Source organism: Heptranchias perlo, chromosome 8, assembly GCF_035084215.1.
Source record: "Heptranchias perlo isolate sHepPer1 chromosome 8, sHepPer1.hap1, whole genome shotgun sequence".
Classification (NCBI taxonomy): Eukaryota; Metazoa; Chordata; class Chondrichthyes; order Hexanchiformes; family Hexanchidae; genus Heptranchias; species Heptranchias perlo.
The window spans coordinates 73,657,148-73,801,326 of record NC_090332.1 but is presented as its reverse complement, the minus strand read 5'-3'; the positions used below and the strand labels follow the sequence as shown (position 1 = coordinate 73,801,326).

Here is a 144,179-nt window from a genome sequence, read left to right as displayed (position 1 = left end):
AGCGTTTATGCTCCACACGAGCCTCCTCCACCCTACTTCATTTCCCCCTATTGACCCTATTCCTTTCTCCAGATGTTCTGAGAAAGTGGGTGGTCCTTCCTTGCAATTCTGATACACTGCAAAATTTAACAGCCAGGAGTGCATTGCCTACAAACTTGGTGGGGGTGGAAATATGGAAGCACGCACGTTTAGAACTTTTCCCTACATAGATCGACGAGCAGGTCGCGATGTAAAGTGGATTCTGTCGCCCGCCAGTCTTGTAGCTACAGATCTGAAATCCGCTGCCTGGGTCATCAAAGAATTGTAGATAAGTTTGAGGGGGGCGAGGAAAGGTTGATTAGATCATAGAATTTTACAGGTGAGGAAGAAGTCATTCAGCTTGTGCCTGCTCTCCGAGCTATCCATCTCGTCCCAGTCCCCTGCCCTTATTCCATACCCTTTTAAATGTTTCTCCCCCTCACAAATTTCCTTTTTAAAAACCTATTATGGATTTTGCTTCCACCATTGTTTCTGGTAGGGCATTCCGTGTCCTAACAACACTCCATGTAAAAAAAAAAATCTCCTAACCTCTCCCTTTTTTCTTTTGATGATGTTCTTAAATTTATGCCCCCTGGTTACCAACTCAAGCATCAATGGAAAAAGTTTTTCCCTGATGTACCTGATCAGAACCTCTCAATTTTGAACACCTCTAAGACCTCCCCTTAATCTTCAATGCTGTAATGAAAAGAGCCCCACTTTCTCTAGTCTTTCCTTACAATTGAAGCTCTTCATCCTTAGTATCATCTTGGTGAATCTGTTATGCATCCTTTAAAATGCTTAGATATCCTTGGTATGAGAGCGGAATTGATTAAAGTGGACTGGGAAAATAGATTAAAGGGTAAGACGGTACATGAGCAGTGGTGTTCATTTAGGGAGTTATTTTACAACTTTCAAAATAAATATATTCCACTGAGGAAAAAAGGGTGTAAAAGAAATGACAGCCATCCGTGGCTAAGTAAAGAAATCAAGGATAGTATCCAACTAAAAACAAGGACATATAAGGTAGCCAAACTTAGTGGGAGGATAGAAGATTGGGAATTCTTCAAAAGACAGCAAAAAGTAACTAAAGGATTGATTAAGAAAGGGAAGTTAGATTATGAAAAGAAATTAGCAAAAAATATAAAAACAGATAGCAAGAGTTTCTATAGTTATATAAAAAGAAAAAGGGTGGCTAAGGCAAACATAGGTCCCTTAGAGGATGAGACCGGGAAATTAATGGTGGGAAACATGGAGATGGCAAAAATGCTGAACAAATATTTTGTTTCAGTCTTTACAGTAGAGGACACTAAGAATATCCCAACACTGGACAAACAGGGGACTCTCGGGGGGGAGGAGCTAAATACGATTAAAATCACTCAGGAGATGGTACTCAGTAAAATAATGGGACTCAAGGCGGATAAATCCCCTGGACCTGATGGCTTCCATCCTAGGGTCTTGAGGGAAGTGGCAGTAGGGATTGTGGATGCTTTGGTGATAGTTTTCCAAAATTCCCTGGACTCAGGAGAGGTCCCGGCAGATTGGAAAACTGCTAATGTAACACCGTTATTTAAAAAGGGTAGTAGGCAGAAGGCTGGAAATTATAGGCCAGTTAGCTTAACATCTGTGGTGGGTAAAATTTTGGAGTCTATTATTAAGGAGACAGTAACGGAACATTTAGATAAGCATAATTTAATAGGACAAAGTCAGCATGGCTTTATGAAGGGGAAGTCATGTCTGACAAATTTGCTTGAGTTCTTCGAGGATATAACGTATAGGGTGGATAAAGGGGAACCAGTGGACATAGTGTATTTAGACTTCCAGAAGGCATTCGACAAGGTGCAACATAAAAGATTATTACTTAAGATAAAAAATCACGGGATTGGGGGTAATATTCTGGCATGGGTGGAGGATTGGTTATCGAACAGGAAGCAGAGAGTTGGGATAAATGGTTCATTTTCGGACTGGCAACCAGTAACCAGTGGTGTTCCACAGGGGTCGGTGCTGGGTCCCCAACTCTTTACAATCTATATTAACGATTTGGAGGAGGGGACCGAGTGCAACATATCAAAATTTGCAGATGATACAAAGATGGGAGGGAAAGTAGAGAGTGAGGAGGACATAAAAAACCTGCAAGGGGATATAGACAGGCTGGGTGAGTGGGCGGAGATTTGGCAGATGCAATATATTGGAAAATGTGAGGTTATGCACTTTGGCAGGAAAAATCAGAGAGCAAGTTATTTTCTTAATGGCGAGAGACTGGAAAGTACTGCAGTACAAAGGGATCTGGGGGTCCTAGTGCAAGAAAATCAAAAAGTTGGTATGCAGGTGCAGCAGGTGATCAAGAAAGCCAACGGAATGTTGGCTTTTATTGCTAGGGGGATAGAATATAAAAACAAGGAGGTATTGCTGCAGTTATATAAGGTATTGGTGAGACCGCACCTGGAATACTGCATACAGTTTTGGTCTCCATACTTAAGAAAAGACATACTTGCTCTCGAGGCAGTACAAAGAAGGTTCACTCGGTTAATCCCGGGGATGAGGGGGCGGACATATGAGGAGAGGTTGAGTAGATTGGGACTCTACTCATTGGAGTTCAGAAGAATGAGAGGCGATCTTATTGAAACATATAAGATTGTGAAGGGTCTTGATCGGGTGGATGCAGTAAGGATGTTCCCAAAGATGGGTGAAACTAGAACTAGGGGGCATAATCTTAGAATAAGGGGCTGCTCTTTCAAAACTGAGATGAGGAGAAACTTCTTCACTCAGAGGGTGGTAGGTCTGTGGAATTTGCTGCCCCAGGAAGCTGTGGAAGCTACATCATTAGATAAATTTAAAACAGAAATGGACAGTTTCCTAGAAGTAAAGGGAATTAGGGGTTATGGGGAGCGGGCAGGAAATTGGATATGAAGCTGAGTTCGGATCGGTCAATGCCCTGTGGGTGGCGGAGAGGGCCCAGGGGCTATGTGGCCAGGTCCTGCTCCGACTTCTTGTGTTCTTTAGATTTGTGGTTGGGATCAGATCAGCCATGATCTTATTGAATGGCGGAGCAGGCTCGAGGGGCCGATTGGCCTACTCCTGCTCCAATTTCTTATGTTCTTATGTTCTTAAAGCAAGGTGCCCAAAGCTGGACACAATATGCTAATTATGGGCTAACTGATTATTTGTATGGGTTTAGAATTGCCTCTTTGGTCTTGTTCTCTATCCTCCTCCTGTTCATAGAACCAAGGATTCAGTATGTTTTTTTTTAGAAACAAACTCATCAACTTGTCCTCCTTTTAAAGATTTGTGTATCAGAGTCGCGATGTCTCTCTGCCCCTCTACTTTTAAAGTTTTACCATTTACCTTATTCTCCCTCCCAAAATTTTGATAAGGGTAGATAAGGAGAAACTTTTCATAGATGGGTGGATCAGTAACAAGAGGACACAGATTCAAGATAATTGGTAAAAAAGCTAGGGAGAGATAAGGAGAATTTTTTTTACTCAGCGATTTATGATCTGCCTGAAAGGGTGGTGGAAAGCAATTCAATAGTAACTTTCAAAAGGGAATTGAACATATATATATATATATATATATATATATATAGATATAACATACCAATAATAGTAGAAAATCAAGGGGCAAAGGAGAGGGAGGAACTAAAAACAATCACTATCTCTAGAGAAAAAGTACGAGGTAAACTAATGGGTCCAAAGGCTGACAAGTCCCCTGGACCTGATGGCTTGCATCGGAGGGTCTTAAAGGAAGTGGCTACAGAGACAGTGGATGCATTGGTTGTAATTGTCCAGAATTCACTAGATCTGGAAAGGTCCCAGCGGATTGGAAAACCGCAAACATAACACCCCGATTCAAGAAGGGAGTGAGACAGAAAGCAGGTAACTATAGACCAGTTAGCCTAACATCTGTCACTGGGAAAATGCTAGAATCCACTATTGAGGAAGTAATAGCAGGACATTTGGAGACTCATAATACAATCAAGGAGAGTCAACATGGTTTTATAAAGGGGAAATCATGTCTGACAAATTTATTAGAGTTCTTTGAGGAAGTAACGGGCATGGTGGATTTTTTTTTATTCGTTCATGGGATGTGGGCGTCGCTGGCGAGGCCGGCATTTATTGCCCATCCCTAATTGCCCTTCAGAAGGTGGTGGTGAGCCGCCTTCTTGAACCGCTGCAGTCCGTGTGGTGAAGGTTCTCCCACAGTGCTGTTAGGAAGGGAGTTCCAGGATTTTGACCCAGCGACAATGAAGGAACGGCGATATATTTCCAAGTCGGGATGGTGTGTAACTTGGAGGGGAACATGCAGGTGGTGGTGTTCCCATGTACCTGCTGCTCTTGTCCTTCTAGGTGGTAGAGGTTGCGGGTTTGGGAGGTGCTGTCGAAGAAGCCTTGACGAGTTGCTGCAGTGCATCCTGTGGATGGTACACACTGCAGCCACAGTGCGCCGGTGGTGAAGGGAGTGAATGTTTAGGGTGATGGATGGGGTGCCAATCAAGCGAGCTGCTTTGTCCTGGATGGTGTCAAGCTTCTTGAGTGTTGTTGGAGCTGCGCTCATCCAGGCAAGTGGAGAGTATTCCATCACACTCCTGACTTGTGCCTTGTAGATGGTGGAAAGGCTTTGGGGAGTCAGGAGGTGAGTCACTTGCCGCAGAATACCCAGCCTCTGACCTGCTCTTGTAGCCACAGTATTTATATGGCTGGTCCAGTTAAGTTTCTGGTCAATGGTGACCCCCAGGATGTTGATGGTAGGGGATTTGGCGATGGTAATGCTGTTGAATGTCAAGGGGAGGTGGATAGACTCTCTCTTGTTGGAGATGGTCATTGCCTGGCACTTATCTGGCGCGAATGTTACTTGCCACTTATGAGCCCAAGCCTGGATATTATCCAGGTCTTGCTGCATCCGGGCTCAGACTGCTTCATTATCTGAGGGGTTGCGAATGGAACTGAACACTGTGCAATCATCAGCAAACATCCCCATTTCTGACCTTATGATGGAGGGAAGGTCATTGATGAAGCAGCTGAAGATGGTTGGGCCTAGGACACTGTCTTGAGGAACTCCTGCAGCAATGTCCTGGGGCTGAGATGGTTGGCCACCAACAACCACTACCATTTTCCTTTGTGCTAGGTATGACTCCAGCCACTGGAGAGTTTTCCCCCTGATTCCCATTGACTTCAATTTTACTAGGGCTCCTTGGTGCCACACTTGGTCAAATGCTGCCTTGATTTCAAGGGCAGTCACTCTAACCACACCTCTGGAATTCAGCTCTTTTGTCCATGTTTGGACCAAGGCTGTAATGAGGTCTGGAGCAGAGTGGTCCTGGCGGAACCCAAACTGAGCATCGGTGAGCAGGTTATTGGTGAGTAAGTGCCGCTTGATAGCACTGTCCATGACACCTTCCATCACTTTGCTGATGATTGAGAGTAGACTGAGGGGGCCGTAATTGGCCGGATTAGATTTGTCCTGCTTTTTGTGGACAGGGCAATTTTCCACATTGTCGGGTAGATGCCAGTGTTGTAGCTGTACTGGAACAGCTTGGCTAGAGGCGCAGCTAGCTCTGGAGCACAAGTCTTCAGCAATACAGCTGGGATGTTGTCCAGGGGAGTTTACCTGTCTGTCCTATTGATGGGGAGTTTACCTGTCCGTCCTATTTTAGGAGTTTAACTGTGAGTTTACCTGTTACTGTTCTATTGATGGGGAGTTTGCCTGTCTGCCCAATAGATGGGCAGTTTAACTGTGATTTTACTTGTTACTGTTCTTTTGGTGGGGAGTTTACCTGTTTGTCCTGTTGTTGGGGAGTTTTCCTGTCTGTCCTATTGATAGGGAGTTTAACTCTCAGTTTACCTGTTACTGTTGTATTGATGGGGAGTTTAACTGTGAGTTTGCCTGTTACTGTTCTATTGATGGGGAGTTTACCTGTCTGTCCTATTGATGGGGAGTTTACCCGTCTGTCCTATTGATGGGGAATTTATCCGTCTGTCCTATTGATGGGGAGTTTACCCGTCTGTCCTATTGATGGGGAGTTTACCCGTCTGTCCTATTGATGGGGAGTTTACCCATCTGTACTATTGATGGGGAGTTTACCCGTCTGTCCTATTGATGGGGAATTTATCCATCTGTCCTGTTGATGGCGAATTTACCCATCTGTACTATTGATGGAGAATTTACCTGTCTGTCCTATTAATGGGGAATTTACCCGTCTGTCCTGGTGATGGCGAATTTACCCATCTGTTCTACTGATGGGGAATTTACCTGTCTGTCCTATTTGATGCGTTATGACTAGCACCAGGGATTAACTGCTTCCGCTATCGATGACATGCATGCGCGCACGAGCCCGGAGCGTGCTGAGCCGCGCATGCGAATTGGGAAACTGCCCTAGCTGCCGTTCACTGAAAGTGCGTACCGAAGGCCAAACGCAAAGTGTGCAGCTGATGCAGGTAGTTAGAAGGAGGGAGGAGAGCAGAGCCTGGAGGAAGGGGAGGGGGAAGGAGAAGCCTGGAGGGAGCAGAGCGCAAGGCGGGTAAAAGAAGGAGAATGTGGTCCGGGAGGCAAGAAATGGATCACATTCTCGTCCTCCCCCCGTTAGATCTGGATCACGGTGTCCTCCCCCCCCCCTCCCCCCCCCCCCCCCGTAGACCTGGATCACGTTCTCCTCCTCCCCGCCCCCCCCCCCCCCGTTAGACCTGGATCGCGTTCTCTTCCCCCCCCCCATTAGACCTGGATCACGTTCTCCTCCTCCCCACCCACCCCCGTTAGACCTGGATCGCGTTCTCTTCCCCCCCCCCCCCCCCCATTAGACCTGGATCACGTTCTCCTCCTCCCCACCCACCCCCGTTAGACCAGGATCATGTTCTCCTCCTCCCCCTCCCCCCCCTCTGTTAGACCTGGGTCATGTTCTCCTCCTCCCCCTCCCCCCCCTCTGTTAGACCAGGATCACGTTCTTCTCCTCCCCCTCCCCCCCCCCCCTCTGTTAGACCAGGATCACGTTCTTCTCCTCCCCCTCCCCCCCCCTCTGTTAGACCAGGATCATGTTCTCCTCCTCCCCCTCCCCCCCCCCTCTGTTAGACCAGGATCACGTTCTTCTCCTCCTCCTCCCCCCCCTCTGTTAGACCAGGATCACGTTCTTCTCCCCGCCCCGTTAGACCTGGATCGCGTTCTCTTCCCCGCCCCGTTGGACCTGGATCGCGTTCTCCTCCGCCCATTAGACCTGGGTCATGTTCTCTTCCTCCCCCACCCCCCGCCCTCCGCCCCCCGCCCCCATTAGACCTGGGTCACGATATTGAGCATGAAAGGCAACGGAAAGCTCAGCGGATGTGCGGCAAGTGACGTCATCAGATACAGTGTCATGAATCACTTTTTAACGTAAAATGTGACCCCCCCCTCCTCCCCACCCCACTTTCTACCCAATAAACATGAAAACAATCCATGACACACACACAATGCCCCATCAGTCACCGCAACTCTCTCCCAGAGTGTTCGGTTTGATAGAGTGATTCGTGACAGTGTGCGTGTTTCAGGTTCTCCATCGACACGTGACATCCACCTGTGCATGTGCCGGGCCACCCAATGACATAATTCAGCGCATGCTAAAAAGCTATGGCTCCGCTAGTGACGTCACTTCTAATTACATCACCCTCACCCGTTCTTGTTGAATGAAATGCACCCTCACTAAACCAACCTGCAGTTCAAATTATGTCAGTTAATGCTGTAGATTTGTCAAGTTCAGCCTCAGAGAAATGGTAACAGCACCCAGCATATTCTTGCATTGCCCGTTCATGGGGCTACATATTTGAAATGGCCCAAAAGTCAGTTGCTGGGTTGGCCTCGTGCGGAGTGTTTTCAGAGTCAAAGGGAGGTCGGAGGCTGCTCATTGTGGAGGCCTCACTCCTCCAGCAGACCGGGGAGTTTTGTTTGAGTTTTTACAGATCATGCTGATAGCACTGGATGAGAGACTGTTAACAAAAATGAGAGCACTTGGAATTTGGAGGCAACCTATTGGCTCGGATAGGGAATTGGTTAGTAGGTAGTTAGTAATATGTACTCAAATTGGCAGGATGTGACTTGTGGTGGCCCACAGTGATCTGAACTGGGGCCATGGCTTTTCACTGTATTTATAAATGACTTGAATGAAGGAATAGCTGTATATCTAAGTTTGCTGATGACACTAAGTTAAGTGGCACACTGAATAGTGTAGATGGGAGCAGAAAGTTGCAAAGGGACATTGATAGATTATGTGAGTGCAAAACTTTGGCAGATGGGAGTTCAGTGTGGGAAAATGTTAAGTCATCCACTTTGGACCTAAGAAAGATACATCAGAGTATTTTCTAAATGGTGAGGTGGTAGAGGTCGCGGGTTTGGGAGGTGCTGTCGAAGAAGCCTTAGCGAGTTGCTGCAGTGCATCCTGTGGATGGTACACACTGCAGCCACTGTGCGCCGGTGGTGAAGGGAGTGAATGTTTAGGGTGGTGGATGGGGTGCCAATCAAGCGGGCTGCTTTGTCCTGGATGGTGTCGAGCTTCTTGAGTGTTGTTGGAGCTGCACTCATCCAAGCAAGTGGAGAGTATTCCATCACACTCCTGACTTGTGCCTTGTAGATGGTGGAAAGGCTTTGGGGAGTCAGGAAATGAGTCACTCACTGCAGAATACCCAGCCTGTGACCTGCTCTTGTAGCCACAGTATTTATATGGCTGGTCCAGTTAAGTTTCTGGTCAATGGTGACCCCCAGGATGTTGATGGTGGGGGATTCGGCGATGGTAATGTCGTTGAATGTCAAGGAGAGGTGGTTAGACGCTCTCTTGTTGGAGATGGTCATTGCCTGGCACTTGTCTGGCGCGAATGTTACTTGCCACTTATGAGCCCAAGCCTGGATGTTGTCCAGGTCTTGCTGCATGCGGGCTCAGACTGCTTCATTATTTGAGGGGTTGCGAATGGAACTGAACACTGGGCAATCATGAACGAACATCTCCATTTCTGACCTTATGATGGAGGGAAGGTCATTGATAAAGCAGCTGAAGATGGTTGGGCCTAGGACACTGCCCTGAGGAACTCCTGCAGCAAGATAAGAGCTCATGGTGTTGGGTGTAATATACTGGCATGGATAGAGGATGGGCTAACTAACAGAAAACAAAGAGTCGGGATAAAAGGGTAATTTTCAAAATGGCAATCTGTAACTAGTGGGGTGCCGCAGGGATCAGTGCTGGGACCTCAACTATTTACACTATATATCAATGACTTGGATGAAGGAACAGAGTGTCTTGTGGCCAAATTTGCTGATGCTACAAAGATAGGTGGAAAAGAAAGTTGCGACGAGAACACGAAGTGTCTGCAAAGGGATATTGACAGGTGGGCAAATGGGCAAAAATTTGGCAGATGGAATATAATGTGGGAAAATGTGAAGTCATCCAATTTGGGAGGAAAAATAAAAAAACAAAATATTATTTGAATGTAGAAATACTACAAAATGCTGCGGTACAGAGGGATCTGGGTGTCCTCGTACATGAAACACAAAAAGTCAACATACAGTGCAGCAGGTAATCCGGAAAGCAAACGGAATATTGGCCTTTATTTCTAGGGGGATGGAGTATAAAAGCAGGGATGTCATGCCACACCTGGAGTACTACGTACAGTTCTGGTGCCCTTATTTAAGGAAGGACATACTTGCATTGGAGGCAGTTCAGAGAAGGCTCACTAAGTTGATTCCGGGTATGGAAGGGTTGTCTTATGAGGAAAGATTGAAAAGGTTGGGCCCATACTCATTGGAGTTTAGATGAGAGGAGATCTTATTGAAACATATAAGATTCTGAGGGGACTCGATAGGGTAGATGCTGAGAGGATGTTATCTCTCATGGGGGAATCTAAAACTAGGGGACATAGTCTCAGAATAAAGGGTCACCCGTTTAAGACGGAAATGAGGAGGAATTTCTTCTCCCAGAGGGTCGTGAATCTTTGGAATTCTTTACCCCAAAAAGCTGTGGAGGCTGAGTCATTGAATACATTCAAGGCTGAGTTAGACAAATTTTTGATCAGCAAGGGAGTCAAAGGATATGGGGAAAGGGCGGGAAAGTGGAGTTGAGGTAAAAATTAGATGAGCCATGATCTCACTAAATGGTGGAGCAGGCTCGAGGGGCCGAATGGCCTACTCCTGCTCCTATAACATGGTTACATTCCATATCCAATTAGAGGGTGAGAAGGTTGGTTCTCAAACAAGCGTACTGAGCTTGAATAAAGGAGACTATGATGGTATGAGAGCGGAATTGATTAAAGTGGACTGGGAAAATAGATTAAAGGGTAAGACGGTACATGAACAGTGGTGTTCATTTAAGGAGTTATTCTACAACTTTCAAAAAATATATATTCCACTGAGGAAAAAAGGGTGCAAAAGAAATGACAGCCATCCGTGGCTAAGTAAAGAAATTAAGGATAGTATCCGACTAAAAACAAGGACATATAAGGTAGCCAAACTTAGTGGGAGGATAGAAGATTGGGAATTCTTCAAAAGACAGCAAAAAGTAACGAAAGGATTGATTAAGAAAGGGAAGATAGATTATGAAAATAAATTAGCAAAAAATATAAAAACAGATAGCAAGAGTTTCTACAGTTATATAAAAAGAAAAAGGGTGGCTAAGGCAAACGTCGGTCCCTTAGAGGATGAGACCGGGAAATTAATGGTGGGAAACATGGAGATGGCAAAAATGCTGAACAAATATTTTGTTTCAGTCTTTACAGTAGAGAACACTAAGAATATCCCAACAGTGGACAAACGGGGGGCTCCAGGGGGCGAGGAGCTAAATACGATTAAAATCACTAAGGAATTGGTACTCAGTAAATTAATGGGACTCAAGGCGGATAAATCCCCTGGACCTGATGGCTTACATCCCAGGGTCTTGAGGGAAGTGGCAGAAGGGATTGTGGATGCTTTGGTAATAATTTTCCAAAATTCTCTGGACTCGGCAAAGGTCCCGGCAGATTGGAAAACTGCTAATGTAACACCGTTATTTAAAAAGGGTATTAGGCAGAAGGCTGGAAATTATAGACCAGTTAGCCTAACATCTGTGGTGGGTAAAATTTTGGAGTCTATTATTAAGGAGACAGTAGCGGAACATTTGGATAAACATAATTTAATAGGACAAAGTCAGCATGGCTTTACGAAGGGGAAGTCATGTCTGACAAATTTGCTTGAGTTCTTTGAGGATATAACGTACAAAGTGGATAAAGGGGAACCAGTGGAAGTAGTGTATTTAGACTTCCAGAAGGCATTCGACAAGGTGCCACATAAAAGATTATTGCTCAAGATAAAGAATCACTGGATTGGGGGTAATATTCTGGCATGGGTGGAGGATTGGTTATCTAACAGGAAGCAGAGAGTTGGGATAAATGGTACATTCTTGGACTGGCAACCAGTAGTCAGTGGTGTTCCGCAGGGGTCGGTGCTGGGTCCCCAACTCTTTACAATCTATATTAACGATTTGGAGGAGGGGACTGAGTGTAACATATCAAAGTTTGCAGATGATACAAAGATGGGAGGGAAAGTAGAGAGTGAGGAGGACATAAAAAACCTACAAGGGGATATAGACAGGCTGGGTGAGTGGGCGGGGATTTGGCAGATGCAATACAATATTGGAAAATGTGAGGTTATGCACTTTGGCAGGAAAAATCGGAGAGCAAGTTATTATCTCAATGGCGAGAAACTGGAAAGTACTGCAGTACAAAGGGATCTGGGGGTCCTAGTGCAAGAAAATCAAAAGGTTAGTATGCAGGTGCAGCAGGTGATCAAGAAGGCCAACGGAATGTTGGCTTTTATTGCTCGGGGGATAGAATATAAAAACAGGGAAGTATTGCTGCAGTTATATAAGGTATTAGTGAGACCGCACCTGGAATACTGCATACAGTTTTGGTGTCCATACTTAAGAAAAGACATACTTGCTCTCGAGGCAGTAGAAAGAAGGTTCACTCGGTTAATCCCGGGGATGAGGGGGCGGACATATGAGGAGAGGTTGAGTAGATTGGGACTCTACTCATTGGAGTTCAGAAGAATGAGAGGCTATCTTATTGAAACATATAAGATTGTGAAGGGGCTTGATCGGGTGGATGCGGTAAGGATGTTCCCAAGGATGGGTGAAACTAGAACTAGGGGGCATAATCTTAGAATAAGGGGCTGCTCTTTCAAAACTGAGATGAGGAGAAACTTCTTCACTCAGAGGGTGGTAGGTCTGTGGAATTTGCTGCCCCAGGAAGTTGTGGAAGCTACATCATTAAATAAATTTAAAACAGAAATAGACAGTTTCCTAGAAGTAAAGGGAATTAGGGGTTATGGGGAGCAGGCAGGAAATTGGACATGATTTTAGATTTGAGGTTAGGACCAGATCAGCCATGATCTTATTGAATGGCGGAGCAGGCTCGAGGGGCCGATTGGCCTACTCCTGCTCCTATTTCTTATGTTCTTATCTCTTATGATCTACTTGAAAAGGAAAAATTTGCAGAGCTATGGGGAGAGCAGGAGAGTGGGACTACTTGAATTGGTCTTTTGAAGAGCCTGCAGAGGCACTATAGGCCAAATGGCCTATTTCCATGCTGTACGATTCTATGAATAGCAAGTTTCTGTAAAATGGATGTTTTATAATTTCATTCCAAGACAGCTTGTTGCCGTTTCTCTTTCCCCCTCCCTCCCACTAACCTTTTACTTCTCTCTTTTCAGACATTGGCTTGTTTTTTTGAAGTCTGGGTTACTTCTTGGAAACAGATTTCGAAAGTGATTGCTGTAAACTGCCATTAAAACTTTTGGGTCCTTTTTTCTCTCCCCTGGCCCACTACTTCTCAGGCTTTCCAGAGCGGCAGAAACGCTCTCCTGTGTCGCACTTTCCGTTTGCTGTCAGAAGTGTGCATTGTTGGAGAGAAGATCCAGTAGAATTCAGGAAGAACTCCTCCTCATCTAGAAGTGACTACGTTTTATACTCTGGAGATTACTGCTGTATCGGCAGATGTGTACTCAGTGTTTGCAATGGCATTCCTCTCTTCAATGACATCAACCATCTTATTTCAAATGGGTTAATAGCAGTATTAAAATAAAAAAGACTGCATTTAGAAAGCACCTTTTATGACCTCAGGATGTCCCAAAGCACTTTTCAGCCAATTAAGTACTTTTTTTTAAGTGTAGCCGCTGTTGTACTGTAGGTAATGCGGCAGCCAATTTGCGCACTGCAATATCCCACAAACAGCGATGCGATAATGACCAGATAATCTGTTTGTGATGTTGGTTGAGGGATAGATGTTGGTTGAGGGATAAATATTGGCTAGGACATCGTGGAGAACTCCCCTGCACTTCTTCAAAATAGTACCATGGGATCTTTCACGTCCATCTGAGGGCAGACGGGGCTTCGGTTTAATGTCAATCCAAAGACAGCACCTCCGAAAGTGCAGCACTCCCTCAGTAAGTAGCACATTGGGCATATCAGCCTGGATTATGTGCTCAAGTCCCTGGAGTGGGATATGAACCCACAACTTTCTGACAGAAGCGTGTTACCTGTTGAGCCACAGCTGACAGTCGACAAAGGACTATCACATGCACATTCAGCTGCTAATGTCATCCAGCAGTAACCACCAGTCTCGTAAGTACTGTTCCCAAGGTCAATCTATGGATATATTGGCTCCAGTTCTGTGTGTTGGTCAGCTCACACTTTTCCACCCATTCAAGCAAACGGAAGGAGATTGGCAAGCTAGAAAACCCCAGCCAGACTCAAAAAAAAAAGGGGTAGATACTCATCTTGGGCCGTAGTACAAAGCAGGCAGAATCAAATCGGCCACCCGTTATACGCCCCCACCCCATCTCAAGTTCTGTTGACTTCGAATATTGGGTGGGGGCATGTAACAGGCGGCCGATTAGATACTGCCTGCTTTGTACTACCACCCATGACGAGTTTCTACCCCAGAAAATGCTGAAAATGCACAAGTCAACCAGCATCTTTAAAGGGATAGGTACACACCTCAGCATTGGTCAGCCTTTTCTCTTACCCAGTGCTGACTGGTCTGGGTATGCTCAATAATTTTGGGTATAGTCTCTTGTACTGCCGTTTGTATAGTGTTCAAACGTGGTTAAAATTACAAAAGGCCATTAAGTTATTCATAGGGTATCAGCCTTGGCTCAGTGGTAGCACTCTCACCTGTGTCAGAAGGTTGTGAGTTCAAGTCACACTCCAGAGACTTGAGCACAAAATCCAGACCAACACTCCAGTTCAGAACAGAGGAAGTACTGCATTGGCGGAGGTGCCGTCTTTCAGATGAGTCATTAAATCGAGGCCCGGTCTGGCTTCTCAGGTGGACGTAAAAGATTCCATGGCACCATTTTGAAGAAGTGCAAGGGAGCTCTACCCTATGTCCTGGCCAATAGTTACTGCTCAATCAACATCATTAAAACACATTATCTGGTCATTATCACGTTGCAGTTTGTGAGAGCTTGCTGTGTGCAAATTGGCTGTCGCGTCCGTACATTACATCAGTGAATACACTTCAAAAGTACTTAATTTGTTGTAAAGTGCTTTGGGACGTCCTGAGGTCGTGAAATCAGCTGTATAAATGCAAGTTCTTTCTTTATAATTAAAGCTGGAATTAGTGATTATAGTTGAGTGTTTCTCTCCTGAAAAGCTGTTGGCTTGGGTCTGCAAAGAGCTGTTCTCAATTTCTTTCAAGACCTGAACTATGGATATTCTTGCACTTATTCAGAAGAAACTAGTGAGTCAAATGTGTATTTTTTTCAGCTGTGTTTTATACTGCCACCACAATTGTAGAATAGGTTTAATTATAAATCCATTAAAGGCTGACTCACTGTAGTGTCGTTTGAATACAATCACTGAACAGTAAATCGAGCTTTATGTTACTGAAGCACAGAAATGCACCCCTTTCCAGTGATGAATCTTTAAGTAGTGATTCTGGGATACTGCACTCGCAGGGAGTACATCTTGGGGAATCACAGCCACCCAGCCCATGATTTTCCGTCCTCTTAAAATTGATCAACAGAAAATGAAGGGTTGTGTTAATGATATAATGTGGAGATGCTGGTGATGGACTGGGGTGGATAAATGTACGGAGTCGTACAACACCAGGTTATAGTCCACCAGCTTTATTTGAAATCACAAGCTTTCGGAGCTTTGCTCCTTCGTCGTGAGTGAAGAGTTCCATAAAGGCACCGCATATATAGTCAGAGAACAACGCCTGGTGATTACAGATAATCTTTCCAACTGCCCGTTATCACACCTCGGCAGAGAGATAATCACAGCAATCAAAGGAGTGGATGGTGTTCAGACAGGTTAGTCAGGGACACATTACACATACTAAATACACAAGGGGTCAGATAACAAAGGCAGAGAGAGAGAGAGAATGACCAGTTGTATTAAAAACAGATAACTTTTTTCCGCTGGTGGGGTTACATGTAGCGTGACATGAACCCAAGATCCCGGTTGAGGCGTCCTCATGGGTGCGGAACATGGCTATCAATTTCTGCTTGAAGATTTTGCGTTGTCGTGTGTCTCGAAGGCCGCCTTGGAGAACGCTTACCCGAAGATCGGGGGCTGAATGTCCTTGACTGCTGAAGTGTTCCCCGACTGGGAGGGAACCCTCCTGTCTGGCGATTGTTGTGCGGTGTCCGTTCATCCATTGTCGCAGCGTCTGCATGGTCTCGCCGATGTACCATGCTCCGGGGCATCCTTTCCTGCAACGTATGAGGTAGACAACGTTGGCCGAGTCACAGGAGTATGAACCATGTACCTGGTGGGTGGTGTCCTCTCGTGTGATGGTGGTAGCTGTGTCGATGATCTGGCATGTCTTGCAGAGGTTGCCGTGGCAGGGTTGTGTGGTGTCATGGACGCTGTTCTCCTGAAAGCTGGGTAATTTGCTGCGAACGATTGTCTGTTTGAGGTTAGGTGGCTGTTTGAAGGCGAGTAGTGGAGATAGCCTTAGCAAGGTGTTTGCCGTCATCGATGACATGTCGAAGGCTGCAAAGAACATGGCGTAGTTTCTCCGCTCCGGGGAAGTACTGGACGACGAAGGGTACTCTGTTGGATGCATCCCGTGTTTGTCTTCTGAGGAGGTCTATGCGATTTTTCACTGTGGCCCGTTGGAACTGTCGATCGACGAGTCGAGTGTCATATCCCATTCTTACGAGGGTGTCTTTCAGCGTCTGTAGGTGTCCATCGCGTTCCTCCTCGTCAGAGCAGATCCTATGCACTCGTAGGGCCTGTCCATAGGTGATGGCCTCTTTGACGTGGTTAGGGTGGAAGCTGGAAAAGTGGAGCATCATGAGGTTGTCCGTTGGCTTGCGGTAGAGTGAGGTGCTGAGGTGCCCGTCTTTAATGGAGATTCATGTGTCCAAGAATGAAACCGATTCTGAGGAGTAGTCCATGGTGAGTTTGATGGCGGGATGGAACTTGTTGATGTTATCGTGTAGTCTCTTCAGTGATTCTTCGCCGTGGGTCCATAGGAAGAAAATGTCGTTGATGTATCTGGTGTATAGCGTTGGTTGGAGGTCCTGTGCAGTGAAGAGGTCGTGCTCGAACTTGTGCATGAAAATGTTGGCGTATTGGGGTGCGAATTTGGTCCCCATGGCTGTTCCGTGTGTTTGGGTAAAGAACTGGTTGTCGAAGGTGAAGGCATTGTGATCCAGGATGAAGCGGATGAGTTGTAGGATGGCGTATGGAGATTAGCTGTTGTTGGTGTTGAGTACTGAGGCTGTCGCAGCGATGCCGTCATCGTGGGGGATACTGGTGTAGAGTGCCGAGACGTCCATCGTGGTTTATTTGCTTCATGCCAGTTGGATTTCATTTACTCCTACAGTTAGAGCTCACTTTGGCAATTTAAAACCACATTTTGGGAGGGGAAAAAATAAGATCATCTAGTTTCACATTTTAACCTGAAACAAAGCATATTTTTGTTCTTGTCCTGTTGCTACTACCTTATATTGGGCATTGCAAGTTATGAACTATGTACTACCCAACTGTCCCCGATTTTCTTTGCCCCACCATTGGTGGCTGTGCCTTCAGTTGTCTAAGCCCTAAGCTCTGGAATGCCCTCCTTAAACCTCTCTACCTCGCTCGCTCTCCTCCTTTAAGATGCTCCTTAAAATTTACCTCTCTGACCAAGCTTTTGGTCACCTGTCCTAATCTCTCTTTATATGTCTCGGTGTAAATTTTTGTCTGATAATGCTCCGGTGAAGCTCCTTGGGACGATTTAGTACATTAAAGGCGCTATATAGATGCAAGTTGTTGTTGTTCCAGTGAGCCTCATACACACTTAACAAAAAGTGTCTCAATACTGTTTACCACTTTTCCAAGTATAGATGGAACAACAGTCAAATAAACTGGCGAGGCTGCTCCTGTCATGGGAATGATGTATGGTACTGAATAGTAAGGACCGTGTTTATTTGCAAAATCTCCACCTCTACTGCTTACATAAGAATATAAGAAATAGGAGCAGGAGTAGGCCATAGGGCCCCTCGAGCCTGCTCTGCCAGTCAATAAGATTATGGCTGATCTTCGACCTCAACTCCCTATATCCCTTGATTCCTTTAGAGTCTGAAAATCTATCAATCTCAGCCTTGAATATACTCAACGACTGAGCATCTATAGCCCTCTGAGGTAGAGAATCCCAAACCTCCGAGTAAAGAAATTTCTCCTCATCTCAGTTCTAAATGGCCGACACCTTATCCTGAGACTATGGCCCCGAGTTCTCGACTCTCCAACCAGGGGAAACAGCCTCTCAGCATCTACCCAGTCAAGCCCTCTCAGAATCTTATGTTTCAATGAGATCACCTCTCATTCTTCTAAACTCGAGAGTTTGGCCCATTCTACTCAATCTTTGTACTGCTGTTACAAAGTATGCTTTTAGGGTTACATTTTTTGAGGGCCTCACAGGACCTATTTGCAGTAAGTCCAATTTTACATTAGGCATTTTGGGGATTGAAAGGAGACTACACTGCTGCCATACAAGGGCCTCATTAATGTATGTCACCCGTGGCTCAATGGTAGCACTCACCTGTGAGTCAGAATGTCATGGGTTCAAGTCCCACTCCAGAGACTTGAGCACATAATCTAGGCTGACAATCCAATGCAGTAATGAGGGAGTGCTGCACTGTCGGAGGTGCTGTCTTTTGGATGAGGTGTTAAACAGAGACCCCAGCTGCCCTCTCCGGTAGACGTAAAAGTTCCCACTGCACTATTTCAAAGAGCATGGGAATTCTCCCCGATGTCCTAGGCCAATATGTATCCCTCAACCAACATCACCAAGACAGATTTTCTGGTCATTATTTCATTGCTGTTTGTGGGACCTTGCTTTATGTGCAAATTGACTGCCATGTTTCCTACATTGCAAGAGTGACTAAACTTCAAAAGTAAGTTGGTTGTAAAGCGCTTTGGGACGTCCTGGGTTGTATATGAATACAAGTCCTTTCTTTTATGGGTAATCTTGTCTGCCTAGGGTGAGAAAACTGTATCAGGCACTTCTGTGATTTCCCCCATCTTCTGTTGGCCTCGTCCCTATGTAACTACTCTTCCTCTGCTGTCAACACCCCAAGATGAAGGGAAGAGGTTAAAAAAAAGTCCCATGGTCAGTTCAGAACTCCTGTCAAAAATTTCTCTCCGACCACCCAATGGTGAACAGGCGAGGCCCCGAATCCATGTTGCTTTCTGGAATAATTTGTCTTGCCTTCCTTATGTCAGGATCTTGTAATTTTTTTTTCAAAAATGCAGCTAACTTCTTAAAGAACTGCCAAGGGACAGTCCTCACTGCCACCTTCAGAATGCTGTTCCACAGGTCGATCACTTGCTGAGAAAAGTAAAACTTGTGAACATCCAACCTCATTCCTTGCTTTCTCAATTTATCTATGTGGCACCACTTCTCCCCAGCGTCAAATAAAGCTGGTATCAGTAAAAGTGACCATGAAGCGGTCAGATTGTCGTAAAAACCCAAGTTATTCATTTTTGTCCTTTAGGGAAGGAAACCTGGATTCGTGATTCCAGTCCCACATCAACGTGGCTGACTCTTCGCTGCCTTCACTCAGTTGTATCACCGCCTTCTCAGGGCAAGAAGGGATGGGTAATGAATGCCCACATCAAGAATGAATTTTTAAAATCTATCTACTTGCAGGTTACCAGTGTCCTTAATAATTTAAAATACTTGAATCAGATCCCCTTTAAGTCTATGCCTCTCCAATGAATCCAAGCCCAAAAGCATGAAGTCTAACTTCATATCTCAATGCACTTAAATTACAGCCAGAATGTGCTTCATAGGTGCAGGGGTGTAAAATTGTGTACAATATTCCAAATGAGGTCACACCACAGCTTTATATATCCCTATTAGCATTCATGCAACAAAAAAACAATATCAGGCCACATCTCATGAGTTTGGGAAAGGCTCCATCCATAGCATCAATCTCACCCACAAATAAGGCCACTCTCCTTTGGTGCTCTTCCTGCTGCAGTCCCTCTAACTCTTCAGTATCGAAGTGAACAATTAGTCCACTTTTCTGCCACCACTACAACTTGTCCTTTAAAAGCTGCTACCTCTTTTTTTTCCCACACTGTAGCAACTTTCTTTCTTCATTCTCAGGATGTGGGCATCACTGGCAAAGCTGGCATTTATTGCGCATCCCTAGTTGCCCTAAGATGGTGATACAACTGAATGTCTTGCTACACCACTTCAGAGGGCAGTTAAGAGTCAGCCACATTGACATGGGACAGGAGTCACAAATCAGCCAGACCAGGCAGGTTTCCTTCCCTAGAGGACATTAGTGAACAAGTTGGGTTTTTGCAACAATCCGACAGCTTCATGGTCACTTTTACTGATACCAGATTTCATGTACCAGTAACCTGGCCAAACCTGGCCCTCGTCCTAGATCAACAATCCCATTTTTGCCAGACTTGCAAATATCAGGGCTTTATTGCCAATGATAAGAGTTCTTCTGTGCATTAAGTGTGGGGAAATCACAAACATATTCTTCATAAACAGGTTTATGAATTTGGTATGTTAGCATACAGTGGCACACTTCCTGTACCATTGGTCAGTCTCCAGAAAGACCAGGTCCATACACCTTGACATTTACCCGAGGAAGGAGGAAGCCTCCGAAAGCTTGTGAATTTTAAAATAAAATTGTTGGACTATAACTTGGTTGTAAAATTGTTTACAATTGTCAACCCCAGTCCATCACCGGCATCTCCACATCATGCATACCAAGAGGGGAGAAGAAAACTAATAAATTGGAGCCTCAACCAATATCACCAAGACAGATTATCTGGTCATTTATCTCTCTGCTGTTTACGGGACCTTGCTGTGCACAAATTGGCTGCCGTGTTTCCTACATTACAACAGTGACTGCAAGTCAAAAGTACTTCATTGGCTGTGAAGCGCTTTGGGACGTCCTGAGGTCTTGAAAGGTGCACGGTCGCACAACAGCAATTAGATAATGACCACAGATGATCTGGGTTTTTTTTAAAAGTGATATTAGCGAGGACACCCTCTGCTCTTCTACCAATAGCACATTGGGATCTTTCACGTGCACCCGAGGGGGCAGATAGGGTCTCGGTTTAACATCTCATCCGAAAGATGGCACCTATGACAGTGCAGCGCTCCTTCGGTACTGCAATCGGAGTGTCAGCCGAGATTATGTATTCAAGTGTCTGGAGTGGGACTTGAACCCACAACCTTCTGAATCAGAGGCAAAAGTGCTACCAACTGAGCCATGGCTGACACCTGCTTCATACAAGGAATACTTATCGCTGGCTGTAATGGCGTACGAGGGAGGCTAGCCTCCCACCTGGAACATTGATGTCATGCCCTGGGGTGGGAGGGGGAAGAAATGTCCTGACTCTTCCTCCCCGGTCAGAATTTGAGTGATGCCAGAAGGGGAGGGGAGACCTAGCAAAAATGGGTTCTGCCCCAAATGCCTGCCCCGTTGCAGAAATTCGGCCCCCAGGTCCTCGGAATTATGGGGCTGTAATCATCTTAACTAGACCAGCCACATAAATACTGTGGCTGCAAGAGGTCAGAGGCTGGGTATTCTGCGGCAAGTGACTCATCTCCTGACTCCCCAAGGCCTTTCCACCATCTACAAGGCACAAGTCAGGAGTGAGATGGAATACTCTCCACTTGCCTGGATGAGTGCAGCTCCAACAACACTCAAGAAGCTCGTCACCATCCAGGACAAAGCAGCCCGCTTGATTGGCACCCCAACCACCACCCTAAACATTCACTCCCTTCACCACCGGCACACCGTGGCTGCAGTGTGTACCATCACAGGATGCAGTGAAGCAACTCGCCAAGGCTTCTTCGACAGCACCTCCCAAACCCACGACCTCTACCACCTAGAAGGATAAGGGCAGCAGGCACATGGGAACACCACCACCTGCACGTTCCCCTGCAAGTCACACACCATCCCGACTTGAAAATATATCACCACCATCATCGCTGGGTCAATATCCTGGAACTCCCTACCTAACAGCACTGTAGGAGAACCTTCACCACACAGACTGCAGTGGTTCAAGACGACAGCTCACCACCACCTTCTCAAGGGCAATTAGGGATGGGCAATAAATGCTGGCCTTGCCAGCGACGCCCACATCCCATGAACAAATAAAGTGTCCACATCCTGGCGTTCCACCAACAGACAGCAACTGGCGCTGCACCACTAAACAAAAACCAGAACACTGAAGAAATAATTCTTATTTCAGCATGGTCATCCTTTTTAATGAGCAGTGTAAAACAAACATGCTGCAGTCTTACAAATCGAGGGGTCTGGAACATCTTAATGACAGAAATACAATCCTGCAATGTCCCACCACCAAACAGGCTAGAGAATTCAATTCAAATCATTTGGGGAATGAGTTTAGTGATCTTTCTTCTCACAGTTTCAGGCTGTAATTTAGACAGTTACAATAACTAAACTTTAAACAAAACCAATTCCATCCATCTCCAGTACAGATATTCTGTTAAGCAAATAAAAGCCACTATTCCGATCCAATTTATTATGCAGCAACACATCATACTGCGACCTGCTTCCACCTCATTATACAAGTTTAAAAGTGTTATCAGCAAGTTCACTTTTCATTCATTCTTCTGCGCACGTGACCAGCAGTACAGCCCAAGAGACAAGAGGTATATGCAACAGTTTCAGGGAATTTTCAACATTATTTTTAAAACAGTAAGCAGCTAGAAGACAAGCCATGGTCTCCGAATGGAAAATGGCCACTGGACTGACCCGCCGCTGCCTACGCCAACGATAGTTGTGACCGCTTGCAAAGTTATAACATTCAGCAGCCTAACTCGTAGGGACCTGAATGTGACAGCTTCAGTTTTGTATCTGTACAAGTTTATCAATCCTGAGGTATTGTGGAATGCTACAATTAAAACAGCAGTTTGGAGAGAGAAAAGGCCATTCAGCCCATAAAGCCTGTATTTGTATGATGCAATTCCATCTCCATCACCTGCTGATACCCATTTTAAAGAACACCATCTAGCCTCCCTGGAAAAAATAATTAAGTAATGTGATTACCATCTCAAAAGACGTTTAAAGACACCAATTGACAAACAACTACCTTCTCAGAGTCTGTTCCACATGTTCACAAATCTGTGGGAGGGGAAAGTCTTTTTCTAATCTCTAACCCTTGAGACTACAGTGCAATGCGGAGAAAAGTACTGAAAGATTAACTAACAGGATGAGTTGTCTCCCCACCCCTGCCCATAACGCTGCAGCCACCATCTGGAGCGCAAATCAATTCATCTATTCCCTGCCCCCACACCCCTTCTTCCCCCTCCTTTCCCCACCCCACCCCCCCCCCCCCCCCCCCCCCCGTCAACAAGTTCCCATCGGTGTCTTTTCTAAATTTTAAAAATGTGAAGCGTGACCCACAAGTGTATCAACCCGAACTAAACTCAATCCAATGCTCAATTAAACTGAGGGTCTAAAACCAATCACATTATTAAGCAGAAGGATTATTAAAACCACAAAAACTACAGTTGGCATCAACGCTTAAACCCTCAGTAAATTCCAAAGTCCACAATGTTCATTATGCCACGTTATGTAAATTCATCAAATTGGTTAATGATTGCTGCGCTTTTCAAAAGTAGATACAATCATAGGCTTAGTGCAATGTATTAGTTCTATCAAGTCAATTTTTTTAAACCTATCTACCTTCAGAGGGATGACTGGTTGATAACTAATAGAATCATGAACCCTTCCTCATTGTCTGCTTTAACAATCCGCGAAGGAAGCTTGTTGATCTTCGAAGGACAAACACGAAAATTTAAATCTTGAACATTCACGCTTTTTATGGTCTCCAAAGCACGGCCACCTTTCCAAATGAGTATTGTTTAAATATCAGCCGGCAGGATGTTCTAAATTGGTCTTTACAGAACGACTTTCAGCAGAAATCTCTTCATTCTGCACCAGAATGTTAAACCTCGTTGAGATTTAGCCGGCAGAGGAAAGGGGAGTAATAGGAACCCAGGTACAGGTAACCGTCATGCTCGTCTGCTTCGCTAACCGCAGGCACCACTACTCCATGAGGATCGTGGAAGCTCCTCCTGATGGATCCGTCCTCATTCAACTCCAGCACGAGGCCATACTTGGGCACAAACTTCATGCTCGTTTCCTGACTGAGCAGCTAAAAAGGGTACAAACAACATAATGTAAAGATTTTGTAACCACTCGAGCAATTTGCAAGAAGAAAAAAATAGAAGATATTGGCCTATCTTCTCTCACAAATGGACTTGATGTAAATAAAAGTGTGTTGTAGGTGGGAATAGTAAACAAAGTGGAAGCATTAATATTGGAGAACACAAAAATAGAAATTTAGAACCAAGAGCCCTTTGGGTCTTCCCAACTTAGATGGAATTCAAGCATTTGCCTACCAATCCATCTATTCTTGGTTGAATATCAACAGATCAGACCCTAAGGTCAGCCCCAGGATCAAGGACTTTTCCACCCAATTAAAAAAAGAGGTTGGCTTCAATTTTCCCCCCTTAAAGTTCCCTTGCCAATATAGTCCCCCCCACCACCATACACACTTACTCCTAAGGGTAGTGACTTATTCTTGGTTACAGTTCCAGGCCCTCTGATGTATCATTTGATAGCCAATCAGAAAGTGGAACCCTGACCAATTCTCAAATTCCCCTTTACAAAAATGCATGGGCGATTCGGAGGTTAAATCTAGCACTCCCACTCAGCCCTAGCAGTGCTTACTCAGCACACGATATGGATCAAAGCTGCGACCAGCCCCAGCTGTAGAGCTATGTCAACTGTGGTTCAGTGGTAGTACTCTCACCTGAGTCAGAAGGATTTGGGTGCAAGTCCCACTCTAGAGACTTGAGCACATAATCTAGGCTAATATTCCCAGCACAGTACTGAGTGCAGCACTATCGGAGGTGCCGTCTTTTGGATTAGATGTAAAACCATAAAAGTTGGACACAATTCGAAGAGGGGCAGGGAAATCCTGGCGACATCTAAGATCACTAAAACAAATTATCTGGACATTATCACATTGCTGTTTGTGGGACCTTGCTGTGGGCAAATTAGCTGCCATGTTTTCTACATTACAACAATGACTACACTTCAAAAAAAAAAAAAGTACTTCATTGGCTGTAAATCACTTTGGGACGTCCTGAGGTCATGACAGACACTATATAAATGCAAGTTCTTTCTTTCATATAGCTCAGTGCCATTACAGTGTTATGCATGTGGGCAGGGTGAATGCTGAACATACATATACCCTTCAGGGAAAAGCATTAAAGCAGATGGAGAGAGAAAGAGATCTGGACGTTCTAGCGCACAGATCTATAAAGGCTCATGAGCAATGCTGTGAAGTGATAGCTAGAGCGAATAGGGTAATGAGGTGCACTTATAGGACAATTTGACTATAAGACAAAGCAAACTACTTTGTCCTTGTACAAGATCATGCTCAGGCCTCAGTTAGAATACTTTGTCCAGTTTCGGTCTCCTCACATGGTGGGTGGTATTAAGGCTTTGGAAAGGATACAGAGGAGGGCCACTAGACTAATTCCCAGTTTAAAGCATCTTGGTTATCAAGACAAGCTAAAGGTGCTGGGACTCTACACTTTTTTTTTTGAAGTGTAGACTTAGGGATGATCTACTGCTGTATCAAACCTCCATGTGGGGGGAAACACCTGGCCAGCTCTGATCATAATATAATTAGGTTTAATCTTATTGGCCAATCCAAAGCTGGTCCCAGATTTTAAGAGGGCTAATTCTACAAAAATGGCTGAAGATCTGGTAAAAGTTGATTGATTGGGCAACCCTACTAGACAGACAAATGGAGGACAAATGGGCTCTATTTAAAACATTCTAAAATAGTTAAAAGAGCACATAGTAAAACAAAACCATTGTGGTTGACCAAGAATGTACAGAGGCAAATTCAATTGAAACAGAAGGCATTCTACACACAAGGCATTTGACTCACAGGAGAACAGGGAAAAGTATCGAATACCATAAGATTAGCCAAAAGATCTCTGGAAAAGAAGATGGTGTGTAATTGAGTGTAATAGCAAAAGCTTTTTCAGCTATATCAGAAGACTATTAAGGGCCGTTTAGGACCTCCAAGGGATATTGTAGGGCAGATTCATACTGATGCTCAGATTATGGCAGAGCTGCCAAATGACTATTTTGTATCAGTCTATATTCCTGTAGATGGATGCTGATGTTCCTGATGAGGTGCTCATTATTAAATAGCATTACTAATATTAAAATAGACAGTAATGTCATCTTGAATAGATTAGGAAAGCTCAAAATTGATAGGACTCCATCCAAGGGTGATTAAAGAGATGGGACAGCTATTTCATGGGCTCACAGATGATCAATAGTTGAACAGAGTCAGGGTTAGTTCCCTTAGACTGGAAGCTAGCTCGTGGAGTTCCTATTTTCAAAAAAAGGGAATAAATCAAAGCCAGGGAACTACAGGTCTATAAGCCTGACATCCATTATTGGGAAGATGCTAGAAGGGATAAGAGATGCCCTTTATGATCACTGGGAAAGGCAAGTGGTTATTAGAAATTCACAACGCTGCTTCCAAAAAACTAGGCCATGCCTAATAAATTTGATGAGTTTTTTTTTTGAGGAAGTCACTACGGTAGTGGATGAGGGAAATCCGGTAGACGCTGTCTACCTGGATTTTCAGAAAGCCTTTGATAAGGTACTGCACATTAGGTTATTTCACAAGCTAGAATCTTGTGCATTAGTAGAAATTTGAAACGCAGGATTAGGAATTGGCCCCATTCCCACAGCCAAAAAGTTGTAGTTAACGGATGTGATTCAGCTTGGAGCCATGTTACTAGTGGTGTCCCCCCGTGATCGGTCCTGGGCCCACTACTCTTCACGGTCTATTAACGAGCTGGCCAGTGGTGTTGGGAGTATGGTAAGTAAGTTTGCAGACGACAACAAGATCTGTGCAAGGGGTAAGATGTTAGAGGCATGCAATCATATCCAAAAGGATTTAGATGTGCTAGGGGAGTGGGCCACACAATGGCAAATGCCGTTTAATTTATATAAATAGTGTCATGCATGTTCGTAGGGCCAACACAGACCATGTCATTTGCAGGGAACAATACTGAAAAAGGTTGAGAGAAAAAGATCTTGGTGTTATTGTGCACAGATCACTAAAGGTTCATGACCAATGTAGTGAAACTGTAGCTATAGTTAACAGGGTAGTTGGGTTGCATTAGGAGAATCATTCGATATAAAACAAAGGACACTGTTTTGACATCATACAGGTTGCTGGTCAGACCGCATCTAGAGTACAGTGCGCAGTTTTGGTCCCTCCATATGACGGGCGATATAGTGGCCTTGGAAAAGGTCCAGAGGAGAGCTACAAGAATGATTCCTAGCTTAAAGAACATCAGCTACTCAGATAGGCTCAAGGACCTTGGTCTATTTACTTTAGAGCAGCATAGACTTAGAGGTGACCTGACAGGGGTGTATAAAATAATTAAAGGGCCAGATAGCATCACTTTTTGTCCCCCCCGAGAATTGAGAGCCTCTGGACTACATTCCTGGCTGTCGTGGTGGCTTCTGACTCTGCATGCCTTCAAGAGGGAGCTGGACCAGTTCCTGACTGGGGCAGAGAACGCATCATATAGAAGGCAAGTGTCTTTATAGATGACACTTGGTCCATGTGATCTCCTGGACTGGTTTCGATCGCCTGAGGGAGTCGGAGGGGAATTTTCCAGAGTATTGTTTCCTCTTACTGGCCCTGGGTTTTTTTTTTTCTGTTTCTTTGCCCCTCCCAGGAGATTACATGGCTACAGGGGTGGGTGGGATGAAGTGTTTAGCCATGATGGTCCACCCATCATGGTGTGGGGCAGGCTTGATGGACCAGCTGGTCTTTTCCTGACCATCAATTTCATATGTTCATAAGTGAGTGGGAAAAACTGTGGCAGATGAAGTTCAATGTGGGGGAAGTATGAGGTCATCCAATTTGGACCTAAGATAGATCAGAGTATTTTCTAAATGGCAAAAAGCTCAGAACTGTGGAGCAGCAGAGAGATTTAGGGGTCCATATACACAAATCACTAAAAGCTAGTGTACAGGTACAAAAAATAATTTAAAAAGCTAATGGAATGTTGGCTTTTATCTCAAGGGGACTGGTATACAAATAGTGTGGATGTTATGTTAGTTATACAAAGCTCTGGTTAGACCCCATTTTAGAGTACTGCATTCAGTTTTGGGCACCGCACCTCAGGAAGGATATATTGACCTTGGAGGGTGTGCAGTGCAGGGCAGATTCACCAGAATGATATCAGGGCTAAAAGGGTTAAATCATGAGGACAGATTGCATAGACTAGGCTTGTATTCCATTGAGTATAGAAGATTAAGGAGTGATCTAATTGAGGTGTTTAAGATAATAAAGGAGTTGATAGGGTATACAGAGAGAAACTACTTCCTCTGGTGGGGGAGTCCAGAACAAAAAGGGACATAACCTTAAAATTAGAGCTAGGCTGTTCAGGGGTGATGTCAGGAAGCACTTCTTCACACAAAAGGTAGTGGGAATCTGGAACTCTCTCCCCAAAATGATGTTGAGGCTAGGTCAATTGAAAATTTCAAAACTGAGATTGATAGATTTTTGTTGTGCAAGGGTATTAGGGGATACAGAACCAAGGTGGGGAGATGGAGTTGAGATACAGATCAGCCATGATCTAATTGAACGGCGGAACAGGCTCAAGGGGCTGAATGGCCTACTCCCATTCCTATGTGGTCATCGAGCAAGGACAAGATCGGAATCAGCCATGTTGAATAGCCTGCCAATGCTGAGTCTGGGCTCCCATACGGATGGTACAGAAGAGCAGCTGGCCCCAACTGGACCGGACCGTAGCAGTGAATCAGCACCTACGGGAGAGCAGAGAACTTGGGGAGAAAATGTAATGTTTAGAAAGTATTTGGCAAAAGTATAGAATATTTTCAGAACATGACCATAGCACAGTGAAATATTGATTACAAGGAACCAGTTTACCAAAGGAAAATAATTTACATAAAAATAAAAGGCTTCCAAAATAAAAAGCTTATAGAAAGATGTTAATAAAGTGTCATGATATCAAAGGAACTAATATTTTATTTTTCAGAATCAACCAACATTTACTCAAAGTTATATGGAGATATTTGGTAGTCAGAGATAGGATTGACAAATAAACATTCTGTGCTCAAATGGAACCGAACATTTTGATTGAAGCTGGAGATGTGCCGGAGTCTCCCAATATTTGGTGTCCAATCAGGCTTAAAAACGGCGATATGGTGTTGGAACTGGGATAGAAGTGGAAAGTTTATGCGGGATCATTTCAGGCCGGCAGGAAACATCACAGAAGCGTGGAGCAAATGGGGGAAAAACCCACTGATTGTGTTGTCTCCTAGGCCCATTGCTCTTACATACAAAGAGCAGACCAGTGCTTTATTGTATGGGCAAGGTACCTACCTGTTTAAGAAAAGGAGATAAGTGTAACCTGAAGGTATTAATGCACACGCTTGAGGAATATACACACCTCAGAAGATCATCCACCGCTACAGGTGAGGTGCCTGAAGATTGGAGGGTAGCAAATGTTGTGCCTTTGTTTAAGAAGGGCGGCAGGGAAAAGCCTGGGAACTACAGACCGGTGAGCCTGACATCTGTAGTGGGTAAGTTGTTAGAGGGTATTCTGAGGGACAGGATCTACAGGCATTTGGAGAGGCAGGGACTAATTAGGAACAGTCAGCATGGTTTTGTGAGAGGAAAATCATGTCTCACGAATTTGATTGAGTTTTTTGAAGGGGTAACCAAGATGATAGATGAGGGCTGTGCAGTAGACGTGGTCTACATGGACTTCAGCAAAGCATTTGACAAGGTACCGCATGGTAGGTTGTTACATAAGGTTAAATCTCATGGGATCCAAGGTGAGGTAGCCAATTGGATACAAAATTGGCTTGACGACAGAAGACAGAGGGTGGTTGTAGAGGGTTGTTTTTCAAACTGGATGCCTGTGTCCAGCGGTGTGCCTCAGGGATCGGTGCTGGGTCCGCTGTTATTTGTTATTTATATTAATGATTTGGATGAGAATTTAGGAGGCATGGTTAGTAAGTTTGCAGATGACACCAAGATTGGTGGCATTGTGGACAGTGAAGAAGGTTATCTAAGATTGCAACGGGATCTTGATCAATTGGGCCAGTGGGCCGATGAATGGCAGATGGAGTTTAATTTAGATAAATGTGAGGTGATGCATTTTGGTAGATCGAATCGGGCCAGGACCTACTCCGTTAATGGTAGGGCGTTGGGGAGAGTTATAGAACAAAGAGATCTCGGAGTACAGATTCATAGCTCCTTGAAAGTGGAGTCACAGGTGGATAGGGTGGTGAAGAAGGCATTCGGCATGCTTGGTTTCATTGGTCAGAACATTGAATGCAGGAGTTGGGATGTCTTGTTGAAGTTGTACAGGGCATTGGTGAGGCCACACTTGGAGTACTGTGTACAGTTCTGGTCACCCTATTATAGAAAGGATATTATTAAACTAGAAAGAGTGCAGAAAAGATTTACTAGGATGCTACCGGGACTTGATGGTTTGACTTATAGGGAGAGGTTGGATAGACTGAGACTTTTTTCCCTGGAGAGTAGGAGGTTAAGGGGTGATCTTATAGAAGTCTATAAAATAATGAGGGGCATAGATAAGGTCGATAGTCAAAATCTTTTCCCAAAGGTAGGGGAGTCTATAACGAGGGGGCATAGATTTAAGGTGAGAGGGGAGAGATACAAAAGGGTCCAGAGGGGCAATTTTTTCACTCAAAGGGTGGTGAGTGTCTGGAACGAGCTGCCAGAGGCAGTAGTAGAGGCGGGTACAATTTTGTCTTTTAAAAAGCATTTGGACAGTTACATGGGTAAGATGGGTATAGAGGGATATGGGCCAAGTGCAGGCAATTGGGACTAGCTTAGTGGTATAAACTGGGCAACATGGACATGTTGGGCCGAAGGGCCTGTTTCCATGTTGTAACTTCTATGATTCTAAGATCACATATGAAAGGCATAGTTAACAGCAGATTTCGAGGCCAAAGAGAAAGTAGTAATCACTATGTAATAAATTTGCAAAAAATGGCCAACTCTTGTGAATACAAACCCCTTTTTGGACAGCCTCATTAAAGACAGAATCGTATAATTGATTTAATAATATGGCTTGATCATCCATTATAAGAGTCGAGATTAGCAGAATATTTCAAACTCAAAGTTTTAAAATTAAAGTGAATTTTTCCCAAGATACCCTTTATGTCTGGATAATATGAAGACTCAAGGTATTAACACCAATTGGTAATGTGTGAACTGCAGCAGCTCAGGTCTTTGCAACAGCCTAGCAACTGAGCCCTGAAAATTAAACACTTGGATCTGGGGAATCAACTGTTAACCTGCACAGAGGCAGATTTCAATTCAAGTGCCAAGAGACAAAAATCAATGATGAAGCACAGGTACTGCAATTCCTCAAAATGGATTTTAAAACATTTAAAATAAAAACAAAATCTTATTACAATTTGAGGGACTCTGAACAGTAAGTGTTCTTTAATAAGGTTAACCACCGACAGTCCTTTCAACTAGCTGCTGCCTACAATTTACCTCATCCTATCAACAACTTGCATTTATTTATATATGGCCTTTAACATAGTAAAACGTCCCAAGACTTGTCACAGAAGCATTATCAAACAAAATGTCACACCAAGCCACATAAGGAGATAATAGGATAGGTGACCAAAAGTTTGATCAAAGAGGTAGGTTTTGAGTGTCTTAAAGGAGGAGAAAGAGGTAGAGAGGCAGAGGGGTTTAGAGAGGGAATTCCAGAGCTTCGGACCTAAGCAGCTCAATGGTGAAGCATTAAAAATTGGGGATGCACAAGAGGGCAGAATTGGAGAGCAGATATCGGAGGGTTGTAGGGCTGGAGGTGGTTACAGAGATAGGGGGGGATTTTAAAACAAGGATGACAATTTTAAAATCATGGCATTGCCAGACCAGGAGTCAATGTAGGTCAGCAAGTACATGGGCGATGGGTGAACGGGACTTGATGCGAGTTTGGATACCGGCAGCAGAGTTTTGGATGAGCTCAAGTTCATGGAGGGTGTACAGTTAATATCTGCTGAAAACAGAATCAAGAATTAATTCTCACCGGCAACACTCAATCACTACAGAGTCAGCCTTCACTGCTTTAAGTTCCAGAGCAGTTTACAGCTCTCAAGAGGTGAAAGGATGGTACCTTTAAGGTTATTTGAATGTTAATGAAAATTGAGCATCACATGCTGATCTACTGCTAGTTTAAATTCAAGTCTATGGTTAAGACCTACTTACAACCTGTATTCCCCATTGCTAAACTGAACAGTAAGATGCCCCTAATCACGCTATCATAAAAAAACTCCTCCTTGAATTGGTAACATTGTCTGTCAGTGACAGACTTACCATACTCTTCCAGAAGCTGATGGAAATGCACAGGTCAAGGAGTTTTCAGTTTTTAAGTAGGAATACATTTGTATCTGTACTCTTCAAGGAATATTCTAGGAAGAGCTTGCACAAATCATCCCCAAGTATCAGTATTTTTTTTAAAATCAAAAAATTAATTCAAACTTATCCTGAAGTTTTCATTGAATTTTTTTAAATTAAATTCTCCAACAGATAAATAACACCCCCACCCCCCCACCTCCATCCGTGCTTCCAGGACTGATTTACAGAGTGCAGCAATGAGCCATGATCTTAATGAATGGCGGAGCAGGCTCGAGGGGCCGTCTGGCCTACTCCTGTGCCTATTCCTTAAGTTTCTCATGATAGGGAGGGAAGGAGAAAAAAAATTGAGCTAACATTGGAGGGGATATAAATACAGAGGTAGATCCATTGCCACACCATCCAAGCAAGGCTCCTTCTTTAGTGCTGGGTCAAGCAGGTTTTGGCATTGTCAGCATCTGTACACTTGAACACAGATGTCTAGGCTGCAGGGAAGGAGGTTCGAACGGGATCAAGGGATTCATGGGAAAGGATGAGAGAGGAGATTAAGTTTTTAAAAAAGGCACCTGTGAAAAGGCTTGAAATAATAGAGATCAGAGAAACAAAAGCAACTGCAAACACAATTTCACAGCAGCCAAAATCCAAGAACCACCAACGGCTAACCTGTAAAGGGGAGGCGGCGATTTGTTCAACAGCCTTTACCAGAGGGGTTTGGAAGTTGTAGAACATCACAGTCAAAAGCAGAATGTCACAGTAAAGTTATTCTGTAGTGTGTAGTGATCCAAATAGTACACTTAAATGGTGACTAGTCTCAAGCCAAGTCAATTTAGTTTGGATCAACTACAGTTCACACAAGAGACCATCTGCAAGTATCGAAAGTACTCAGGGTGGAGCAGCGAAGGTGAAGTGTAGGATAATGTCGATTTGATGTTCTACAAATGATTGGGCAAAAACAAATGCTCTGGTATTTTAAAAAATGAGGATAATTATGGATGGCTCTTTACAGGATTGTCAACTTAGGAACCAAAATTGGAAACGAGGTCAGCTAAAATGTCCCACAGCATTGCACAGATTTCACGAACACATCTGAACGATGAAGTAACACCTGGACGTGCTGCACCCTTGTCTTATTATGGATCTTTTGGTCCATTGTTGATTTGCAATATAAACCAGTTCAGCCAGAGCATTTCCTACCTTGAAAATCAGATTCTTAAGCCAAGGCCTCGGAGCTAGGAAATCAATCAAAGAAAAGCCAGGATTCGGCCGCAGTGCTGCCATGCCTATCCAATAGCCTCCAGAACTACTTGCTCGGATGTTGTCAGGGAAACCAGGAAGATTGTCAAAGAATATGTCATGCCCACCTTTCCTTAGTCCAGAGATGTGATACCTGGAAAGGGTACATAATTTAAATGACAAAGCAGTACACAGTGGCATCCAGATAACATGACTTCCCACCTTGTGTCAGCTGTGGCTCAGTTGGTAGCACTCACCTGAGTCAGAAGGTCATGGGTTCAAGTCCCACTCCAGAAACTGGAGTACCTAATCCAGGCCGACACTCCAGTACAGTACTGTGGGAGTGCTGCACTGTCAGAGGTACCATCTTTTGGATAAGCCGAGGCCCAGTCTGCCCTCAGGCGGACATAAAAGATCCCATGGCACTATTTCAAAGAAGAGCAAGGGAGTTCGCCCTGATGGCCTGGTCAATATTTATTCCTCAACCAACATCACTAAAACAGATGATTTGGTCATTATCTCATTGCTGTTTGTGGGATCTTGTGTGCAAATTGGCTGCTGCATTACCTACATTACAGTAGTGACTACTCCTCAAAAGTATTATACTTTGATTGACTGTAAAGCTCTTTGGGATGTCCTGAGGTCATGAAAGATCCTATATAAATGCAAGTCTGTCTTTCTTTACTGGATGCCAGTCCTTAACAGGTCTTTTCATTTCTGATTAAATGAACTTCTTGATTTCTGCCAAGTCACTATTATTCTTCATTTGCAATTTAATATTAACTACCCATTAAATCAAAATAACCCCCCCCCCACCAAAAAAAAAGCCAATTCCTATTCAGGGATTAATGGCATTCACTGACTGTTTAGTACTTTCAATAATGGCTAGCAATTTAGAAATCATATTTAGAGTTCCAATGCTGCATGTCACTCTAACCTCCCTACGAGTCAAGAAGAGTTTCATCTGTTCTAGGCTTGGGTGAGGTGGAACAGCTCAGAATGCAGAAGTAGTCCATATCAGGGGAAGGAGATGCCATCCTGTTACAAGAGTCTTTACTCGAGGGGTCAGAGATTGAAACTAGTAAAAAGGCAAATTTAGGACCGATAACAGGAGGCGCTTCTTCATACAAAGTGATCAATACATTAAATAGACTCCCTGATAGTCTATTGGATGCAAAAACCCTGGATTCATTTAAGTAGTAACAGGATGCTTTGGGGGATGTGAACATCAATCTGGATGGATGAACTAAGATGGGCCAAATGGCTTTACTCGTCTGTAATCAATTTGTGACCAATGCCACAGGCAATCCATCATATACAGGTGTAAAAACCATGCATCAAGCATGCATTTTGTCCATCACACATCAGATGTCCTACTTTGAATGTAAACCAATTTTTTTTTTATAAAAAGAGAGAAAGCCAGTCACTTAAGACAGGGCTCTTCTGGTCTGGAGCCCACACCACTGTCCTTTCACCTCAAACGCTGGGATCAAAACCAGACCAGGCCAGACTGAAGAACTGAAAGTCTCCTCCCCTTTTCTCTTGGCTGTAAGAATCCCATAGAAAGCAAAAAAACCTTGCATTTTGATAGCACCTTTCAAGACCTCAGGACGTCCCACAGTGCTTTACAGCCAATTAAGTACTTTTTGAAGTGTAGTCACTATTGTAATGTAGGAAAACATAGCAGCCAATTTGCACACAGCAAGGTCCACAAACAGCAATGTGATAATGACCAAACAATCTGTTTTAGTGATGCTGGTTTAGCATAAATGTTGGCCAGGACACCGGGGAGAACTCCCCAGCTCTTATTCGAATAGTGCCATGGATCTTTCAGGTCTGAGGGGGCAGATGAGGCCTCAGCTTAACGCCTCATCCAAAATTCGGCACCTCCGACAGTGCAGCACTCCCTCAGTACTGTACTGAAGTATGTGCTTAAGTCTCTGGAGTGGGGCTTGAGCTCACAACCACATGACTCCGAGGCAAGAGTTGCTACCACTGAGTCATGGCTGACACCTTTGGGAAAAGAGTTTTGAGCAGTCTCAAACCAGAAGGTTGTGCATCACCTAGGACTAAACTAGCTCAGATAAAAGGACAGCTGGTGTCAAATATCAAAAAACGCAGCATAAAATTCTCAAGTTTGAGGTTAAGGCATATTGTTATGGCAGAGTCAAGGTTGTTCTCCATCTGGCTGTATGCTATACTTGACCTGGGAATACTTTGAAGCAGATACACAAAAGTGTTCAGAAATTAAGTTAATGTTATGAGTGTACATGAACAAAAAGGTTAAAAAATGTTCAGAATTTAAAAATTACAATGCTATACAAATTGAGCCATAATGAAACCTGAGCTCCCATTAGTATCATTCCCGCATCACAAATGCCGATGGCTAACTATGCCATATAATGTAGGTCAGTCTGGATAAGGCTGCCTTTAATACTATAATTTCTTTTTTTTTTTAAATACTTAAAACTATGCTTTTTCTAAACAAAGTTATCCAGGCCACAAAGGTACTGGCTTCTGTACTAGAAATGTAATATTTCTCTTGTTTTACAAATACAAAGAAGGATGATGAGCCAAAAAAAATGGGAATCATCTGATCCAGCGATAGCAGCATGATTTACAATGCTGGAATTGTCAAAACTACTGATACCCAGAAGGCCAGGATTACATGAAGGGATAGGTTGGGTAAATCAGCTTCAGAGAACAAGCAGAGACTATGTTTCCAATTGTGGGAGAGTCCACAACTAGGGGCCATAAGTATAAGATAGTCACTAATAAATCCAATTAGGAATTCAGGAGAAACTTCTTTACTCAGAATGTGGAATTTGCTACCACATGGAGTGGTTGAGGCGAATAGCATAAACACATTGAAGGGTAAGCTAGATAAGCACGAGGAAGAAAGGAATAGAAGGATATGGGGATAGGGGGAGATGAAGTAAGATGGCTCGTGTGGAGCATAAACACCAGCAGGCCTTTTGGGCCAAATGGCCTGTTCCTGTGCTGTAAATTCTATGTATGTGTTGCAATGTGCATGTGTTCTAAAGTCTTGACACATTTTGGGTATCCACATCATAAGACATGATGGAATCAATACCAGCACAATTAATGAAATGTTCTCATAAATTATAAAAACAGCATGGAAAAGCATCGAGCCCGTGTACATCTTGTGCGCTGTGTGTTCTGTAAACATAATTTACTTAAAATTATTCCTGCAATTCCAGAACCAGTTTGCCAATTAATATCTAATTATTCTTTTAGTTAAGCAGACTGGCACTCCTGCCAGGGCTATTCAAGAGGGCGCAACGAAATGCAGCTCCACACGCTTGCCCCAGTTTACGGCCCCATTTTATATATTCGGTACATGGTAGTAATGGGCAAATAAAGGCTTTTCATCCTCTCAGTCACCTCAAATGATCGGCAGGGAACTGCTTGCTTTGGATGCATTACGGAAACACATTTTTTTTTAAAAAGTGAGTAGCTTTATGAATTGTCCTTTGATGGGGCAAGGATAGGATATTACACTGCAATCTACTCCTTTACAAGGAACAACAGATAATAGACAAAACCTCAACAATTGCCAGCAGAGGTGCCACACTGCTCTCTACTGGAAAAAAGACAGTCCTCTCCCAGATGTGTAACTGCTGCTTAAAACAACTTCTACTTAATAAAAATATAAACAGTCAATGTATCTTTGGCGCAGGGTTACAGGGACAGAGATTTTATATAGAAAACATGCCAACTTCTGGCACGGTGATTCATCAAGCTTCATGAGTTACCAAATCCAGCTACTTACTCGAGCACTTTTCAAAGAAAACCTCTGATTTTGTCTCTCTCTCTCTATTATCCTGTTAATTGGGAACATTATATTTTTGGTAACAGGATTAGATTTGTATTTTTCCCTAATCTACAATTAGGTCTACTTGATATAGATAGCACATGCTCCATCTGATCTCCTGAACTGGTTGCAATCGCCTGAGGGGGTCGGAGAGGAATTTTCCCAATTAATTCGTCCCATATTGGCCCTGGGTTTTTGCTTCTTCCTGGAGATTACATTGCTGCAGAGGGTAAGAAAGTGTTTAGCCATGATGCTCCAGCCATCATGGTGTGGGGCAGGGTTGATGGACCAGCTGGTCTTTTCCTGCTCATTAAATTTCATATGTAACATGTATGAACAGAGGAAGTTTTGGGAACAGGAAAAAGTCATTTGGCCACACAAGCCTGCCCCTTTCATGGGTGATTTCATCCCTCATGCTCTAGCTTGTTGCCATATCCATCTGATAATGAACCTTCCTAAAGAGAGATTTGGGGATAATCTCAACATCTGTACCCTGCAAACAGATTATCACCCTGTAGTCACCCAGGGTTTCTGCAATCGCTACAGAAATTATTTTACTAGGTCAACAAGCCAATCTTGGGCCATTAGCAAAAGCAAAGTAGTTTAGCTCCTGTAAATATTTCCAGTAATCAGCTCTTCCACAAGACAGAGTATTTTATTTGGACTAATATATCTGGTGGGGATCGCAGCGAATGTTATACCCAAGTGCAGGGGAAATGATAGCTCTGCCTTTAACGGCACTAAGTTGCAATTGTAGCCTCAATTCATCAATGGGCTTGTTCACGTACACATTATTTGTACCCAGCATTTTGTTCCCACCTTCTAATTCTGGCCATGGTGGTCTCAGAAACTAGTACGTAGTCCTCAGCTGGAGAGAGCTGGACTCCATTCGCAAACCTTAGGTCATCCATTAGAACCTCCACTTGTTTAGTTACTGTGTCATATTCCATTAATCTGCAATAAGAACAGGTGTCCATTAGGCACAGGACTAACAACAGTCTAAGAATATTTCAATAAATAAATTTAAACAGTGAGAAAAACCTAAAATGATCTAATTATCAATTTCAGAGTGTTGGATTGTTTGTTCCTCCCACATCGTAGACAAAAGGTTAGGAAGGAGGCGAGAAGGGCAGAAAGACTTGCAAACTACTACAGTTCCCACCACTTAAAACGCCCACATCTAAATCGGGCAGTCGCTTGTATTGGCCAAAAAGCTAAAACCATTATCCATTTGCATTAACGTTAATTTCAAAGTTGCCGATTATAGCGTCTTTAGTGCTCCAATAATTTTGGACAGAAGCAGCTGTGCTTACTCACCAGTTCGTACCTCGTTAAGGTGCACTGAACGCAAGTAAATAAAACCTGGTTAATGTTCAATTACCTTTTGTTTCCTTAGGCCCTTCTAATTCCCTCCAAATGGTGTGGGGTTACTGTTTGTACTGAGCACTGACTGCAGTTTAAATAAAGCTGCAAGTCACGATGGAGCTGGAAACAACTGGGCAAAAGGTCACTACACAGAAGGAACATTCTTATTATATAGTAGAATATGGTAATAGTGCTACCCCATTATACTGGCCATCACATATAGCGGGTGCGTTCGCATGAACACACCCGCTATAAGTGGTGGGGACTGTACCACCAATTCTGCTGTGACGGGCAAAATGTAGGCAAATACATTGCAGATCAAGATGGTCACCAATCCCCTCTCCAGGCAACCCTGGGACCCAGTGTGATGTTAGTGCTTTTCCTGCAGTACTATTGGCCAAGTTACATTTCTTCCCCTTTTTATTCTTTAAAAAATGACATTGGTATGGGATTTCTAAGTCCATAATAATTTAAAACAAAATCAAAACCTTGACAAAGTGAAAGCACATTTTGAAGATTTAGATTCTGGATAGATTAATAAGACAAATTGATGTAAAAGAAGAAAAATAAGTCTGGGAAGCCTGTAGGGAGAAAATTGAGGGAAAACACTGGGAAGAATATAGGAACCATCAAGAAATTGGTAAAAGGCAGTTAGGAGGGCAAAGAGGGGACTATAAATGTGCATAGCCACAGAAACAGAGGGTGAGAGTTAGGGAAGCGAGGTCAGACGGGGGAAATGTACTGAGTGGAGTGCTCCAGAAATCAATTAGTACCCCTGTTTCTCATCTACATAAACAGCATGGATTCAGAAACACAATGTAAATTGGTCAAATTCACAGATAACGCCCAAATGGGGGGAAGGGAGCTATACACAGTAGAGTTTGATGAAGCAGCCAGCCAAGGTGTAGCAGAAGGAGTTTGGCAGTATTTGCAAGTGGGCAGAACTACAGCAGTTGAAATTCAATACAGGAAAGTGAAAGTCTTACACACTAGAAGAAAAGGGAACACTGAACTAGAGTAAAAGAGATCTGAGAACGATAGTGTCGGTTGATAAATGCAGTGCCAGAGACATTGCAACTATGTCTTATTGTTTCTGAACTAGGCTATTCAGTGATCCCTGCTAGAAAGAGCACCTCTGTTAGAAGGTCAGACTTGGCTACGATGCCCTCCACAATGAATTAGCTTACTGACATCCACTAAGTTCACACAAAGAGCGTCCACTTGGGCTAGATAGCAAAGGGTGGCCACCCTGCTGATCTTTAACCAGCACAAGTCAGTGTATCCAGGAGAGATGAGAGAACTAAAAAGAAAACTTGCCACCAATAACAGGACAATTCCAAACTAGCAATAAAAGTAATGATACGAATCCAGAATCCTCACCGCCCATCAGCAGTGCCCTCCACCACCAGATATCTGCTGTCTCTTCTCTGCCACTTGCTGCTGGAGTCTGTGAAGTAGATCTTTCTGCCATCTTGGGTGACACTGAGGTCATTCACAAAGGCCATCTTCTTGCCCTGGATGAGCTTCTGGGCAGAGACCAGCATCTCCACTTCACCTGAAGTTATTTACCAAATAAAAAGTTAAGTGCTACCCGTAACTGGAACTACAAAATGAAAGCAGGCCTGTTAAATCAAAGCTTTCGGAGAACAGACTGTACTCGCACCCCCCCCCCCCCCCTCCCGCCACTGTTTATGTGGATGTTTCAATTATAACATCCAATTTTTCAGTGGAGACTTTTCATCGAACTGCTTCAGTGCTATGAACCCACATTCATTTTGTAAATACAGGTTTTATAATATGAGCTTTTATTTTTCCAAAGAGTTAAAAGGTAGTTAGGCCCAGTCTATCCCTTTTTGATGGTTGACAATCCTACCCACGTGCCTTCCCCACCATCTTCACCCTTTTATGTCCACCCGAGAGGACAGATGGGGCCTTGGTTTAACGTCTAATCCAAAAGACGGCACCTCCCTCAGTACTGCACTGGAATGTCAGCCTGGATTGTGCACTGAAATCTCTGCAGTGGGACTTGAATGCACAACCCTCTGACTCAGAGGAGAGAGTGCTACCATTGAGCCAAGGCTGAAACCTTGGTTCTCCCAGTATCCCGCCCAAAGTGTCCCTCAACAAACACCATTCGTTCAACTCATTTTGTGGAATCTTGCTGTGTGCAACTTGGCAGCTGTATTTGCCTACATAACAATGACTGCACATTGGAGTGAAGCAAATGACATGCACTGCATTCAAGGTGTCTCACTTCATCAGCACAGCTTCCATCTACTTCACAGCATCGTGCTATCAGGCCACAGTCTGACTATATCCATTGCAAGAAGTATACCCACTACTGACAAATAGCTAAGTTTAAAAAATAAAAGATGCAAAAGTACATGAAGTAGAAAGAAATAGAAGGATATGTCGATAGAGTGAGATGAAGCTCGTGTGGAGCATAAACGCCAGAGTAGACCTGTTGGGCTGAATAGCCTGTATCTGAAGCCTGAAGAGTATTTGCTCTCATTAGAAAGCGACATACCTCAGATAAAGTATACAGTAAGTCTTGCACATCCTTAGTGGTCAATTACATTGCAGGGAATTAAAATACTCTACCTGTGACTGGATTAACTTCAAATAACCCATAGTAAGCATCAGCCACAAACAGAGTGCCATTAGGTCCAACCCGGATGCCCAATGGTCTTCCGCAGGTTGGTTCATCTTCTCTTGTACCTGGGTATAAGAAAAAGTTGGCAGTAACATCGGGGGGAGGGGGGAGGATGAGAAATTAAACACTCAAATCAGAATTTGAATTTGCATTAGAGCTATACTTTTAGACATCTACATTTACAATCAACCCAACTTGCATGCAGTAGCAAGTGTGTACCTCAGTTTAACAGTAGAAGTTGAGGCAAAAGAGGATAGAAAATAAAGCCTATTTGATTAAGTGGCAATTTTTGTTTAACATTGGAATGTAACTGCAGGACCACTTGACTAAGCACTGCTTGATGTAAAAACTACTCCTAAACTGTCTCAAGATGCACACCCGTTTTTGCGTGTTACTTACCACATGGCAGCTTGCCTATCCTTGCCAGGGTGTGTATTTTCCCATCTCTTATTTTCAGAATCTGTCCATCAGCCGTACCAGTGAATATCACATCTGCAAAGATCCCACACATAGAATTCAGTTACACATACCTTCACTCAACAACTTCCCAGAGAAAGCAAAACTAGAAATTCAATAAATCAAATCCTCAGCTTTCATTTCATTCAGAAATAAAAGACTTGCATTTATATAGTGCCTTTCATGACCTCAGGATGCCCCAAAGTGCTTTGCAAGAATGAGCCAGTCCTTTAATACCTTGTTAACCAAGCTGGAAAAACAAAATCCATATCCAAAAGGAAATTGGAAATATATTTGAAAAAGGAAAAATTTGCAGGGCTATAGGACTAATTGGTACCTCTTTCAGTGAGCCGGCACAGGCACGATGGGCCGAATGGCCTCTTCCTGTGCTGTAAGATTCTATGAAATATTTTTTTAAATCATTGACTTAGTTTCCAATGGTTGAGATTTGAAATGATGGATATTGTCTTTATTACCTGTTTTGATTAAGAGTATCAAATATACAATAATTAGATAAAGAGTAAGTAAATTATCACTATCTATATTTTACTATTTGTTCACCTAGGGCACATGGAATAGCAATTTTCATATTTGTTCGTTTATAGGTTAATCATTTTGGCATGTAATTGCATTAATGTCCATATTTGCCGTTTTTTAAAAAAGCGTAATGGGGAATGATCTATAAAATCCAGGTTATGGTAAGTCACAAGATTATAATTTGAAAGGCAGCACTTTAAAATTTACAAACTAACTCATGAAATCTTGAAGACAAAAATAAGTGGGGGGCTCTAAACCAAAGAATCTGCTCTAATCATGGCAGCTGATGGTCACGACATAGTATCAGCTTCAGTTCAACTGTTCTAGTCTCCCAGCTAGAAGACAAAAGGGATTCTGATAAAAGCAGAGAAAAATGGGCAAACTGAAAAGGGAACATTTCTCCAATGCCATGACCTAACCCGTGACTGAACCTTTTTGTTTCTGATACAGATCCTGCCCCAGTATTGGTCCACTTATCCATCCCATCAGAACACATCTGGTTTTAATTTACATTTCATTACCTACTTTCACGACTTCAGGACGTCTCAAAGTGCTTTACAGCCAATTAAGTACTTCTGAAGTGTAGTCAGTGTTGTAATGTAGGAAACGCTGCAACCAATTTGCCCATGGCAAGGTGCCACAAACAGCAACGTGATAATGACCAGATAATCTGTTTCAGTGATATTGGTTGAGGGATAACTCCTCTGCTCGTCTTCGAAATAGTGCCATGGGATCTTTTACATCCACCTGAAAGGGCAGGGCTTGGTTTAACGTCTCATCCAAAAGACGGCACATCTCCGGCAGTGTAGCACTCTCTCAGTACTGTACTGGAGTGTTGGCCTGGATTTTGTGCTCAAGTCTCTGGGCTGGGACTTGAATCCACAGCCTTCTGACTCAGGTGGAACATAAACATAGGAATATAAAAAATAGGAGCAGGAGTAGGCCATTCGGTCCTTCGAGCTCCGCCATTCAACATGATCATGGCTGATCCTCTATCTCAATACCATATGCCCGCTCGTTCCCCATACCCCTTGATGCCTTTTGGGTCTAGAAATCTATCTCCTTCTTAAATATATTCAGTGACTTGGTCTCCACAGCCTCCTGTGGTAGGGAATTCCACAGGTTCACACCCTCCGAGTGAAGAAATTTCTCCTAATCTCAGTCCTAAGTGTCCTAGCCCGTATCCTGAGACTGTGACCCCCTTGTTCTGGACCCCCCCCAGCCAGGGAAAACATCCTCCTTGCATCCAGTCTGTCTAGCCCTGTCAGAATTTTATATGTTTCAATGAGATTCCCTCTCATTCTTCTAAACTTGTGTGAATACAGGCCAAGTCGACCCAATCTCTCATCATATGACAGTCCTGCCATCCCAGGAATCAGTCTGGTGAACCTTCGCTGCACTCATAGGAACAGGAGTAGGCCATTCAGCCCCTCAAGCCCACTCCGCCTTTGATAAGATCATGGCTGATCTGTGATCTAACTCCATATACCTGCCTTTGGCCCATATCCCTTAATACCTTTGGTTGGCAAAAAGCTATCTATCTCAGATTTAAAATTAGCAATTGAGCTAGCATCAATTGCCGTTTGCGGAAGAGAGTTCCAGACTTCTACCACCCTTTGTGCGTAAAGTGTTTTCTAATCTCACTCCGGAAAGGTCTGGCTCTAATTTTTAGACTGTGCCCCCTAGTCCTAGAATCCCCAACCAGCAGAAATGGCTTCTCTCTATCCACCCTGTTTCCCTTAATATCTTATAAACTTCAATCAGATCACACCTTAACCTTCTAAACTCTACAGAATAAACTCCAATTTGTGTAATCTCTCCTCGTAACTTAACCCCTGAAGTCCGGGTATCATTCTAGTAAACGTATGCTGCACTCCCTCCCAGGCCAATATGTCCTTCCAAAGGTGCGGTGTCCAGAACTGCTCACAGTACTCCAGGTGCAGTTTAACCAGGGTTTTGTATAGCTGCAGCATAACTTCTGCCCCCTTGTCCTCTGGTTATAAAGGCCAGCATCCCATTAGCCTTATGGCAAGTATATCCTTTCTTAGGTAAGGAGATCAAAACTGCACACAATACTCCAGGTGTGGTCTCACCAAGGCCATGGATAACTGCAGTAATACATCCTTGCTCCTGTGCTCAAATCCTCTTGCAATGAAGGCCAACATACCATTTGCAGTCTGCTAACACTGAGCAATGACTAATATGCCTGCATCCAGACTGTAATAAACCATGTTCAAGAATCATATGCAAAGTACTTCAACAGAATTAATCAAATGTGAAATTTTACTTGCTATACTAGTTTATACCTCAAAGGCCTATTCTGCTGCCATTACTCTTTCAACAGCAATCACTGCTAAATCTGTTATTGGGCAGCAATGCCAGAATAAACTTTCCTGCTAGGTCTTGTGCAACAAGAACTTGGAGAGGGTGTAGAGTAGAATTACCAGAATGACACCAGGATGAAGGACCTCAGTTATGTGGAGAGGCTGGGATTGTTCTCCTTTGAGCAGAGAAGGTTAAGGCGAGATTTAATAGAGATGTTCAACATTATGAAGGGTTTTAATCGAGTTAATAAGAAACTGTTTCCACAGGCAGAAGAGTCGGTAATCAGACAACACAGACCTAAGATAATTGGCAAAAGAACCAGAGGGGAGATGATGAGAATTTTTTTTTAACGCAGCGAGTTATGATCTGGAATGCACTGCCTGAAAGGGTGGTGGAAGCAGATTCAATAGTAACTTTCAAAAGGGAACTGGATATAAACTTGAAACAGAACAATTTGCAGGGCTACGAGAAAAGAGATGGGGAGTGGGACTAATTGGAAAGCTCTTTCAAAGAGCCGGCACAGGCACGATAGGCCGAATGTCCTCCTCCTGTGCTGTAAAATTCTATACTAACTAGGGCCGCAACAACCTGAAGAGTAATAATGGAGAGATTTTATGTTCTTGAACTTTACAACTCAACCATTTTCCTCCCAAAAGCCTCCTTTAATGTATGAATAGTCAAGGTGTGTCCATACCTCCAAGGTGTGCAATAGATTCTGGTCCAAACAGTTGGTCCTCAAACAAGCGCTCAGCCTGTCTCAGCTTAAGGTTAGGCTCCAAAGGACCAGTCAGCAGGGGAGGCTCCTTGTAACTTGGGGGGGTGGGGGGGGGGGCGGGGGAAGAAAAAGCACAAACACTAAGGTTAATGGTTTGAAGTCAAGGGATTACTTGAAGGACAAACAAACTTGAAGCAATTGACTGTTACTAAAATCAACTGGAAACCTTTGTAGAAAGAATTGTAAAAAGATCAGGGGTACAAGTCAGGAACAGCAAGATACAAACAACAGGCAGTCTTGAATATGAATTGCCATGGAACAGTTGCCATATTTGACAACGAAGGGGACCCAGGCTATAGACATGACAGAAATTGCTGGAAACAGCTCCTAGATTCAGGTTTCTACTGAAACTTATGCAATTGTGCAACTGACGTCACATTTATGCAGACATCTAGATTTCAGGAAGCACATCAAATTTACAGAAATTGTTTGGTTATCACCAAGGTACAGCCAATTCCTGAGAAAGGTCCACATGACCAGCACACACAAATAAGGCACAGTCCACGTGCACAAAGTTCTCAATCTCAGGAGTGCCATCATGGGGAGGGTGCCAAACAGATGCCAGGCACTTTGCCCCAGAGTAAAGGAAAATTAGGTGGAGCTGTTCCTGCACATCTCTTAGCACTGGTCACCCAGCAGCACTTGAATTGGCCTGCGCAGTCACCTACCAGCTTCTCTGCTGCTGTCAACATAGGACCACGTGCTACCCATTTCCCCTGAACCAATATTGACCTCCATCTCCGCTGTAACGGGATTGATCCAATTCCCTTCTGAATGGTAAAATACTGACTCAGTTGAAGCAACGAACAGGAGAAGGCCATTCAGCCCCTCGAGCCTGTTCCGCCATTCAATTAGATCATGGCTGATCTGTATCTCAACTGCATCTACCCGCCTTGGTTTTGTACCCCTTAACACCCTTGCTTAACAAAAATCTGAGTTTTGAAATTTTCAATTGACCTAGCATCCACTGCTTTTAGGGGTTAGTGTTCCAGATTTCCACTATCTATCCTATCAAACCCTTTAATCATCTTAAACACCTCAATTATATCACCTTTTCATTATACTAGGCAGTAGCCTATTCTATTGGTTGACAAAGATGAGTGAAGATATTTTCTAAATTCATAATATGATTTCTTTAACTTCTAATCAGCTCCTCTCATTCTCCTATACCAGACTAGTATAAGATGCTACTCAAAATTGATTCTCTTCAACATTTAAAAACTTGGATCATATATCACCACCCCCATATCTTCCTTGTTCTCCCATCAAGGAGAGATTTAACTTCCTTATTTTCGCTTCAAAAATCTGGAATCATCTTTGTTGCCCTTCTCTGAATTCTGTCCCTACCTCAATTTCTTTTTGTAAGTACAGTTTTCACAAGTAGTGTCCTTTACATGTGACCTTTCTAATACTTTATAAATCTCCTGCACTGTGTAGATCTACTTCCACACTGAACTGTGTTTGCTTTTGCAACCACTGCCATATGCTAGTTTACAATGGGTTAACTGCCAATGACCTTTGCCCTGACTCACCTCATTTTACGATACACCATTCTAACTGTGGCTACATTTGCTATATATTAACTTGCGTTTTTTTTTAGCCCAGCTAACTTCCTGTAAATTTATAACATTTAGCATTTTCCTTCAAACACCCTGCATTCTCACTCACTTGTGGGTGAAACATGTTATTTTATTTATTTCTTCTTCTTAGCCCTACTCTCCTGAAGGTGCTGCCCCATTCTGTGGTGTGGTTCCACTGGCCAGGAGCTCTCCAGTAACTTGGATAGGCAGCCATTTCTCCATACACGAGTCCAAATAACAAGTGGTGGCAGGCTATTCCACCACAGAGGAATCACAGATCAACCATATGCTTACCTGCCATCGAGACGCACACACTTTCCAGCAAGGGTCTATTGACAGTGATGAGGCGTAGGATCCAAGGGTGATTTTATCGCATCCTAGTCCTAGGACACCGACACCAATTGCACCCTAACTACTGCCCCTCTGGGTCATTCCTGGTCAGTAAGGCTCAGTATCCACATACCACGGGAACCCCAGCATAGCACTTTTGATATATTAATCAAAATGAGACAGAAGTAATATCATTGCCCATTCCAGCTGGCCTGTATACAATTTCAGCTCACTTGCTATAATATCAGCATCTGAGCAAATGCATTCTTACCTGAACGGTTGAGGGTTTATTGGAGACTGCAGCAGCAACGCTGCCGCCAGTAACGGAGCCAAAAGTGTCACAACAAGAGTCGTCAAGGTTATCCGGAAAACCTTCCCACTATACGAACTGGAAGAGAAACATATTCAGCGACTTGCAATGGTAATTGTAGATCACGTAGGAAGGAAGCCTTACTTTGCATTATCTTTGTCGGTAACTTTCCAGTGACACACATCAGGTTTAGGAGGAACGCAGGCTGTACAAGACACAAGCTAACTGTCATGAAATCAGTCAGAAAAATGTGTTAAGTGCAGTCAATGCCTACAGAGGGAGGCAAAAAATGCTGTATGGGCAACAATTATTGCCCTAATGGGATTTTAAAACGCAGGGTAAAGATTGAAGTATATCTTGCTGAAGTGCTCACTGACCCACATTGGCTCCCGGTCCCACAACTCCTCAAATTTAAAATTCTCATCCTTGTTTTCAAATCCCACCATGTCCTCGCCCATCCTATTTCTAACCTCCTCCAGCCCTGCAACCCTCAGAACTCTGAGCGCCTCCAATTCTAGCCTCTTGCACATCCCCAATGTCCTCTGCCCCACCATTGGTGGCCGAGCCTTCACCTGTGTAGACCCTAAGTTTTGGAATTCCCTCCCTAAACTTCTCCATCTCTCTGTCTCTCTGTCTCTCTCTCTCACTTCCTTTAAAATGCTGATTAAAACCTACCTTTCTGACCACGCTTACGATCACTAGTCTTAATATCTCACATGGCTCAGTGTCAAATTTTGTCTAATAACACTCCTGTGAAGTGCCTTGGGACATTTTACTACGTTAAAGGCACAATATAAATGCAAGTAGTTGTTGTTCTTGTTGAGGTAAAATGGAGACAAAGGATATGCCCTTTGGTTAAGACGACTGACCATGACAAAGGACACGAAGAACGTATACTGGGTCTTAAACAGGGAATCCCACTTCCAGAAAGTTCCATTTTCAAACCATGCAGCCAATGCCACATCTGTTTCCTTCAACCTTAACCGTACCTATGTATCAAAGTACAGTAGCATAGTAGTTATGTTGCTGGACTAGTAATCCAGAGTTCAGATCCCACCATGGCCATTTGAGAATTTAAATTCAGTTTTAAAAATCTGGAAATAAAAAGCAGGCATCAGTAAAAAGTGACCATGAAGCTGTCATATTGTCATTGAAACCCAACCAGTTCACTGACGTCCTTTAAGGCAGGAAATCCGCTGTCCTATACATAACTCCTGGCCTACACCAACGAGGTTGATTTAATTGGCCTAGCAACTCAATTGTATTACCACCTTCTCAGGGCAACTAGGAATGGGCAATAAATGCCTTGCCAACCAGCGACACCCACATCCCAAGAATGAATGAGTGAAAGCGAACTAAAGTCCACAAATGTCGTAGAAGGAGGAAACTTCAGAGAAAATGATTTGGTGCGATTAGGACTCACTGGTTATCATACACAGTGCGTGTGGCGGGGGGTAAAGAAAGGCAGGCAAACCATCAGTAAGAGACAAGTACTTGATGTTATAAGGGTGAAGAAACAAAACACAAAGTAGGAAAGGGAGACAGAAGACTTGGACGTATTTAATTTAAGGCAACAGTCAAGAATTTTTATAGTGAAGTAAAAGCACATTGCCTGGGCTCTATTTCCTGTGTCGTGGGCCAGTAGTTGCCCATTGAACAGGAAATTTCAAGCTAGCCTTATAAGAATGGCAACTCAACAATATCAATGAGGTTGGCAGTCAAGATGAAACAGAAGCCAGTGAACAGGGTGACATAACAGGAGAAGGGGCACCAAAAGACAAATAACAGGACGCTCACAAGGAGGTCCTATGTTAAAAGGAGAAATTCTCCAGTTTTCACTTTTCATTAGGCCCAGCTCTTGCTTGTGAGAAAGGAATTACTGGAATTTTTAAAAAGGGCTCCTGAGAATAAGGCAAATGCTTTAGTCCACTCTGCCACACAACAACCCTGACTTCTTTGACCCCCTCTAGTCCAAGAACAGTGAAACAAAAGAATGAAGAAATGTTGAGGGATATATTCTGATCTGACCAGGATTCATTGCATACAGCCAAAAATATACCATCTACCAATGTAATCACCAATATCCATTTCATTTACATAACAAATGGCTATTATAATATACCACTGTCCGCCCACCATCACGCCACCATCAGCTCAAATTGAGCCTGGAGCTTGAAATACAAGGTTGCAAATATCTTGCAGCATTTGGTGTTGAATCTAAATATATTTTGCAAGTAACTGAATGGCTAATCAAAAGCATGACAAATAGGTCATTAATCACAAGCAAAAATGGTTTATTACTGTAATGTACTACTTCTGAATATTACTATTGGACCCAATTTCCGTAAGTCTGTATATGATGAAAATGAAGATTAACCCAAAAGGTGCATCATTTAACTCCTTTACTATTTCCATAGTGTTTCAAAGCCAAGCTTTTCCGCATTTTACAAAAATCCCAAATTGGGGTCGTAGCTTACCCAGTTTTGAAAATTGAGTATGTCTTTTGAGCATGCAGTCAGGAAACTTTAAAATGATGTACAAGCCCAACATGAGAAGTCCAGGTTTTCGAACAGAACTTGCCACTATTTACCTTCAATACGGAAAGATTAATTAAGGGTTTCAGTAATATTTTTCATTAGCAACCTTGGTTGGATTACACTTGCAGTACTGTGAACAGTTCTAGTCTTCATATTATAGAAAGAATATAGAGGCTTTGGAGAAGGTGCAAAAGAGATTCACAAGGATGATACCAGAACTGAGAGGACATACGTATCAGGAAAGGTTGAACAAGCTGGAGCTATTTTCTCTAGAAAAGAGAAGGCTGAGAGGTGACCTGATAGAGGGCTTTAAGATAATAAAAGGGTTTGATAGGATAGACATGAAGAAAATGTATCCACTTGTTGGGGAGTCCAAAACTAGAAGTCATAAATATGATAGCCACTAATAAATCCAATAGGGAATTCAGGAGGAACGTCTTTACCCAACGAGTGGTAAAAATGTGGAACACACTACCACAAGGAGTAGTGGAGCAAATAGCATAGATGCAGTTAAAGGGAAACTAGATAAGCACGAGGGTGAAAGGAATAGGAGGATATGCAGATAGGGTGAGATGAATTAGGGAGGGAGGAGGCTCGTGTGGAGCATAAACACCAGCACAGACCAGTTGGGCCAAATGGCTTGTTTCTGTGCTGCAAACTCGATGTAACAGCACGTACCAGTGCATACAACACATTAACAACCAACCACCCCCAAAAAAAATAGCATGTACCCAGGGCACAAGCCAACTGACTACAAGGGCATGTTAAGGAGCCCTTTTCGTGGTCACTGCCAGAGGTCCGTTACATGGCAGTCACACCCAGACCAACGCCACAACAGTCCTAGCGCCCTGCTCAGCCCTTACCTGACGTGCTTGGTTTCGGCGTCCCGCGACTCGTCCGAGACGACCTGCGGCTGCTGGAGCCGGCGGTGCCGCAGCCCCTCGGCCTCCTTCATCGTCCTTCCGCGCGCATGCACCAGCTACCCGGAGTGCGCGAGCAGGAACACTGCTGCCGGAGGCCAACGGCCGAAAGTCGAACCAATCTCGCGCGCGCGGCCTGCCGGCTTACTGGCGCGATCAAGTGACGTCAACGCGGAGAGAATTACAATGATACGTCGGGAGCGCGCACGCGATCGTCGAACTAAGATGGGCGGAGTTCCGTGTGAGTTTACTTGTTTCTGTCCTATTGATGGGGAGTTTAACTATGAGTTTACCTGTTTGTCCTATTAATGGGGAGTTTAACTATGAGTTTACCTGTTTGTCCTATTGATGGGGAGTTTAACAATGAGTTTACCTGTTTGTCCTATTAATGGGGAGTTTAACTATGAGTTTACCTGTTTGTCCTATTGATGGGGAGTTTAACAATGAGTTTACCTGTTTGTCCTATTGATGGGGAGTTTAACTATGAGTTTACCTGTTTGTCCTATTGATGGGGAGTTTAACTATGAGTTTACCTGTTATTGTTCTATTGATTGGGAGTTTACCTGTTACTGTTCTATTCCATGATGTGGAGATGCCGGTGATGGACTGGGGTTGACAATTGTAAACAATCTTACAACACCAAGTTATAGTCCAGCAATTTTATTTTAAATTCACAAGCTTTCGGAGGCTACCTCCTTCCTCAGGTGAACGATTTCATTTCCACATCGTTCACCTGAGGAAGGAGGTAGCCTCCGAAAGCTTGTGAATTTAAAATAAAATTGCTGGACTATAACTTGGTGTTGTAAAATTGTTTACAATTGTTCTATTCCACACCGCCTGAGGAAGGGGAAAGCCCCCGAAAGCTTGTGGGATTAAAAATAAAATCGTTGGACTATAACTTGGTGTTGTAAAATTGTTCACAATTGTTAACCCCAGTCCATCACCGGCATCTCCACATCATGTTCTATTGATGGAGAGTTTAACTGTGAGTTTACCTGTTTCTCCTATTGATGGGGAGTTTACCTGTTTCTGTTCAATTGATGGGGAGTTTACCTGTTTCTGTCCTATTAATGGGGTGTTTACCTGTCTGTCCTATTGATGGGGAGTTTATCTGTCTGTCCTATTGATGGGGAGTTTAACTGTCTGTCCTATTGATATGGAGTGTAACTGTGAGTTTACCTGTTTCTCCTTTTGAAGGGGACTTTACCTGTTTCTGTCCTTTTGATGGGGCGTTTACCTGTCTGTCCTATTGATGGAGAGTTTAACTGTGAGTTTACCTGTTACTGTTCTTTTGATGGAGAGTTTACCTATTTGTCCTATTGATGGGGAGTTTAACTCTCAGTTTACCTGTTACTGTTCTATTGATGGGGAGTTTAACTGTGAGTTCACCTGTTACTGTTCTATTGATGGGAAGTTTACCTGTCTGTCCAATTTTTTTAAATTCGTTCATGGGATGTGGGCGTTGCTGGCGAGGCCGGCATTTATTGCCCATCCCTAATTGCCCTTCAGAAGGTGGTGGTGAGCCGCCTTCTTGAACCGCTGCAGTCCGTGTGGTGACGGTTCTCCCACAGTGCTGTTAGGAAGGGAGTTCCAGGATTTTGATCCAGCCACGATGAAGGAACGGCGATATATTTCCAAGTCGGGATGGTGTGTGACTTGGAGGGGAACGTGCAGGTGGTGTTGTTCCCATGTGCCTGCTGTTCTTGTCCTTCCAGGTGGTAGAGGTCGCGGGTTTGGGAGGTGCTGTCGAAGAAGCCTTAGCGAGTTGCTGCAGTGCATCCTGCGGATGGTACACACTGCAGCCACTGTGCGCCGGTGGTGAAGGGAGTGAATGTTTAGGGTAGTGGATGGGGTGCCAATCAAGCGGGCTGCTTTGTCCTGGATGGTGTCGAGCTTCTTGAGTGTTGTTGGAGCTGCACTCATCCAAGCAAGTGGAGAGTATTCCATCACACTCCTGACTTGTGTCTTGTAGATGGTGGAAAGGCTTTGGGGAGTCAGGAAATGAGTCACTCACTGCAGAATACCCAGCCTGTGACCTGCTCTTGTAGCCACAGTATTTATATGGCTGGTCCAGTTAAGTTTCTGGTCAATGGTGACCCCCAGGATGTTGATGGTGGGGGATTCGGCGATGGTAATGTCGCTGAATGTCAAGGAGAGGTGGTTAGACGCTCTCTTGTTAGAACATAAGAACATAAGAACATAAGAAATTGGAGCAGGAGTAGGCCAATCGGCCCCTCGAGCCTGCTCCGCCATTCAATAAGATCATGGCTGATCTGATCCCAACCAAAAATCTAAAGAACACAAGAAGTCGGAGCAGGACCCGGCCACATAGCCCCTGGGCCCTCTCCGCCACCCACAGGGCATTGACCGATCCGAACTCAGCTTCATGTCCAATTTCCTGCCCGCTCCCCATAACCCCTAATTCCCTTTACTTCTAGGAAACATTGTTGGAGATGGTCATTGCCTGGCACTTATCTGGCGCGAATGTTACTTGCCACTTATGAGCCCAAGCCTGGATGTTGTCCAGGTCTTGCTGCATGCGGGCTCAGACTGCTTCATTATTTGAGGGGTTGCGAATGGAACTGAACACTGGGCAATCATCAACGAACATCTCCATTTCTGACCTTATGATGGAGGGAAGGTCATTGATAAAGCAGCTGAAGATGGTTGGGCCTAGGACACTGCCCTGAGGAACTCCTGCAGCAATGCCCTGGGGCTGAGATGATTGGCCTCTAACAACCACTACCATCTTCCTTTGTGCTAGGTATGACTCCAGCCACTGGAGAGTTTTCCCCCTGATTCCCATTGACTTCAATTTTACTAGGGCTCCTTGGTGCCACACTCGGTCAAATGCTGCCTTGATTTCAAGGGCAGTCACTCTAACCACACCTCTGGAATTCAGCTCTTTTGTCCATGTTTGGACCAAGGCTGTAATGAGGTCTGGAGCAGAGTGGTCCTGGCGGAACCCAAACTGAGCATCGGTGAGCAGGTTATTGGTGAGTAAGTGCCGCTTGATAGCACTGTCAATGACACCTTCCATCACTTTGCTGATGATTGAGAGTAGACTGAGGGGGCCGTAATTGGCCGGATTGGATTTGTCCTGCTTTTTGTGGACAGGGCAATTTTCCACATTGTCGGGTAGATGCCAGTGTTGTAGCTGTACTGGAACAGCTTGGCTAGAGGCGCAGCTAGCTCTGGAGCACAAGTCCTCAGCAATACAGCTGGGATGTTGTCCAGGGGAGTTTATCTGTCTGTCCTATTGATGGGGAGTTTACCTGTCCGTCCTATTTTAGGAGTTTAACTGTGAGTTTACCTGTTACTGTTCTATTGATGGGGAGTTTAACTGTGAGTTTACCTGTTACTGTTCTATTGATGGGGAGTTTGCCTGTCTGCCCAATAGATGGGCAGTTTAACTGTGATTTTACTTGTTACTGTTCTTTTGGTGGGGAGTTTACCTGTTTGTCCTGTTGTTGGGGAGTTTTCCTGTCTGTCCGATTGATAGGGAGTTTAACTCTCAGTTTACCTGTTACTGTTGTATTGATGGGGAATTTAACTGTGAGTTTGCCTGTTACTGTTCTATTGATGGGGAGTTTACCTGTCTGTCCTATTGATGGGGAGTTTAACTGAGTTTACCTGTTACTGTTCTATTGATGGGGAGTTTACCCGTCTGTCCTATTGATGGGGAGTTTACCCGTCTGTCCTATTGATGGGGAGTTTACCCGTCTGTCCTATTGATGGGGAATTTATCCGTCTGTCCTATTGATGGGGAGTTTACCCGTCTGTCCTATTGATGGGGAGTTTACATGTCTGTCCTATTGATGGGGAGTTTACATGTCTGTCCTATTGATGGGGAGTTTACCCGTCTGTCCTATTGATGGGGAGTTTACATGTCTGTCCTATTGATGATGTGGAGATGCCGGTGATGGACTGGGGTTGACAATTGTAAACAATTTTACAACACCAAGTTATAGTGCAGCAATTTTATTTTAAATTCACAAGCTTTCGGAGGCTTCCCCCTTCGTCAGGTGAACGAGGTGTCTGTCCTATTAATGGGGAATTTATCCGTCTGTCCTGGTGATGGCGAATTTACCCATCTGTTCTACTGATGGGGAATTTACCTGTCTGTCCTATTTGATGCGTTATGACTAGCACCAGGGATTAACTGCTTCCGCTATCGATGACATGCATGCGCGCACGAGCCCGGAGCGTGCTGAGCCGCGCATGCGAATTGGGAAACTGCCCTAGCTGCCGTTCACTGAAAGTGCGTACCGAAGGCCAAACGCAAAGTGTGCAGCTGATGCAGGTAGTTAGAAGGAGGGAGGAGAGCAGAGCCTGGAGGAAGGGGAGGGGGAAGGACAAGCCTGGAGGGAGCAGAGCGCAAGGCGGGTAAAAGAAGGAGAATGTGGTCCGGGAGGCAAGAAATGGATCACATTCTCGTCCTCCCCCCGTTAGATCTGGATCACGGTGTCCTCCCCCCCCGCCCCCCCCCCCTGTAGACCTGGATCACGTTCTCCTCCTCCCCGCCCCCCCCGTTAGACCTGGATCGCGTTCTCTTCCCCCCCCCCCATTAGACCTGGATCACGTTCTCCTCCTCCCCACCCACCCCCGTTAGACCAGGATCATGTTCTCCTCCTCCCCCTCCCCCCCCCTCTGTTAGACCAGGATCATGTTCTCCTCCTCCCCCTCCCCCCCCTCTGTTAGACCAGGATCATGTTCTCCTCCTCCCCCTCCCCCCCCCTCTGTTAGACCAGGATCACGTTCTCCTCCTCCCCCTCCCCACCCACCCCCGTTAGACCAGGATCATGTTCTCCTCCTCCCCCTCCCCCCCCCTCTGTTAGACCAGGATCATGTTCTCCTCCTCCCCCTCCCCCCCCCCTCTGTTAGACCAGGATCACGTTCTCCTCCTCCCCCTCCCCCCCCCTCTGTTAGACCAGGATCATGTTCTCCTCCTCCCCCTCCACCCCCCCTCTGTTAGACCAGGATCATGTTCTCCTCCTCCCCCTCCCCCCCCTCTGTTAGACCAGGATCACGTTCTCCTCCTCCCCCTCCCCCCCCCTCTGTTAGACCAGGATCATGTTCTCCTCCTCCCCTCCCCCCCCCTCTGTTAGACCAGGATCACGTTCTTCTCCTCCCCCTCCCCCCCCCTCTGTTAGACCAGGATCATGTTCTCCTCCTCCCCCTCCCCCCCCTCTGTTAGACCAGGATCACGTTCTCCTCCTCCCCCTCCCCCCCCCCTCTGTTAGACCAGGATCATGTTCTCCTCCTCCCCCTCCCCCCCCCTCTGTTAGACCAGGATCATGTTCTCCTCCTCCCCCTCCCCCCCCCTCTGTTAGACCAGGATCACGTTCTCCTCCTCCCCCTCCCCCCCCCTCTGTTAGACCAGGATCATGTTCTCCTCCTCCCCCTCCCCCCCCTCTGTTAGACCAGGATCACGTTCTCCTCCTCCCCCTCCCCCCCCCTCTGTTAGACCAGGATCATGTTCTCCTCCTCCCCCTCCCCCCCCCTCTGTTAGACCAGGATCATGTTCTCCTCCTCCCCCTCCCCCCCCCTCTGTTAGACCAGGATCATGTTCTCCTCCTCCCCCTCCCCCCCCCTCTGTTAGACCAGGATCATGTTCTCCTCCTCCCCCTCCCCCCCCCTCTGTTAGACCAGGATCACGTTCTCCTCCTCCCCCTCCCCCCCCCTCTGTTAGACCAGGATCATGTTCTCCTCCTCCCCCTCCCCCCCCTCTGTTAGACCAGGATCACGTTCTCCTCCTCCCCCTCCCCCCCCCCCCTCTGTTAGACCAGGATCACGTTCTTCTCCCCGCCCCGTTGGACCTGGATCGCGTTCTCTTTCCCCCCCCCCGGTTCGACCTGGATCACGTTCTCCTCCGCCCATTAGACCTGGGTCATGTTCTCTTCCTCCCCCACCCCCCGCCCTCCGCCCCCCGCCCCCATTAGACCTGGGTCACGATATTGAGCATGAAAGGCAACGGAAAGCTCAGCGGATGTGCGGCAAGTGACGTCATCAGATACAGTGTCATGAATCACTTTTTAACGTAAAATGTGACCCCCCCCCCCCCCACCCCACTTTCTACCCAATAAACATGAAAACAATCCATGACACACACACAATGCCCCATCAGTCACCGCAACTCTCTCCCAGAGTGTTCGGTTTGATAGAGTGATTCGTGACAGTGTGCGTGTTTCAGGTTCTCCATCGACACGTGACATTCACCTGTGCATGTGCCGGGCCACCCAATGACATAATTCAGCGCATGCTAAAAAGCTATGGCTCCGCTAGTGACGTCACTTCTAATTACATCACCCTCACCCGTTCTTGTTGAATGAAATGCACCCTCACTAAACCAACCTGCAGTTCAAATTATGTCAGTTAATGCTGTAGATTTGTCAAGTTCAGCCTCAGAGAAATGGTAACAGCACCCAGCATATTCTTGCATTGCCCGTTCATGGGGCTACATATTTGAAATGGCCCAAAAGTCAGTTGCTGGGTTGGCCTCGTGCGGAGTGTTTTCAGAGTCAAAGGGAGGTCGGAGGCTGCTCATTGTGGAGGCCTCACTCCTCCAGCAGACCGGGGAGTTTTGTTTGAGTTTTTACAGATCATGCTGATAGCACTGGATGAGAGACTGTTAACAAAAATGAGAGCACTTGGAATTTGGAGGCAACCTATTGGCTCGGATAGGGAATTGGTTAGTAGGTAGTTAGTAATATGTACTCAAATTGGCAGGATGTGACTTGTGGTGGCCCACAGTGATCTGAACTGGGGCCATGGCTTTTCACTGTATTTATAAATGACTTGAATGAAGGAATAGCTGTATATCTAAGTTTGCTGATGACACTAAGTTAAGTGGCACACTGAATAGTTGCAAAGGGACATTGATAGATTATGTGAGTGCAAAACTTTGGCAGATGGGAGTTCAGTGTGGGAAAATGTTAAGTCATCCACTTTGGACCTAAGAAAGATACATCAGAGTATTTTCTAAATGGTGAGAAGTTAGGAACTGTGGATGAGCAGAGAGAATTAGGGGTCCAAGTACAAAAATCACTAAAAGCTAGTGGACAGGTACAAAAAATAATTTAAAAGGCTAATGGAATGTTGGCCTTTATCTCAAGGGGGCTGGAATACAAAGGGGTGGAAGTTATGTTACAGCTGTACAGAGTTCTGGTTACATCCCATCTGGAATACTGCATTCAGTTCTGGGCACTGAACCTCAGGAAGGATATATTCACCTTGGAAGGGGTGCAGCGCAGATTCACCAGAATGGTACTGGGGCTAAAAGGGTTCAATTATAAGGACAGATTGCATAGAGTAGAGGGGTCAAGGTAGGTTTTTTAAGGAGGGGGGTGATGACGGCAGATTGAAAGGGGAGGAGGACAGTATCTGAGGAGAGGGAACTGTTAACAATATGAGCTAACATGGGGACCAGGAAGGGAAGTTAGGTGGTTAATAGTTTGGTGGGAATAGAGCCGAGGGAGCAGGAGGTAGGTTTCATGTTCAAGATGAGCTCGGAGAGGGCATGAGGGGAGATAGGAGAGAAACTAGAGAAAGATGCAAGTTCAGGGCAAGGGCAGGTGGGAATCGTAGGGGAAGTTTGGCTTTTCGGGTTGGGGGAAGAGAGGGAAGTGGCATAGGCAGCTGAACGGATGGTCTCAATCTTAGTGACAAAGAAGTCCATGAGCTCCTCGCACTTGTTGTTGGAGGTGAGGGTGGAGGGGGCAGGGGAGGGGGGTTTAAGAAGACAGTTTGTAGTGGAAATTAGAATCTTGGGGTTAACTTTGCATTCCAGGATGAGAGAGAGTAATGGTTTTAATGGGGACAAGGGCATCAAAGGTGGAGATGAGGGTGTGATTGAGCAGATTGGTAGCTGCAGAAATGTCATGGTGAATGGCGGAATTTCTTGACGATCAATATGAATGGCAGAACAGGCTCGAGGGGCTCAATGGCCTACTCCTAATCCTATGTTTCTGTGGCAGTCCAAATGATCAATGTAGCCACCAGCCAAACATTAGGAGGAGGGTATAAGAGCTGTTGTCACTTCTGCAGTGGCAAAAGTTACTGCCCGCCGTGTGTTTGAATTTAGCAATTCCCCACTCCTGTTCATTTCATTCCAGTGGGTGCGCTGCCAGCAGGACAATCAGGGCCACAGAGGGGTCATGGGAGGCAAATCATGGCAGAAACCGATGTGGGCAGTTCTGGTGTGGAGTTTTGGCAGAGGTGCCCTGCCCCACTCCGCTTGCCAGACCACCACCCGGAAGTGGGTGGTTTTCATAAGGAAAGTCCAGGCATTTATGTCAGAGGAAGTTGTGAACAGTCTGCTGCTCAGGCCACACCATGACTTCCTTGTGCAGTGCTGGGCACCGAGGCACAAGGGAGGTACTGATGTGCTGTCGCCGGTGCAGAGAAAAGCCACAAGCACGATCGCTAGTATAGGAGAAATCAACATAGATTCAAATATAAGAATGATATCAAGAAATCATTCTTCACACAAAGAGGGATCAACACTTGATTCAAGGTGAGTCAAAGGGCCTTGCTCATCCATAGTTATCTTGTGATCTCTTTTTCTTCATTGAAGAAGAGGAGCAATAGAAGGAGAATGAGCAGCATTCATAGTTACACATAACCCAACTGGCAGGGCAGCTGTAGGAATGAAGAGGAGGCACTGTGCAGTTTGTGTTGCCTGCAATTCCCAACAGCTATCGCCTGTGTTCCAAAAGACACTGTGCCTTATCTGCAGCTGTGGAGTAGAAGGCAGTGCTGCTCTCCGTTGGCCCCATGCCTGTTTGCCACCTTTCCCGCAACTCCATGTTTGAACCTCTCCGGTCAGGTTTTGGCCCTAATCAAAGTCAATAGTAACATCCTCCATTGTCTTTGGTCCCCGCTGCAAACTCCATTCCCTAACCACCGACTCCATCCCTCTCCCTGGCCGCTATCTGAGGCTGAACCAGACCGTTCGCAACCTTGGCATCCTATTTGACCCGGAGATGAGCTTCCGACCACATATCCGCTCCATCACCAAGACCGCCTACTTCCACCTCTGTAACATCGCCCATCTCCACCCCTGCCTCAGCTCATCTGCTGCTGAAACACTCAGCCAGGCCTTTGTTATCTCTAGACTGAACTATTCCTAGATGGCCTCCCATCTTCCACCCTCCATAAACCTGAGCTCATTCAAAACTCTGCTGCCCGTATCCTAACTCGCACCAAGCCCCGCTCTCCCATCACCCCTGTGCACGCTGACCTACATTGACTCCCGGTCCGGGAACACCTTGATTTTAAAATTCAAATCCTTGTTTTCAAATCCTCCATGGCCTCACCCGTCCCTATCTCTGTAACCTCCTCCAGCCCTACAACCCTCCGAGATCTCTGCGCTCCTCCAATTCATGCCTCTTGTGCATTCCCGATTTTAATCGCTCCACCATTGGCAGTCATGCCTTCAGCTGCCCGGGCCCTAAGCTCTGGAATTCCCTCCCTAAACCTCTCCGCCTCTCTACCTCTCTCCTTTAAGACGCTCCTTAAAACCTACGTCTTTGACCAAGCTTTTGGTCATCTGCCTTAATGCCTCCTTATGTGGCTCGGTGTCAAATTTAGTTTGATAACAATCCTGTGAAGGGCCTCGGGACGTTTTACTATGCTAAAGGCGCTATATAAATGAAAGTTGTTGATTTTGTGGCCATGGTGCACTATCCCTTCTCATCTTTACTTCAGTAGTTTTTAAACACGGTTAACCACACCATCCTTGTCCAACATCCAGTCTTGGATGAACTGCAAAATTCCTTCAATTAAACAGTGGGAAGACCAAAGACATTGGGGCCAATTTTCGGATGGCGGAGCGGGTGCGTTGGGGGGGGCCTCATAAAATGGCGGAAATCCGGAGCAGGTTCGGAGCCCGGCTCCGACCCGCTGACTTCCAGGTTCCCCAGTGATGCGTTCAGGTGCACGCGCACCTCCCGAATGTGGGACTCCCACCGATAATTAAAGCCGGCGGGATGATAATTTACATAGTTAGGCAGATGGTTGAGGTACTTGATAGACCTCATTGAATGGACATTTTGGCAGGGGTGCAGTTTTGAAGGATCCTCAGCGTGTTTCCCATGCTGTGGAAAACACTCCCTGTTGTAGCAGACGTGTTTCAGTCAGCAGCCAGTGGGAGGCGCAAATGATTATTTGACAAGTGGGGGGAAAACCTCATTTATTGCAGCAGGGCACTCTGTCACTTCAGACAAAGTTCTGGCTGTGTTTCCATTCAAAATTCTTAATTTATACCCAAAACTCCGCTGTGCAAACACATTTACCTACTTTGCAAACCCCCTCAAACTCACACCGTCAGGATGGGGGGGGCGCCATGGCTGCATTCATCATGTCATCCAAGGACGAGCAACATCACCAGCCTCGCCAGGCACGCCGTCCACCTCCGCCATGTGGAGCTCCACAACATAGTGTTGCGCCACAGGCACCTGTGCAACAGCACGTTGGGCAACAAAAGAGAGAGCGACGTCGCAGGAGGCACTCCCCTCGCAACAGGATCCACAGACCGAGGCTCAGCTTTCTGGACCACTCTGAGGATCAGTGCATACAGAGGCTCAGAGCCAGTTGCCAGGTAGTCGCAGACATCTGCAGCCTCCTTCATGCCGAGCTGCTCCCGGCTGGCCCGACCATTATCTCCTTACCTGTCGCTGTCAAAATCACCACTGCCCTCAACTTCTTCGCCTCCGGATCGTTCCAGGGTGCCACCAGGGACATCGCCGGGGTCTCTCAGTCGTCTGCACACAAGTGCATAAAGCAAGTCACCGACGACTTGTTTCGCAGGGCCTCGCACTACCGTCAACTTCCCCATGGATGACCTCAGCCAGACGGAGAGAGCAGTGGGATTCCACCCTGTGGCTGGCTTCCCATGGGCGCAGGGTGTAATCGATTGCACCCATATAGCAATACGAGCACCTCCACACGAGCCAGGACTGTTCATCAACAGGAAGGGCTATCACTCCATCAACACTCAGCTCATCTGTGACCACCGCAAGAGATTCCTTCACGTGTGCGCCAGATACCCTGGGAGCTGCCACGAATCCTTCATCCTCCGGGAGTCCAACATCCCGCCCCTCTTCCACGCACCAAACACCCACAAAGGCTGGCTCCTCGGGGACAAGAGATACTCCCTGCACACGTGGCTCATGACACCTCTGAGGAACCCCACCACTGAGCAACGGTGTCAACATAATGACAGCTACATCGCTACTAGGTCTACAATTGAGCATGCTTTGGGCTGCTCAAGATGCATTTCAGGTGCCTTGATCGTTCTGGGGGAGCGCTTCAATACGCACCAGACAGAGTGGGACGTATTATAGTCATCTGTTGAGCCCTGCACAACATGGCACAACAGAGAGGGGTGCCGCTGGAGGAGGCTCCATCCACATCTGCCACCCACGTCGATGGGGAGGAGGTGGATGAGGACGAGGTGGAGGAGGAGGAGGCAGAGGAGGAGAAGTAACCCATGGGCAGAACAGCGGCTCACCTGACTGCTCGTGAGGCCAGGGAGTCACTAATATGTGAATGGTTCTCCTAACATCAGACAGTGTGAAGAGTCCAGTCCTCACCACCTGGACAGAGCAGCAGCCACACCAGCAGCCACCACCCACCCCGCCTCCTGCACAAAACAGTCCTGCAGCTACACATACACCCACTGTAGAGTGACCCAATGGGTGGCATCAGGTGTGGGCGTTCATGGTGAACCTCATGAAAGGGCGTTATTACACAAGCTAGTCAAGAATGGCCAAGACGTGGCAGTAGTGGTGACAATAATAATATTTAATGTGCGATTAACAAAAAGCAAATATAAATAAAAAACATGACAAACCATCAAACACCCTTGTGCATCCCCTTTGTGCTCACAAAACCTTTGCCTTTCGCTTACGACTACTCCTACGTGGTGCATCCCCTGTGGCTGCAGCAGAGGTAGTGGCAGGTTGCTCTTGTTCATGCCCTGACCGATTAGATGCTTTGGGCCTACGCCCTCTGGGTTTCGGTGCCCGTGAAGGCCCCTCCAAAGACTACTCCACCTGCACCCATACAGGGGCAGACTCGGCCACCTGGAGAGGAGGCAGCATTGCAGGTACTGATTGAGAGGGGGGCAACGGGTGAGACGTGGGGGCGCTTTGAATGGCGTCCCCATTTCCATGTCCATGTCCCCTTTTGCTATCTTCCCTCCCCTGGGACAGGCCCACACCACTCCTACCACTCTGCTGGGCGACAGTTTGGAGGACATGTGTGAAGCCTTGTAAGGCCAGTGCTAGAGTATCTGCCTGCCTGTTTAAGGCGGCAGAATGTTGTTCACCCTGAGCCCGAAGGGCCGTTGTCAGGGCCTCAATGGACTCGTTGGTGAGCCGTGCTTGAAGCTCCATGGAGGCTAGACTTCCCTCCATTGCAGACATTCCTGCACTTACCCACGACACTATCTCAGAGATGCCCTTACCTCCCTGTGACAGTATCTCAAAGATGCCCTCCCTTACCTGTGTCACCATTCCACTCATGCAGGAGTTGGACTCCTCCATTGTCTGTGTGATTGTGGAGAGTGCGCGTGACACCTGTTCCAGCATCTCGCAAATGTGCTGCTGCCCCTCGATCATTCTCCTTTTCATGGATGGCCCCCACGGTTCAGCATCTGTCCAGCTGAGCAAAGCCTGGAGAAGAGTGCTCCCACCGACGCGGACTCTCCACAGCTGCCCCTGCCACCAGTGTCTGCTCGTGCTCACGTGTGTGATGACTCACCATGTGCTACCCCAACTAACTGAGGACGGGGACTCACCGAGGTGTGTGTATCTGCGCTGGTGGATGACTCGCTCAGATGTGACGGTGCCCCCTCAGAGGCCAGCAGGTCCTCTGAGGAATTGCCCTCCGCCATCACGGCGGTCGCTGAAGGCCCTGTAAGAGAACCGAAGGCAATATTAAGCATGATGACAGATGTTGAGGTGCTGAAGATGGCAAGGCATGTTAACATCAATTGCTATTGTGTGTGCTGAATGTTGAAGTTCTGTCACCAGACGTTTGTTGGGTGCCAGTCTCGGCTTCTCCGACGGACAGGCACTCGAGGGTGCGGCTCAGTTCCAGCGCCTCCTGCTCCGCGTCTGTAAGGACGAAAAGATGTTGCAGCCCCACCCGCCCCCCACCCCCCGGTCCTCACGCTCTCCCGTGCATTCTGGGCTCCCTTCCCCTATAAGGGGAGAAAGTAGAGAGGTGTGAGTGAGTGATGGTGATGTGGCCAACTGCTGAATGCATTGGTTTGGGTAAGGCTGACCCGTGAAAGAGATGCATCAGAGGGTGAGTATGAGACAGAGCCATGACATTGCATGAGGATTGGGTTGAGTAGTAGTGGTGGGATGAGTACTGGGGAGGTGAGGAAGTGGTGAGTAAGTGCAGGTAAGTTGAGGATGAGCTTTGAGTGGGTGTGAGGAGTGATGTGATAGATTATTGTTGGCAGTGTAGAATGAGTTGTGGGGTGGGGGCGGTGATGTGGAAGACGGAGTGTAGGAGAATGAGTAAGTGTACTTACTTTGGCTGACCTGGTTAGGTCATTGAAGCGCTTCCTGCACAGTATCCAGGTGCAGGAGACGTTGCTGCTGCTGGTGACCTCCTCTGCCACCTCGAGCCAGGCCTTCTTGGTGGCAGAGGCAGGCCACTTCCTCCCGTCCGCCGGGTAAAATACATCCCTCCTCCTCCTCATCCCATCCAGTAGCACCTGGAGTGAGGCATCACTGAATCTAGGAGCAGCCTTTCCCCTGGGCTGCTCCATTGTGTGATTTTGGGTGTTTGCTCCAGGAGCAGCATTGGAGGACTGCCTCTTTAAATAGGTCTCCTCCAGCTGACAGTCTGTGATGCGGGTGCACAGTCCACCCGCTGCGCAAGTTTACGAAACCCAGAAGCCACGTTAAGCGGCTCCAATTTACCCGCGATCACATGGGGAACAGATGGATTTTACTGGGCGGGTTACCCACGCGCCCAACCTCCCCCCACCGCTGCCATCCCGCCTCCCTGGTAATATCGGGGCCCATTGTCTTTGATGTCCTTCGATGTCCACCACAAACTCCGTTCCCTCACTACTGATTCCACCCCCCTCTCTGACGACCGTCTCAGGCTTCTGAAACACACTGTTCGCAACCTCGGCATCCTAATTGCTCAGCGTCCAGCCCCATATCTTCTCCATCACAAAGAGTACCTACATCCACCTCCACAACATCGCCCGTCTCAGCCCCTGCCTCAGCCCATCTGCTGCTGAAAGCCTCATCCATGCCTTTATTACCTCAAGACTCAATTATTCCAATGCTCTCCTGGCCGGCCTCCCATCTTCCACCCTCAATATACTTGAGCTCATCCTAAACTCTGCTACACACATCCAACCTCGTAGCAAATCTTGTTCACCCATCACCCCTGTGCTCGCTGACCTACGTTGGCTCCCGGTCGGCCAACACCTTGATTTTAAAATTTTTATTGTCATATTGAAATCCCTCCATGGCCTCACACCTTCCCGTCTGAACTTGGTCGTGTTAGCGCTGTGTGATCTCTGAACTCGGTAGTGTCAGCGCTGTGCGTTCTCTGAACTCTGTAGTGTCAGCACTGTGCATTTTCTGAACTCGGTAGTGTCAGCGCTGTGCATGCTTTGAGCTCGGTAGTGTCAGCACTATGCATTTTCTGAACTCGGTAGTATCAGCGCTGAGCGTTCTCTGAACTTGATAGTGTTAGCACTGTGTGTTCTCTGAATTCAGTACTGTCAGCACTGTCTGTTCTCTGAAATCAGTAGTGTTAGCACTGTGCCATGTCTGAACTCTATAGCCTGCCCAACAATGACTGGATCAAATTACACATCCCAGACAAAGGGTTGGGTGAGTATTGTCCTCCCACTTCCTGTTCGTGGCAATACCAGAATGTGTTACTGCCATCATAGTGGTGGCAGTAGACGCGACCGTACAAATATGAATTGCAATTTGCAAGTCCTGAGTGGTAAAATATTATTCATTTCGAGTTACAGAGGCTGTATTACAAATTTAGAGGTTGAAAACATTGTCATTTTTAGCATATTAAATATGTTTTTTTATTGAGCAATAAAGGAAAGAAAGAACTTGCATTTATATAGCGCCTTTCACAACCTCTGGACTCCCCAAATCACTTTACAACCAATTAAGTACTTTTGAAGTGCAGTTAGTCTCTGTTATAATGTAGGGAAAACACCAGCCAATTTGTGCAAAGCAAGATCCCACTACAGCAAAGCGATAAATGACCAGATAATCTGTTTCAAGTTCTGATGAAAGGTCAGCGACCTTAAATGGTAACTCTGTCTCTCTGCTGATGCTGCCTGACCTACTGAGTGTTTCCAGCATTTTCTGTGTTTTTTTCAGATTTCCAATATTTTGCTGTTGTCATCTGTTTCAAGTATTGGTTGAGGGACAAATGTTGGCCAGGACACATTAAGTGTTGCAGATCCACTTTCATCCACTAGGGGGAAAAATTGTACCAAAATGAATTACCAGCAAGCAAAGCAATTTTCTCTGAATGCACTTTTGCTTTTCTGTAGTTGGGAGATTGCGGGAGATTAAGGAAAGACTTGCGCCTTTCACGACCTCCCAAAATGCTTTACAACCAATAAAGCGAAGTCATTGTTAGAATGTAGGAAACACAGCAGCCAATTTGCACACAGCAGGGAGAATTCCCCTGTTCTTCTTCGAAATAGTGGCCATGGGGCAACTTTTATATTCACCCAAGAGGGCAGATGGGGCCTCGGTTTAACGTCACATCTGAAAGACGGCACCTCCAACAGTGCAGCACTCCCTCAGTATTGCACTGGATTGTCAGCCTAGATTTTGTACTTAAGTTTCTAGAGTGGGACTTGAACCCACAACCGTCTGACTCAGAGGCAAGAGTGCTACCACTGCACCACAGCTGACACCTCCAACTCTCCTGGATGGTCCAGAAATGAAAGATTAATCTTCAGGACGGTGCTGCGAGCAACACCCGGGAGAAAAATCACAGGGGCATTAAACAAAAATGTGTTTCTTTCATTTTCTTTGAACATTTTCGTTTATCAGTTATATTGGAGATGGGGTGAGGGGGAGGCTATTTGACTGGCAATTACCCAATAGCCAAGAACCATCCATTCGGCTAGGTGAAGAGTTTGTGCGCAGCAAGGATGGACATGTCTGCCGTCCAATGGCGGGAGCGTGTGGGGGTGTGGGGGTGGGGGGGGGGGGGGCGGTTGGAGGCGGCAGGTCATGTGATGAAACCTCCTGGAAATCGTCCAAGCAAAGTTGACAACCCTATGGGAGATGGATATCCGTGCACTGACTCCCCCACGTTTACATTGCCTAATCGGCTCCGTCATCCTGACTGCAGATCACGTTTCTGTAGGACTACGATTCTGCTGCTAGGATGGTTTCGCAATGTAAATGGGGTATGGGGGGAGCTGATCTGAACCCTGTGATATGAACTACAGAAGCAGCAAATGTAAACGTGCACTTAAATTAATGATCATTACACAGCAGAGACTATCTGGGCAGTTCCTGCTTCCAGAGCCTACAATTCCCACTCTGCATTGCTCTGTCAGCAACAACAAAAACTTGCATTTACATAGTACCTTCAACGTAGTAACGCGACCCATGGCGCTTCGTAGGAGCGTTATCAAACAAAATTTGACTCCGAGCCACATTAGGAGATATTAGGACAGGTGACCAAAAGCTTGATTAAAGAGGTAGGTTTTAATGGAGGGATTTGAACACAAGGATGAAAATTTTAAAATCGCCAGACCAGGAGCCAATATAGGTCAGCAAGTGCAGGGATGATGGGTGAACGGGATTTGGTGCGAGTTAGGATACGGGCAACAGAGTTTTGGATGAGCTCAAGTTTATGGAGGGTGGTAAGTGGGAGGCCAGCCAGGAGAACAAGCTGAAGTCCACAGTCCTTGAATTCATCTGAATTCAGCAGGTGAATGTCAATTAATTCCCAGCTTTGGAACGGTCATTCCAAATTTGTCAAATGTCCTCCAAGCCTAAAGCAGTTGATCCTAAGATTTATTTCTGGGATGAAACAAGTCTAAAATGCTTAATTTGTTTTGTCACATTTCTCATTCTTCTAATTAAGACCATAAAGTTTTTTTTTAATGATACAGTTTAAAATACAGACTATCACAATACACTGGCTCACCACCACCTTCTCAAGGGCAATTAGGGATGGGCAATAAATGCTGGCCTCGCCAGCAATGCCCACATCCCATGAACGAATTTAAAAAAACTAAAGTGTTTATCCTTCTGATTAAGAGTGTGAAAAAAACATATTAAGTACACACCAGACCAAAACTCCCTTAATATGTATTTGGATTTACATAACATTGTACTCAACTTAATACATGGCTGGAATCTAACCTGCTCTATCTCAATATCCAGCCTACCTCTCACAGCAGACTTCCCAACTGACCTTTGACATGTTGATCTTTATTCCTTTGAGGCATCTCTGGACAGGATGTTTGGCACTTTGATCCTGACTCCTCCCCTGTGTGGGGATTGGCCTGTAGAGCCGTCAGTTAACCAGCTACTACCCTCCCGAGAGCTGATTTCTACAATACAATCCCACACTGTGTACCCAAGAACAGTTTCTCCCACCATCTCATTTGTGAATGTCTACTGGTAGCATCGAAAGTGAAATAACGCAGCCTTAATTGTCTCAGATCTTTATTGGTAAGAGTTTCAATGGCTGGCTCATCAACTCTTGGGTGAGCTCATTAAGATACCAATTCCTTCTTTGGAGGTAATTTTCAAATTTGACGGGGCTGAAAAACTGGCAGTAGCAGATCGGCTGCCCATTATACACTCCGCTTGATTTTCCTTTCATTCTCGGGATGTGGGCATTGTTGGCAAGGCCGGCATTTATTGCTCGTCCCTAATTGCTCTTGAGAAGATTGTGGTGAGCCGCCTTCCTGAACCGCTGCAGTCCGTGTGGTGAAGGTGCTCCCACAGTACTGTTAGGCAGGGAATTCCAGGATTTTGACCCAGCGACGATGAAGGAACGACGATATATGTGCAAGTCGGGATGGTATATGATTCGGAGGGGATCTTGGAGGTGATGGCGTTCCCATGCACCTGCTGCCCTTGTCCTTCTAGCTAGCAGAGGTCACGGGTTTGGGAGGCGCTTTCAAAGAAGTCTTGATGAGTCAATAGAAAACAAAATCTGAGTTCCTATCAGAAACCTCATGAGGGTTATATTGGATAACCCCCGAAATTGGGCACGGGGGCCGCGGTGCACAATTAACTTGCGCCTGGCCGTTGAGATGCAGGCAGCACGTAACATTCCTGCTGCCTAGTGATTTACCTGATTGCTGCATCCAGTCAGTGCTACATGCACTGTTGAATGGCTGCTCACCAGCAGGGGGTCCAGATATCGCATGTGGCCAGCACCATTAAATATAAGGTACGGGTCCACACTAAGTCTGAATGGAGATCAGACATCCCACACATAAAACACAGATGCAGGTCCCATCCCTATGTTTACAAACTGTTGAGTTATTTTAAAACATTGAATAAAGGTTGCACACTACTAAATCCTACATCCTCCAATCTGCACACCAGACCCCAGCAATCTGCCGATCTGAGTTTGTACCGGGCCTGTGAGAAAGCGTGCACCAAGGTTCTCTGATGATCCACTAGGTGCCTTGGTGTAAGAGGTGGACAGAAGGGGTGGCATCCTATATATCCTGGGTGGGGGCGGGGGCAAGAGACCCTCCAGACATATGCTTCCAAGGCAGTAGGGAACAAAGTCAATGCCAGGTGCAAAATATCACGGGCATGAAGGAAGAAGTTCAATGCTTTGACATGAGTGGTCAAGGTGAGAGAGGTCAACTGTCAAGTGGCATCTCCTACCAACTGCACCACTCGCCGCATCCACTGCTCCACCCACTACAACCCCCCATCACCCACATACCAACAAACTCTTTCAATCAGTACCCAACTCTTCCAATCAGATGCTTCCCCTTACCCTCACACATTACCACTGTTGCAGTCTGCACACCTGCAACTCACAGGTCACGTACACTGGCAGTTATTTACCCATGACAGCCACATCATCAAAACATCTTGCAGGACACTCACTGATACATGTCCCACTTTCTTGCCGGAGAAGTGACACATAACAGGAGGCAGCAAGTGACAGTAGCTCCATGGAACATGAACCTGCTGTCTTCTTTCAGGATGACAGCATTCCTGTCCCACCCCTGCCACTCTGCCAGTGCCTTTGCTGTTGTCTGTCAGATAGCCAGACCACTCCCTATAGAGTATTGAAACTATTATAGGAAGATAGGAGTAGGCCATTTAGCTCCTCCAGCCTGTTCTGTCATTCAATAAGATCATGGTTGATCTGTGACCGAACTCCATATACCCGTCTTAGCCCCATATCCCTTAGTACCTTTGGTTAACAAAAATCTATCAATCTCAGATTTAAAATTAACAATTGAGTTAGCATCAACTGTCATTTGGAGAACAGCTTTCCAAACTTCTACCACCCTTTGCGTATGGAAGCGTTTCCTAATTTCACTCCTGCAAGTCCTGGCTCTAATTTTTAGGCTATGTCCCCTAGTCCTAGTATTCAAGTATAGGAGACCTTCAAAAACAGGTACAAATGCATCAGCAGCCAGAACACAACTAACCTGCAACTCCTGCATGATCCCTTTAAATAGCACTGGTGGGGGTCCTCCATGCTGTTTAAGATCTGTTCATCTATGCGAGGTTAAGACAATGCGTTGGCTGGAGCGTTGAGTTCCAAAATCGCATCTGTCCCTTTAAATCTGCGTTGCACACTGATCTACCGCATATTCTACCTACTTTACCTGCTGCCGGCATTCGTTAACTGCACGTGCGTGAAAGCCTTTACCAATATGGCATCTGGCGCACGTCACACTAGAAGTGTGCACGCGCATTCCGGATGCCATTTTGGGTCCTTAGGAGTCCACGTAGCGCCTACACAACGGGTGCTATGCGGCCCAATTTAGAGCCCATTATAGCTTAAACCGAAAATCCCTGATAGGTCAGTAATCTCTGGCCGTAACCGCACCACATGCAGTATATGCATAGTGGGAGCAACTCAAGATCATCTACCCTACAGATTGAACCTCGCACACAAGCTCCACAAGTTTCACTCTGTCATACCAGACAATTGCCTGGAAGGGTTGCGCACCTGTCTACATGCATATTTATAAATATGTATAAATATATATATAAATAAAGGCATTAGAGTACAAAAGCAAGGAAGTTATGGTAAACCTTTATAAATCACAGGTTAGGCCTCAGCTAGAGTATTTCATCCAATTCTGGGCATCACACTTTAGAAAGGACGTTATGGCCTTGGAGAGGGCGCAGAGGAGATTTACTAGAATGGTACCAGGGATGAGGGGTTTCAGTTCTCTGGAGAGACTAGAGAAGCTGGAATTGTTCTCTTAGGCCAGAGAAGGTTAAGGGGAGATTTAATAGGTGTTTAAAATTATGAGGGGTTTTGATAAAGTATATTGGAAGAAACTGTTTCCACTGGCAGGAGGGTCGGTAACCAGAGGACACAGATTTAAGATAATTGGCAAAAAAGCCAGGGGTGAGATGAGGAGAAATTGTTTCACTCAGTGAGGTGTTATGATTCGTTACCTGAAAGCGTGGTGGAAGCAGATTCAGTAGTAACTTTCGAAAGGGAATTGGATTCTCGACTTAAAAAGGAAAAACTTGCCAGGGCTATGGGGAAGGAGTAAGAGAGTTGCACTAATTGGGAGCTCGTATCAGAGAGCCAGCACAGGCATGATGGCCTCCTTCGGTGCTGTATGATTCTATATTTTTTTTTATTTGTTCATGGGATGTGGGTGTTGCTGCCCATCCCTAATTGCCCTTGAGAAGGTGGTGGTGAGCCGCCTTCATTGAACTGCTGCAGTCCGTGTGGTGAAGGTTCTCCCACAGTGCTGTTAGGGAAGGAGTTCCAGGATTTTGACCCAGCGACGATATATTTCCAAGTCCGAGATGGTGTGTGACTTGGAGGGGAACGTGCAGGTGGTGTTGTTCCCATCTGCCTGCTGCCCTTGTCCTTTCAGGTGGTAGAGGTACAGGTTTGGGAGTTGCTGCAGTGCATCCTGCGGATGGTACACACTGCAGCCACAGTGCGCCGGTGGTGAAGGGAGTGAATGTTTAGGGTGCCAATCAAGCGGGCTGCTTTGTCCTGGGTGGTGTCGAGCTTCGAGTGTTGTTGGAGCTGCACTGATCCAGGCAAGTGGAGAGTATTCCATCACACTCCTGACTTGTGCCTTGTAGATGGTGGAAAGACTTTGGGGAGTCAGGAGGTGAGTCACTCACCACAGAGTACCCTGCTCTTGTAGCCACAGTATTTATGTGACTGATCCAGTTAAGTTTCATGGTCAATGGGGACCCCCAGGATGTTGAGGGATTCAGCAATGGTAATGCCATTGAATGTTAAGGGGAGGTGGTTAGACTCTCTCTTGTTGGAGATGGTCATTATCTGGCACAAATGTTACTTGCCACTTATGAGCCCAAGCCTGGATGTTGTCCAGGTCTTGCTGCATGCAGGCACAGACTGCTTCATTATCTGAGGGGTTGTGAATGGAACTGAACACTGTGCAATCATCAGCGAACATCCCCATTTCTGACCTTATGATGGAGGGAAGGCCACTGATGAAGTAGCTGAAGATGGTTGGGCCTAGGACACTGCCATGAGGAACTCCTGCAGCAATGTCCTGGGGTTGAGATGATTGGCCTCTAACAACCACTACCATCTTCCTTTGTGCTAGGTATGACTCCAGCCACTGGAGGGTTTTCCCCCCTGATTCCCATTGACTTCAATTTTACTAGGGCTCCTTGGTGCTACACTAGGGTTTTACAACAATCCGGTAGTTTTATGGGTACTATTACTCGTACTAGTTTTTTTTATTTCCAGATTTTTATTTAATTGAATTTAAATTCCCCAGCTGCTATGGTGGGATTTGAACTCGTGACTCTGGATTATGAGTCTAGGACTCTGGATTACTAGTCCAGTAACGTAACCACTATGCTACTGTACCTATATCCTGGTCATGACACTGCTCTGGAAGACCATAAGGACCATGACTGGCCCCACAGTTCCAGAAGACCCAGCCCAATGCCTGCTGATGAGACATTAAACTGAACCCACTCTCACCTCTGAGTCAGAAGGCTGTGGGTTCAGGCCCCACTCCAGCGACTTGAGTACATGATCAAAGCTAACATTCCAGTGCCAGTACTGAGGGAGTGCTGCACTGTCGGAGGTGCCGCCAGTTTTTTGGATGAGACGATAAACCTAGGCCCCTCTCAGGTGGACATAAAAGATCCCACGGCACTATTTCGAAGAAGAGCAGGGAAGTTTTCCCCGCTGTGTGTAAATTAGCTGCCTTGTTTCCCACATTACAACATTGATTACACTTCAAAAGTACTTCATTGACTGTAAAGCACCTGAGGGAGTGAATGGCGCTATATAAATGCAAGTTCTTTCTTCTTAAAGTAAAGGATGTGGAAACACATTCATACTTCTGTCCCTTGTCACCATCAGCTGCTCTCAGGTCATGTACACCACGGGTTGGATTTTAAATATAACTTTCTCTGCCCCACAGGGGCCTTCACCTCAAATGCAAAAGAGAACCAGTGTGGATTTTGTGTTTCCGTATCCACACGGGCCATCTATACAACGCCAACTATCACAGCAAAGAAGTAACTTTGTCCAGTGGGCAATAGGAACTGAAAACCACACAAATGTAAAAAAAATGTTACAGCTATTGGAGACAGTGAGTGCCCTGCCCTGCATCAGCCTGAGCTGGATTTAAAGATAGTGTGCTAAACCACTGCACCACCCAGTCCTTATCATATCCAATGAGCTCATTGCCCGTATCAATTCGTAGGGAACTCCTTTTCTTTAAAAAAATTTTGACATTCTGTAACGTATTGAGAAATTTTGCTGACTTGTCTAATTCTAGCCAAATGTAAGGAATCTTACACCACCAGGTTATAGTCCTGGTGTTGTAAGATTCCTTACATTTGTCCACCCCAGTCCATCACCGGCATCTCCACATCATAATTCTAGCCAGGCCAAGTATACATTGCTTCATGGGCCAGCACTGATAACTATCTCCACACTTCGTGTGTGTAAAAGATATAGAAACCAAACAGTAGGAAACTAAACTACAAACCGTTCAAATTTTCTAGCCTAACCCCAGTAAATTGCAGGTTCCTCACGCTGAGATTTACAGCTCTGTTTTCCTTGCTGTAATGGGTGACTGAGTTTTACGTGAACTTATTCTTTAAGCTGGTGTGGAATGACACGGGGAATACGTAAAATTTACACCACAGAAACAGGCCATTTGGCCCAACAGGTCTATGTCAGTGCTTATGCTTCACACAAACCTCCGCCCACCTTACTTCATCTCACCCTATCTGCATATCCTTCTATTCCTTTCACCCTCATGTATTTATCTAGCTTCCCCTTAAATGCATCTATACTTTTCGCCTCAACTACTCCACTTGGTAGCGAGTTCCACATTCTCACTGCTCTCTGAGTAAAGAAGTTTCTCCTGAATTCCTTATTGGGTTTAATAGTGACTATCTTATATTTATGGCTCCTGGTTTTGGACTCCCCCACAAGTGGGAACATCTTCTTTACATCTACCTTTATCAAACTCCTTCATAATTTTAAAAACCTTTATCAGGTCACCTCTCAGCCTTCTCTTTTCTAGAGAAAAGAACCCCAGCCTATTCAATCTTTCTTGATAGTTGTACCCTCTCAGTTGTGGTATCATCCTTGTAAATCTTTTTTGCACCTTCTACACTTCCTCGATATCCTTTTTTGTAATATGAAGATCAGAACTGTGCACAGTATTCTAAGTGTTGCCTAACCATGGTTCTATATAAGTCGAACATAACTTCTTTGCTTTTGAATTCTATTCCTCTAGGAACGAACCCCAGTACTTTGCACTTTTTATGCCTTTGTTAACCTGCGTTGCTACTTTTAATGATTTGTGAATTTGTCCCCCACATGGGGTTGTTGCACTTTGAATGGCTCCTCCCTGAAGCCTTAGTGTGAGACGGCTGAACTCGCTTCTGGAAGGGCATCAAGTCCCAAGATCTTCTCCCTAGCCCCTCCCCCTTCCCCAGGATGCGCCATTGTGACTGAGCAGGTGGGGAGGTGGTCTCATCTAGGTCTTCCATCACTCCTGCTCTGCTCTGGCTCATGGCAGTAAACAGGACAACCCTCGTTCTGGTTATTCCTTTCCCACAGCACGCAGCTGAGATTCCCAGTTCCGTCGACATGTTCCCCAGCCAATGAATCTCTGCTCCGTTTAATCTAAATGATAATGTAAACAACTTAAGGGGGTCAAGCTCGCAAATAGGATTTGTGTAAGGTCTCTTGGGAGCATTTCTTTGGTGAAACCAAAATCAAGTACTGAGAAGTACAATTATGCCACTTTCTTTTGAGGTAACAACAACTTGCATTTATATAGCGCCTATAACATAGTAAAACATCCCAAGGTGCTTCACTGGAGCATAATCAGACAAAAAAATTGACACCGAGCCAAAGAAGGAGACATTAGGACAGGTGACCAAAGGTTTGGTCAAAGAGGTAGGTTTTAAGGAGGGTCTTAAAGGGGGAAAGAGAGGTGGAGAGGTTTGGGGAGGGAATTCCAGAGCTTGGGGCCTAGACGACTGAAGGCACAGCCTCCAACGGCAGGGCGAAGGAAGTTGAGGATGGACAAGAGGCCAAAATTGGAGGAATGCAGCATTCTTGGAGGGTTGTAGGGCTGGAGGAGGTTACAGAGGTAGGGAGGGGCAAGGCCAGGGAGGGATTTGAAAACAAGGATGAGAATTTTAAATTTGAGGTGTTGCTGAAGGTCACTGTAGATCAGCGAGTACAGAGGTGATGGGTGAATGGGACTTAGTGCGAGTTAGGATGCGAGCAGCAGAGTTGCGGATGAGCTGAAGTTTACAGAGGGGTGGAAGGTGGGAGGCCAGGAAAGCATTGGTATAGTCAAGTCTGGAGGTAACAAAAGCATGAATGAGGGTTTCAGCAGCAGATGGCCTGAAGCAGTGGAGGAGATGGGCGATATTACAGAAGTTGAAGTAGCCGGTCTTTGTGATCAATAAGATCAACAGCCAGACAGAATTGTAGCAAGGACAGACGCAGATTAGACCCTGCCATTGTCTTCCTGAATAAGTGCTTGCCAAGTGGACGACGCAACAATGTAAATCACGTTGAAGCACCTCACCTCGATCACTTGCTGCTGAAATTATTGCAATGAAAATTACCTCCAGGCTAGTCTGCAATTTCTCCCTCTACGAACCCGGAAAAGATTTTCATAGAGCCAACGGAGGGTGGGGGGTGTAATTTCCACGGGGGTTCTCCCGCTTGTTTGCGTTACTTTGGAGGAAGGGGAGAACCGCAGAAACCATAGCGGTGGGGGCATAGAACCACTGTTTACACCTTTTTTCCAGGGTTTCCGTTGCTCTCATGTGCCAAAGTTATGGCAGGACAAACCGGAGAATTCCCCACGGAAACCCCCACCATGGCCCTTTAACTGACATCCACCGTGCATGTCAGTTCCCGTGGGAATCGGTCAATAATGGTGGCTACGATACCTACTATCCTTTGCGCTCCAGAAACCGCTCTATCCATCGTGTGGTTTTACCTGGTTAGAACGCGTAGGCGCTAGTACTGCGTTACATTTTGGGTGCGCTGTGGCCCTGCTGTTTGAGAGTCCGGCTATTGAGAAACAGGGGAAGAAAATGCCCCAATGATTTATCTCTCGGGTAGCTTGCAGGAGTGTCCGGGAGATTAATCTTTAATTCCGGGATACTCCAGGACAATCCGGGATGGTTGGCAACCCTACAGGGAACGGGTCAGTTTTCCTCCATAGAATGATCACGACACCTGTTTAACCCTAACCCCTCTAAAATATGATAACAGCTTCTGTCATTTATTAGTACATTGGTGTAAGAATATTGGAAATAGGGGAAAACTGACATCTTTTTCTTAATGCTACTAACCATTATGCTCTGCCAGCTGTGCTGTGTATTTTGCTGAGTGTGCAGCTTATTTTGCTGAATTGTAAACTGTTAACCTTTGACTGACCCTTGTCACCCTCATTGTGAGGCAAGGCAGCTATGTGGTAAAGAGGAAATTGACCCAGAAAGCAGAACAGTAATCTAGATAGCTAGACAAGTGTGGTCAAACAAACTGGCCACCTTGAAAAACAACCTTGCAAAGAGTTTTGTGGTTAGATGAGTAATGTTAAAACAAGCTGACCATCTCGAATTCCTTGAAAAACAACTCTGTTAATCTATAAGTGTCTTATGAATAACAACTGCACATATGGTGTGAGGTTCCTGCCCGGGGCGGGGGGTGGGGGGGGGACATAAAACCCAACGTCTTTTGAGCTTGGGATAGAGGAATCAGCGAAGATCACCCAACTGTTGGAAGAACACTCAGCTGCCTGAAGATGACACCGCTGTCGGAAGAACACCTGACTATCAGAAGACTACCTCACTATTGGAAAACTTCAAATGACCACGTCACCAGCTTAATTACAACCTCTGCCCAGAGATCAAACAGGGTAATATTGTCTAATCTTTGGTACCTTTACATGTTTGATTTGACTATTAATAAATGAGACATTGATTACCATTTGGTGTCATATCCGAATCTGTTACATTGGCTGGGATTGTCCACTTCTGTATTTGCTAGCCCATAATAAGCAGAAAATTGTGGGCCTGAGAGAGCAAGGGCAGAAAATCTCCACCATTGCTTTGTAAAAATCTAAAGCCTTGTACATGTTTTTAAAAATAAAAGCAAATTAAAAGTTTATTCACAGTGTTTCTTTGAATTAAACAGAATTCAAGTTGCATTTTAATGGTTTAGGTGCTAAATGCATTATCTGGTATGGAAGTAGACAGAGATCAGAAGATCTGAAGTTTGATCCCTTATCTGTCCTCAGTTAGCCATTCTCTGGCAGGGGAATGGCACGGGTCTGACAAGTAGACTCAACGCCTTATGTTGTGAGGGAAATTAAAAAACAAAAAATCAGCCAGGCTTCCTAATCACAATGATTCTATGATATCTATGATTCTATGATTATCCAGTGAATGACTCTTGCTGGAATGTGCGAATGCAGATGGCTAGTTAAGAGCGCGGAATAGGCTTGGCTGATCACCCACCCTAACTGCGGAAATGGTCTGAACATTGCAGGCATTCACGTGAAGACTGGCCACTGGAATCGGGTTCCAGACAGACGCTTGCCCCCGTGGAATCGCCATTATGTCTCCTGGAGAAGGGTCAAGGGGGAAAATTATGGACAGGAAGGAGTCAATTCTGCATCTATCGCCGATTCATAAATACCATCAATCAGAGTCAGCATAATTAGTTTGTAAGTGCAACACTGAACAGCGAGCTTCAACAGTATGCAACCCTTTGGTGCTGCATGTGTCAAATTGCGTTCGGCGTTATAGTTTAAGGAATCTTGACATAGTTTATTGGCTGGTCGCGGAGTCTTTTTTATATTTTTCGTAGGCCGCAGTGATCTCTCTGATGACGCTAGGGTCGTCCAGTGTGGTGAGGTCTCCCAGATTAGAAGTGTCATCGGTGGCTATTTTCTTCAGCAACCGCCTCATGATTTTCCCGGATCGGGTTTTGGGAAGGCGCTTCACAATCTGAAAATTAGAAACAACAATTACACGCTGTCCAAAAGCATACCGGGGGTGGGGGGAGGGGGTAGGGGGAGACCTTTGACAGCTAATCATTGCTTGCCCCAACTCGGTACACACAACAGTAATTAAAGGACCAACATCATCTGGCATTTCAGATACAAACAGCAGTCAGTTCAAAGTCTCTCGTGTAACTGAGGTGCTGTTCTTTGGAAACTATTTCCGCTGCATTCCTGTTTCATAGAATCATACAGCACAGAAGGAGGCCATTCGGCCTATCGTGCCTGTGCCGGCTCTTTGGAAGAGCTATCCAATTAGTCCCACTCCCTCCTGTTCTTTTCCCATAGCCCTGCAAATGTTTCCTTTTCAAGTATATATCCAATTGACTTTTGAACCTTACTATCGAATCTGCTTCCACCGCCCTTTCAGGCAGTGCATTCCAGATCAGAACAACTCGCTGCGTAAAGGAATTTCTCTTCATCTCCTCTTTGGTTCTTTTGCAAATTACCTTAAATCTGTGTCCGTCCCACCAGTGGAAACAGTTTCTCCTTATTTACTCAAAACCCCTCATAACTTGAAACGAAGTTGCAAAGGAACGGTGAACTGGATCAGACACTTCCTAGAACTATCTGAAACGATTTTAGCCAGAACTCTGTTCCTGGGTAATCTTCTACCAACTGGCTGCTTCAAATTGATGGAAAATTTCTCCAGACTCGTCTGCACTTGACAAGGGTGACTTACACTCAGGGAGGTGGGGGGGGGGGGGAGCGGATATTCAACTGCAGGTTGCCCATTTTTCGGCCAGCAATTTGGAAGAAATTTGGGAGATAAGACTGTGCCGTTGGGGTCGCATTAACCTGTGGTGAACCAGCTCAAACTGTTAAATGGTATATCATTATTTCAAGGCTTACGGTTGGCATAAATCATAAGTCTTAAATTACAAAGAATAAAGGTTGTACGAATAGTATCTTTGTTGGAATGGTTATGGGGAGCTAAGCCCTCTTGTTATCGCTGATTAGAAACACTTTCACTTCCTGTTGATTGTTTTAGATACAAACGATTGTGTATATACAAATAGTACAGTGCATACGCTTCATATGATAATAGTGTTATGCACAACAAATGCAAAAGAAGGAAAAAAAATCCATGATTCATTTCATTAAAGCCTGGAGATGATGGTGTTCCCATGCACCTGTTGCCGTTGTCCTTCTAGCTGGTGGAGTTTCCAGGTTTGAAAGGTGCTGCACCACACACACACTGCAGCTAAATGCAGTGGTCGTGTATCCCTTGTACTCGAGAATGAGGTCCCAACAAGGAAGGGAGCATAAGTTCATGGTGGATGGGTGCATGGAGGACTATGGAGACTGATACGTGACAAACATGGTCTACTACAAATCTCACACAGCCACGTTCGTGGCGGGAGGTTCTCCTGTCGCTCCCTCTGATGTTGCCGATCTTTCCGTTTCTCACGCCTTGCCTCCACACTGCCACAGCGGTGGAGCGAGCCTTTGGCTCAGTGGTAGCATTCCCGCCTCTGAGTCAGAAGGTGCAGGATTTGAAACCCGCTACGGACAGTCCTGACAAGTAGAGACCGGAGCTCCAGCTCTGAATTCTGGGTCGACATCCAGCGGAATACTTGTGTTTGGTGGGTGTGGATGATTCCACCCACCTTCACCGTATGGGTTGTGGGAGACCATAAAACCCTCCCACCAAATATGACTAACCACCCTATCGGCAGAGATAAAATGGATACGGCCGTGGAAGGAGCGTTCACATTGCGGCCTGTCGGATTGTTAATCATCCTGCGGATCCTTCCATTACTTCACACTATTCTTTCCAAAGGAAGAGCGTGAAGATATGAAAACAACGACAACGCCACCCTGTCAGACTGTTAATCAGCCTGTGAACATTTCCACTACTTCACACTATTCTTTCCAAGGGAAGACTGCGAAAATACAACTACAAAAACTAGCATAGCGTTGTAGCTCAAAAGCACTTCACTCCTTATCTCACTTCAACACTCCATTGCCTACGAGAGTCAACGCATATACTTAGTGCAGTCCCTGAATCCTGCTCATTGACTCTAACTAGTAAACTTGAAGGGGCGAGGGAGGCCACTCACCAGGATGCGACCAGGAACAGCATATTTTGCGATCTCAGATGCAACAATTGATTTGAGATCTTTAACGATAACCGGTTCAGAAATGGTACTGATGTCTTTCAAAATAACAAAGGCAAAGGCAGCTGAAACAAAGCACAAAAGAAGCCAATCAGGAAAGGCAAGGGTACATTAGCATGCATTCTGGCATGGGACTAGTAATTAGTTGGAACAAATCATCATTATCATTATCATCAACATCAACAACCCAGAAGCCATGTTGGCTCAATCATTGAAGAGATTATAAATATTTCCAATCATCTTTCCTGGTCAGGTATTGTGTAGTCAGTTTTTCTTATGGTGGGGCGGGGGGGGGGGGGCACGGGTGGTAGTGTAGTTGTGTTTTAACATCAATAATTCTTTTTTATTCATTCTCGGGATGTGGGCATCTCTGGCAAGGCCGGCATTTTTACTGCCCATCCCTAGTTGCTCTTGAAAAGGTGGTGGTGGGCCCTCTTCTTGAACCCTTGCAGTCTTTGTGGATTGTAGCAGTTTCAATACAAATGAGTGGCTTGCCAGACCACTTCAGAGGGCAGTTAAGAGTCAACCACGTTGGTGTGGGACTGGAGTCACATATAGGCCAAACTGGGTAAGGGTGGCAGGTTTTCTTCCTTTAAGAACATTAATGAACCAGTTGGGTTTTTACAACAATCCAATAGCTTCATGGTCACTTTTACTGATGCCAGCTTTTATGGTGTGCAATGTTACATTGAAACTATAAGGAATCTTACAACACCAGGTTATAGTCCAACAGTTTTATTTGAAAATCACAAGCTTTCGGAGGCTTTCTCCTTCGTCAGGTGAGTGTCAAGATTCATTGAAAATTACCGCATATATAGTCATAGAACAATGCCTGGTGATTACAGATAATCTTTCCAACTGCCCGTTATCAAGGCCATCAAATTAATTGAATAGTGTTCAGACAGAGCAACCTTGGATACCCCAGACAACTGAACATACAAACGGCCAGAACCAAAGAAAGAGAGGGAGAGAGAGAGAGAGAGAAACATCCGAAAGGAAGAGAAAGAGAGAGAATGACCAGTTGTATTAAAAACAGATAACTTTTTTTTTCCCCTGGTGGGGTTACGTGTAGCGCGACATGAACCCAAGATCCCGGTTGAGGCCGTCCTCATGGGTGCGGGACTTGGCTATCAATTTCTGCTCAACGATTTTGCGTTGTCTTGTGTCTCAAAGGCCGCCTTGGAGAACGCTTACCCGAAGATCGGTGGTTGAATGTCCTTGACTGCTGAAGTGTTCCCCGACTGGGAGGGAACCCTCCTGTCTGGCGATTGTTGCGCAGTGTCCGTTCATCCGTTGTCGCAGTGTCTGCATGGTCTCGCCAATGTACCATGCTCCGGGGCATCCTTTCCTGCAACGTATGAGGTAGACAACGTTGGCCGAGTCACAGGAGTATGAACCATGTACCTGGTGGGTGGTGTCCTCTCGTGTGATGGTGGTATCTGTGTCGATGATCTGGCATGTCTTGCAGAGGTTGCCGTGGCAGGGTTGTGTGGTGTCGTGGACGCTGTTCTCCTGTAATTACCCAGCTTTCAGGAGAGTTTGTATGTTCAGTTGTCTGGGGTATCTAAGGTTGCTCTGTCTGAACACTTTTCAATTAATTTGATGGCCTTGATAACAGGCAGTTGGAAAGATTATCTGTAATCACCAGGCATTGTTCTATGACTATATATGCGGTAATTTTCAATGAATCTCGACACTCACCTGACGAAGGAGAAAGCCTCCGAAAGCTTGTGATTTTCAAATAAAACTGTTGGACTATAAACTGGTGTTGTAAGATTCCTTACATTTGTACACCCCAGTCCATCACCGGCATCTCCACAACATTGAAACTAGCCAAACATTTCAAATCATTATTTTTCCCAGTCCTCTCAATTCAAAAAAAACTTGATTATATTTTCCCAGGCCGTTTGACCTTCAGTTCCATTTTTAGTTGCAAACATTGCATCTTTACATAGCTTCTCAAAAATGTACAATTCAGCCACAGTAAAATACAGTATATGAGTAATTTGAGACATGACATATAGTAATTGTATTATGCTTGGGAGGAACATGTGACTTTGGACCTATGGTTCTCAAAGTTCTCCACCACTGGAGTTTTCCGCACCTCTTGTCTGGATCTATTGTGGACTAATCGGTAGAGATTGATTGCTATGATTAGTCAACAACTCCATTATCATTGTATCATGCGACTACCAGGATGGTAGAAGCTGAACTTGATGGCCCTTGGTCTTTTTGCGTCAAGGAATTCCTATGTTCCTAAGGTGGTTCATATTGTGCCTTTCCTTTGGTCACCAATTTCTGCCCTTTACATAGAAACATAGAAAATAGGAGCAGGAGTAGGTATTCGACCCTTCGAGCCCGGTCCGCCATTCAATATGATCATGGCTGATCCTCTATCTCAATACCATATTCCCATTCTCTCCCCATACCCCTTGATGCCTTTTGTGTCCAGAAATCTATCTAGCTCCTTCTTAAATATATTCAGTGACTTGGCCTCCACAGCCTTCTGTGGTAGAGAATTCCACAGGTTCACCACCCTCTGAGTGAAGAGATTTCTCCTCATCTCAGTCCGAAATGTCCTACCCCGTATCCTGAGACTGTGACCCCTCGTTCTGGACCCCCCAGCCAGGGGAAACATCCTAGAATCATAGAATCTTAGAAAATAGGAGCAAGAGTAGGCCATTTGGCCCTTCAGGCCTGCTCCACCATTCAAAATGATCATGGCTGATCGTCTAACTCAGTACCCTGTTCCCGCTTTTGCCCCATATCCCTTGATCCCTTTAGCATTAAGAAATATATCTATCTCCTTCTTGAATACATCGAATGACTTGGCCTCCACTGCCTTCTGTGGTAGAGAATTCCACAGGTTCACCACCCTCTGAGTGAAGAAATTTCTCCTCATCTCGGTTCTAAATGGCATACCCCGTATCCTGAGACTGTGACCCCTGGTTATGGATTCCCCATCCATCGGGAACATTCTCCCTGCATCTAGTCTGTCTAGTCCTGTTAGAATTTTATATGTTTCGATGAGATCACCTCTCATTCTTCTAAACTCTAGTGAATATAGGCCTAGTCGACCCAATCTCTCCTCATACGTCAGTCCTGCCATCCCAGGAATTAGTCTAGTAAATCTTCGCTGCACTCCCTTCATGGCAAGGACATTCTTCCTCAGATAAGGAGACCAAAACTGCACACAATACTCCAGATGTGGTCTCACCAAGGCCCTGTACAACTGCAGTAAGACATCCCTGTTCCTGTACTCAAATCCTCTTGCAATGAACGCCAACATACCATTCGCCTTCCTAACTGCTTGCTGCACCTGAATGCTCGCTTTCAGTGACTGGTGTACAAGGACACCCAGGTCCCATTGCATCCTCCCCTTTTCCCAATCTATCACCATTCAGATAATCTGTCTTTTTGTTTTTACAACCAAAGTGGATAACCTTACATTTATCCACGTTATACTGCATCTGCCATGTTCTTGCCCACTCACCCAACTTGTCTCAATCACATTGGAGCCTCTTTGCATCCTCCTCACAGCTCACATTCCACCCCAGCTTTGTGTCGTCTGCAAACTTGGAAATGTTACATTCCGTTCCCTCATCCAAATCATTGATATATATTGTGAATAGCTGGGGCCCAAGCACTGATCCCTGCGGTACCCCACTAGTCACTGCCTACCACCTGGAAAAAGACCCGTTTATTCCTACTATCTGTTTCCTGTCAACCAATTCTCAATCCATGCCAGTACATACCCCCCAATCCCACGTGCTTTAATTTTGCACACTAACCTCTTGTGTGGGACCTTATCAGAAGCCTTCTGAAAATCCAAGTACACCACATCCACTGGTTCTCCCCTATCTATTCTACTAGTTACCTCCTCAAAAAATTCCAGTAGATTTGTTAAGCATGATTTCCCCTTCATAATCCCGTTAATGCCTTCCAAGTGTTCTGTTATCACATCCTTTATAATAGACTAGCATTTTCCCCACTATTGATGTTAGGCTAACTGGTCTGTAATTCCCTGTTTTTTCTCCCTCCTCTTTTAAATAGTGGAGTTACATTTGCCACCCTCCAATCTGTAGGAACTATTCCAGAGTCTATAGAATTTTGGAAGATGACCGCCAATGCATCCACTATTTCCAGGGCCACTTCCTTTAGTACTCTGGGATGTAGATTATCAGGCCCTGGGGATTTGTCAGCCTTTAGCCCCATTAATTTCCCTAGCACTATTTTTTTACTAATACTGATTTCCTTCAGTTCCTCCCTCTCACTAGACCCTTGGTTCCCTAACATTTCCGGGAGGTTATTTGTGTCCTCCTTTGTGAAGACAGAAACAAAGTATGTGTTTAATTGTTCTGCCATTTCTTTGTTCCCCGTTATAATTTCCCCCATTTCTGACTGTAAGGGACCTACATTTGTCTTCACTAATCTTTTTCTCTTGACATATTTATAGAAGCTTTTACAGTCAGTTTTTCTGTTCCCTGCTAGTTTACTCTCATACTTTATTTTTCCCCTCTTAATCAATCTCTTTGTTCTCCTTTGCTGAATTCTAAACTGCTCCCAATCCCCAGGCTTGCCGCTTTTTCTGGCAATTTTATATGTCTCCTCTTTGGATCTAATACTATATCCCTAATTTCTTTTGTAAGCCACGGTTGAGCCATCTTTCCTGTTTTATTTTTGCACCAGACAGGAATGAATAATTGTTGTAATTCCTGCACACGTTCTTTAAATATTAGCCATTGCCTATCCACCGTCAAGCCTTTTAGTAAAGTTCCCCAATCTATCCTAGCCAACTCATACCTCATACTTTCGTAATTTCCTTTATTTAGATTCAGGACGCTAGTGGATCCTCCCTGCATCCAGTCTGTCTAGCCCTGTCAGAATTTTATATGTTTCAATGCAATCCCCTCTCATTCTTCTAAACTCGAGTGAATACAGGCCGAGTCAACCCAATCTCTCCTCATACTGCAGTCCTGCCATCCCAGGAATCAGTCTGGTGAACCTTCGCTGCACTCCCTTTATGACAAGTATATCCTTTCTTAGGTAAGGAGACCAAAACTGCACACAATACTCCAGGTGTGATCTCACCAAGGCCCTGTATAACTGCAGTAAGACATCCTTGCTCCTGTACTCAAATCCTCTTGCAATGAAGGCCAACATACCATTTGTCTTCCTAACTGCTTGCTGCACCTGCATGTTTGCTTTCAGTGACTGGTGTACAAGGATACCCAAGTCCCATTGTACACCAACATTTCCCAATCTATCACCACTATAATAATACTCTGCCTTTCTGTTTTTCCTTCTGAAGGGGATAACTTCACATTTATCCACATTATACTGCATCTGCCATGTATTTGCACACTCACTCAACTTGTCTAAATCGCCTTGAAGCTTCTTTGCATTCTCCTCACATCTCACGATCCTACCCAGTTTTGTGTAATGATGTGGAGATGCCGGTGATGAACTGGGGTTGACAATTGTAAACAATTTTACAACACCAAGTTATAGTCCAGCAATTTTATTTTAAATTCACAAGCTTTCGGAGACTTCCTCCTTCCTCAGGCAAATGTTTCAGGATCTCCTTGAAGCCTACGCATTTATACATATAGAACAATACATGGTGTTTACAGACTGCCCCTGCAACTGCCCGTTGCCAAGGCAATCACCGTGTTCAGACAGAGAGGTGTCACCTGCAGAACCCCCGAATACACATTCAACAAAAAAACAAACAGGGAAAAAAAAACAGAGAAAAAAAACAGAGAGAGGCAGAAACATCCGGAAGGCAGAGAGAGCCAGCAAATGACCCATTATATTAAAAACAGATAACATTTGTTCGCTGGTGGGGTAACGTGTAGCGTGACATGAACCCAAGATCCCGGTTGAGGCCGTCCTCATGGGTGCGGAACTTGGCTATCAATTTCTGCTCGACGATTTTGCGTTGTCGTGTGTCTCGAAGGCCGCCTTGGAGTACGCTTACCCGAAGGTCAGTGGATGAATGTCCATGACTGCTGAAGTGTTCCCTGACTGGGAGGGAACCCTCCTGTTTGGCGATTGTTGCGCGGTGTCCGTTCATCCGTTGTCGCAGCGTCTGCATGGTCTCGCCAATGTACCATGCTCTGGGGCATCCTTTCCTGCAACGTATGAGGTAGACAACGTTGGCCGAGTCACAGGAGTATGAACCATGCACCTGGTGGGTGGTGTCCTCTCGTGTGATGGTGGTATCTGTGTCGATGATCTGGCATGTCTTGCAGAGGTTACCGTGGCAGGGTTGTGTGGCGTCGTGGACGCTGTTCTCTTGAAAGCTAGGTAATTTGCTGCGAACGATGGTCTGTTTGAGGTTGGGTGGCTGTTTAAAGGCGAGTAGTGGAGGTGTGGGGATGGCCATAGCGAGGTGTTTGTCCTCATTGATGACATGTTGAAGGCTGCGGAGAACATGGCGTAGTTTCTCCGCTCCGGGGAAGTACTGGACGACAAAGGGTACTCTGTTGGTTGCGTCCCGTGTTAGTCTCCTGAGGAGGTCTATGCGATTTTTTGCTGTGGCCCGTCGGAACTGTCGATCGATGAGTCGAGCGTCATATCCCGTTCTTACTAGGGCGTCTTTCAGCGTCTGTAGGTGTCCATCGCGTTCCTCCTCGTCTGAGCAGACCCTGTGTATTCGCAGGGCCTGTCCATAGGGGATGGCCTCTTTGACGTGGTTAGGGTGGAAGCTGGAAAAGTGGAGCATCGTGAGGTTGTCCGTGGGCTTGCGGTAGAGTGAGGTGCTGAGGTGCCCGTCTTTGATGGAGATTCGTGTGTCCAAGAAAGAAACTGATTCTGAGGAGTAGTCCATGGTGAGCTTGATGGTGGGATGGAACTTGTTGATGTTATCGTGTAGTCTCTTTAGTGATTCCTTGCCGTGGGTCCATAGAAAGAAAATGTCGTCGATGTATCTGGTGTATAGTGTTGGTTGGAGGTCTTGTGCAGTGAAGAAGTCCTGCTCGAACTTGTGCATGAAAATGTTGGCGTATTGGGGTGCGAATTTGGTCCCCATGGCTGTTCCGTGTGTTTGGGTAAAGAACTGGTTATTGAAGGTGAAGACATTGTGATCCAGGATGAAGCGGATGAGTTGTAGGATGGCTTCCGGAGATTGGCTGTTGTTGGTGTTGAGTATTGATGCTGTCGCAGCGATGCCGTCATCGTGGGGGATACTGGTGTAGAGTGCCGAGACGTCCATCGTGGTGAGAAGTGTTCCTGGTTCAACTGGTCCGTGGGTACTGAGTTTTTGTAGGAAGTCTGTAGTGTTGCGACAGAAGCTGGGGGTTCCCTGTACGATGGGTTTCAGGATGCCCTCGATGTATCCAGAGAGGTTCTCACACAGGGTTCCGTTGCCTGATACGATGGGACGTCCGGGTGTGTTGGCTTTGTGTATCTTTGGGAGGCAGTAGAAGTCTCCCACGCGGGGATTACGTGGGATGAGAATGCGTAGGATGCTTTGAAGGTCTGGATCGAAGGTCTTGATCAGTTTGTTGAGCTGGTGGGTGTGTTCTTTGGTCGGATCTGCGGGTAACCGTCTGTAGTGTTCCTGGTTGTCCAGTTGTCGGTATGCTTCTTTGCAATAGTCTGTTCTGTTCTGTATGACTATGGCTCTTCCTTTGTCCGCTGGTTTGATGACGATGTTGCGGTTGGTCTTGAGAGCGTTGATGGCGTTGCGTTGTGCTCGGGTGACATTCTGGACTGTCTTCTGAGTGCGGCTGATGAATCTGGCATTGACGCATTTCCTGACAGCTTGAGCATACATGTCCAGCTGAGGGCAGCGACCCTCCGGAGGAGTCCAGTTTGACTCTTTCCTCTTCGGTTGCTGTACCGCGGATCCCTCTGTCTGCTGTTCCGGATCGTCGATTGTCTCATTGGGTTCGCTGCTGAAATCTTGGGGTTTGTGGTAGAATTCCCGGAGCCTCATTCTCCTGATGAATTCCTCTGTGTCCGCCGCGAGACTAGTGGGGTCCATTTTGGTAGTGGGGCAGAAATTGAGCCCTCGGCTGAGAACTTCGATTTCGTCTGGTTGAAGGGTGTGGTCGGATAAATTGACAATAGACTTCCCTGTGGTTGCAACCGTGGTACCGGGGGAAGCTTGGTCGTTGCTGGTGGTGATGCCGAGTTTCTCAAGTTTCCTGCTCTTGGTTTTCATGTAGGCAGCGTAGTTCCGTTGCCTCGTCTGTTTGGCGGTATAACGTAGCTGGTCTGCTGTGTCCTGAGTACAGGTTGAGAGTATGGACTCTATCTTGGTTTCGAGGTTGTGGCGTCTGCTGTAGAGTTGGTGTATGAGATGGTTGCGGAGTGTGCGAGAGGTACGGCGGCAGAGTCTCTCAGCGTAATCCGAGTTGTATGTGGACTTGAGTGGGTTCGTGATCTGGAGTCCTTTCGGGATCTTGTCTGCTTTCTTGCAGCTCTTGGAAATCTTGTCTGCTTTCTTGCAGCTCAGCAAACTTGGAAATATTACATTTGGTTCCCTCAACCAAATCATTGATATATATTGTGAATAGCTGGGGCCCATGCATTGATTCCTGCGGTACCCCACTAGTCACCGCCTGCCACCCCGAAAAAGACCCATTTATTCCTACTCTCTGTTTCCTGTCTGTTAACCAATTTTCAATCCATGCCAGTATATTACCACCAATCCCATGTGCTTTAATTTTGCATACTAATCTCTTATGTGGGACTTTATCAAAGGCCTTCTGAAAATTGAAATAAACCACATCCACTGGTTCTCCCTTATCTATTCTACCAGTTACATCTATGGCATCTTCTACCAGTTTACTACTATAGCACGATAAGCCCATTAGTTTGCCCATATTAAGTGTCTGACTTACAGTTGCTCGAAATGCAAATCCGAAACATTTCAACCAACTTCCTGCCAGGTGGTTTGATTTACTCCTGATGCTAAGAAGCAGCACATTCATATCTTAGGGAGGTTAGTGGCTCAATGAGCTTTGTTGTAACTGGGCATTAAGTACCTTCAGATGTTATCGAACTACTAACGATTCACGTAAAAGGCCTTATGTTACATTATTATCTCCATAGTTAATGGGTTGATGCTTCCCAAGTTGGCTGCCGTGTTTCCTACATCACAACAGTGACTACACTTCAAAAGTACTTAATTGACTATAAAACACTTTGGAAAGTCCTGAGGTCAGGAAAGGCGCCACATAAATGCAAGTCTTTCTTTTTTTCATCAGGAGTTGGAACACTGGCCAGTTTGCCTTTCCGTAACTCTAAGCACTGAAGCCAGTTATAGTTCCCTTATCATCACGGTGGCTGTGATCAGCTAACTCAGCACAAACCTGGGACTTTCCTTATTTGCATTACTGAACAACTCATTGAATAAATCGATCAAGCCATCAGTGGTGGGGTTTAGGTACATTCTTAAACCTAGAACCGACAGCGTATACCATGCACTGACTTTATTGTGGCCCTGCCTTAGAGGTTATGCCACTCAACCCAGGCTTCTAGTCCATCAAGATATCGTCCAATAAAATTCTGTAACATCTAGAAGAACAACTACTTCATTCATAAAAAATGCTCAAGTCAGATGTGATTGAGATAAGCAACATTTCCTCATGAATAAAGCCCACAGCTGACTGATCATCTGGTTTACTCTGTACCACTGGTGGATTTTTTAGAAATTAGCAATATTGATTAGGTGTTTAACATTAGTTGCAGCTATGGAAGGTGACAACGGGGAGGCAAACGATTTGTTTCAAGTCAAGGAAATGGAAGGAATGAGAGTAAGCATCATGCCAGCTTGCACACATACGCAATATAAATGGATGGGAAGATCCCACTGAGGCAGATGGAATGCAATAGTATGACAGTAATTCTTCCCAACAGCACCTCTGGTGACATTTGCAGTGCAAGCTGTTTCTCATTGTGCTGAAAACAACTGATGTATAAATCACACGGCAGTGGCTCTTTTTTTTTTGTTTTGTGTGTTAAGGAACATGGCATCAATGCTGGGGATGGAACAATTCCTTTCGTTGTTGCAACAGTTCCCAAGCAGAGTGAAGTTCCTCTACTTTGCCCTAACCATGTGCTTCAAACCCAGCCTCAAAATTCACATCAGGTATGCTGACTCCAACAAGTTCAAGTGTTGGGATTGACATCCAGGAGCGAGAAAGATGTCAGTTGCTTGGAAGTAAGAAGACTCAAAAATGGCAGGTCTCTATGAAGCTGCTTATAAACAGAGACCAGCGTGAATACCTTACTGGTTATTGTTCACCTGCTGTTCTTGCAGCAGTGCGGCCTGCCGCACCTCAGCAGTGGGCCCACCGGCCGTCGATCTGGTCGGGAGGCAACGATTGCCGTGCCTCCGGCCTGGGGATTCTGCTGCGGGGAGGCAATTTCACCATCACTGAAATAAAGGAGGTGTGGGGGGTCGCCTCCTTGTAGCAGCCGTAATGTACAAAGACACTCCGCTCCGGCTGATCAGTGTGTACGCCCTGGCTCTGAAGAACGAGCGGCTGGCCGTCTTCCAGCAGCTCCCACTGCTGCTGGCGACGTCCAGGCCGGTCATTCTCGGCGGTGACTTCAACTGCATCATCGATGCGGCTGGACGATCCGGCAGAGCCACAACAAACTGGACACTACGTCCAAACTCCTGATGGAAGCGGTGAAAGACGCCAAGCTGTGCGTCGTCTTCAGCAACCCTGCAGACGGTGCGACGTGTCAATACACCTGGTCCAGACCAGACGGGTCCGTCCATTCCAGAGCTTAGGGCCCAGATCCACCAAGTTCTTCTCTGACCACTGCCTCCTCCTATCTGACTGTCACCTACAGGATGTTCAGAGAGTGGGCAGGGGGATATGTAAGCTGAACGTGAAACTTTTGACCCTAGGAAACATTGAGGAACTAAAGAGGTATTACAAAGGTTAGAGAACCGTAAAGCCCCTCTTTGATTCCCCAGTGCACTGGTGGGAAGCCATCAAGGCGAATATCAAGAGAACTTCATCCTCAAAGGTGTTCAGAAGGCGAGAGAGAGGCAGAGGGAAACATCCCGACTCCAGAAAAGCATGCAGAATCTTCTGCTGCAGTCGATGGGGATCGATGTCGGGGAGGAACTCAGAGAGGTGAAGGACCAGCAAGCCTCGCTCTTTGCCTCCGAGGCCTCCAAGATCATCTTCCGGTCCAGAGTCCGCTCCATGGAGCAGGACGAGACTTGCTCGCGTTTCTTCTTCCAAAAGGTGCACAGAGAGAGCCGGTGGAGTTGTACTTGGCTCTGTGGGACTGGATAGGCCCAGACCTGCTGGAAGTGTGCAGGGATATGCTCCTGGCAGGCAGCATGTCAGACTCCATGAGGAAAGGCATCATCACCCTCATCTATAAGCAGAAGGGGGAGAGGGAAGAAATCAAAAATTGGCGACCCATCTCACTACTTAATGTGGACTACTAAATTCTGTCCAAGGTCATCACCAATCAAGTCAGTCCTGGAGGTGGTGATCCACCCCGATCAGACCTGCACTGTACCCGGCAGGAAGATCTCTGACAGCCTGGCGTTACTCAGGGATACGACTGCCTACGTACAGGACAGGAGGGTGAACACCTGCCTGATCAGCCTGGACCAGGAGAAGGCCTTTGACAGAATATCCCACACGTACATGATGGACGTGCTCTCCAAAATGGAGTTTGGGGAGGGAATCCGCAATTGGATCCAACTGCTCTACACAGACATCAGTAGCGCAGTTTCAATCAACGGGTGGGAATCAGAAAGCTTTCCGATCAAATCTGGAGTCAGGCAGGGCTGTCCTCTCTCCTCCGTCTTGTTCGTGTGTTGCATCGAACCCTTTACCGAGTCCATCAGGAGGCATGTGCGCATAAGAGGGGTGACAGTCCCAGGCAGCGGAGGCACTCAGGTCAAGGCCTCCCTGTACATGGACGACGTCACCGTCTTTTGCTTGGATCAGCTGTCGGTCCGCAGATTGATGAGCATCTGCGACCAGTTCGATCTGGCCTCAGGCCAGGGTAAATCGTACCAAGAACGAGGCCATGTTCTTTGGGAACTGGACCGACCGATCCTTTGTCCCCTTCACTGTCAGGTCGGATTACCTGAAGTTGCTGGGGATCTGGTTCGGGGGGGCCGGGGCATGGACCAAGAACTGGGCGGAGTGTATTGCCAAGGTCAAGTTGAAACTAGGACTGTGGGATCGACAATCTCTCTCAATCATGGGCAAGAACCTGGTCATCAGGTGCGAGGTGCTCTCAGTGTTGCTGTACGTGGCGCAGGTCTGGTCCATACCTCGCTCCTGCGCCGCAACAGTCACCCGAGCCATCTTCCACTTTATCTGGAGATCAAAAATGGACCGCAGGGACACGATGTACAAATCTCCGGAGAAAGGGGGGAAAGGCGTGCCCAATGTGGCCCTCATCCTGATGGCCACTTTCGTGTGCAGCTGCATCAAGCTGTGCGTGGACCCCCGGTACGCAAACACAAAGTGTCACTACGTGCTGAGGTTCTACCTGTCCCTGGTGTTGCGAAGGATGGGCCTGGCCACGCTGCCACGGAACACTCCATCCAGTTGGACCATTCCGCCCCACCTGTCCTTCGTGGAAAAGTTTGTGCAGAAAAACACCTTTGACCACAAGGCGATCAGCAAGTGGTCCGCGTAACATCCTCGAGACCCTGCGGGAAAAGGAGATGGTGGATCCTGTTGGTTGGTTCCCCGAGTAGACTTTCAAAGTCATTTGGCAGAACGCCTCATCGCCAGAGCTTTCAAACAAGCACCAAGACCTAGCTTGGCTGGTGGTGAGAAGGGCCCTTCCCATCAGATCCTTCTTGCACTCTCAGCGCCACCACACGCTGCCCCCGAGGAGGCTGCGGTGGAGACGAGACCGTCACCCATCTCCTTCTGGAATGTGCCTTTGCAAAGAAGGTCTGGAGAGAGATGCAGTGGTATCTGTCCAGGTTCGTCCCGAGCAATTCCATAACACAGGACTCTGTGCTCTACGGGCTGTTCCCGGGAACGCACACCGGGACAGACATCAACTGCTGCTGGAAGACCATCAACTCGGTGAAAGAAGCCCTTTGGTCTGCCCGAAACTTGCTGGTCTTCCAGTGCAAGGAGCTGTCCTTGACCAAGTATTGCAGACTGGCACATTCCAAGGTCCAGGACTACGTGCTCAGGGACGCCCTGAGGCTGGGTGCGGCCGCCGCAAAGGCTCTGTGGGGAAAGGCAACCGTTTAGAGCCTTCGCGCCATTGTATACCGAGGGGATGCAATCAGGGAAAAACCCCCTTGGGCAGAATGTAAAATTCAAATTGATGTAATGTAACTGTAATGAATCTGTAATGTACCTGTAATGAATCTGTAACGTACCTGTAATGAATAATCTGTATTGAGTGTAATGCAATGAGGCACCCTAGAGTGTCATGAACTGTAATTATGTACAATGTGTTCATTGATCTGGACTTGATGTATCCTGCAAATTGTATAATCTGTATTGTGTACGTTCGGAATGTGATATGACAACTGTATTATATGTATTGCTGCAAATTTTATGAATAAAGTATATTTTTTGAAAAAAAAATCACTTGAACATTTTCAACTGTTTTATTTAACAGTGGGACAAGTGGAAAATCAGTGGAGGAATATAGCCGCGGCTCAATGGTAACTGACTCGCCTCTGAGTTAGAAGGTTGTGGTTTCAAGTCCCACTCCAAAGACCTGAGCACATAATCTAGGCTTCAGTGCAGTGCTGAGGGAGTGCTGCACTGTCAGATGTGCCATCTTTCTAGTGAGACTTCAAACTGAGGTCCTTCTGCCATCTCAGATGGACATAAAAGATCCCATGGCACTGTTCGAAGAAGAGCAGGGGGAGATTTCCCTGGTGGCTTGGCCATCATTTATCCCTCAACCAACATCACCAAAACAGATTATCTGGTTATTATCTCATTGTTGTTTGTGGGACCTTGCTGTGCACAAATTGTTTGCCGTGTTTCCTACATTACAACAGCGACTACATTTCAAAAGTACTCCATTGGCTGTAAAGCGCTTTGGGACGTCCTGAGGTCGTGAAAGGTGCTATATAAATGCAAGTCCTTTCTTTTCTTTCACACATGGGCATAGCAACATAATGTCAACACACATTCCTCATGTTGTCCTAAGGGTTCATTGTAAGGCATTAAATGCTTCCACATAATTATGGATCTGTTTATTAGCAACTAATTCGGGGTACTTTAACATTGGAATTCTGGAGGGCTATCAGGGAAGCAATGACATCAGAGGCGAAAGCGCTACCATTTTGCACTGTGACCAAATATATTTCCATCGTGAAACATGCCACCAGCTTTCTTTTTGGCCCAAAACAAACTGATTCAATTTAACCTCCTGAGATCACCACATCAAACTGAACAAAAGAAATCTCTTTAGAACTTAAATGAGAGATTCTGTGAGTTATAAAAAGCTACGTGTGTCAGAGTCTACCAACATTTATTGGGTTAATCATACAGATTATTGTTTCTTTCACCTACCTTCCCCTTTCAAGTTATGAGGATAGCCAATCACTGCAGTCTCTGATACATCAGGGTGTTTAGCCTAAAGACCATTTGAACAGAGAAACACCATCTCAATCAATTAACAGGTTTATTTTCACCTCCAGTTCTTTCCCATCCTCTGCCGAAGGTGCTGAATGATACTGGGTTACTACTTTATGAGTGCTCATCCCCCACCAGTACTTTATCCAACTGGCCAGGCTTCATACATGAACTATATATGAGCCTAGACAGTGAGTGTTACATACATGGAATTACATAGAATCTACAGTCCAGAAACAGGCCATTCGGCCCAACTGGTTTATACTCCACACAAGCTTCCTCCCACTCTCTTCCCACCCTGCTCCCATATCCCTCTATTCCCTTCTCACCACTCCCTCTGTAAAGAAATTCCTCCTAAATTCTTTATTTGATCTGTTAGTAGCTATTTTATATTTATGCCCCCTTGTTCTGGGCTCACCCACAATTGGAAACAGTTTCTCCACATCCACCCTGCTGATCCTGTCGAACCCCTTCATAATATTCAAGACCTCTATCAGGTCTCCTCTTAGTCTCCTTTCATCTACACCCACAGATAAGAGTTAATGGATAGCAATCAGGTTGCCCCAATAGGGCAACTGCAATATCCCTACTGCCACAGTTGAGATCAGCTACACTGAGAACAGATCGGGGATCTATCCTGGGGCCTTATTGATCTGAATGGCTCAGCTACTCTCTGGATAAATTCAGTAAGTCATTGTGGGAGCCCAGAGGCTTCATTTTCAAATGTTGGTGTGGCAAGTCTCAGTTAAATTTTGGACAAAGTGCAGTTTTCATCTGCGTTGCAGTAATGTGGTTACATACACATGTCCAGGTCACATTTATTTTTCGAATTTCCTACTCTCTCCTGATGCTGGAGAACAGGTCCACGGCATCTGGAACATGACAGTGCTTTGACCTAGGTCCAGGAGCAGAGCTGATCCAGTACAGGGTCCATGGGGACAGATGATCCAGTACTGGATCCATGGGGACAGTTGATCCAATACTGAGCCCATGGGGACAGATGATCCAGTACTGGATCCACGGGGACAGCTGATCCAATACTGAGTCCATGGGAACAGCTGATCCAGTACAGGGTCTATGGGGACAGATGATCCAGTACAGGGTCCATGGGGACAGATGATTCAGTACAGGGTCCATGGGCACAGCTGATCCAGTATTGGGTCCATGGGAACAGCTGATCCAGTACTGGTTTTGTGGGAAGACAGCTGATCCAGTACTGGGTCCAAGGGGAGACAAGCTGACCCAGTACTGGTCCAAGGAGAGACAGCTGATTCAGTACTGGCTCTATGGGGACAGATGATCCAGTACTGGATCCATGGGCACAGCTGATCCAATACTGGGTCCATGGGGACAGATGATCCAGTATTGGGTCCATGGGGACAGCTGATCCAGTACTGGTTCTGTGGGAAGACAGCTGATCCAGTACTGGGTCCAAGGGGAGACAAGCTGACCCAGTACTCGTCCAAGGGGAGACAGCTGATCCAGTACTGGGTCTATGGGGACAGATGATCCAGTACTGGATCCATGGGGACAGATGATCCAGTATTGGGTCCATGGGGACAGCTGATCCAGTACTGGTTCTGTGGGAAGACAGCTGATCCAGTACTGGGTCCATGGGGACAGCTGATCCAGTACTGGGTCCAAGGGGAGACAGCTGATCCGGTACTGGGTCCAAGGGGAGACAGCTGATCCGGTACTGGATCCAAGGGGAGACAAGCTGACCTGGTACTGGGTCCAAGGGGAGACAAGCTGACCCAGTACTGGGTCCAAGGGGAGACAGCTGATCCAGTACTGGGTCTATGGGGACAGATGATCCAGTACTGGATCCATGGGGACAGCTGATCCAATACTGGGTCCATGGGGACAGCTGATCCAGTACTGTGTCCATGGGGACAAATGATACAGTACTGTGTACATGGGGACAACTGAGCCAGGCCCCGATGTTAACCTCTTTTGAGCAGGCAAGCAAGACACCCGCAGGACAGCCGCGGGGTCCTTCTTTTAATATGCAGATCGTTGACATCATCGGGATCTGACTGCACTTTTAGTCCCAGGCCTAAGCGGGGGAACAGTGCCAGCCTCATTCTAGTGAATCTGCACTGTACTCCTTCCAAGGCCAATATATCTTTCCTGAGGTTCAGTGCCCAAAACTTGGATATACAACTCTCTATTCCTTCATCCAAGTCTTTGATATATATGGTGAAAAGCTGAGGTTTTAGTACAAATCCCTGGGGAACACCACTTGTCACGTTCTGCCAATCAAAGAACGAACCCTCTCTCCCAACCAATTATCGACCCATGTCGCAAGGTTGCCTCCTATTCCGTGCGCCTTTATTTGGTCATTCATGCAGTGTCCTTACCAGAGCATTCTCTACCTCGGCGGTGCCCAGCCGGTGTCCACTGATGTTAATGATGTCGTCCATCCGGCCAGTGATCTGGTAATAGCCTTCTCCTGACCTGTACGCGCCATCCCCAGTGAAGTAACAGCCTGGAAACAGACGGGTGAGAGAGGTGTAACTGAATTCCTCGTGTGCGCGTGCAGTAATCTGCTGTTCGGAGATCAGACTTTGCAGTCATGCTGCTCTCTCAGTGCGCCTCAAGACCATGACTGTCTTCCTGGAATGTGATGGAGTGGGATGAATGTAGAAAATGGATCGTAGCAAAGCTCTGAAATGATATGGAAATACCAGGGGCCAATGTACAGCCTATCAGAGAGTAAATGGTGGGGGGCCGGCCAGCAGAAAGGGCTGCAGGAACCCTTCTAACGACTGGGGCTCATGAAGTGCCTGGCCAAACCGTGCCTCCAGGGGCAGTTCTTCCAGGTGTAGCTGGTGAATATCGGGTGGCCTTGAGGCCGGCACTGAGGTCAGTTGTAGGGGGATGGGGTACGGGAGGGTTTTGCGAAGGTGGACGGTGGGGGGAGGGAGTCAGCAGCTCATGCTTTCTTCGTGGGGCCCGGTGGAGCACTCTTATCCCTACAAAGAACTCTCCGCCCAGTCGGCCATTAAGTTAGCATCGGGGTCCTTACTACGTTGTAGCACCCCAATTTACACGTATCCATGAGGCTCCCACCAGAGTCATGCGTGTACCTCAACCACCTAACAGCGGCATTAAACTGGCCACTGGGTGGGGAAAAAGCATGAAGTCCACCGCTTGGATTTTAACTCCCGTTCAAGCCAGTTTCCACCAGGTGGAGGGAGTTAAAATTCCCCTTTATAAGTCATCACCAATACCTCTTCAAACCAAACACTTACAAAGGAAAAATGAACAGCCTTTTCTTGCATCTTCCAATAGCTTCCTTTTGTATCGCCCTTTGAACCTATATCACTGAACCTGCCATGCCCACTGCACAATAAGGGTATTTAAAGGAATAGCATTTCTTTCACAATATCGTTGCGTTTAAGGCACTAACTTAATAACAGGATCTGCTATTAAGCACTGGAACTTTATAGCATTAGCAGAGCTATTGAACTAATGCCTTGTGACAGTGGAAGGAATGGAAAATTCACAGGAAGGTAGTTATAGCCTGGATCAAAGGTCAAGAACAGAAGTACTCACGAGTCCCAGATAGACTTAGCTTATCAACTTCACCTTGTCTTGTTCCAGCTTTTTATATTTATTGACAGCTGACGACACTAACTATCTGATTTGGTGCTCATTTACAACTTCTGCCAATAGTGACTTTAGATTGATATCGAGGCATGAATCCTTCAGTTAGCCATCATGAGAGAGCAGAATACGATTCAATATTTGATGAAAGGGATGATTCTGGCACTAGTGTTTGGGGCCACAGGACAGAGGGATGCAGCTTGCATCACCCACTGTCCTAAGTTACTGATCTCAGCTACTGTAGTTAAAGTTTTGTTATATTGTAGATATAATCTACGTGGCCTCGCCTCTCCTTATCTCTGTAATCTCTTGCAGCCCTACAATCCTCCGAGATCTCTGCGCTGTTCCAATTCTGGCCTCTTGTGCATCCCCCACTTCCTTCGCTTCACCATCGGCGGCCATGCTTTCAGCTGTCTGGGCCCTAAGCTCTGGAATTCCCTCCCTAAACCATGCCGGCTCTCTATCTGTCCTCCTTTAAGTCGCTCCTTAATACCTACCTCTTTGACCAAGCTTTTGGTCACCTGTCCTAATATGTGAGTTCAGTAGCAATTTTTGTCTGATTACGCTCCTGTGAAGCACATTGGGACATTTCACTACATTAAAGGCACTATATAAATGCAAATTGTTGTTGTTGTAATCTGTAAAAATTTCTCCTCATCTCCCCCTGGTTCTTTTGCCAATTTTCTTAAATCTGTTTCCTCTATTTACCGACCCTCCTGCCAGTGGAAACAGTTTTTCCTTATTAACTCTATCAAAACCCTTCTTAATTTTGAACATCTCTATTAAATCTCCCCTTAACCTTCTCTGCCCTAAGGAGAACAATCCCAGCTTCTCTAGCCTCTCCACATAACTGAAGTCCCTCATCCCTGGTGTCATTCTGATAAATCTCCTCTGCACCCTCTCGATGCACTACTTTTCTGGCTGAAGGTTTCGCTGAAACAACCAACAAAGGAGGTAGAGGTGAAAAAATGGTCCTTTCCAACCCAATAATGTGGGAATGGAAAATCAACAATCTATATTTGGTGGCTAACAACTAAAGAGTGTGTATCTGTGAAAGTATGAAAGGATATTTTTCTCTGAAAATATTGATGATTTACCTGGATATGTTTTGAAGTATGCTTTCAGAAATCTTGGATGATCTCCGTAGATTGTTCTGGCAATGCCGGGCCAGGGTCTTGTGATACACAGAGCACCAAAAACATCATTTCCTTCCACACGATCACCCTACACAGGTACATCAGTAACCATCATTAACCAAGGATGATATCAGGACTGAGAGGGTACAAATATCAGGAAAGACTGAACAGGCTGGAGGTCTTTTCTCTAGAAAAGAGAAGGCTGAGAGCTGACCTAATAGAGGTCTTTAAAATTTTGAAGGGGTTACGTAGAATTACATAGAATTCACAGCACAGAAACAGGCCAATCTGCTGGTATTTTTGCTCCATGCGAGCCTCCTCCCACCCTACTTCATTTAACCCTATCAGCATATTCTTCTATTCCTTTCTTGCACATGAACTTATTCAGCTTCCTCTTAAATGCATCCATGCTCGTTGCCTCATCCACTCCTTGTGGTAGCAAGTTCCACATTCTCACCACTCCCTGGGTAAAGAAGTTTCTCCTGAATTCCTTATTGGATTTATTAGTGACTATCTTATATTTATGACCCCTAGTTTTGGATTCCCCACAAGTGGAAACATCTTCTCTATGTCTACCCTGTCAAACCCCTTCATAATTTTAAAGACCACTGTGACGTCACCCCTCAGCCTTCTCTTTTCTAGAGAAAAGAGCCCCAGCCTGTTCAGTCTTTCCTGATAGGTATAACCTCTCAGTTCTGGTATCATCCTAGGAAATCTTTTTTGCACCTTCTCCAGGTTTGATTGGGTAGATGTAGAAGATGTTTCCACCTGTGGGAAAGTCCAAAACTAGGGGCCAGAAATATAAGATAGTCACTAATAAATCCAATAAGGAATTCAGGAGAAACCTCTTTACTTCAGATCAGCCATGATCTCACTGAATGGTGGAACAGGCTCAAGGGACTAAATGGCCGACTCCTGTTCCTATATTCCTGCTCAGAGAGCGGTGAGAATGTGGGAATGTGGAACTCACTACCACATGGAGTGGTTGAGGCGAATAGCATTGATGCATTTAAGGGGAAGCTAGATAAGTACATGAGACAGAAAGGAATGGAAGGATATGTTGATAGGGTGAATCACAGAATCATATAAGTTTACGGCATAGAAGGAGGCCCTTCGGCCCATCGTGTCCGTGCTGGCCGAAAAAGAGCCATCCAGCCTAATCCCACTTTCCAGCTCTTGGTCTGTAGCCTTGCAGGTTACGGCACTTCAAGTGCACATCCAAGTATTTTTAAATGCGATGAGGGTTTCTGCCTCTACCACCCTTTCAGGCAGTGAATTCCAGACCCCCACCACCCTCTGTATGAAAAAAATTCTCCTCAACTCCCCTCTAAACCTTCTACCAACTACTTTAAATCTATGCCCCCTGATTATTGACCTCTCTGCTAAGAGAGATGAATTAAGGTGGGAGGAGGCTCGTGTGGAGCATGAACACCGGCATAGACCTGTTGGCCCAAATGGCCTATTTCTGTGTTGTAAAATTCTATGTAATTCTATGTAATCAGAGCTTTTTTTAGGAAGAGTCTGTGTACTGATATAGAGTTATACAGTGACTGCTCCTCTGGTGCCTTAGCGAGTTTATCCGGTAAGTGTCTAAGTTATATAGGCCGAGAACTTCCCAGTGTTGAGATGGCTGATCTCAAGTGGTGGCACTACAATTGGCCTCTGTGCCTTTGGGGAACATCAGCCAGATTTGCCGCTCACGATCGTTGTCCAGTGACTCCTGCTGAAAGTGTGCACGTGTAACCGACGAGTGGTGACAGGATCGGGCATGGCTGTTGATGCCGCTCACTGTCGAGTAGCCAACTAAGGGTCAATGTCAAGGCTTCAATATGAATGATTGTTTGGGGGAGGAAGATGAGGTCAACTGGCACCCAATGAATTGTATCCTAGCAAAGATTCAATTTGCTCCCACAGTGCTGTTAAGTAGGGAACTACAGCAACTTACTAAGTTTACTTTGACAGCACGTTCCAGCCCCGAGACCTCCTAACTTGGACATATATTGCTGTTCCTTCATCGTCGCTAGAATTCTGTACCTAACATCATCATAAATTATTTCACCCCTTCCTGTTGTTCAATGAATCTGTATTCACCAGCCTGACACTGGTCATCTTTTAACATGCACGCACATGTGCGGTCCATTTTTTCGCACACCCTTCTGTGTTAGCAGCCCACTCCTTCCATGTTCACATTATCCTCCTCAATCAGAGAAGAAGATGTCTCCACTGCCACCATCAATGCCACTCTTGATTGACTACCACGGGTGCACTTTCGTGTCACAGGATGGGTTCTTGCACAGTCAACTTTCTCGCCCTCAGATGATCCAGCCAAAATTGTCAGACCGTTCTATAAGGGGAAGCTTGGTGGCAGCGTGTGTTTTATTTCCTGCGTTACACTAGAATCATTAATAAATTATTGAGCATTAACCAAAGACTTACCTTCTCGTCCATTAGAGCAGGTTGGATCCCAAAGAATGGTCTCATGGCCATAGAGGGTACAATCTTTGCTCCTTCCTTTGAAGGTCGTGGAGAGATGCAAATCCCACCTGTTTCTGTTCATAAAATGTAGAGATTGAGACTCAAACCTAAATCCTCTCATTACTCCAGATCATGGAAGCACTATAGAAGGAGGTGAGAGTATTCAATCTCCTCTACAAGAGCCTTTTGGACCAGATTTTACTATGAAATCTAATTTATTGTAGACCCTTTGATAAACAAGCTGATAAAAAATTTACGTTAAGTGTCCGTGCTATGAAGTTGTGGCAAACTATTTCCAGATTGTTCCCCTTCCATTTCTCCTGTAAATAGCTTGGATCACCCCAACCATTTGGTCGCACATCATGAATTTAGCTTTGAAATGTTTCCTGTGGCAAAGCATTAAACCTCCTCTTAGTCTTTTCTGCTCCAATGGAAGTAGTCCCGACATCTCAAGTTTCTCCTCATTACTGTAGTTTCAAATCTTTATCATCGTTCTCATTCTATGCTGAGCTCTCTGGAAATAGTGGGAGTGCTACAAGTGTCCTCAGCACCTATAGGTTAAGGAGGGGAAAGTCTCTCTAATATTTTTGCTATCCCTGCTCATGGTGCACATATGTGGACAGGAACCGGCTCAGCTGTCATGCCCCGTTGTCCTAAATCTTGCCCAACACTCACCATCAAGGTCCAGACTTAGGCAAGGTACCAGAGGGTGACTGGCACTTGTAGAAATGTATGCCTGGCAAGGGGTCAACATCTTCAAAATAGATTGGGAGGAGGGGGAATGGATGAGAATAATAAAGAACAAAAAATATATAACATTCCATTTACATTGTGATGAAACAATTAATTAAGAACCTAGGTAAGGGACCAAAGCCCGTAGTACAGCACACCATCAAAGTTGAAAAGAATAGGCGAGTGGAGAGGTAAATTAAGAATCAGCAATCAGATACCACCAAGCTAATCCTTTAAAGGCCAGTAGGAGAAAGAAAGAACTAAGGGAGATATGGAGTTCCGTAATCGTGAGGTCCTGGGAAAGGGCTAAAGTTGGATTGGGTTACTCATTTTGTAACATTAAAACTATTACAGTGAGTTATTTTTACTGAGCTACGTGATTACCATATTATTTAGGAAACCTACAGTAATCCCCTACCCTCAGATTACAAGACTAATTATAAAGTATTTTGTCAGCTTGGCTCAGTCGGTAGCTCTGATCTCTGAATCAGAGGACATGCTTCAGACAACAGTTCAGCAGCATTGCCCACAGACACAATACTTGAGCATATAATCTTGGCTGATACTCCAGTGGAGATTCGAGGATCGTCATAGTACCTAGAATTCCTTATTAAAAGGGGCCTATTGCTTGAATAAGGCAGAATTTAGACGCACGGTGGTCAGCCCCTATCAAAATGGCGCCAGCTGCATCGCCGCGTTAACAGGGCGGTAAGGCTACCGACCCCATTTTGAGGCTGTTACTGCCCCGTTGATGCCAGGCAAGGGTGGTCAAATACAATCCATTTCTTTCTTTGAGAATCTTCGACAACTATTATAGCCAAATCAGAACTGAAATCGTCTTACAACAACAACTTGCATTTATATAGTGCCTGTAACATAGTAAAACGTCCCAAGGCACTTCACAGGAGCATAATCTGACAAACATTGACCCTGAGCCAAAGAACGAGATGGTAGGACAGGTGATCAAAAGCTCGGTCAAAGAGGTAGGTTTCAAGGAGCATTTTAAAGAAGGACTGAGTTGGAGAGGCGAAGAGGTTTAGGGAGGGAACTCCAGAGCTTAGAGCCTAGGTGGCTGAAGGCATGGCTGCCAATGGTGGGGCGAAGGAAGTGTGAAATGCACAAGAGGCCAGAGTTGGAAGAATTCTTACGTCTAATTCCAGTGCTGGATGCTCTTAGTGGACAACCCTCTTAGCATATTTTGCTGAGTGTCTGAATTCCTACACATTTCCAAGCAGTCCTCACCTGTCTGCCACCAGGTATCTACGACGGTACATCGACCTTCTCCTACAACCTTCCAGTACCACTGCCAGGCCTCGTGGTTAATAGGTTCCCCCACTGCAAGGGAAAAATGAGCAGTTAAACCTTGCAGTGTAGATTAAGGGAGTAGTTTCACAAACTTGCAGTTGGGGGTTAATCCCAGTCAAGACTAATCCTAAAATCCAGGAGCCGAATGCATATTGTACCGTGGTTGGTTTAATCAGTCCTGGCTTGCTTTCTCTATTCCTCTCTTAAAATGGCTCCTTTCCTTCTCCCCGCACCCCCCATATATCCATGCTATTATACTGAATTAGGAGGAAGGAAAGGATGTTCTAGCCCATGGGTATCTCTATATTTGTTTGACCTACCAGACTGGAGTGACCTGAGAATGGTCAATCCGCTTCCTGCTCCCTGGAACTTTTTCTGAATAGTTGGTCAAGAATGTGCAACTTGCTACCACAAGTTGAGGTGAATAGCATAGATGCATTTAAGGGGAAGCTAGATAAGCACATGAGGGAGAAAGGAATATGCTGATGGAGTTAGATGAAGAAGGGTGGGAGGAGGATCAAGTGGAGCACAAACACTGGCATAGACCAATTTGGCCAAAAAACCTTTTTTTGTCCTGTAAATTCTATGTAATATGTAATTCTATGTAAGTGTGGTCTCTGGGGAGGGCAGAGTAGAAATGTCAGTCAAGACTAGGTTTGAACTTGAAACTCTGAATTACAAGCTCAGTACTCTGGAGTGGCAGCTGCCAATTTCTCTGGTCAGTTTAAGACTATTTAAAGGACAGGGAGAATGAGAGGTGACCCCATTGAAACATATAAAATTCTCAGAGGGCTTGACAGGGTAAATGCTGAGAGGTTGTTACCCCTGACTGGAGAGTCTAGAACTAGGGGTCATAGTCTGAAGATACGGGGACGGCCATTTTGGACCAAGATGAGGAAAAATTTCTTCACTCAGAGCGTTGTGAATCTTTGGAATTCCCTTCCCCTGAGGGCTGTGGATACTCAGTCGTTGAGTATATTCAAGACTGAGATCGATGGATATTTGGACACTAAGGGAGTCAAGAGATATGGGGTTAGGGTGGGAAAGTGGAGTTGAGGTTGAAGATCAATCATGATCTTATTGAATGGCAGAGCTGGCTCGAGGGGCCTTATGGCCTACTCTTGCTCCTATTTCTTATGTTCTTATGTACAGGTAAGCAATTAACTAGAGATTGTTCCCACAAAGAGGAAAAGAACTTCTCAAAGCAATTGTACAAGTACATGCTAAAATGTGACGGGGATGAAATTGGTCTTTGGTGAGACCAATTTCACCCCCAGAAAATTAAGTCATGACAGCAGATCGGAGAACCCCCGTGGAAGCTCTACTCCCTATAGTTTACCACCAACTAAAAAATGACTGACCTATTGCTTATCTCGGTCTCCTTTATTGAAGTGGGGGTGGCACGTTAGCCTCTCTCCAAAGTGAACTGCTAATCTGGAAATCGCTGAAGCTTACCAGTGCCTAGTGTTTTCAAGGACGATCGATCATACTTGGACACCCAGCTGTCTCCACTCTTCAGCAGCAGGCGAATGGCTGTTGGAGCCCCATAAAATTGATTGATTCTTAACCGCTGCACAGTCTCCCAGTATCTACCTGAATAAACAAAACACTTCAGCTTCCTAGAACTAGAAATGAAATGCATCTAAACTATTCCAATTGAATACATGAGACTTTTTGATGTCAACATATTGGAAAATTAGATGTTTCCAGATTATCTGCCATTTTCTCTAATTTACATGCATTGACTTTTATTGAAATGTCATTTTTCTTTTAGATATTTCTCAAAATTTCTGAGTTGAATTGATGGTCGGCAAATATGCTGATAGATCAGAGATGGCACTTGCCAAGTCTGCTGCTAAATTACTGACAAACCCCAAGAGGAGTTCCCCTCAGATAGTTGAACAGAGATCAATATCACATCAATTCAATCAACGCTCTACATTCCCTACTCCCATATGATTCCCCTTACAATTATCCACGCTAGTCTGTTAGTTCCTTCATTAATTATTCCCCCATTCAATCTATTTTATTATTTCAGCTCTCCTCTACCCTCCAGTCCTTGGCTTTCCTTCTGTTATGGTGATCCTTGTCTTTCTTTGAGTCGCCAAAGGTTCTCATGCTTCACCGTGTCAGTTTTCACAGTTGAGCTTCTGCTTAACAGAATTTCCTTTTCTTTTATCTCCTTTGTGTCATTTATCTTTCACTTTGTTTCCTGCTGACTTGCAACTGATAATGGCCTTTTCCTTACATTGCCTCAGTGGCCCAACCACAAAATGGCATCTGAGATATAGATGGACGTCTTGATATAAATATGTCATTGATTGCTCCACTGAATGCTGCAGCATCTGCTTCTCTCTATTCTATTTACAGCCTAATAAAAAATGAGTGAAACATTTCTAGGGATGAGGGACTTCGATTATGTGGAGAGACTAGAGGAGCTGGGTTTGTTCTCGTTAGAGCAGAGAAGATTAAGGTGAGATTTAATACAAGTGTTCAAAATTATGAAGGGTTTTGATAGGGTAAATAAGGAAAACTTTCCACTGGCGGGACAGTCGATAACCAGAGGACACAGGTTTAAGGTAATTGGCAAAAGAACCAGAGGGGGAGATGAGGACACATTTTCTTATGCAGCAAGTTGTTATGATACCATAAGACCATAAGAGATAGGAGCAGGAGTAGGCCATTCAGCCCCTCGAGCCTGCTCTGCCATTTAGTAAGATCATGGCTGATCTGATTTTTACCTCAACTCCACTTCCCCACCCTTCCCCCATATCCTTTGACACCCTTGCTGATCAAAAATTTGTCTAACTCAGCCTTGAATGTATTCAATGACTCAGCCTCCACAGCTTTTTGAGGTAAAGAATTCCAAAGATTCACGACCCTCTGGGAGAAGAAATTCCTCCTCATTTCCGTCTTAAACGGGCGACCTCTTATTCTGAGACTATGTCCCCTAGTTTTAGATTCCCCCATGAGGGATAACATCCTCTCAGCATCTACCCTATCGAATCCCCTCAGAATCTTGTATGTTTCAATAAGATCTCCTTTCATTCTTCTAAACTCCAATGAGTATAGACTCAACCTGTTCAATCTTTCCTCATAAGACAACCCTTCCATACCCGGAATCAAGCTAGTGAGCCTTCTCTGAACTGCCTCCAATGCAAGTACGTCCTTCCTTAAATAAGGGCACCAGAACTGTACGCAGTACTCCAGGTGTGGTCTCACCAGCACCCTGTACAGTTGTAGCATGACTTCCCTGCTTTTATACTCCATCCCTCTAGAAATAAAGGCCAATATTCCATTTGCCTTCCGGATTATCTGCTGTACCTGTATGTTGACTTTTTGTGTTTCATGTACGAGGACACCAGATCCCTCTATACCGCAGCATTTTGTAATATTTCTCCATTCAAATAATATTTTGCTTTTTTATTTTTCCTCTCAAAGTGGATGACTTCACATTTTCCCACATTATATTCCATCTGCCAAATTTTTGCCCATTCACTTAAGCTGTCAATATCCCTTTGCAGACACTTTGTATCCTCACGGCAACTTGCTTTTCCACCTATCTTTGTATCATCAGCAAATTTGGCCACAAGACACTCTGTTCCTTCATCCAAGTCATTGATATATATTGTAAATAGTTGAGGCCCAGCACTGATCCCTGCAGCACCCCACTAGTTACAGATTGCCATTTTGAAAATGACCCTTTTATCCCGACTCTTTGTTTTCTGTTAGTAAACCCATCCTCTATCCATGCCAGTATATTACCCCCAATACCATGAGCTCTTGTGCAGTAATCTTTTATGCGGCACCTTATCGAATGCCTTTTGGAAATCCAAATATATTGCATCCATTGGTTCCCCTTTATCCACCCTGCCCGTTACTTCCTCAAAGAACTCTAATAAATTTGTCAGACATGATTTCCCCTTCATAAAACCATGTTGACTCTCCTTGATTGTATTATGAGTCTCCGAATGTCCTGCTACTACTTCCTTAATAATGGATTCTAGTATTTTCCCAATGACAGATGGTAGGCTAACTGGTCTGTAGTTACCTGCCTACTGTCTCACTCCCTTCTTGAATAGGGGTATTACGTTTGCGGTTTTCCAATCCGCTGGGACCTTTCCAGAATCTAGTGAATTCTGGAAGATTACAACCGATGCATCCACTATCTCTGTAGCCACTTCCTTTAAGACTCTCGGATGCAAGCCATCAGGTCCAGGGGACTTGTCAGCCTTTAGACCCATTAGATTACCTAGTACTTTTTCTCTAGTGATAGTGATTGTTTTTAGTTCCTCCCTCCCCTTTGCCCCTTGATTATTTACAATTATTGGTATGTTATTAGTGTCTTCTACTGTGAAGACAGATACAAAATATCTGTTCAATTCCTCTGCCATTTCCTTGTTTTCCATTATTATTTCCCCAGTCTCATCCTCTAAGGGACCAATGTTTACTTTAGCTACCCTCTTCCTTTTTATATACTTGTCGAAGCTTTTATTGTCAGTTTTTATATTTCTTGCTAGTTTACTCTCATAATTTATTTTCTCCCTCTTTATTATTCTGTTAGTCATCCTTAGTAGTTTCAGACCCAAGATCCTCGCTCTCAAACTGGATGTGAAATTCTATCATGTTATGATCACTGCTTCCCAAGGGATCCTTTACTTTGAGATCGTTAATTAATCCTGTTTCGTTACCCATTACCAGATCCAAAATGGCCTGTTCCCTGGGTGGTTCCCTGATGTATTGGTCTAAGAAACAGTCCTTAATACATTCTATGAACTCCTCCTCAGGGCTATTTTTGCCAATTTGATTTGTCCAATCCATGTGAAAGTTAAAATCGCCCATGATTATTGCGTAACCTTTTTTACAAGCCCCCCTTATTTCCTGATTTATATTTTGCCCTACAGTGTAGCTACTGTTAGGGAGCCTATATACTACTCCCACCAGTGATTTCTTTCCCTTGCTATTTCTTACCTCCACCCAAATTGATTCGACATCTTGATCTTCTGAGCCAAGATCATTTCTCACTATTATACCAATTTCATCCTTTATTAACAGAGCTACCCCACCACCTTTACCTTTTTTCCTATCCTTCTGAAATGTTAAATAACCCTGAATAATTAGCTCCCAACCTTGGTCACCTTGCATGATCTGGAATGCACTGCCTGAAAGGGCGGTAGAAGCAGATTCAATAGTAACTTTCAAAAGGGAATTGGATATATACTTGAAAAGGAAAAATTTGCAGGGCTCTGAGGAAAGAGTAAGGGCATGGAACTAATTAGATAGCTCTTTCAAAGAGCCGGCAATAGCTCTTTCTGTGCTGTAGATTCTATGATTCTATAGTGCAGTTGTGTAGTGGTTATCTTACTGGACTAGTAACCCAGAGGCCTGGACTAATAATCCAGAGAACATGAGTTCAACTCCCCCTGTGGCAGTTTGAGCATTTGAATTCAGTTTAAAATAATTTGCAAATAAAAAGCTGGTATAGTTCCCACCACTTGTAGCGGGTACGTTGGTGCTAATGCAATTTTCCCGCTATACGCATTGGATGGTTCATCTCCTCCATCTGCAACATTTGTGACGTTCAGAAGAAAGTACTGAACTATCAGTGAAATGTCAACAGCTTCATATAAAAAAATTCATTGATCGAGATTCAGCTATTCCTTTGTAGAAGTGTGTAATGGTTTTGGATATTTTAGATTATCCCTTCGTTAGAAAGATGTAGTCAGAAAGGTGAAAAATAAATCATGATAAGTGAGGTACAGTTGTATGGTGGCAGTCATACTACAACACAGAAAAGAAAAAAGAACTCATATTTATATTGTGCTTTTCACGACTTCAGGACGTCCCAATGCACTTTTTCAAGTGTAGTCATTGTTGTAATGTAGGAAATGCAGCAGACAATTTGCACACAAGGTCTCACAAACAGCAATGAGATAATGACCAGATCATCTGTTTTTAGTGATGTTGGTTGGAACTCCCCTGCTCCTCTTCGAATTGGCGCCGTGGGATCTTTTACGTTCACCTGAGAAGGTAGACATCTCATCCGAGAAAAGGCACTTCCGGAAGTGCAGTACTCCCTCAGTACCGCACTGGGGCGTCAGCCAAGATTTTGCACTCAAGTCTCTGGAGTAGGGCTTGAACCCACAACCTTCTGACTCTGAGGCGACAGCCTCGGAAAGCAAAACCAAAAAAATTTAGATGCAAACGTGAACAGTCAAACATACCTTTAAGAAGGCCAGAATAGCAAGTGCCAGCAGCACCATTTTTATATGGGAGATCAAGGCAAATGGAAAGGGCAGATGCAGAAAATCAGGAACTTTGACATAGGACCATTTTTCGTGGGATTGACTGAAATTAGGAACTGCTGTGAGGCCCTTGCTCACTCGTGTGAGGCCTCCAGAAAGCTAGAAAAAATTTCCTCTTGCAAATGCAATGCCTCACAAATTGGGTGCTTAAGCCTACTTGAGTCAGTGAAGCACACTCCCAGAGTGTGTATGTGTACTGGTGCTGAATTGGTTCTTGTATCTATTTGTGTAAGTACATGAAGTAAAGAAGAGTTAACCCCTAATCATGTTCTCCCCTCTGTGGAAGGACGTAGACTTTGCCCTTCAGGAAACAGATAGTTAATCCTGACAATGGAAGTAGCATTAAATGTATAACTAACTTGCTGACTGGTGGATCAGAGAAGGAAATCTGCTTCCTTTTCTGTCATTTGCAGTCAGAAGGTGTGTGGGAGAGAGGAGGGGGACAGTCGACTGAATATTCTTCCATGTTTCCCTGTGGGAAAATCCTTAGACCCTGGAAGGTGTAGCTGAGATAGGGAAATCACAAGCACGAACCCATGTTTGACTGCACTATGGCTGTACCACTGCCTATGGCCGCACTGTGGAATTCTTGGTGTACACTTTGCTATCTTTTTTCATCTCTGTATATACGGGGAAGTTATGAGTTTAGATGTGAGTGGTAAAGTAACATCCAATTGGTCAGTGATTGAGAAAATGACGTCTGACTTGCAGTTTTTCTAATCGATGGAACCAGAACAATTTATATTTCTTAGACAATGGTGTATTTTGTCTGTCACTGTTGTGCATAGGATTGTTGTGTCAAGATATCATTACGATTGTAAAGCTGTATCTTAAATATAGGTTGAGTCAGAGGACAAGCTCTTAGCCTTTCATGGTTTAATTACAACCTATCTTGGTCAAAGTCGTCATTTTATGGTAAAATAAACTTGGATTATCCAATAATTTGAATTATGCAGTGTGACTAACAGTGCAAAGTGGGATTTAGTGGTACAAAATTTGGACTATCAGATCATTTTGAATTAAGCAACCTTGAATTAAGAGTAGATAAAATTGACAGCCGAGAAAGCATTTTGCTTGGATATATTTAAACTACCTATCCAATAACAAAAGTTAATATATAACTTTAACACTATAAAACATAGTAAATTGGATGGAACTTTGATCACAATGCCTTAATCTGTGGATTTAGTACAATAATTGATTTATTTAAAATTCATTCTCAGAATGTGGGTGGACATCCCTGGCAAAGCCGACATTTCTTGCCCATCCAGAATACAACTACATGGCTGGCTGGACCACTTCAGAGGGCAGTTAAGAGTCAACCGTGTTAGTGTGGGACTGGAGTCACATATAGGCCAGACCAGGTAAGGTCAATAGCCCCGACTAGGTCTGTAAAATCGTCTGCAACTGTTGCACAGTTTTGCCATCCTTAAAAGAGTAACCATGGATCAGAAGGTCCAGGAGGTCCATTCTCAGTACTTGGAGGAGGACTTGTGTGTCAATTAATGATTGACAGGACTGTCATCTGTCTATAATTCAGCTCCTGTATGACAGTCCTATCCTACAGTGGCCTTAAGAACACCATTCCCTTCATTACAATCGACTCTACCTCAACTGCTATACGTGACCATCAACCTTAATATGGTCCTTCTCAAAAGAAATCCCAGATCTCAGCTGAAATAAGTTGCAACCAGTTTATTTGCCTCTTCTGCGTAAGTACTGTTACTGTTTGTTTGCCCAGTGCTTTTCCTTGGTCCCACTGTATGGTATGTGTCTTCTGCCTAATTTAGTGCTGCTCCTAAGTGCTGTCTCAGTGGCAGGAAAAGGTGCATGCCACCAACTGTTCTCTTTACGCTGGATCACAAGATGATCCTGTAACTACTGCCAGCACCTCAGACCCTGCACTAGCTCGCTGTTTCTCCCCAGTATCTGACACTGGGTTGTATGGAACTGGATTGGATGGATGTGGCATTACCCTGAGAGGAACCCACCTCAACCATGCCTCATGCCTCCTCCTACCATTGCTGGGCATTCTTTCCGGATTACCAGAGGACTGAGTGGGAACAGCCCATTGCGTGTGAAGCCCAATAACAGGGTTCCCTCAGGCTGCTCCCGAGCCTGCCCAATCCAGAACTAAGAGCGCCTCATTATAAAGTGCAGCCTCAGGTCTCAGTAACCACCATTACAGTGCTTGGGAGAGAAACAACTGCAAATTGCACCTCTGCCCTCTGGCACTCCTCTGCAGGCACTCGTAGAACTGCCACTCCCTCCATGGTGGACTGCAGCTTTCCAAACCCCTCAAGCATTGTTGAGGTGATGTCTGAGCTGCATTTCTGCAGATTCTCATGGCATACCATGCAGGCTGCTCCCAAAAGACTGCGTGAAAGGCTCCTGGTCATTAATGAGGTCCCCTCGGTCGACAGGTCCTATAAGATAAGAACCCAGGACCCCTGCAGCAGAGGGAAGGTCTAGGCTTGGACATCCATTCAGCTGCTGGCTCCTTTGCTACCACCTAAAGGCAATTGGCGCACATACTGTTCGGTGATGTATTCGTTACCGACATTACTTCAGCTTTATCCAACTTAATCTGATACACTCAGAGGTTACTGATCTCATCATGTACAGCAGGTGTGGAAGAGTCATAGAATCATAGAAAGGTTACAGCACGGAAGGAGGCCATTCGGCTCTATGCACAAGCAATCCAGCTAGTCCCACTCCCCCGCCCTATCCCCGTAGCCCTGCACATTTTTTCGTGTCAAGTACTTATCCAGTTCCTTTTTGAAGGTCATGATTGAATCTGCCTCTACCATTCCCTCAGGCAGTGCATTCCAGATCCTAACCACTCGCTATGTGAAAAAGTTTCTCCTCATTGTCACCTTTGGTTCTTTTGCCAATCACCTTAAATCTATGTCCTCTGGTTCTTGACCCTTCCACCAATGGGAACAGTTTCTCTCTATCTACTCTGTCTAGACCCTTCATGATTTTGAATACCTCTATCAAATCTCCTCCCAACCTTCTCTGTTCCAAGGAGAACAGCCCCAGCTTCTCCAGTCTATCCACGTAACTAAAGTTCCTCATCCCTGGAATCATTCTGGTAAATCTTTTCTGCACTCTCTCTAAGGTCTTCACATTTTTCCTAAAGTGCGGTGCCCAGAACTGGGCACAATACTCCAGTTGTGGCCGAACCTGTGTTTTATAAAGGTTCATCATGACTTCCTTTCTTCGTAGCATTTCCAGTATATCAGAATCGAGCATGGACAAAAGCCTATAGACTCTTAAGATATACATACACACACACATATATATATATATGTGTGTGTGTATGTATATCTTAAAAGTCTATATATATATAGAGAGAGAGAGAGACACGCTTTGCTGCTTTAATAACAGGCCTCTAATGAGCAGGGCCTCCGGAAGATTGCCGCCATTGTTTTTTTGCAGATTCCATTGTAATCGTGCCATTCTGCTCCACTCCCCAACTTTCCCCCCACCACTGCTACCCAGCCTCTGGCTGATGTTGTTACTGACACTCCATGGAATTGGATTCTGCGCACTGTGGTCGAGAATTCCTGATCTCACCATCGTATTCATGCCATCAGGAAGCCCCCGCCCACAGAATCTGCAGCAGTGTCCAATTCCTCCGGAGCAGCATTAGCATCAGGTAGGAGGCAGGAGAAGTGGTGAAGCAGAGAGCTGAGGGCAGGAAGAGAGAGAAGGACAGTGCCGGGGTGAACTGGGAGGGGATAGGGGGCAAAAGTACCAACATAAACTGGGAGTGGATGAAGAGTGTCAGTGTGAACTGGAGAACGGGTAAGAAGAATGTCCAATGAAATGGAGATTGGGAAATGGTGTCAGTGTGAATTGGGGGAAGTGTTAAAAACTGTCCCAGCAGGAACTGGGATGGGTGGGAGATTCATAAACAATATTAAAACAATTTAACAGTCAGATGTAGTAACAGAATACCAATACATATCCACTATAGCCCCCCAACTTTTCTGCAAGAAATGAGAGAAAATCCCCGCATTTTTTGACACAATCTTCTACAATTTTCCAGTAGTTTTGATTATAAATTTCTAAATGTATCTCAGACATTGAACAGTCACTCCCTGAGAAGGCAGGACTGTGCTGTAATCAAGCAGCCATAAGTGTGTTTAACATTTTAGAGGCGGGTTTTTAGCGATAGTATTCAAGAAGCACAGGGGAGTTGATTTTAACCCTCTCTGCCCAGCTGAAACCGGAGAGCATGTAAATCGATCGGGTGACTTATCCGCCGATGTTCAGCCTAGATCCCGTCGTCTTCCATTTTAATGTGCTCTTCTGAGCAGATGGCAAAGGCACCCGCCTGAAGCTAGTGGGGGTCTTCTTTAAATATGCAGATCGGGGGCTCAGTGACGTCATCAAACCCCGACTGTGATTTTAACTCCGACCTGAGTGGTAAAGTTGCAGGAAACTAACCGAAACCAACAGTTTCTCACCAGACGTTGGCTGGCAGTTAAAATCCCAACCCCCCCCCCCCCCGCCCAGTAAAGTTCTTGACATTTTTTCCCTCCAGTATACCAACAGTTGTAGGTGTATGCAGTGCGTTTTTTGGGTGATCATCCCTGCCTTGCTCACCTGGATCCGGGTAGAGAGGAGTACTCTCAAACAGAACGGTGGTGCCACCATTGCAGAGTGGGCCATAGACCACGTAACTGTGCCCTGTAATCCAACCAATATCCGCCACGCAGCAGTGAATATCGCCTTCCTGATAATCGAAGACGTACTGAAAGATAACGTTTGTACGTTATATCTTACATGCAAGAACCTCGGACAGCAGCTTTTGTTTTGAACATTACTTAAAAATTCACTTTATAGATAACAAACAACACTATGGCCTTGAAGGTACATCCTGGGATACTGGTTTACAAACAGTTAATGCATATGTATGAAATCCCTCCCCCTACTGAATGGGTGAAAGCATCTATTAAAATAATGGAGCAAGAAATTTCATTGAAACACATTAAGCGTTTGTTTGCTAATATACCATGATATCATTTTAAGACCTCAAAGTTCCCAATAGAAATTATAATGTATTGTACAACATTCTGTTCAATTTTTTGCATTCATTCTTGGGGATGTGGGCGTCGCTGGCAAGGTCGGCACTTATTGCCCATCCCTAGCTGCCCTTGAGAAGGTGTTGGTGAGCCGCCTTCTTGAACTGCTGCAGTCCGTGTGGTAAAGGTGCTCCCACAATGCTGCTGGGTACCGGAGTTCCAGGATTTTGACCCAGTGACGATGAAGGAACAACTATACATATGTCCAGGTCAGGATGGTGTGTGTCTTGGTGGGGAACCTGGAGGTGATGGCATTCCCATGCACCTGCTGCCCTTGTCCTTCTAGGTGGTAGAGGTTGAGGGTTTGGGAGGTGCTGTCAAAGAGGCCTTGGCAAATTACACCAGTGCATCCTGTAGATAGTACACACTGCAGTCACTGTGCGCCAGTGGTGGAGGGAGTCAATGTTTAGGCTTGTGGATGAAGTGCCAATCATAAATTAGGTCTCAGGTTGAAGCAGTGATAGTAGGATCAGCAAAATTTGTTTCTTCCCTTCCACTCCTCTAGGCAGCACTGGCACCAGTGGTTGGGGGGGTTGCATGACTTCCCCCCCCACCCCACCCCCGTCCCCACCTCCCAATCATTCTGAGGCTGGCCAACGAGGCTTTGTAGGACCACCTCCATCACGCTCCCAGGAAGCTCTGTCACCCATCTTTGGCTCCAGGTCCAGCCTGCAAGTCTACACGGTTCCCGACTCAGCCTTCGGACTAGGTTAAGTCGACATTCTCCAGTTCCCAGCTTGGTCCCCTTCCTGCCAAGTTGGCCAAATTTTGAGTTCAAACTTAGCTCCGTTCATAACTGGAATATATTGGTCATAAATGGAATATACTGATCATAACTGAAATATAATAGTCTTAACTGGAATGTATTGGTCATAACTGAAATATATTAGTCTTAATTGGAATATACTGGTCATAACTGGAATATACTGGATCATAATTGGAAATACTAGTAATAACTGGAATATAATGATCATAACTAGAAAAACCATTATTAACTGGAATATACTGGTCATAACTGGAATATACTGGTCATAATTGGAATAAACAGATCATAACTGAATATACAAATCATAACTGAATATATTGGTCATAACTGGAATTTACTGGTCATAACTGGAATATACTGATCATAATAGAATTATAGAATGGTCACAGCACAGAAGGAGGCCACTCGGCCCATCGAGTCCGTGCCCTCTCTCTGCAAGAGCGATCCAGTTAGTCCCACTCTCCCGCCCTTTCCCCGTAGCCCTGCAAATTTTTTCCCTTCAAGTACTTATCCAATTCCCTTTTGAAAGCCACGATTGAATCTGCCTCCACCACCCCCTCAGGCAGTGCATTCCAGATCATAACCACTCATTGCGTAAAAAGGTTTTTCCTCGTGTCGCCTTTGGTTCTTTTGGCCATCACCTTAAATCTATGTCCTCTGGTTTTTGACCCTCCTGCCAATGGGAACAGTTTCTCTCTATCTACTCTGTCTAGACCCTTCATGATTTTGAATACCTCTTATCAACTCTCCTCTCAACCTTCTCTGTTCCCAGGAGAACAACCCCAGCTTCTCCAGTCTATCCACGTAACTAAAGTCCTTCATTCCTGGAACCATTCTAGTAAATCGCTTCTGCACCCTCTCTAAGGCCTTCACATCCTTCCTAAAGTGTGGTGCCCAGAATTGGACACAATACTCCAGTTGTGTTTTATAAAGGTTCATCATAACTTCTTTGCTTTTGTACTCCAGGCCTTTATTTATTAATCCCAGGATCCCATATGCTTTTTTAACCGCTTTCTCAACCTGTCCTGCCACCTTCAACAATTTGTGCACATATACCCCTAGATCGCTCTGTTCCTGCACCCCTTTTAGAATTGTACCCTTTAGTTTATATTGCCTCTCCTCGTTCTTCCTACCAAAATGTATCACTTCGCACTTCTCTGCGTTAAATTTCATCTGCCATGTGTCCGCCCATTCCACCAGCCTGTCTGTATCTTCTTGAAGTCTATCACTGTCCTCCTCACTATTTACTACACTTCCAACTTCTGTGTCATCTGCAAATTTTGAAATTGTGCCCTGTACACCCAAGTCCAAGTCATTAATATATATCAAGAAAAGCAGTGGTCCTAGTACCGACCCCTGGGGAACACCACTGTATACCTCCCTCCAGTCCGAAAAATAACCGTTCACCACTACTCTCTGTTTCCTCTCACTTAGCCAATTTCATATCGATGCTGCTACTGCCACTTTTATTCCATGGGCTTCAACTTTGATGACAAGCCTATTATGCAGCACTTTATCAAACGCCTTTTGGAAGTCCATTAACTGCATTGCCCTCATCAACCTTTTCTATTACCTCATCAAAAAACTCAATCAAGTTAGTTAAACACGTTTTGCCTTTAACAAATCCGTGCTGGCTTTCCTTAATTAATCCACACTTGTCCAAGTGACTGTTAATTTTGTCCCGGATTATCGTTTTTAAAAGATTCCCCACCACGAGGTGTGGAATATACTGGTCATAATTGGAATATACTGATCATAACTGGAAAAACTAGTAATAACTAGAACATACTGATCACAACTGGAAAAGCTAGTAATAAATGGAATATACGGTCATAACTGGAATATACTGGTCGTAACTGTAATTATGAGCAGAGCAAGTCCATTGTTTCGAAAGGATAACGATTGTGTTCATATGGAATTACCTTGTCCACTGTTTTGGCAAAGGCATCGCCCATTCCTTTTAAATGGGTTAATGTCTCTATCACAATAGTGGAAGATGTAATCTTATCCGAATGCAGTACATGTTTGTGAGGCCTGGTTGCCCTGGGTCTCTGCCATTTCCAGGAGTTTCTGATCTGTCTTGTAACAACAACAACTTGCATTTATATAGGGCCTTTAATGTAATGAAACGTCCAAAGGCACTTCACAGGAGCGTAATCAGACAAAAATTGACACCAAGCCACAGAAGGAGACATTAAGACGGTAGATTTTAAGGAGCATCTTAAAGGAGGAGAGAGAGGTGGAGAGGAGGAGAGGTTTTGGGAGGGAATTCCAGAGCTTAGGACCCAGGCAACTGAAGGCACAGCCGCCAAAGAGGGGGCAGAACCTCCATATGCCCTCTACAGGCATCTGTTGTTGGGGGTGTGGGGGCAGGGAACTCCTTATGCCCAGAGTTCTCACCACCCTGACACAGCTGGGACCCAGCATATCTCTGGAGGCCAGTGTGTCTCATGAGTTAAGGTGTACCAGCTGCCAGATGGGCGAAAGTGGACTCCACTGGTGAGGTCCAGGCCAGGGAAGCAGTTCAGACCCCCAAAGGGCTCCCTGGGGGACATGGCTGAGGATTAGGGAGGCGGAGAGCATTGAAAACACCCCCTCCACAAGAGGTACACAGTTCACTGAAGAAGCTTGTGACCACCTGCCCCATGATCTCCCAGTGATCCCACAAACTGCAGTGGGGAGTCAGTGTTGGAGGCCACTGGCGGGAGTGATCCCTTAATTGCTGGGATCATGTTCCCGAGGAATTTCAAGGCCCTTGTTTTCAATCCAATCCAGGTCCTTTGTATAGATAATGTTACAGCCGCAGCTGATTTGTTCCCGGAAGCAATATGATCAGAATTACTTCTGTTGACATGATCTTTCACAACAGAAAGCTCTATCCCCCGATCAGGTCATACTGCTGATGTCAAGATAAGTATCTACAGCATCTGCGTTGAAAAATAATGGATAGCAAAAACAGGCAAAACCTAAAGCGAAACTGCCAAAAAACACAGCTACTAAATACCACTACTATGAAGTGACCAACAGATAGGTATTTTTACATAGGAATAGGAGTAGGCCATTCAGCCCCTCGAGCCTCTTCAGCCATTCATCAGCCAGCCATCATGACATAAGTCTGAAATCAGCAGATATATATTTATATTTGGTAAGCGATTTAATATTACCAACTTTACACATAAATATTATCTGTAAATATTATCTATGCCAGTTGTACATTAATATTAACTCAGAGAGAGTGGAATTTATGTAATCAATATAAGGTGGTAAACACTGAGCTCACCATCCTGTTCTACTGATACCTTGTGGGTGAGAGATGCATACAGCAGATAACCGGCCTGTGTATGGACTAGGCCCTTGGGTTTTCCCGTACTTCCAGAGGTATACAGCAGGAAGAGCATGTCCTCACTGTCCATGGGCTCAGGATCACACACTGGCTGCTCCTTCTCCATCTCCTACAGAAAAAAAAGGACAAATCCTCTTTCGCAGCTGATGCTTTATTCCAAGGTGAAATGTTTTAATATCCGCTTCGCATCATTGGTACGTTTAGGCGTGACAAATCTGTGAAGCACACTTGCATTCCAAAGGGCAGCGTTCAATCTGTACAAAACTCGAACTTCTGCAATTGACCGTTTCTTTGATCTCACCAGATCAGCATTGGTTGTGAGGGAGAGGGGAGAATGAAAAATGAAGATGATGCAAATTACAGGAAACTGATAATTTATTTGTATTTTTAAAAATTCATTCTTGGGATATGGACGTGGCCAGAATGGCCGGTATTTGATGCCCATCCCTAGTTGACCTGAGTAGGTGGCGGTGGGCCGCCTTCTTGAAACCTGTGGTAGCGGTTTGATATAACTGATTGGCTTGCTTGGCCACTTCAGCGGGAAGTTAAGAGTCAACCAGGTTCCTTCCCCAAAGGGTGTTAGTGAACCAGTTGGGTTTTTACAACAATCTGACAGCTTCATGGTCACTTTTACTGATACCAGATTTTTCAAAACTGAAGTCAAATTCTCAAACTGACATGGTGAGATTTGAACTCATATTCTCTGAATTATTAATCCAGGCTTTTGAATTGCTCATTTCTGAGACATGACATGTGGTGAGTGTAGCCTGCTTGGGAGGAACAGGTGACTTTGGATCTGTGGTTCCCAATGCTCTCCACAACTGGGGTTTTCCTCGCCTCATGTCTGTTGTGGACTAATTGATAGAGATTGATTGTTATGGATAGTGTCTGTTATTCATTTTTATTTACTAATCAGAAATGCAATTAGCCACATTTGGATTCACAATTAGCCACATGTGGCTAGTGGCTAACGTATTGAACATCACTGGTCTAAAGGAGAGGTATCCCTGTGCTTTTCTGCTTTGATTGGATCTCATAGTCAAGATCTGGGGGGGAATTTTAACCCCCAAGAACGGGTGAGTTGTGGTCAGGTGGGAGGTTAAAATAATAGATATTGGAAGCGGCCTTCAACGCGCCCACTTCTGGGTTTAACTCACGCGTGTTTGGATGCGCGCGCGTAACCGAAACCCGGAAGTCCCGTCCCCATTTAATGCCAGCGGCCGGATTGTTAAAGGGGCAATTTAGGTCATTTAAACAGTTACGGTTCTTAATTTTTTTGTGGATTCTGCAACAGAAACGGATGTAACTTCTCCTGCACGGGTTTCCCATGACTTCTGAAACACGTCATTGAAACGGTGGGGAGATGCAGCTGTAGTCCATTTCGCCCTTTAAACTTCTGATTGACACATCTCAATAAAAGGTCAGGTATTGCAGCTGGTCACTTAATTCTCTCAGGCAAATGTTTGGCTGGGAGTTCTTTGTGTTTAGACTGAGAGTTGTTTGATGAGACTGAGAATTCTTCTGATTAGACAAATTTACCAACGTTTTGGAACCTCTCAAACTGACAAGATCAGGATGGCGGCGCAATGGATCTATTCAGACACGTTGAGTAGTTCTGGGATCTGCAGGTGTACAAGACAGAGGTGTGTAACAAGGACCTGAAGAACAGCAGCGAGGACACCAACAGTGGAGTCAAGGTCGCAGGAAGCACTACCCACGTGAGAGCGTCTACAGGCAGATGCTGAGCTTCCTGGACCTCTCTGAGGAGCAGTGCCTACACAGGCTCAGGTTGAGTCGGCAGGTAGTCGCAGACATCTGCAGCCTCCTTCAGGAAGAGCTGCTCCCTGCTGGACCTGGTGGCCACGCGCTGCCCGTCGCAGAAAAAGTACCCACTGCCCTCAATTTCTTGGCCTCTAGATCCTATCAGGGTGCCACCGGTGACATCTCCAGCGTGTGTCAGTTGTCTGCACGTGAGTGTATAAGGCAGGTGACGGATGGTTTGTTTGCCTGGGCGTCAATTACGTGAACTTCCCCCATGACGTCAACAGCCAGAAGGAGCGGGCACTGGGTTTTGACTCTCTGGTTGGCTTCCCATAGGTGCAGGCCGTAATCGATTGCACACACATGGCAATCCGAGGATCACCACATGAACCAGGAGTATTCATTAATCAAAAGGGCTATCACTCCATCAAAGCGCAGCAGGTGTGCGACCACAACAAGAGATTTCTGCAAGTGTGCTCCAGATTCCCTGGCAGCTGTCATGATACATTCATTTTTGCACCAGTCAAACATTCCAGACCTCTTCCAGACTGGAGACAGACTTCAGGGCTGGCTCGTTGAAGACAAGGAATACCCCATGCAAACATGGCTCATGACACCTGTGAGGAACCCCACCAATGAGGCAAAAGAGTGATACAACCAGAGCCACATGGCCACCAGGTATGTCACTGAACAAGCCATAGGCATGCTAAAGATGTGCTTCAGATGCCTCGACAGGTCTGGGGGAGCCCTATCAGTGCTTACCAGCGAGGGTCTCCAGGATAATCGTGGTGTGCTGCATCCTCCACAACACAGCACTGCAGAGAGGTATAGAGGTGGTCGAGGACAAAGGTGCTCGTCAATCATCCTTTGTTGGCGGCAACATTGAGGAAGAGGAAGGAGGAGGAATATGACAATGGTGCACTCTTTGCTAGACCAGCCATGCACATTGATGCCCCGAAGGCCAAGGATGCGCTCATCTCTCACACATTCTAATTCTCAATAATGGCTCCCAGGGTTCAGCTTCTGTGTCCAGCTTAGCAGAGCTTGGAGAGGAGGCTTGCGCCCTCTGATGCGGACTCTCCGCAGCTGCCCCTGCCATCAAAGTCTGCTCGTGCTCACTTGTGAATCACCAGGTGACAACCCAACTATCTTTATAAGAGGATGCACCAAAGTGCGAGTATCTGTGCTGGTGCATGGCTGCACATCCTGTGATAGTGCACCCTCAGAAGGAATGAGGTCCTCTGAGGAATCAACATCATCCATATCCGTATTCTTGTAGGTGTGAAGGCCCTGGAAGACAAAAGAAAGCGAAATGACTTAGTCTTGACACAGATACAATCTTGCCAATCTCCATACTCAGGCTTCTCATACTTCAAGCATTGATTATATAAAGTCAGCATCTTTTGAAAGATGTTTTAAATTATGTCACCAGCCATCTGTGAGCTTCCAGTCTCTCCATCTCCAATTGAGAGGACCATAGATGTCCAACTTATCTCCATTGATCCCTCCTCCGCATCAGTTAGTTCCACCAACGGTCCTCGCCCTCTTCCGTTTTGTGCTCTTTTCTCCTACAGGGGGTGACAGAACAGACCTGTGAATGACTGAAGGTACCATATTCACCCAATGGAAGCAGTGCAATGACTATCAGATAGATGTATCAGAGGATCACTGTCAGCAGGATTGGGGTGAGTGACAGTGTTGGTTGCATAAATGGAGAGGTGAGCAAGTGGATAGAAAGTGAAGGATGGTTGCTGGTGACACTTAAGTGGGTGTGAGGAGTTTTGTGATGGAGTAGGCTTGCCAAGATAGAGTGATGAAGCAGGGGTGGGGGGGGGGGGGCGGAGAAACGGGGTGTTGTACACCACAGGGTATGGGTAAATCTGCATATGTACTCACTTTTCCAGACTTGGTCAAGTCATTGAATCTCTTCCTGCGCTGCAGCCAAGAGCTGGGCACCGTGCTTCTGCTTGTCACATCTTGTGCTACCTCCAGCCAAACCTTTTTGGTGACAGGTTTCTTCCTGCATTCATTGGATAAAGAACCTCCCTCCTGGTTCTCACTGCAGCCAGTAGTACATCTAGAGAGACACTAGTAAATCTAGGTGCTGCCTTTGCTCTCCTGGACTCCATTTCTCTTTTCTCTTCCAAAATCCATTTTTGAATGGGCCCTTTAAATACTGCGGTTCCAATCGTGTCATTTGGATATGCGTCTCCAAGCTCAGATTTAAACGCACACGTGGGTTCCACACACACAAATCCACCCTCCCGCTAAGTTCCCGGCTCCATGTTAAAATCCAAGCCCTGTACCTTCTCTCAAATAACAATGGCCATTACATGTAACAGCAAGAAACAAACCTTTACGAAGCGAAATGACTTAGTCTTGACACAGATACAATCTTGCCAATCTCCATACTCAGGCTTCTCATCTGTCCTCACCTCAACTTCTACACATAAAAAAAGGCTACTTCTCCAAGCAGCAAAAAATAATGGCGCATTTAAGTTTGAACAAATAGAAATTCCTCGATCTTTTGCTAGCGGAACTCTACCCTATAACTTTAAGGATGACTTACTTCCTCGAGCAGTATGTCGATGTCACTCATGGGAACCTTCTTGTCCGTTCTCTGCACTACAAAGACGTGTTTTACTGTGGGACAAGCCTTTATTGCCTCATCCACCGTCCTCTTCAGCTCAGTAACACGACCACTGCGGACTCCTTGATTGCAGGTGATAACGGCCTTGCATTGGGCTGGTTAATCAAAGACAAACAGTGTCATAATGTAATTCTTTCGAAAAAAATTATGCTAATGGGAATGAAGTTCTACAGCTAGAAAACGAGGGGAAAAAAGGAGCAACGTCATGGGGCTATGTAACGCACCCCAAGAACGCCTGAAATATGTCTGATGTCATTTTGGCCTCGGAATTCCCAGCGCCCCAGGCAGCCACCTTAACCAGGCGTTAGGCCCCTTTCATAGGTTAATAAGGGGCCTAACGCCTATTTAAGGACCCTTTCCAGATATTGGGCAGAGCAGAGTGGATCCGTGCCAGGCCTGCTCTGCTCAGGCTTAATCATCAGCTCACCAACCAACAGGCTCCACAGCCTTCCTGAGGGCCGCTGCCAGCCCGAAATAGCCTCCCTCCCCCGCAACGACCTACCTGAGGGCAGCTGCTGGTGAGGCAGCCGGCCAAGATTGGTAATCTTCAAATATTTCCATATTCTCGGCGAGCTGCAGGCACCTATTGCACCTCCATGGAAATGAGGCCTGAGGCCTAATTTTGGACGAGCCTCAGGCCTCCGGACTCTGGCACACGCAGGGGATGCAACAGCTAACCTGCACCTGAAAGTGGGCCTAGACCAATTTTTAGCCCAAAATGTCGTCATCAGAACACGTTTCTTACATAGTTCAGTAATCTGCAAGACTTCTGCAGTCTATCGTACTCTTCACAATATGATGTTTGTAGGTGGGCTGAGCAGTATTCCTGCTGATTGAACAGAATCCAAGTGCTCCTCCTGGCTCCACAGATATACTTTGGGCCATTGCCGGCCCGGCCTTGCCTTCTCTCTTCCCCCCCCCCCCCCCCCCAACCATTATGCATTCCTCCCCACTTCTGCCGACATCCCAGCCAGCTGCCATTCCAGAGCTCGATGAGTGGCGAGCCGCATCAGGACTCCTGTTTGGTCTCCACAGCTCGCCTGCCAAATTCAAATGAGGCCGGGGGCCTCTTGGCCGGCTGCAACAGGCGGCTGATCAGAGTGCTCCAATCTGTCTACTTGCCTGCGTGAACATTTCAAAGAAAGATCTGCCCAGCTACCAAACAAACTTGACCTCATTTTCTGACTAGAGACTGTTGCACCAAAAGAGGAAGCCAGGTGATCCATTGGAAACATAGATGAATTTGAACAATTTTGTGTATTGGCTACTCCCCCAACACACAAGTAAAGGATACAGCAATCCTAATATTTCTTTCATAATTACACTATCTAAAGTCATATAAAAATATAATACAGAAATGTTCCCTATTTTCCCTGTATAAACTCTATTTTCATTACACAACAACAACTTGCATTTATACAGCGCTTTTAACGTAGTAAAACAACACAAGGCGCTTCACAGAAGCAATTATCAAACAAAATTTGACACCAAGCCACATAAGGCGATATTAGGACAGGTTACCAAAAACTTGATCAAAGAGGTAGGTTTGAAGGAGCGTCTTAAAGGAGGAGAGAGAGTTGGAGAGGTTTAGGGAGGGAATTCCAGTATTTAGGGCCTAGGCAGCTGAAGGCATAGCCACCAATGGTGCAGCAATGAAAATCGGGGCTGCATAAGAGGCAAGAATTGGAGGATTGCAGAGATCTTGGAGGGTTGTAGGGCTGAAGGAGGTTACAGAGATAGGGAGGGGCAAGGTAATGGGGGATTTGAAAACAAGGATGACAATTTTAAAATCGAGGCGTTGCCGGACCGGGAGCCAATGTAGATTAGCGAGCACGGGTGATGGGTGAACGGGACTTAGATTGAGTTATGATACAGGCAGCAGAGTATTGGATGAGCTCAAATTTTCAGAGGGTGCAAGGTGGGAGGCCAGCCAGGAGAGCATTGGAATAGTCGAGTCTAGACGTAACAAAGGCATGGATGACGGTTTCAGCTGAGGCAAGGGCAGAGAAGGGCACTGTTACGGAGGTGGAAGTAGGCGGTCTTTGTGATGGAGAGGATATGGGGTTGGAAGCTCAGCTCAGCGCCAAATAGGATGCCAAAGTTGCGATTAGTCTGGTTCAGCCTCAGACAGTGGCCGGGGAGAGGGATGGAGTCCATGGCTAGGGAACAGAGCTTGTGGTGGGGACTGATGACAGTGGCTTCGGTCTTCCCAATATTTAACAGAGGAAATTTCTGCTCATCCATTACTAGGTGTGGGACAAGCAACGTGACAAATCAGAGGCAGTGGAGGGGTCAAGAAAGATGGTGATGAGGTAGGATTGGATGTCATCTGTGAACATACACTACAGGATATATATTTCCATAATGAGCCTATAGATTCGAATCTTTGAATCTTACAGCACAGAAGGAGGCCATTCGACTCATCGTGCCTGTGCCGGCTCTTTGAAAGTGCTGTCCAATTTAGTCCCACACCCCAGCTTTTTCCCCATAACCCTGCAAATTAGTCCTCTTCAAGCACATGTCCAATTGCCTTTTGAAAGCTCCTATTGAATCTGATTCCAACCACCCTTTAAGGTAGTCCATTCCAGATCTTAACAACCTCTGTTTGAAAAAAAATCTCCTCATTTCCCCTCTAGTTCTTTTGCCAATTATTTTAAATATATGACCCACTTGCCAGAGGAAACAGTTTCTCCCTATTTGCTCTATGAAAACCCCTCATAATTTTGAATACATCTATTAGGTCTCCCCTTAACCTTCTCTGCTCTAAGGAGAACAATTCCAGCTTCTCCACTCTCTCCACATAACTGAAGTCCCTCATCCCTGGTATCATCCTGGTAAACCTCCACTGTACCCTCTCCAAGGCCGTGACATCCTTCCTAAAGTGTAGTACTCAGAATTGTACACAGTACTCCAGTTGAGACCTAACCAGTGATTTCTAAAGGTTTAGCTTGACTTCCTTGTTTTTGTATTCACTGTCCCTATCTCTTTCTTAACCACCTTATCAACTTGCTCTGCCACCTTCAAAGATTTGTGAATATGCACTTCCAGGTCCCTCTGCGCTTGCACTCCCCCTCAAAATAGTGCCATTTAGATTGTACTGCCTGTCCATGTTGTTCCTCCCAAAGTGCATCACTTCACACTTATCCGCATTAATTGCATCTGCCATGTGTCTGCCCATTTCACCAGTCTGTCTATGTCCTCCTAAAGTCTGCTACTATCCTGCTCACTGCTTACTACATTGCCAAGTTTTTTATCATCCGCAAACTTCAAAATTGTACTCCCTATACCCAAGTCCAGGTCATTTATATATGACAAGAAAAGCAATGGTCCTAATACCGACCCCTCGAGGACCTCACTGCATACTCTCTCCAGTCAGAAAAACATCTGTTCACCACTACTTACTGCCTCTTATCCCTTAGCTAATTATGTACCCAAGTCACCACTGTCCCTTTAATATCATGTGCTTCTATTTTCTGAATAAGTCTGTTATGTGGTACTTTATCAAATGCCTTTTGAAAGTCCATTTATACGTCTACTGCACTACCTTCATCAACTCTCTCTGTTACTTCATCAAAGAACTCAATCAGGTTAGTCAGATACAATTTGCCTTTAACAAATCCATACTGGCTCTCTCTTATTAACCCATGCTTCTCCAAGTGAGAATTAATTTAGTCCTTGACAGTGGTCTCTAGTAGTTTTCCCACCAGTGACGTTAGACTGATTGGCCTGTAGTTACCAGGTTTATCCCTCTCCCCTTTTTTGAACAGAGGTGTGAGATTTGCAATCCTCCAGTCCTCTGGCACCACTCCCATATCCAAGGAGGATTGAAAGATTGTGGTCAGAGCTTCTACTATCTCCACCCTAGCTTCCCTCAGTAATCTAGAATGCATCCCATATGGACCGGATGACTTGTTATCTTTGAGTGATGCAAATCTGTTTAGCACCTCCTTTCTATCTATTTTTATCCTATCCAATATCTCTACTCCCCTCTCCTCTACTGCAACATTAACTTCATCCTCTTCTTTTGTGAAGACAGGTGCAAAGTACTCATTCAGTACCTCAGTCATGCCCTCTGCCTTGAACAAGATTTTCTATTTTTGTCCCTATTCGGCACCACCATTCCTTTAACTGTCCTTTTACTTTTTATTTGTTTATAAAAGATTTTTGGGTTCCCTTTTATGTTACCCACTAATCTTTTCTCATAGTCTCTCTTTACCCTTCTTAAATCCTTTTTCAATTCCCCCCTGCACTCTTTGTATTCTGCCTGGTTTTCGACTGTATTCTGTACCTGACATTTGTCATAAACCTCCTTTTTCTGTTTTATTTTAACCTCTATTTCCTTTGTCATCCAGGGAGCTTTAGCTTTGTATGCCCCATCTTTCCTTCTTATGGGAATATGCTTGGTTTGTACCCAAACTATTTCCATCTTGAAGACCTGCCATTGTTCATTTACTGTTTTCCGGGCCATTCTTTGTTTCCAGTCCACCTGTGCTAGATCCCTTTTCATATCACTGAAATTGGCTCTCTTCCAGTTGGGTATTTTCAACGATGATTTTTCTTTTTCCCTTTCCATTGCTATTAAGTCTTAAGTCCATACTGGCACTGTTGCACGCCTCACTTCACGACCTGGTTAAAATGAAACAAGCTAATGCACTTACAGAACAAAAGGTACAAAAGCTAGGAGATCATGAATGGTGGGAAGTAGTGTATAATATTGGGCAACACCCATGGATCAGAATAATTAGTATGGCTTTAATCTGTAAGCTATGTATACTGGTGTTTGTTATGATAATTTGCTTATGTGTAATGAGACATTTAATAAGAAAACATGGCAAGGAGATATTCTTTTTGCATATGTCACGACAAACCCATTATAAGAGGGAACGTGAGCCAAGACTAAAAAACTTAACAACAAGGTACAATGCTCAAGATGGATGAAATGAATCAGTCAGAAGATCTGACAGAGTCACTTGAGGAGGGACTGAAGGAAAGGGTTAACTCTGCTCCTTTGGACATTACTTTTGGACATTATAAATTTAAAACCGCAAAGGCAGCAATGTACAGAAACTTTGAGATGCTTCGGTTTTCAACAAAACTGATAAAAACGGAAGCAATAATGTGCAGAGTCTTCAAGAAGCTTCGAACAGGCCTTTGGTTCTCAAAACAACTGACTTGGAAAAATAGTGCTGAGGGAGTTAGAAATCAGTGAGAAAGACAACTAAAACTACAGCACCCGGGTTCACACGGACCAGAAGCTACAGCGGGTTTCACACGGTGGAAAGGCTACACCTGGTTCACACGGTTTTGAGTGGCTCAGCCAACCGTCCATCATTAATGCAACCGTGGGTGAGTGGCCAAAATGGGACCTCTCTTAACTTTTGCTCACACCACAAATGCCAAAAATCATATAAAGATGGGACATGGTGGCAGCTTGTTTACTGCAGTCAGAGGAGCTTAACGAAGCTTTGCCTAGAGGAAGGACATCCAACAAGAAGAAGAAACTTCAAGAGCGACGAGAGAGTTGATCATTCTTCTGCCTCGATGCTGAAGTCCTTGGTTTAAGGTTGTATGTATTGCTTGATATGCTTGATGCTTGTGTGAATTGTTTAAATCATTAAATAATCACTTTGATTAACGAAACTACCGCATACATGTGACTTTCCTTGACTGACTACTGTCCAGGTTCACGAATCACTGGAACATCTGTGCCCCTACAGTAGCCAGGAATGTTTAGTTCTTTTGCTGCCCATGTTTAAGCCAGATCTCTGTTATAACCACGATATCATAACCCTTATTTGTAACACTCCTCGCATTAACATGCATGTATTCCAACACCATGCTAGTCGGCTTTGTTTTTTCCCTCCATCTAATTCCTGCTTTTTCTACACTATTCTTAGTTGAGTTGCTATTTGTCCCTTCTAGTTTTCTATGTACCTTGTCTCTCCCCTCTGCTGCTGCGTCCTGGTGCCCCCCCCACCAAAAAAAAATAGTTTAAACCCTCCCCCACAGCACTAGTTAACCTCCCTGTGAGGACATTGGTCCCAGCCATGTTCAGGTGCAACCCCATCTGCCTTGTACAGGTCCCTGCTGCCCCAGAACTGGTCCCAATGCCTCAGGAATCTGGAGCCCTCCCTCCTGCACCACTTCTTGCAATCACCTGCACAATCTTCCTGTTTCTGTACTTACTAGCACGTGGCACTGTGAGTAATCGAGAGATTATCACCTTTGAGGTCCTATTCTTCAATCTTTTTCCTAGCTCCTGAAACTCTGCCTGTAGGACCTCAACCCTTTACCTACCAATGTCATTGGTTCCAACATGGACCACGACTTCTGGCTGTTCCCTTTCCCCTCGCAGAATGTCCTGCACCCATTCAGTGATAACCTTTACCCTGGCATCAGGGAGGCAACACACCATTCAGGACTCACGTCTGCAGCTGCAGAAATGCCTGTCTATCCCCCTGACTATCGAATCCCGTATAACAACTACATTTCTACACTTACTTGTGCCCCCCTGTGCAGCCAAGTCTCCGCAGATTTGCTTCTGACTGCACTCCCCTGAGGTGTCATCACCCTCACTGGTATTCAACACTGAATGTGCCACACTCCCAGGGGATTCCTGCACTGCCTGCCTGTTCCTCCTAGTTCTCGCCATTACTTTGGCTATCCATTAAATCACAGACAGAATGGGACATTCTAGCACATATATTAAGTCTGTTAATTGGATAAACTGATGTCAATTAAACAGATCCACCTTTGTGACTAATGAGTGGAGAATGGTCCAGATATAAGATGCTTGAATCTACAACTAACATACCTCTTAATTAAATTGATAAACAATGAAAGGAGTGAAAGATCTTTGCCCGCATACCATCACGGATCCTTCCACCAAGCGCTTGACTGCTGAACCCCGCGAAGACCACCGTGTGCACGGCGCCAATCCTGGTGCAAGCTAACATTGCAGCTACGCCCAAGGGAGATACCGGGAGGTAGATAGCAACTTTGTCCCCTTTCTGCACGCCGTGCCGCTTCAAAGTGTTAGCCAGTCGACATGTGGTCTCCAAAAGTTCCCTGAAACAGAGAACATCCAGTTACTAATCACAGGGGTGGGGAGAGATTTTAACTCTCACTGCCCAGTGGAAACCAGACCGGGGGAGCGGGTTAATCCAATTTCAAAGTGGCTGATTTTTCAGGTGTATGAGGTGCCCGCCTGAATCAGATGGGAGGTCTTATTACGACAATAGAATCCCACCCCCCTCCCCCAACGCCATCTTAACCCAGAAGAGAGCTGCCCCAGTCGCTACAAGCAGGTGTGAAGACACAAGAGGCCATTCCAGGTAAGTTTAAAAATTACCTTTGTCAGGAATGCGCCTCCAGGCCCAATAAGGAAAGTGTAGGCCTCCTCTGTCCTGGACTCCTTCCTCCTTACCTCCCAATGGTTAGAAAGTAATCAATGAATAATGTGTTTTTAATTCTTAGGAAGAGCCCATGTTCAGTTATAATGTGAGGCTCACACTCTAAATCAGATGGTTATTATCAGTCCCTAATTTGTTTTTATTTGTTCGTGGGATGTGGGCGGCACTGGCAAGATCACATTTATTGCTCATCACTACTCGCCCTGAGAGCATTAAGAGTCAACCACATGGCGTGGGATTGGGATCATGTTTAGGCCAACCGGGTTAGAAGGTTCAGGTTCTCTTCCTTGAAGGACAATAGCAAAGCAGTACTTTTTTATGATAATCTAGCAGGCCCAGATTAAGAATTCAATTTCACAACTTTCCACATTAGGATTTCACCACATTTGGGATTGTTCATTGTGGTGGGGGGGGGGGGGGTGGTGGTGGAAACAAAAGTTGTTTTTAAAGAACTATTGTGTACTAAAGGAAATACCTGTATGTAATCCTCAATTCAGTGCCTGGTTCATCCCTCTCCCAGATCAAAGCCACCCTGTTGGGTGATTGATTGACATGTCGATCTAAACAGTTCACTGAGAATAAATCAATGATATTAATGAAGGCTGAATGATAACTGTTAGAGACAACTTAATGCCAAGTACCACTGTATATTACACAACGTTCAGAACTCCCTCCTTGAATGGTTGTAGAAATAAGTTAGCAACTTTCAAAAGTTCATGAAAAACATAGACACACACAAATGGCACTAAAAATTATTTTCCAAAAATCCTGCACAAGCACTAAACATGTGTTAATGCATTTTCTTCACATAGATTATTCTGGAGCTTATTTTAGCAGTTATAGAATCATAGAATCTTTCAGCACAGGAGGAGGCCATTCGGCCCATCGTGGCTCTGCAAGCTCTTTGGAAGAGCTATCCAATTAGTCCCACTCCATTGCTCTTTACCCATAGCCCTGCAAACTTTTTCTTTTCAAGTATTTGAAAGTTACTATTGAATCTGCTTCCTCCATCCTTTCAGGCAGAGCATTTCAGATCATAACAACTCACTGTGTAAAAAAAAATTCTCCACATCTCCCCTCTGGATCTTTAGCCAATTATCTTATATCTGTGTCCTCTGGTTACCAACCCTCTTCCTTCACTCCATCATTAATAGCGTTTTTAACATAGTAAAACATCCCAAGGGGCTTCACAGGAGCGTAATCAGAAAAAAATTGACACTGAGCCAAAGAAGGAGATATTAGGAGGGATGGCTAAAAGCTCGGTCAAACACATGGGTTTTAAGAAGCATCTTAAAGGAGGAAAAAGGGGCAGAGAGGTTTAGTGGAATTCCAGAGCTTAGGGCCTAGACGGCTGAAGGCATGGCCGCCAATGGTGTGTGAGTGAAGTTGGGGATACACAAGAGGACAGAGTTGAAAGAATGCAGAGTTCTCGGAGGATTGTAGGGCTGGAGAAGGTTTTATAGATAGGGAGGAATGAGGCCATGGAGGGATTTGAACACAAGGATGAGACTTTTTAAATCGAGGTGTTCGGGGACCGGGAGCCAATGTAGGTCAAAGAGCACAAGGGTGATGGGTGAACGGGACTTGGTGTGAGTCAGGATATGGGCAGCAGAGTTTTGGATGAGCTCAGGATTATGGAAGGTGGAAGATGGCCAAGAGAGTTTTTGGAATAGTCGAGTTTTGAGGTAACAAAAGCATGGATGAGGGTTTCAGCAGCAGATGGGCTGAGCCAGGAGCAGAAACGGGCAATGTTACTGTGGTGGAAGTAGGCAGTCTTAGTGATGGAGAGGATTATGGGTTGGAATTGGTGGTACTTTCTATTTTATTTCTGATTTCCAGCATTTGAAATTTTTTCTTTTCATCAATGCTTTTAACTTTTAGCGTTAGAGGAGCAAACCCATGACCAAATAAGTTGCAAATGTGGCTTAAATTCAGCAGAGATTAAATCTCTTTTGTGTGGATATTTTCTGAACTCAGAACAATTTGTTCCTTTGTCAAAAATGTAATTTGAGAGGGGTGGTTTCTATTACTCAGTGGCGCCGATAATGACCTTCATTACCCCTGAGCTCATTCTACCACTCTACCTCCTCCATTCTCTCCATCTCCTGTTGACGGTTGCTTAGTCACCTGCTAAGCACATGACCGTAGTCCAAAGGAAAGGAACGCTTTATTTACATCGACAGACCTGGAAAGAACGTGAATTGGGCTGCGATCAAAGGGACGCTTCAAAATGCATCACTGGAAAGTATACCAGCACTAAAGCACCCTTCAGAAATTGGTTACATGCCAGCAGTGACATAGAGGCACTACGGTGTGAAGTAATAGGTAATCCTAAAATTGGCACACAGCCATGTTACTTGGTATTCTTGTAAACAATTTTACAACACCAAGTTATAGTCCAGCAATTTTATTTTAAATTCACAAGCTTTCGGAGGCTACCTCCTTCCTCAGGTGAACGATGTGGAAATAATGTGAAAAATTATGTGAAAAAGTTCCACATCGTTCACCTGAGGAAGGAGGTAGCCTCCGAAAGCTTGTGAATTTAAAATAAAATTGCTGGACTATAACTTGGTGTTGTAAAATTGTTTACAATTGTCAACCCCAGTCCATCACCAGCATCTCCACATCATGACTTGGTATTCTGCCAAAGCAGTTCCATCTTGTATTATTCAGCTGATGTCAAACTGGTTTTGCCTCTGCTTTTAACTGGCTTCATCAGGTCAATCCGGAATACAAAGGGGAGGAAGTGATGCTTCGGTTACACAGAACCTTGGACAGACCCCATCAGGAGTACTGTGTTCAATTCTGGGCACCACACCTCAGGAAGGATATATTGCCATTGGAGAGGCTACAGCGCAGATTCACCAGAATGATAACACTGCTTAAAGGGTTGCATAAACTTGGCTTGTATTCCCTTGACTTTAAAAGGTTGAGTGTTGATCTAATTGAGGTGTTTAAAAGGATTCAATAGGGTAAATACAGATAAACTATGTCCTCTGGTGAGGGAGTCCAGTACAGAACAGGAGGGAATAATCTTAAAATTAGAGCTAGGCATTCAGGAGTGAAACAAGGAAGCACTTTTTCAAACAAAGAGTAGTGGAAATCTAGAACTCCCTCCCATAAGGCTGTGGATGCTGGGGCAATTGGAGCTTTCAAGACTTTTTTTTTATTCGTTCATGGGATGTGGACGTCGCTGGCGAGGCCAGCATTTATTGCCCATCCCTAATTGAACTTGAGTAGGTGGTGGTGAGCCGCCTTCTTGAACCGCTGCAGTCTGTGTGGTGAAGGTTCTCCCACAGTGCTGTTAGGAAGGGAGTGCCAGGATTTTGACCCAGCGACGATGAAGGAACGGCGATATATTTCCAAGTCGGGATGGTGTGTGACTTGGAGGGGAACGTGCAGGTGGTGTTGTTCCCATGAACCTGCTGCTCTTGTCCTTCTAGGTGGTAGAGGTTACGGGTTTGGGAGGTGCTGTCGAAGAAGCCTTGGCGAGTTGCTGCAGTGCATCCTGTGGATGGTACACACTGCAGCCACTGTGCGCCGGTGGTGAAGGGAGTGAATGTTTAGGGTGGTGGATGGGGTGCCAATCATGCGGGCTGCTTTGTCCTGGATGGTGTCGAGCTTCTTGAGTGTTGTTGGAGCTACACTCATCCAGGCAAGTGGAGAGTATTCCATTACACTCCTGACTTGTGCCTTGTAGATGGTGGAAAGGCTTTGGGGAGTCAGGAGGTGAGTCACTCACCGCAGAATACCCAGCCTCTGACCTGCTCTTGTAGCCACAGTATTTATATGGCTGGTCCAGTTAAGTTTCTGGTCAATGGTGACCCCCAGAATGTTGATGGGGATCAGCGATGGTACTGCCATTCAATGTCAAGGGGAGGTGGTTAGAGACTCCATTGTTGGAGATGGTCATTGCCTGGCACTTGTCTGGCGGGAATGTTACTTGCCACTTATAAGCCCAAGCCTGGATGTTGTCCAGGTCTTGCTGCATTCGGGCTCGAACTGCTTCATTATTTGAGGAGTTGCGAATGGAACTGAACACTGTGCAATCATCAGCGAACATCCCTATTTCTGACCTTATGATGGAGGGAAGATCATTGATGAAGCAGCTGAAGATGGTTGGGCCTAGGACACTGCCCTGAGGAACTCCTGCAGCAATGTCCTGGGGCTGAGATGATTGGCCTCCAACAACCACTACCTTTGTGCTAGGTATGACTCCAGCCACTGGAGAGTTTTCCCCCTGATTTCCATTGACTTCAATTTTACTAGGGCTCCTTGGTGTCACACTCGGTCAAATGCTGCCTTGATGTCAAGGGCAGTCACTCTCACCTCACCTCTGGAATTCAGCTCTTTTGTCCATGTTTGGACCAAGGCTGTAATGAGGTCTGGAGCCGAGCGGTCCTGGCGGAACCCAAACTGAGCATCGGTGAGCAGGTTATTGGTGAGTAAGTGCCGCTTGATAGCACTGTCGATGACACCTTCCATCACTTTGCTGATGATTGAGAGCAGACTGATGGGGCGGTAATTGGCCGGATTGCATTTGTCCTGCTTTTTTACCGGGGCAATTTTCCACATTGTCGGGTAGATGCCACAGTGTTGTAGCTGTACTGGAACAGCTTGGCTAGAGGCACAGCTAGTTCTGGAGCACAAATCTTCAGCACTACAGCTGGGATGTTGTCGGGGCCCATAGCCTTTGCTGTATCCAGTGCACTCAGCCGTTTCTTGATATCACATGGAGTGAATCGAATTGGCTGAAGACTGGCTTCTGTGATGGTGGGGATATCGGGAGGAGGCCGAGATGGATCATCCACTCGGCACTTCTGGCTGAAGATGGTTGCAAACGCTTCAGCCTTGTATTTTGCACTCATGTGCTGGACTCCACCATCATTGAGGATGGGGATGTTTGCAGAACCTCCTCCTCCCGTTAGTTGTTTAATTGTCCACCACCATTCACGACTGGATGTGGCAGGACTGCAGAGCTTTGACCTGATCCGTTGGTTGTGGAATCGCTTAGCTCTGTTTAGCATGCATCTAGTCCTGAGTTGTAGCTTCACCAGGTTGGCACCTCATTTTTAGGTACGCCTGGTGCTGCTCCTGGCATGCTCTTCTACACTCCTCATTAAACCAGGGTTGATACCCTGGCTTGTTGGTAATAGAGTGAGGAATATGCCGGGCCATGAGGTTACAGATTGTGCTGGAATACAATTCTGCTGCTGCTGATAGCCCACAGTGCCTCATGGATGCCCAGTTTTGAGCTGCTAGATCTGATCTGAATCTATCCCATTTAGCACAGTGGTAGTGCCACACAACATGTTGGATAGTGTCCTCAGTGCAAAGACGGGACTTCGTCTCCACGAGAACTGTGCGGTGGTCACTTCTACCAATACTGTCATGGACAGATGCATTTGCGACAGGTAGATTGGTGAGGACAAGGTCAAGTAGGTTTTTCCCTCATGTTGGTTCGCTCACCACCTGCCGCAGGCCCAGTCTAGCAGCTATGTCCTTCAGGACCCGGCCAGCTCGGTCAGTAGTGGTGCTACCGAGCCGCTCTTGGTGATGGACATTGAAGTCCCCCACCCAGAGTACATTCTGTGCCCTTGGTACCCTCAGTGCTTCCTCCAAGTGGTGTTCAAAATGAGGGAGGACTGATTCATCAGTAGGTAGTAATCAGCAGGAGGTTTCCTTGCCCATGTTTGACCTGATGCCATGAGATTTCATGGGGTCCAGAGTCAATGTTGAGGACTCCCAGGGCCACGCCCTCCTGACTGTATATCACTGTACCGCCACCTCTGGTGGGTATGTCCTGTCCCATCCGGATGGTGATGGAAGAGTCTGGGATGTTGGCTGAAAGGTATGATTCTGTGAGTATGGCTGTGTCAGGCTGTTGCTTGACTAGTCTGTGGGACAGCTCTCCAATTTTGGCACAAGTCCCCAGATGTTAGCGAGGAGGACTTTGCAGGGTCGACTGGGCTTGGTTTGCCTTTGTCGTGTCTGGTGCCTAGTGGTCCGTCCGGTTTTATTCTTATTATGACTTTTTTTAGCAAGATTTTACAACTGAGTGGCTTGCTAGGCCATTTCCAGAGGGCATTTGAGAATCAACCACATTGCTGTGGGTCTGGAGTCACATATAGGCCAGACCGGGTAAGGATGGCAGGTTTCCTTCCCTCAAGGAAATTAGTGAACCAGATGGGTTTTTATGACAATCCGGTAGTTTCATGGCCACCATTACTGATACTAGTATTTTAATTCCAGATTTTATTTAATTAATTTGAATTTTTAATTAATTGAATTTAAATTCCCCAGCTGCCGTAGCGGGATTTGAACTCATGACTCTGGATTATTTGTCTGGGCCTCTGGATTACTAGTACCAGTAACATAACCAGTATGCTACCGTACCCTATAGATCAATAGATTTTTATGAGGAAAGGCATTCGATAACAGTAAAGAAAGAATTTGCATTTATGTAGCGCCTTTCACGACCGCAGGATGTCCCAAAGCGCTTCAAAGCCAATTAAGTAATTTTGAAGTGTAGTCACAGTTGTAATGTAGGAAACACGGCAGCCAATTTGTGCACAGCAAGATCCCACAATCAGCAATGAAATAATGACCAGATAATCTGTTTCAGTGGTTGGTTGAAGAATAAATATTGGGCAAGATACCAGGAAGAACTCCCCGCTCTTCTTCAAAATAGTGCCGTGGGATCTTTTGCGTCCACCTAAGAGGGCAGACAGGGCCTCAGTTTAACTTCTTATCCGAAAGACAACACTTCCAACAGTGCAGCACTCCCTCAGTGCTGCACTGGGAGTATTAACCTGGCCTATGTGCTCAAAGCCTCTGGAGTGAGGCTTGAACCCACAAACTTCGAACTTAGCGGCAAGGGTGCTATCAACTGAGCCACGGCTGACATGGTAGGCACTTTTAGAATGCAAATGGGGGTCCTATGATGTACATGCTCGAGCAGAAGAGACCCCAAAATAGTTAAGTTTAAAATTATTTTTTGACGACCATGAAGAGCAGTAATAGTCCTCTGGGCCACACATAATGCGGGCCGCCGCCAGCCCATTCTCCCCCACTCCAAAATCGTCCCTCCCCTCACCCAGCTCCTTCCTGCTGGATGTGTCTGGTCTTCCCAACATTGCGCCGGCCTGTAGCCAAACGGGGCCTCGGTTTAACGTCTCACCCAAAAGAAGGCACCTCTGAAAGTGCAGCGCTCCCTCAGTACTGCATTGGGAGTGTCAGCCTAGATGTTGCTGTGTGCAAATTGGCAGCCACTTTTCCTACATTACAATAGTAACCACACTTCAAAAGTACTTCATTGTCTTCTTTGGGACATCCTGAGGTCGTGAAAGGCGTTATGTAAATGCAAGTTCTTTCTTTTTACCATTCATCAAATGAACCATTGCAGAGCCCAGAATTTTAAGATAGTTAAGAAGTTTACCATTTTAAGATTGTAAACTAAACATAGATATTGGCCCGTAAATTGCTCCGAGCAGTGCTCGCCGCTCATTAGGTTTAAATTCACCCACTTAGTTACCATGTTCATTTTGACAGCAACTTCCTTGAACTGCGAGTTCAAATAACAGCAGCGTTCTTTCCCGGGCTGTGTGAGTGGTGAAAGGATCTCTAAGGCCCCTTGAAGCAAGTCACGCCGTGAGAACCAGGAAGTGCAGTTCATAAACAAACAGTGCAACCTAAAAACCCGGATGTGCCCAATAAGGTACTATAAAATGATATAGAGAAAGTGAAATAAAGAGAGGATAAGATTAAAAGACTGAGATAAAAGAGACAGAAGGAAAAAGTAAAACAAATGTAATTTTTAATTTAAAGATTTTTTTTAAATGTCCAAAAACTATTAAAATCAGGAATAATGAGACTCCATGTTTTTATAAGTTAATTTTTAGTGCCGGAGAGGTTGTTTGGCAGTCGTTAAGACTTACCATGCTGTTAAAACTTAGTTTAGACTTAAAAAATTGAGCGTATCTGTTTTGTGGCGAGATCCACTTTGGAACAAAAAAGATAGAACAGGGTACTTTCCAAATGGTAAAAAGTTAAAAACAGTGGATGTCCAAAGGGACCTAGGGGTTCAGGTACATCGATCATTGAAGTGTCATGAACAGGTGCAGAAAATAATCAATAAGGCTAATGGGATGCTGGCCTTTATATCTAGAGGACGAGAGTACAAGGGGGCAGAAGTTATGCTGCAGCTATACAAAACCCTGGTTAGACTGCACCTGGATTACTGTGAGCAGTTCTGGGCACCGTACCTTCGGAAGGACATATTGGCCTCGGAGGGAGTGCAGCGTAGGTTTACTAAAATGATACCCGGACTTCAAGGGTTAAGTTATGAGGAGAGATTACACAAATTGGGGTTGTATTCTCTAGAGTTTAAAAGGTTAAGGGGTGATCTGATCGAAGTTTATAAGATATTAAGGGAACAGAAAGGGTGGATAGAGAGAAACTATTTCCGCTGGTTGGGGATTCTAGGAGTAGGGGGCACAGTCTAAAAATTAGAGCCAGACCTTTCAGGAGTGAGATTAGAAAACATTTCTACACACAAAGGGTGGTAGAAGTTTGGAACTCACTTCCGCAAACGGCAACTGATGCTAGCTCAATTGCTAATTTTAAATCTGAGATAGATAGCTTTTTGCCAACCAAAGGTATTAAGGGATATGGGCCAAAGGCAGGCATATGGCAGGCTGCAGATCAGCCAAGATCTTATCAAATGGCGGAGTGGGCTCGAGGGGCTGAATGGCCTACTACTGTTCCTATGTTCCTATTAGTTAGTTTCCAGCTGGGCAGGAGAGCAAGTTGGCGCTGGTCCATTGATTCCATTGATACCAGCCGGTGATATCCCTTTAAGGCGAACCTGTCACATCCCAGGCAAACCAGGAAGAGTAAGTTCTGGATTTCTGCATTTAACTGCGCATGTGCGGTTGCCAGAACTCGCTCTTCGATTTTGCCACTAATAACCGTGAGCGCTGTTAGGCTCACCATTATTTTAAAAGCAATTTCTGGGCCAATAGGTTTGATAAGAATGTAACACAATCACCTCTACATCTCTTAACAAGCAAGAAAATGTGGTAACTCACTTTAATTTTCCATTGAGGTCATGACCTCCAGAAGAGCTGGTTTAAAAAATGCTTCTAATTCATAAAAGTTTGCTTTCCATGAATTCTTTGTGTTTAGTTTCTGAAACTTTCTGCACCCAAAAGAAGAAGATCTGTATTTTACTTATACCTTCATCACTCAGGAAATTGCAATCGTCATCTTTTTTTGGAGGGGAGAAAATATCCCTTAATCTGGTATAGTAACAACTCCAAAAGCTTCTTTTTCTGAACCAACATTTATATTGGGATGGGCGCTATCAATCTGGGATTGATGTTGCTCATTATTTTTCAGATGCTTATTAAGTACATACAATATCCAGAAAGTACACACCAAATGAAAAAGTTGCATTGCTAATAGGAGAAAGGGTTTTGTACCTGACACATTGAGCTGTCCTCCCAGAAACCAGGCAATCGAGCCTCTGCTAAAGTCACAATCGTGGACACGGTGGAAGAGCTGGTTCCACACGAGTCTCTCCTTGGCCAGAGTCCCCCAGAACTTCTCAGGATCGCTGATGGAGAAGTCCAGCAGATCGGCGTATGATCTCACCCCGGGGAAGGAGCTGGACTCCGGCAGGAAAGAGCTGATGTTGGGGGCTGAAGGTGTAGGGTGGAACGGTCGCATCTGCTGACGGTACATGCTCCGAGCAGAAACCCTCGCCCTGGCCGCCGTCCTTTTGTTGACATATGCACCGGGAAGTAGGCACCGTTTGAAGGGGACCTGCAGCAGACGGATACCCCCCATGATCGATCGTTGCTATGCCCCTATCCCGCGGAGTGTTCCACAGTTTCCCGAGAGACTCTCAGATTGGAAGGAGTTAACCTGCAAACCAGCGCTGGGAGGAGACTTCTCGGGAAGACGTCTTGAAAAGAGAACCTGCCCTTGACTGGAGGAGGAGGCGTCCAGTCTGTGTAGAGTCCAAACCAAAAGAGAACGCTGTGTAGCATGAAGAAGGTTGGGCGAAAAGGGGCCCCTTTGAGGTAAGGATAGCAAGAGATCTGCAACAAGGCAAGAAGAATTGTGAGGAAAGTTAAGCATCAGATTATCTCCTCAGAGCTGAGCTCACAATAACAGGGTGACCTCACAAAGCAACTTGAGTATTACCAAAATAAATTACTTTATTTATTTGTTGTACAGTTGGAGAGCTGTTATGAATAGGACCTGAATTGTGAGGCACCAATAACCATGTGTCAGCTGTGACTCAGTGAGTAGCACTCTTGCCTCTGAGTCAGAAAGTCATGGAGTTAAGTTCCACTCCAGAGACTTAAGCACAAAATCTAGGCTGACACTCCAGTACTGTTGGAGGTGCCGTCTTTCAGATCAGACGTTAAACCGAGGCCCCCTGTCTTTCCTCTCAGATCGACGTGAAGGATCCCGTGATAATATTTCGAAGAAGAGCACGGGAGTTCTCCCCGTGTCCTAACCAATATTTATCTCTCAACCAACATCACTTAAACAGATTATCTGGTCATTATCACATTGCTGTTTGTGGGATCTTGCTGTGCGCAAATTGGCTGCCGCATTTCCTAAATTACAACAGTGGCGACACTTCATAAGTACCTTATTGGCTGTAAAGGCCCTATATAAATGTAAGTCCTTCTTTTCTTGGCACCAGCCCCAGTTGTAGAGAGATTTTTTTAACAAGATTGAATTCTCAAACATGTATATTTTATGAAGCCATTGAACATTCACGTGTATATTGTATGGCATATTTTGATCTTGTACTGGGATTAGTGTGGGTCCAGGGATGGAATCAATCTGTTTGGCCAGGAGGAAGTTTTATATATCACGGACCATCATGGCATGGTTCCTATCATTATGATGTGGATCAAGACCTTCAATCCAGACCTTCAAAGCATCCTACGTGCTCTCATCCCACGTACTCCCCGCGTGGGAGACTTCTACTGCCTCCCAAAGATACACAAAGCCAACACACCCGGACGTCCTATCGTATCAGGCAACGGAACCCTGTGTTAGAACCTCTCTGGATACGTCGAGGGCATCCTGAAACCCATCGTACAGGAAACCCCCAGCTTCTGTCGCGACACTACAGACTTCCTACAAAAACTCAGCACCCACGGACCAGTTGAACCAGGAACACTTCTCACCACAATGGACGTCTCGGCACTCTACACCAGTATCCCCCACGATGACGGCATCGCTGCAACAGCCTCAGTACTCAACACCAACAACAGTCAATCTCTAGACGCCATCCTACAACTCATCCGCTTTATCCTGGATCACAATGTCTTCACCTTCGATAACCAGTTCTTTATCCAAACACACGGAACAGCCATGGGGACCAAATTCGTACCCCAATACGCCAACATTTTCATGCACAAGTTCGAGCACGACTTCATCACTGCACAGGATCTCCAACCAACGCTATACACCAGATACATCGACGACATTTTCTTCCTATGGACCCACGGCGAAGAATCACTGAAGAGACTACACGATAACATCAACAAGTTCCATCCCACCATCAAACTCACCATGGACTACTCCTCAGAATCGGTTTCTTTCTTGGACACACAAATCTCCATCAAAGACGGGCACCTCAGCACCTCACTCTACCGCAAGCCCACGGACAACCTCACGATGCTCCATTTTTCCAGCTTCCACCCCAACCACATCAAAGAGGCCATCCCCTATGGACAGGCCCTACGAATACACAGGATCTGCTCAGACGAGGAGGAACGCGATGGACACCTACAGACGCTGAAAGATGCCCTCGTAAGAACGGGATATGACGCTCGACTTGTCGATCGACAGTTCCGACGGGCCACAGCGAAGAATCGCATAGACCTCCTCAGAAGACAAACACGGGACGCAACCAACAGAGTACCCTTCGTCGTCCAGTACTTCCCCGGAGCAGAGAAACTACACCATGTTCTCCGCAGCCTTCAACATGTCATCGATGACGACGAACACCTCGCTAAGGCCATCCCCACGCCTCCACTACTCGCCTTCAAACAGCCACCCAACCTCAAACAGACCATCGTTCACAGCAAATTACCCAGCTTTCAGGAGAACAGCGTCCACGACACCACACAACCCTGCCACGGCAACCTCTGCAAGACATGCCAGATCATCGACACGGATACCACCATCACACGAGAGGACACCACCCACCAGGTACATGGTTCATACTCCTGTGACTCGGCCAACGTTGTCTACCTCATACGTTG

General features: G+C 45.4%; 3 protein-coding genes and 1 long non-coding RNA gene across 9 annotated transcripts in view; 1 reads left to right on the top strand and 3 right to left on the bottom strand.

Moving 5' to 3' along the window:
• Positions 1–13,788, top strand: part of LOC137324231 (cystatin-F-like) — a 23,023-nt gene extending 9,235 nt beyond the window's left edge. For 2 of the 3 annotated variants that reach the window (XM_067988377.1, XM_067988375.1), the window contains exon 4: positions 12,829–13,788. In XM_067988377.1, coding sequence (XP_067844478.1) covers positions 12,829–12,915 — 87 coding nt within the window. In that variant the 3' untranslated portion in view covers positions 12,916–13,788. Of the gene's footprint in view, positions 1–12,705 lie in introns of all 3 variants that reach the window. The other variant, XM_067988376.1, reaches the window with a different exon arrangement.
• Positions 13,789–23,295: 9,507 nt separating this feature from the next.
• Positions 23,296–51,030, bottom strand: apmap (adipocyte plasma membrane associated protein). Its single transcript, XM_067989320.1, has 9 exons — positions 50,784–51,030; positions 47,345–47,461; positions 45,083–45,198; positions 41,470–41,562; positions 41,019–41,135; positions 39,798–39,972; positions 37,872–38,006; positions 33,179–33,371; positions 23,296–23,650 (listed from the first exon to the last, which is right to left on the bottom strand). Exons 1-9 carry the CDS (start codon positions 50,873–50,875, stop codon positions 23,441–23,443), a joined length of 1,248 nt encoding a protein of 415 aa, XP_067845421.1. The 5' UTR covers positions 50,876–51,030; the 3' UTR covers positions 23,296–23,440.
• A 26,656-nt stretch (positions 51,031–77,686) lies between these two features.
• LOC137324707 (acetyl-coenzyme A synthetase 2-like, mitochondrial) lies at positions 77,687–141,936 on the bottom strand. 4 transcript variants are annotated; one of them, XM_067989316.1, is made up of 14 exons: positions 141,366–141,934; positions 132,359–132,455; positions 131,340–131,539; positions 124,391–124,566; positions 120,017–120,169; positions 115,473–115,620; positions 106,009–106,146; positions 104,491–104,583; positions 102,478–102,590; positions 100,003–100,129; positions 97,657–97,784; positions 95,234–95,297; positions 80,676–80,797; positions 77,687–78,559 (listed from the first exon to the last, which is right to left on the bottom strand). In XM_067989316.1, exons 1-14 carry the CDS (start codon positions 141,730–141,732, stop codon positions 78,380–78,382), a joined length of 2,106 nt encoding a protein of 701 aa, XP_067845417.1. In that variant the 5' UTR covers positions 141,733–141,934; the 3' UTR covers positions 77,687–78,379. The 4 variants fall into 4 exon arrangements, with proteins under 4 accessions (XP_067845417.1, XP_067845418.1, XP_067845420.1 ...); XM_067989317.1 differs by lacking the exon at positions 106,009–106,146; XM_067989319.1 differs by lacking the exon at positions 132,359–132,455 and having other exon boundaries at positions 141,366–141,446.
• Positions 120,211–123,932, bottom strand: LOC137324708 (uncharacterized). Its single transcript, XR_010963709.1, has 3 exons — positions 123,718–123,932; positions 123,251–123,389; positions 120,211–123,111 (listed from the first exon to the last, which is right to left on the bottom strand). It is a non-coding gene; the product is annotated as an uncharacterized lncRNA (long non-coding RNA).
• Positions 141,937–144,179: the final 2,243 nt, after the last annotated feature.

Excerpts from the sequence above, each read along its gene's own strand:
- apmap (XM_067989320.1), bottom strand. The coding sequence starts at position 50,875 with ATGAAGGAGGCCGAGGGGCTGCGGCACCGCCGGCTCCAGCAGCCGCAG. Across the intron at positions 38,007-39,797 it reads GAGGGCACTGCTGATGGGCG|ATTAATGGAATATGACACAG; the intron begins GTGAGGATTCTG and ends TTCTTATTGCAG. Across the intron at positions 23,651-33,178 it reads TTAAGAATCTGATTTTCAAG|CTGCTCAGTCAGGAAACGAG; the intron begins GTAGGAAATGCT and ends TACCCTTTTTAG.
- LOC137324707 (XM_067989316.1), bottom strand. The coding sequence starts at position 141,732 with ATGGGGGGTATCCGTCTGCTGCAGGTCCCCTTCAAACGGTGCCTACTT. Across the intron at positions 120,170-124,390 it reads TCGACATACTGCTCGAGGAA|GAGATGGAGAAGGAGCAGCC; the intron begins GTAAGTCATCCT and ends TTTTTTCTGTAG. Across the intron at positions 104,584-106,008 it reads CTTGAAAACACTAGGCACTG|TGGGGGAACCTATTAACCAC; the intron begins GTAAGCTTCAGC and ends TTTCCCTTGCAG.